The sequence below is a fragment of the Rhinolophus ferrumequinum genome, chromosome 9 (genome assembly GCF_004115265.2).
Source record: "Rhinolophus ferrumequinum isolate MPI-CBG mRhiFer1 chromosome 9, mRhiFer1_v1.p, whole genome shotgun sequence".
Classification (NCBI taxonomy): Eukaryota; Metazoa; Chordata; class Mammalia; order Chiroptera; family Rhinolophidae; genus Rhinolophus; species Rhinolophus ferrumequinum.
The window spans coordinates 13,650,020-13,792,614 of record NC_046292.1 but is presented as its reverse complement, the minus strand read 5'-3'; the positions used below and the strand labels follow the sequence as shown (position 1 = coordinate 13,792,614).

General features: G+C 50.8%; 1 protein-coding gene and 1 long non-coding RNA gene across 2 annotated transcripts; one reads left to right on the top strand and one right to left on the bottom strand.

The window, feature by feature from the left end:
* The first annotated feature begins 67,731 nt into the window (after positions 1–67,731).
* LOC117026478 (uncharacterized) lies at positions 67,732–81,910 on the top strand. The gene is made up of 3 exons (XR_004423781.1): positions 67,732–68,566; positions 68,954–69,020; positions 81,358–81,910. It is a non-coding gene; the product is annotated as an uncharacterized LOC117026478 (long non-coding RNA).
* Positions 68,844–135,874, bottom strand: VWA5B1 (von Willebrand factor A domain containing 5B1). The gene is made up of 22 exons (XM_033113228.1): positions 135,737–135,874; positions 118,606–118,770; positions 116,592–116,744; positions 115,044–115,314; positions 112,715–112,860; positions 111,661–111,792; positions 110,953–111,077; positions 107,078–107,254; positions 102,841–102,951; positions 101,008–101,210; positions 100,487–100,601; positions 94,836–95,021; positions 88,536–88,719; positions 87,585–87,775; positions 83,873–84,074; positions 83,073–83,387; positions 80,876–81,013; positions 78,359–78,490; positions 76,142–76,216; positions 75,436–75,505; positions 74,775–74,892; positions 68,844–73,270 (listed from the first exon to the last, which is right to left on the bottom strand). The coding sequence occupies exons 2-22, from the start codon at positions 118,742–118,744 to the stop codon at positions 72,764–72,766; spliced, it is 3,690 nt and encodes a 1,229-aa protein (XP_032969119.1). The 5' UTR covers positions 118,745–118,770; positions 135,737–135,874; the 3' UTR covers positions 68,844–72,763.
* Between the last annotated feature and the right edge of the window lie 6,721 nt (positions 135,875–142,595).

Genomic DNA, 142,595 nt, shown 5'->3' with positions numbered 1-142,595 from the left:
ACAGATGGTATCATATGGTATATGCGTTTTGCGTCTGGCTTCTTCCACTCAGCACAATTATTTTGGGACTCATCCATTTTATTGCTTGTGTCAGTAGTTCATTCCTTTTCATCGCTGAAGAGCATTCTATCGTTTCGGGGTATCACCTTTTGTCCATTCACCAGTTGATGGACATTTGGGTTGTTCCCAGATTTTGGCTATTACCAACAAAGCTGCTTTGAACAATCACACACAGATTTTTGCGTGGACATATGTTTTCATTTCTCTGGAGTGAAACTGCTGGGTCATATGGTAAGTGGATGTCAAGTAGTTTGCAAAGTGGCTCTATTATTTGCATTTTCATCAGTGGTGCATGAGAGTTCCTGTTCCTCCATATTTTTGCCAACACTTCAACCCAAGACCCCTGCCCCCAAAACCCAAGCAGTGGTGAAGACCATGAATTCAAGAGGTGGGCAGCAGAGGCAGGGCTTGGTTGGGCTGTTTATCTCTGTAAGGATTTTAGGCTATCAGAGTAACAAGAACCTCCAGGGATGTCAAGCTCTGTGTTGCCATTGTACAGATGGGAAAACAGAGGCCCAGAAAGGGAAGGGACCTATACTTCTCCCAGAGGGATTTGGTGTTGGTGGAGGTGGCAGGAGGCAGTGGAGTGGAGTGGGATTGAGAGCAGGGATTTCGGAGTTGGATTAGCCCTAGATTCAAGCCTTGGCTTAACCAGTTATTAACCTCTCTTAACTTCTATTCTCCCTTCTGTAAAATGGGGGCATAGACCCCTGGGATAGATTGGGAGATTAAGTGCCTGGAGATCCAAAAATTCAAGAAATCTTTGTTGAGCCCCTACTATGTGTGAGGTGCTGTATTTAGTGCAGGGGATATGGAGGAGAATGAGAGAAATAGTTCCTATGCGCTTAGAACTTACAGACAGTGGTGGGAGGCAGGTTATAAATAAGGAAACAAATAAATAAAATCAATAATTATAAATTGTGACAAGTGCCGTTTGAAGGAGCCAAGTTGTTATCTACTTCAGACAGGGTGATCAGAGAGTGTCTCCAAAGAGACAATATTTAAGGTGGGATCTGAATGATGGGGGAGAGCTGACCATGTGGGCAGGTGGAAGTGGTGGTGTTCCGGGTGGGAGAACAGCTTATGCAAAGGTGCGGAGGTTCGAAAGATCTGACCGTATTTCAGACACAGAAAGAGCCGTGTGACCCTGGTACTGAGAGATCCAGGAGAGAGGGCTGTGGAGACACCAGAGAGCGGGCGTGGGGCTTGCTTGTGCTGGGCCTTGCAGGAGATTGGATTTTATAGGAAGAGCACATTTATTTTAGACACAGTGAGTGTTGGCTGTGATTAGTCTTCCTTTTGTTTTCCATCGCTCAGGGGTCTTAATTCCCAGTTCAAGCCTCTTTCCAAAAACCCATTGTGGGCAGGTGCAAGGCTGGGGTCTGCAGCCAGGTGAGCCTGGGCTCCCACCCCGACCTCTCCGGCAGGCCTGGCAAGCTGGTGGCACCATCTGGCGGGTAGAGGTAGGGGGGAGACCATCTGCTGTTCTCTATTGTCCATCGGCCCATTGTCTGGTCCACTCCCTTTACTCTGAGGACAACCGGTGACAATGGGGGAATGTGATCTTTAGGCTCCTGTTTCCTGGCCTGGCCCCTCGCCCCCACGGTGACACCAGGAGAATGCCCCCCTGGGGCGGAGGCAGGGGCTCTGCCAAGCAAGCAGGCAGCACCACATGCATCCCTCATCATCTCCCTGGCAACCGCAGCTGCCAAATTGTGGGTTGGAGGGTTTTTTTTTTAGCGCCCTGGGGAGTGGGGGGTTTCTTCTTGCATCCCCTTGAATGGTGGGGTGCTCTTGGAAAAGGATCTGCTTGTCACTTCCTGAGGGCCCCTGCTCCTGGCCTGGGGTCCATGGATGCCTTAGGCCGCTGGGAGACAGTGCAGGTACACACCAAGTCAGACCCAGCGCATGCTTAAGATGCCAGCAAGACAGAGGCACCAAAATAAACTCAAATGCCATTTGTATCAATGTTGCCATCATCCGAAAAGTCAGAACGTTGTTATATTTCTTTGTGCTCATTTTATGTTTTAGTATTATTTTTATTTGGACTTGCACAGCGTGGGGGAGCAGGGCACCATACTCGTTTCATTGCTTTGAGTCTCGCAAAGGTTGGACCTAGCCCTCAGAGGGCATGAAGGGAGCAGACCCCTGCACGGCTACGCTCCCGTCCGTCTGGTGGAGAGGTTGGTCTTGCAGGACAGCTTGGAGTGCTGACTTGATGGCAGCAGATGAGGGCTGCTGTCTGGCGTTCCAGAAGCCAAAAGGGCCAGATAGTGATAATAAAGGCCACTGTTTATTGAGCGTTTACTCTATGCCAGTAACTGCTGTATATATGTTCACGTTGAACAATCTTCATAACAAATCAGGAGGTCAATACTATTATCATCCCCATTTTATAGATTGGAACACTAGGGTGCCGAGAGGTTAAATATATTGTCCAAAGTCACACAGCTATTCAGGTGACAGCACCAGGATTTGAACCTGAGCAGCTGAGCTCCATGCCTCACCCCGCTTCCTGCGCTACTCTGATTCCTGGTGGGGCTTTTGCACAGCTCCTTTTTCAGGAGATAACCCCCACCCCCAGCCACATTCCAGGCTGGAACTCTGGGGAGATAAAAATAAAGAGCCCAGGCCACCTCACTGATTTGGCATAGCCTGTGGTAGAGAGCTAGGCCGACCTGGGTTTGTGTCCCCAGATTATTAGCTACCTGGCCTTGGGTAAGGCCCTTCTCCCTGAACTATTCCCTTGCTGTAATTTGGGGCAACAATCACATCTTCATCATTAGGCTGGTGTGAGCATTAAATGACTTGATGTGGGTGAAACTTCTAGAACAATGCATGCCCCTGAGAACGTGCTCGGTACAGGCTAAGGGGGATCGTTGTGATTGCTTTTGCCCTCCCTTTAGGGTGATCGTGGGGATTAAAAAAGAGGTGAAGACACTTTGTATGTGAAAGACAATGACACAAATGTCAGGGCTTGATGTGACTCATATAAATACAGAGTGTTCAGTCTGGATAGCGGGAGCGGGTGGGGGCTGAGATGAGCTCCATCTTCTCTGGGTGCGAAGTGCCAAGTGCCAGCTCAGTGGGATGGTAGGGAGGGCACCAGCAGCTAAGAGGCACGGGAAGGCTGCCAGTCTGTGCTGTTCCCTGAGTCAAAGGAAAGAGCCTTGGGCCGGGACCCCTGGTGCATTCATTTCCCTCTCCGGGCCCCAGGCTCTCCATCTGTAGAATGGGTGGTTGAGGACGAGCTGATTTCTAAGCGCCCCATCCCAGCTCTGATTGTCTATGACTCTGATGGAATAAGAGGATATGTGAAAATGAAAGTGGAAGATAGACACACGATGTTGTTGATCCCTTGCAAAAACATGCCCAGGTCTTCCCTCTTCTCTGTAATCACACCGTTTACAAAATGACCACGGCTTCTTCCTTCAAGTGGTGGAGTCCATTTCTCCAGTCCATGAGTCTGACCGTCCTGGTGATTTGCTTTGACTAATGCAAAGTGGAGGCGACGGCAACTTGCTAGTTCCAAGTTTAGGCCTCAAGAGAGCTGCAGCTATCTAGCTCTCTTCTCTCTTTCTCTCTCTCCCTACCTCTCCTCCCTCCTTCTGTCCTTCTCTCTCACATTACCTCCCTCTCTGACCCTTGTGACTGCTATGTCAGCAGTTCTGGGCTAGCCTGCTGGAGGATGAGAGACAAGTGGCCCAGCCACTTCTGTCATTCCACCTGACAGCCAGCTAATGGTCAGACAGGTGACAGTGAGACCATCCTAGACCAGCCAGCCCCCAGCCCACCACCAGTTGTCATGAGCAAGACAAACATCAGCCCGCCTGCTGCTTCTGGTGAGGTGGAATCAATCTTAGAACTGGATGTCCCTGGGAGACCAGTTCAGCTTCCTCGGATGAAAGATGGCGAAACTGAGGCCCAGAGTGGGACCTGCGCAAGGCCACACAGAGTCCGAGGCTGGAACCTACACATTCTGACCTCCATCTCCTTCCATGATTCTGGGATGCTCACGCCTCTAAGAGGTACATGTGTTCTGGGCTTGGTGGCTCGAAAGTGCAGACTCATGCTAGGCCCTGTACCCTGTCCAGCAAGGGCTGGCTGGGCAGACTGGACTCTCTCTGGGTGGTGAAGCCTCTTATTGATCTTTCCCATGAGCCCATCCAGTGCTGCTGCTGGAGAGGTCCTAGAGAGATGGGGCCAGGACCCTGACCATGCATATCCCTTAGTGGGGTCAGGTGTTTAGGTGACTAGTGACCTATGTGACACAAGCCTCACTATGAGCACAGAGGGCTAAGATTATTGCTGGGTATCCATGGGGAAACTGAGGCTCAGGATGGGCAGAGTTCTGCCCACGATGCCCACTGAGGGAGAGGCAGAGCCAGGCCTAGAACGCAGGCGTCCTGATCCCCAACTTGGGGCTTTCTGCTCAGCTTCTTACCCCACCACCTCGGGCTCCCGGCCCTGCAGGTGTAACTGAGAGAGAAGACAGGAGTCAGGCGGTGTGGAGCCTGCTCCATGCCAGGCTCCATCCCAGCTCAGGGAGTCTCTCTGGGGTGTCCTCCAGCCCTACTTCTGTCCCCAGTGATTCCAGGGCTGCTGGGCCTGGCTGGGGCCCTCTCAGGGGAACGGGTCTCTGACCTCACTGCCTGTAGGGGTCTGCACAGATGCTGAGTCAGGAGGGCCCCAGGCCTCAACCAGCCTCTGTGGATGACCCTCCAGGGTTAGCTTGTCTCCAGGGAGGAGCCAAGGGGATCCCTGCCTCTTTGTGCCCCATTCTCTGGGCCAGCTCCGCAGGGCTGAAGGTGCTGTGGGTATGTGTGTGCGTGCTGTTGCATGTGTATACACGTGTTATTCAGATACATGCTGTGTTCATTTTGTATGCTTACTGTGTACCCAGCAAGTAGGTGTGTGGGCATGTTTATATAAGTTCTCACTGGACCCTTTTTCAGCCCAATGTGTGTGTAGACCTCCTACGCATGAGTTGTGTGCACAGTGTATGTACATGCACTGGTGGATGAGGGAGCCCTTGGGGCAGGTGCATGATGTGCTCCCACTCTGAGCACTTACTGTATACATGTGTTCACTGTGTGAGAACTCAGAGTGTGTGCACATTGTAATCACAGCACTTACCACGCACATGGTGAACGCACATGGTAGTCAGTCTTCTGAGAACCAGGGTTGGCTCTGAGACTGGACTGGGGAAGGGCTTCAAGGTTGAGCGTTGTGTGCATGTCCTGCTCAACGCTGCTAGCCTGGCTAAGATCCTGCTTCTACGGTGCCCGTTCCCAAAGCTCAGACAGCCCCAAGGAGTGGGAATTGCCCGTAGGGATCTGGGGGTGGGTAGATCACCTAGGGCTGGGTCCTGAGCTGGACGCCAGTGTCAGTCGGTGCCAATCAGAGACCTCGACACCTGCATCTCCTCCTAGAGATGGGGGAGGCAGGTTCTGGGGGCCTCTTTTGGCTAACCTGCTGTTTGGTCTTTGGCCTCTAGATCTTTTGCCTCTGGGACCCCTGCTATCTTTGAGGGTCCTACATATAATAGGTCCTGGAAGCTCCAAGCAGGGCGTTGTGGGCTCCCGGAAGCCCCCTGGTTGAACCTGACCTCACAGCTGGCTTTGTTCTAGCCAGAGAGTGAGGAGCTGGGCAACCTCGAGCCTGTCTGTTGCCATTCAGGCCCCATCCTGCCAGGGCACCTCTGGGAATTCCTAAAGCACATGATGGGATTGGGAGGAGGGAATAATAACATCTGAAACTTGCATCCACCCATGTGCCCTCATGTAATCTAAGCATAAGACACAGTGCAGTCTCCTCACCCCCATTCCAGGGCTGCCATGGCAACGCAGAAGTTGGCTCGCCATCTGCTGCCTGTGGGGACCTTAGTCAGGCCTTTGCCATGCTAGGAATTAGTACAGGGAAGCACCTGACCTGTTTCAGGACAGCCATTGTTCACATTTGGCACCTCTTAGCTCTGGAGTGTTTGGAGACAATGGAGACAATGGAGTTTGGAGACAATTGGTAACCTGGAGTCCCTCCAGCTGCAGGAGAAGAGTGGACATCAAAAGAGCTCATGGTTCTCCCTGGGGCTCTCTCAGGGAAGGGCCAGAGACTTATTCACACTAGAGTGTAAATGACTAACCCTTTCTGGGAAGGCAGTGGATGGGGAGGGTGTGTAGAAACTTGGACTTTAATCAAAATTAGAACCTTAAATTAACAAATTGTCAACAGGGAAGATTTTAGGCATGGGAGCGAAGTGTAGGTCTATTAGATGACTTACATGATTTAAAACTCAGTTGTTAAGGTGGTTCTGCGTGTTGGGCTACTGTGAATCTAACTTGTCCTTGGATGCTGATGGGAGTAGGGGAGGATCCATGCCGCGTCTGGCCTGCATCTCTGAGGCCTCTGCTGCTGTTGAGCGCTGAGTTTTCCTTACCGGGCTCAGAGCTTCCCCTACCCCCATTTCTGGCTCCTCTACATTTGTTTTCTTTGGAAAAATGTTCTCCCTGGGATGCTCTGTGCTTAGTGTGAAAAGAGCAGTGGGGAGGAGGAGGGAGTCAGGATTTCAGTAGAAGAGTGAAGAAGGGTGAGGTGGCAGGGAAAGTTGGGTGGGAGAAGAGGAGAGAGAGGGAGAAAGAGAAGGGAGGTCTGAAGGCAAATGAAAATGAGACCACAAGCAGGGTCTGTTTGAATCGCTGATCTGCCACAAGGGGGCGCGTGAGTGTGGGTGAGTGACTCCCCACCCCCACCCCTGCCCCCATGACTCAGTTTCCTGATCTGTACAATAACTTCCCAGGGTGGCTGTGAGGATAGGAGAAGATGCATGTGGAGTCCTGGCATGGTGAGAGCACGCAGCAGCTGCTCAGGCAATGGCAGTTTGCACCCCTCTTTCCCTCCACCATGGATTCCGTGTCAGAGATGGAGGCTTCTAGACCCAACCCCCGTCCTTCACTCTTAGAACCACCTCCTGCTGGCCTGGGTCCCACAGTCTGCCTGAATGAGGAACCACCTCCTGCAGGCCCTGAGCAGGTCCCACAGGCCTTCTGCTTGCCAGGGGACAGGCCCACAGGCTGGGAGTAACCCACATAAATCGAGGTCGGTGTACTGTGTGGAGCCGGGATGCCAGAGTCCTCCACCTCAGGGGCCCCCCGGCCCAATCCCAAGCCCAGGAACTGGGACAAACCGAGAGATAAACAGGGGAGTCATTCTCACAGGCAGAGCCCACCTCCTTGCCACGCCCAGCCTTGGGCCCAGCCCAGCAAGGTCCCAGCAGTACCCATTGGCTGGGCAGGGAGGAGAAAGGGCACAGATAGCAGGGGGAAGGAGGCGGGTGGCACAGGGCAGGATATCAAACCCTCTCCACCAACAAGCTCCTTTCTGTGAAATTCTAGCATCTGCAAATTTATTTCTGCCAGCAATTTACCTTTTCTGCAAGCAAGAGAAATCTGTTCTTGTTTATGAGTCACTGCTTTTTCAGAAAGATTAGAAAAAGAAGCATGTGCAGCTGGGAAGATGACAGGGAGGTGAAGTTCAATGGCAGGGCCAGTAAAAATGAGCCCTGGCATAAAGTCTAATGTGGTCTCACTCCCATTCAGCCAGAGGTGATTATTATTTTATGGCTGGGGATACATGGGGATACATTTATTAATATCCACACAGCATCCTTTTTGATAAAGCCAACATTTTCTAAGTAAATGAACTTTGAAGCTTAAAATTGAAAGCTCTACTTGACATGATGTAATGAACAGGAAACTATGCTATTGGTAGGAACCTGTTAGAAAATGTTAAACCAAGTTAGCATGGTCTGGGTAGGGGTTAAGCATTAGATCTACAGTGGGGAGCTGGAAGAAGGGTGGCAGGACCTTGTCTCTGGGAAGTAAGGCTGGGCTACCATCCTGTCCTCTGTCGGGGATACTGCCACTAGGAGACCCCCACGGGTCCTTCCACAGGCTTTCTTCCTTCCCTCTAGGTGCCTGTTAGGCACCTTAGGCTATGATATCTGGTGCTGTAAAGCTGTCAGTTATACCCCAGTAGTCACAGGCCTCTAGCTTAAGACTACATTTCCCAGCCTCCTTTGCAGCTAAACTGACCATGTGACCGGGATCAGCCACAATGGCATTGAGGTTCAAAGCCTGTTAGACCTGCCTTCAAATCCCCACTCCCTCACCTACTAGCAATGAAACTTTGGACAAATTACTGAATCTTACTGTACTGGGGAGATTTCAGTAAGAAATGACTTTTACTTGGTGACTCTGTGTCCACATGCATATATCGCTGAAGCAGATGTTTCATGGAATAAAACAGTCTGCAATGCCCTCTGATAGTTTCTATTCAGGTGGTTCTCCAAGTGCGGTCCTGGACCAGCAGCATCAGCATCACCTGAGAACTTGTTAGAAATGCAGATTCTTGGGCCCCGTCCCACACCTGCTCAGTCACAGACTCTGGGATAGTGCCTAGTAATCTAACAAGAATTCTGGGGGTTCTGATGCAGCTAAAGTGTGATAACTACTATTTTACTCCATTTTAAAAACATGCTGGTTGTCACCTACTACATTGATTTCAGAACCTGCCAATGTGAGTCAAACTCATGCAGACATAACAGATGTTTATTTTCCTGCCAGCATTCATTTCTTCTCCTTCTTCAACTTCCCAAATTTTCAGTAGAAGAACTACTCCTAGTTCATGGCTCCAAGGGTAGGTCACGACCCAGGCCTACCCAACGGCAGCAGTGGTTGGTTCAGGGATGAGCATGTGATCCTTGTTGTCCAATGAAATGCAGTCTTGAGAGCTTGCTCAAGACTATTGGGAAACTATTGGGAGAGAGGAGCTCTTCCCCTGCGGGGTGCCGCGTGGTAGGAAGAAAGCCTAGGAGCTGCCCATGCTGCGGAAGAACATGGAAGAGGCTGCCTGATGCTACAGGCATCTCAGAAGAGGGGAGCTGAGGGATGGAGGAAACAGTGCACAGATGCTTTTGGCATCCTGTGTCACCTTATGCCTGATCTCAGGCACAGCTGCCAGGGTCTCTGGAGCTGAGGATCCCACTCAGCCCGAGTGCAGGTACAGCTCTGGCTTTTAGGGAAGTTAATACTTCAACCAGTGCAGTGAGGAGCTGGCAGGTACATGCCCCTGGCTCCCATTCTTCAGAGGACAAGGCTGGGGGTGGGAGGGGCACTATGCTTCTCAGAGCTTCCAGAGGAGTTCAGCCTTTATCACAGCAAATTTGAAAACACAGCCTTTGAAAACACGCCTGTTATTACTCTTTTTTCTTTCTTATCTCAATCTCCAACCTCTCTCATTCCTGCTTCCTGCAATCCCTCTCAAAGAGATCATTTGCACATAGGTCCTTGTCTCAGCCTTTATTCCTATGGAGACCCAAGCTAAGATAGACTGGTGCCTGCTGACATTTGAGCATTTGGATCCAGCCATACCTGAAACTTCAAATTCTACTCCTGGACTTTTCAGTTAAGTGAGTCAAAAAGAAGCACCACGCCCTTTGCTATGTGCATTGGTTATGTATTGCTGTGTAATAAATCACCCCCAAACTGAGTGGCTTTACGCAACATTTAGCATCTCACAGTGTCTGTGGGTGAGGAACCCAAGGGCAGCTTAGCTGGGTCTGCTGGCCAGAGTCCCCCACGAGATTGCAGTGGAGGTGTCAGCCTAGGCTGCATAATCTCAAGGCTTGTTTGAGAAAGGATCTATGTCCAAGCTCACTTCTCTTGGCAGAATTCAGTTCCTGTTAGACTGGGGTCCTTAGTTCTTTGTTCTCTGTTGGCCAAAGGCCACCCTCAGTTCCTGGCCACGTTGGCGTCTCCATAGGGCAGCTCACACCACGGCAGCTGGCTTCAATCCGAGTGAGCAAGGGAGAGAGCTAGAGAGGGTGAGCGACCAACATTGAGGCCAGAGTATGTTTTCACCTATTTTTTTAAAGTGACATCCCAAGAGACTTGTGACAATTTGTTTGTTAGAAGCAAGTTCCTAGGTCCGGTGCACACTCAATGGGAGGGGTTTCCACGGGACACAAATGCCAGGAAGTGGGGAATCATCAGGACCCATCTTAGAAGCTGCCTACCACCAGCCACGAGAACTAGGCAACCTCAGTTCCAAGGCACACAGTCGGAAAGGCCTTGCACATCAGAACGGAAGCGTGGACACCAACCCCACCTCTGATCTGTCCCAAGGTAAGGAGAACTAGAAAGCATCTAGGGGACACTTGAGGGCGGGAAGTTTATAAAGGTCCTGGAGTGTGGGAGAAGGATATGGAGTGTGGGACTCCCTTCATGACTGATGGAAACCTGCAGAAGATCATGCTGTTCTCTTTGTTTAGGGCTATTCTTTCTGTTTGATTTTCACCATGCTTTCATGGTACTCGCGAACCTTTATTTAATGTTTATTCAATGTCCATCCTTAGACTAAGAAATTCACCTGCATGATGATCTCCTTTAATCCTCCCTTTATGAGATCAAAGCTGAACGTATCCTCATTTTACAAGATGAGGAAACAGAGGCACAGAGAGGTGAGGTAACTTGCCGGAGGACAACCAGCTATTAAGTGGTGTCACTGGAATTCATCAGAGACTAAGTTTTTACCTGCCAGATGATCAAAGCCACCTTAGTTCGGTGAACATAAAAGCCTTCTTGGAGGCTTGAACACGTTCATTCAATCAGAGCCTTAATCCCCCGACCCTTTCGCACAGGCATGAAGGTCCTTACTCTAACCTTTTCCCATTACTGAGTTTTCATTACTGCCTGCATTTATACACCTCCTTTGGGTCGTGGAGGCTTTGGAGAATGTATTGAAAGCTGTGGACCTTCTCTGCCTCCAGAAATGTACTCATGCACTCAAACCCACATTTGCCATATGATTTTAGGAGACAACTGATTTCCTGAAGGGCCCCAGGATGGACTCTCATTGGCTCAACTTGGGTCATGTGACCCCTCCCCTCCCCAGGGAACAATCACTGGAGCCTCGTGGGGTGGGTGCTCTGGTTGGCCAGATCCTGAGGGATAACAGCATCCCACGCTCTCGTATTACAGATGGAAAAACTGGAGCCTAGAGGGGAAGAATGACTTGCTCAAAGTCACACAGACAGGTGGGCCCAGCTCAGACTCCTGCAGTAAGGTTCCCTCAGCCTGCAGGTTCCTCCCAGTCTGGGACGTGAATGACTCAGTGTTGTATGCGCAGCCACTTGTGCTGGGCCGGGCACATGGTGGACATGTAATAAGCACTAGAGAAATCCATCTGAAAGCCCCTTGGACGATCCACAGAGTGAATCAATGGAAGTTGAGGATAAAGTGGTGTTTACCGAATGAGACCCTGGAAACTATCCTGAGGGAGGTTAATAGGTATCCCATGAACAAAGAAAAGGCTCCATGAGGTAAGAAGTTTGTGAAACACAAAGTGAATTGTTTTCTTTACATTAGAACATCTTAGAATTCTTAATAGGCCCAGGCAGTGAATTCCCCCCAAAGGAGGAGAGAGCATACAGTGCTTCCCAAGTTTATTTGACTATACAGCCCTTTTTATAAAAGTGGGATTTTAAAAAGGATTAGTGTTTAGGGAAACATTTGGGGAAATGCCAAGGATACAAAGATCAGTGTGGAACAGGGTGGTCAGGGAAGTCTTCTTGGCAGAGGAAGTGCCTCAGCTACATTCAAGGAGAGGAGGATTAGGAAAACCAGATGGGAGCAGGGAAGGCGTCCCAAATGAGTCACAGGAGAACGCACTAAATATTATAGTGCTAAACATTATATTATATGAGTAGAAAGACATCCATAGGTTAAGACGCCCTTGGAGACAAACATCAGAAGGGCAATTCCGACTGGCTTAGGCAAAAAGGGGAATTTATTGGTTCATGATTTCAGGCATGGCTGATCCAGGTGCTTGAACCGTGCCCTCAGGGGTAAGGATTGGCTTTGTTCTCTTCCCAGAGGGGCCTGGCATCTCCAGGCTCACCTGCTTCCCAGTACCAACCTCGGCAGGAAGTGAGATGCTTTTGTACAATAGTTTTGGCCTAAGTCTCATGATGGACTCTCATCAACTCAGTTTGGGTTGTGTGCCCACCCTGGTACCAATCACTGTAGCCTAGGAAATTTGGTGCTCTGATTGCCCAGATCCTTAGGGATCATTGCACCCCCATCCTTTCATTGACAGATGGAGAAATTGGAGCCCAGAGAGGAAGAGTGACTTGCTCAAAGTTGCACAGCAAGCGAGTGGCAGAGTGAGAACCAGGACTTTAAACTCAGGGCTCTTTCTGCTGCAGCTGGTGCCTGGGGGCCACTTAGATCTACATGAACCGAGCAGAATGCCGACTGGCCTCTTTGTAGTGAGTGCTGTGCTAGAACCCTGCCTGGAGGAGCCCTGCCTGGAGATGGGGCTAGAAAGGACTGGAGTCCCAAAGCCTCGAAGGACCAGGCAGGCTGCGGGAACAGCCGTGTGCCTGAGCTGGTTTTGAGCATATGTGGGGTTGGCTGTGGTTGGAGAAGGTAGAGAGAGCAGATCAGAGACAGGGAGAGGGAATGGCTCGCTGGCTTCTAGTGAGGATGGGTGAGGCAGGGGTGTGTGTGAAGGAAGATCTGTCAGGATGGGGTCTGTCAGAGGTTTGGGGTGTCTAGCTAACGCTCACTTCTCCCTGAGTTTCTACATCTAAGCCGTTGCTAGGCCCCATGATTCTATTTTCTAAATATCCCCCGCCCCACCTGGATCTACTCTTTTTATAGCAATCTGGGTGCTCTTTTTAAAACGCCAATCAGATGTCATCACTAAACGATTCAATGGCTCTCCTCTGCCCTCAATATAAACGCAAACGGTGGCCCCGGCCTCCTCATGGGGAGTTCTCCCCACTGTACTCCAGACACGTGGGTTTCTTCTTTGAACAGGTTTCTCCTTGAATGAATCACGTTCCCTTACCTCTGAGCCTTTGCACATGCTTTTCCATCTGCCTGGAACTCTCCATTTCCCTCTCCCCCTGGCTAAATCCTTCTGATTCTCCCTCAGATTTCAGCTCTGTGTCCCTTCTTTTCCTTTAAGAAATCTTTCCCAGTGCCTTTCTACGACTGAACTGGGTCCATTGCTTCAGCCTCCACAGCTTCCCCTCCCTGAGAGGTGAAGAAACTGAGGTGCAGAGAGGGAAGGGACTCATCTGAGGGGACATGACTAGTAAGTGGCAGAACCGGGATTAAATTCAGTTCAAGGAATACGTATGGAGCCAGGCCCTGTGGTTCCAATGACAGATCAAACCAGGTCCCCTGCCCTAGGGGAGCTCTCAGGCCATCAGGGGAGACAGACCTGGAAACTTGGGTGAAGACAGGGCCTGAAGGAGCTGAGCGGAGGGGCTGCAGAACTAATCTCAGGGAGACATCGAAGCTCCAGGATGGAGTGATATCTGAGCTGAGATATGATGGAAAGATGTACATGTGCAATAATGCATTTACTCACTGAATGAAAGAATAAATGAATTCATTCCTTCCTCCTGCCTCTTTTGGGAGGTAGATGTAGATATGCAAGTGTGTGAGTAGATGTTAGAATGAATGAATGATTATCCACCTATGTGCGTGTGTCAATGTGCACCCCAAAAATGCTGTGTGTATAAATACACACATAACAAGGTGCATTCACAAGAGTTTATGTGAATGCAAATACGGATTTACGTTGCATATGCAAGCACATAGAGGCAGTGTCATGTAGTGGAGCCAGGCTGCCTGTTCGAATCTTGTCTCTGTCGCTTGTCTGTCCTGGGCAAGTTAACCTCTTGGTCCATTTCTTCATTAATCAAATGGGGGAAATACTAGTATCTTCCTGTCTAGATTGGGTTCTTTAGAAGCAGAGCCCGAGATCGAGATCGGCATTCTTACAAAAGTGATTGATGTCAGGAGGAGCTTGTACGGGAGAGAGGGAGTAAGGACGGAGTCGGAAAAGAAACTAAGCTGAGATGTGGGTTCAGCGGAAGTCTGGTCTCAGCCTGATCCCATGGGGAGTTCTGGAACACGCATGACACCACAGAGTTGGCTCACCTTGAAGGGAGGAGGCCAGCCCTCTGCAGCCAGTGTCCCCACAACCGTTTGCCCCGGAGGAGGAAGTCATCTCCCAGGCACTTTCCGGTGAGGCAGCTGCGTTTGGCTGTGGGCTGTACTCAGGAGATGGAGCAGATGTGTGCTGGTTGCAGCCCATGTCACAGCAGCTGGGGAACGGGATGCAGCAACAGCCTTTACCACACCGTTGCTTCTCAAAATGAGGTCCTGGGGACTGAGCATCAGCCTCCCCTGGGAGCTGGCTAGAAATGCAGGGTTGTAGGCCCTACCCCAGCCCTGCTGACCCAGAACCTGCATTGGAACACGATCCACAGGCCTGAGCATATTAAAGCGCAAGAAGCAGGGTGGGCACCAAACCGACAGGGTTGTTGTGAAGGTTACACGGGATTATGGTACGAAAAGCACTTCAAACAGCGTCTGGTCCAGTGTTACGATTATTGGCATCCAGTGTGTTTAGCGTGCTTGCTTCTTCAGGTGCTTCATGGGTGTAAATAAATGAGTGCAGGCAGGACCAGCTACAGAAGTTGCAGGATCCAGTGCAAAATGAAATCTGTGCCCCTTGTTCAAAAATTAGACAGCAGACAGAGCCTTAAAGCCAGCATGGGCCCTTCTGAGCTTGGGAAGGTGGCAGGAGGAGCAGCTCTGAGGGCAGACATACACACGAGGTCGTGGGTGTGTGTTTGTGAGGCCCTGAGGACCCCAGGGTTTCCTTTCTATGGTGATTTGGCCCATCCTTCTGGTTGTACCGATGAAGAAAGCCTGGGTGAGGGGGCGCCAGCGCTGGGGATTGGACTCCCGTCTGTCTCCCGTTTCCCGGGTTCTCCTCTCCCCACTGAGTGGTTGTGTGACTGAGCCCGCCTGGGTGCCAGCGACTTTGGGGAGTCGTTGAGAGCGCGCAGCCAGAGAAATGTTCTCTCACGTTTGCACATTGCGAAGAGACAAGTCGACTGTATTCCCCCATGAATCGTGGGGGCATCCATTCCCAGGGAGCGCTCACTGCTCCGGAGAAGGGGTGTGAAATTTAATTTGCACTAATTATCCCGAAGTGAGAGGAGCGGGAAATGAGCTGGCTCTGCACAATCGGCCTCTTCCAGCAGCTCCAGTTCCCCAGGTTGCAGTTTATTTATGTGTAGGGGGTGGGGGGGCGCTATTACCATGGCAACCGCAGCTGCTGGGGTTTTGGGGTGGCTGGGCCGGGAGTCAGGACGGGGGAGGGGAGGGAGTGGGTAAGGGCTGGGGCAGACCCGGGGTGTGTGGGTCCCTGTGATTGTTGCGGGGCCACGTGCAGAACCCCACTGTCTCTGTGGGGGGAGGGGAGGGGAGGGAGAAGAGGAAAGGTCCTCCTTCCTAGCCGGGTTTTAGTGGGGTGAGGTCCTTGGCGGGAGAGGTCAGCAGCTCTATCCCAGGAGAGACATGGACTGTCCCAGTAGGGAGAGGGGGAGAGAACAGTGTCCATCATTTCAACTGGGGCAGGGTGCCCCCCTGAAACCCCCAGGGTCTAGGAGGAGCTGAAGGGCAGAAACCCAGAGAGGCAGCTGGTAGGGGGTGTGTGCGTGAAGGAGGAGCCAAGGTCAGAATGCCTCGCCTCTCTTTTCTTGCTCCTGTCCAACGCCTTCCTCGGCTCCAACTTTCTCTCCGCATCTCCTCTGCTCCCCCTCCCCTTTCCACCCCCTCCCCTCTCTTTCCCCACCTCTCCCCGCTGAGACGCCATTCCTGCCACCACTAGAGGGCGCTGAGGCGCCATGGTCTTCCAGTACCAATCAGTCTGGGACCGGCCACTGAGCATTGAAGAGGGGTAGAGGTGGGTGGGGTGTGGGTGCAGGGGGTGGGGAGTGGTGGGGTGGGGTGGGGTGGGAGGAGGCCCCACAGCACTGGACCAATTCTAGCCTGTTTGGAGCCTGGGGCAGGTCTGGGCTGCCCCGAAGGGCAGAGGGTGTCATAATGACCCCCTGACAACCTCAAGGGGAGGGGGTTTTGGAGGGGAGAGAGGGCTCCCTTGGGACCTGGAAGGAGCCTGAGTTTCCATCGCATCCCTCTCATCTCCTTGAGCAAGTCACATCACATCTCTAAGCTAGTTTCCTCTTCTGTAAAATGGGGGCCATCAACCCCATCTCAGTTGTGAAGATTGGATAAAATAACATACAGGAACCAACACATAGTAGACACTCAAATGGGCGCTTCCTTTCCCTTAGTAGGTCAGTCAGTCAGTCAGTCAATAAAGGTTTATTGGATGCCTTCCACGTGCTAGGGGCTCTACTAGATACTGGGGGACAACCAGGAGCAAGGGAGAACAGGGCTTCTCATCATGACACTGTCAACCTAGGGGGATAAAATAGTTATACATAATGAAAATGTCCTTTAGAACGATTGTAAATTCTTAAGTCATTATAAATGTGTGTAATGTAATACAAAGGAAAAGTTCTGGGTGCCATGGAATGTAGATCGGGGGAGCCCGACTGGGTCTGACATTCCAGCTGAGCTCCAAAGGATAAAGATGTTGGGTACAAGGGAGGCACCAGGGAAGGGACTTTGAGGCAGAAGGAACAGCAGGTGCAAAGGCCCGGAGGGACGAAGAAGGGGATGTGTTCCAGGCACTAAAGGCAGTCTAGTGTGGCGGAGGCTTGAGTGAGAGGGAACGGGGTGTGAGGAGCTGGACAGGGGCAGGGCCCGGCTGCCTGTCTGGAGGATACGGGTGCAAAGTGGAAGCCCCAGCAGCCTTTCTGTGACAGAGAAGACATGGGCGGTTTCAAAGTGATGACAACACTTCTAAACAGAAAAGTGGAGTTTTTCCTTCTTCCCCAATAGTCTCAGAGCATCTAAAAATAAAACAGACATTGAGAGAACATCCTGGAAGTGGCGTCGTGATGCCGGGGCTCAAATGTACATGGACCCAGAGGCTGAGTTCACTTCCCAGCCTCCAGAGGGAAGACTGAGGGTTAGGGCCCTGCTCTCTCGGCTGTGGTCTAAGGCAAGTCTTTTCACGATTGGCTGCCTCAGGCTACCTGTCTGTGAAATGGGGAGAGCTGGTCCTGACTACGTCCCAGGTCCTCTGCGAAAAGCCGCTCTGAAGTCCTTGCCAGAGAGGAGGCTGGCTGGTGCCACAGTTAAGGTCTGTGCACTTCCTATTAAGGTGATCTCTTTGTATCAAACCTGTGCAGGGAGACACAGGCTCTATTGAGCCCCTACGATGATGTAAGCCCTGTGCTGGGCAGAGGGGTGTGGTGGTGTGGGGTTCAGAGTCGAAGTTGTGGTTCCAGCATCAGGAAACTCTCAGTCTAGCTGGAGAGACAAGACTCGTGCGAGAGATAATTCTGAATGTCATAGAAAAAAAGAAAAGCCTGTCTGCACATGTTCCCTCCCCTTCTGCTTCCCTCCCTCCTTATCTCTAACTGTCCGTATCCACACTTTTGGGTGCTCACTCAGGTGCCCAGGTGAGCACCGTGTAAAGGACTCCACACACATCGTCTCCGTTAGTCCTCGTCACATCTCCGAGAGGTGGATATTGTGGTCTCCACTATACAGATGAAGAGACGGGCTCAGAAAAGTTGAGTGGCTTTCCCAAGATTATATAGTTACTAAATGTCAGATGCAGAATTAGACCCCAAATCTGTCTGATCCAAACCTGCCCTCCTAACTGCTAATGAGGTACGTGGACCCGCTGCCACCTTTCCCCGTTGTCATCAAAATAATTATTGAGTGGCAGCTGTGTGTCATGGAGAGAGGGAGAAAGAGATGGATTCTTAGATTCTTTGAAAATTTGGGGGAAAGTGGGCTCTTATCAGTCACTTACTCTTTAGTGTGAATTAGTAGCTTCTACCCTGGCACCGAGATTGGGTGTAAGAGGAGAAAGTCACAGGGGGGAATGGATGATGACTAAGGAGAGAGGGTGTCTGTGGTGGGGGTGCCACTGTGGGCAGCAGGATGGCACTGGCACTAATGCTTTGGTTAGAGAGCTGGCTCTGCTACTCACTTGCTGTGTGATCTGAGCAAATAAATCCCTTTCTCTTTGAGGGTGTTGCCTTCCATTTGTAAAATAAGGATAGTGAACTAAATGATACTAAGCTCTCTTCCAGATTAGAAGGTGGGCGCCGACTCTCTCCTGGAGGTTAGATGTGGGTGACCATACCTGGCATCAGAGGCTCAAGGGTAGCCCCGAAGTCGTGTTCAGCATCTGGGTGGCCCCAAACAGAGGCAAGCGGTGATGGGCTGAGCCAGCTAGGGACCGGGTTGCTGGGGGCTTCTGCGGGGCTGGACCAGCTGTTTTGAGCCACTGCCCACAGATCCAGTGCCCAAGCTTGTTGAGCCATTGCTCTGAGTCAGAGCCTTCATTGACCTGTGATTCATTTGGGCTTCTCACTTCGACCCTCCCCGAAGCAGAAACTGAGAATCCTGCATCCTGGAGTAAGCTGGGCTCAAATAGGGCCTTTGTTGCCCAGCAAGGAGGTGGGGGGACCTCTTTCTCAAACTCTGTCCCTTCCCCTGCACTGGGAAATGCTGTAAGGAAGGGAGAACCGACTTGGACACAGCCAGACCTGTGATTCAAACCTAGCTCTCTTTAGCTTTGTGGCCCCAGATAAGTGGCAAAACCTCCCTGAGCCTCAGTTTTCCTCATCTGGAACATGGGGATACACCCATCTGCTTCTCAGGGTTCTTGAGATGATTACAAGAGGACATCTGTGGAGGTGTCTGTTATACAGTAGGTGCTCAATAAATGCCAGTGGATCTGAGCAAGCACCAGCCCTGACAGACAATGATGGCTTCCCCAGCAGTGGGCTGGTGTCCTTTAGATCGCTGCAGTGTCTCAGGAGGGTTCTCCCTTGCGACAGAGGTCCAGAACTTCGAGGCAGAGGGCAGAGTCAGGCAAGATTCACTTGTTTCCTCTAATTGGAGCCAGACCCCAGCCCTTGGCCAAATGCACAAGCTTTTAATTCTGTAGGAGCAAATCTAAGGTTCCTGTCAGTCTCCCTCCTTCCTCCCTCCCTCCCCTCCCTTTGCTCTCTACAGCCTTTCTTCCTCCTCCAAACTGAGATGGTTTAGGCCCCAAGACCAGAGATTTTATTTTTAAGTCCAAAAAGTTTTTATTGTCATCAAAGTTACATATGCACACAGTTTTAAAAATTAAATTGTTCTACAAGGTTTGTTATAAAAATCAGCTGTTCCCTGACCTCACTCTGTTTCCCTGACCCCAGAGTGGCAACCACTTTCATTTTTTTTTTTTCCAGCTGATTATTTTGGTATTTATGTTCACATTTCTAAATAACATGCTTGTATTGCTACTTCTTGAATTTTCATGTTTTTGTTAGTTATTTGACTAACGGTTTTATTGAGGTATAATTCACATGCCCTGCAGCCCACGCATTTAAAGTGTATGATTAGTGATCGTTACCATATTCACATAGTTGTGTGACTATCACCACAGCCAATTTTAGAGCATTTTCATCTCTTCAAAAAAAAAAATCCCTATATCCTTTGCCTATCACCAATTGCCCCACTGCCGCCAGTCCTGAGCAACCACTAATATGCTTACTGTCTTTATATATTTGCTTATTTTGGATATTTCATATGCATGGATCATGTAGTCTGTGCCCTTTTATGACTGGCTTCTTTCAGTGAGCACAGTGTTTTCAAGGTTCGTCCACATGGTAGCCTGTGTCAGCCCTTCATTCCTTTTTACGGTTGAATAATATTCCACTGTATGGACATACCACATTTTGTTTATCCATTCATCTGTTGATGGACATTTGGGACGTTTCCACCTTTTGGCTACTATGAATAATGCTTCTAAGAACATTCATGTAAAAGTTTTTGTGTGGCCATATGTTTTCATTTCCCTTGGGCACATTAGACCTAGGAGAGGAATTGGAGGGTCGTAGAATAACTTCATGTTTAAACTTTTGAGGAGCTGCAAGAATGTTTTCCGCAGTGGCTGCCCCATTTTACATTTCCACTAACAAGCATGGTTTTCTTTAGTTATTTGAAAATATTTATAAAAGCTACTTAGAATTCTTTGTTACATCTGACATCTGGTTCCTCTCACAGGCGGCGGTTCTGTTGCTTGCTATTTTTCTTGTGTGTGGGCCAAAATTTCTTGTTTCTATGCATGTTTTGCAAATTTTTTTGTGTTGGAAATTGGACTTCTTAAATAATATATGGTAGCAATTCTGGCCTCCTTTGTGGATATAGTTTTTCAGATCATCGTGTGAGATTTGTTCTTCTTATCTGTCTCCTTCCCTGCTTCTCTCAGGTGACCTAGTCCTGTTTATGCTTCACCTTATATGTCAGGTGGATTTACCAGTCTCCTCTTAATAGTTTTTCACCTCTATTGTTTTGAAAGCACCCTAGGCTTTAACTTCCCCACACTGTGTTGCAAATGAACTCAGCTCTTCTGATACAAGTCTTAGAACTCTTTATGATCCATCTCTCCCCTTGGGCAAGATGTCTGAGCCAGGGCCCTGGAGCTGGGTGTGGAAGACAATGGCATGCTTCTCTCTGCGTGACATCCTTGCTTTAGGAACTGGGCACTTGGTGCGATAGGGGCTGGCTGTAACCTTTGGTCTTCTCAGCTTGCCTCTCCTGGCGTGGCAACTGTGTTTTTTGAATGAATCAGGGTGAGGGTGATTGGTAGCCCAGTATTTCTCAGCATGCCATACATCCCACGGGGGGGAGCTGGGAAGAAAGGGGTGCCCATCTCTAAGCTGCATTCCCCCAGAACTTAGCCTCTGTAGCAGTAAACTAGGGCAAGATGAGAAATCCTGATATCCTGCCCTTCTCAGGAAGACACTGCCGGCCTCCAACTGGTAGCGAGGGGGAGAGAGAGCCCTATGCTACGGGGGACATGATCTGGGGTGGCATTTCCCTCATGCTGAGAGCTGGAAGGGGAGAGGGAGGAGTGGGTCATAGTTCAAATGCCACAGGCTCTTGCTGTTCTTACGGAGTTTTATTAAGTTTTCTTGAATAAATGTTTCCTCATTTGCTCTATGCCCTTAGCATCATTTTCGGGGCCTTTAAATGGTTGTTTTAAAATCATTTTCAGCAATGATTTTAAAATCATTTAAAGCATTTTCAGCAAATGTTTTAAAATCATTTGTCCCCACTGGGGGACAAATCTGCAGAGCTGCGCACAGAGCCACACCAGAAGTGCCACTCCAGCTCTTTGACTTTCCGCTCAGGGAGTTGAGGCTTTAGCTCTTTCTCGTTACCTGGCTCTTCCCCATTCTCCTAGCTTCCCAATAATGCTATAATGTTTTCCTTTTCTGTGCAAGTTTTTGTTTGCCCTGGAGTTACTAATCGCCTTTTTTAAAAAAGTATCTTTGTTCGCTTGTACTTACAGCTAAGTAAATTCCAAATTCTTGGCCCACAGTGTGGCTCTCCTCTCAAGACATTTAGATGCATCAGCTTTCTATCAATTTCACCTTCCTGAGGAAGTCTTCCAGAGCCTCTGACCTGCTTCACGTTGGACTGGTTGGTTTCTACACCTGGTGCACAGGTGTCCTCCTGGAATTCTTTACGGTCAGCCCGGAGGATTCTGCTGTCTCTCTTTTGTATTGGATCTTCAGCTTTCTATATCCCCTGTCTTCCTCTTTCTTGGCTTATGCCTTTGGTGGAGCATATCCTCCAGTGGGTCCTGAGGAAAGATCCATGGGTGCTAATATTTTGAAACTTTGCACTTCTGAACATGTCTTTATTCCACCCTCTTCTTGTTAGTCTGGGTATACAATTCCACGTTGGAAATGATTTTCCTCCAGAAAATTGGAAGGGTTGCCTTCTGGCTTCCAGTGTTGCTTTGAGGAGAAGGAAGCTGTTCTCATTCTTCATCTTTTCAATCTGGAAGCTTAGAGAATGTTCTCTTAGTTCCCAGTTTGGTGACATTTCACGATGACGTGCCTTGGTGTGGGTCTATTTTTATTTATTGTGCTGGGCCCTCGGTGAGTCCTTGAAATCTGGAAAGCTGTTCTTCGGATCTATGGAATTTTCTTGAATTATTTTATGATGACCCCCCCCCCCCTTACATTTTTACATTCTTTCTAGAATTCTTATTATTTGAAAATGGAATTCCTGGACAAGTCCTCATATTTTCTTTTATGTTCTCTCTTATTTTCCTTATCTGCCACTGTGGAAACACTAAACCTTATCTCCTAATTTTTCCTTTTTAATTTCTGCCATTACATTTTAAAAGCTTTTTTTATTTTGTGCTCTGTGTCTCTCTTTAAAAATGAGAATCCTATTTGAATTTCACCTGTGCATGTATTATATTAACTGAGGATATTAAAACAGGTTTCTTCTTTCCTTGCTATTATTCTCTGTTATCTTCGAGTTGATGTTTTCTGTTTGTTTTGTTTGTATCTTTCAGGTTAGAGGCATCTTTCTGATGTCTGGCAAACTCAGTTATCCATGCAAATTTACAAATAGGAAAGTAGGGGCTGATTGGAAGCTCTTAATTCATGGGTGGGTCTGTGGGCTGTGGGCACCTTTGCAGGGTGATCTGGCAGGGCTGTTTGGTGGAAAACCTCCAAGGTTCATGTCTCTAGGGTTTCTCTAGGTCTTGTCTCCTTGATCCATCATGTTTCCCAGAGAAAGCTCTTCCAGTGGTCTGCCTGGAAGATGTAAATCTGGCTGCCAGTGTCCTGAGAGTAGAGTGATGGGAGATGGTTGGGATTTGACATCTAGCTTGCTCCCTGTCATCAGCAGGGCCATCTCATGCACTGTGCCTGGTGCCCCTGGTCTAGAGCTTCCTGAGATCTGGGGTGAGAAGAGCTTCTTGCCTGCTCCGTCAGAACTGTGTATATCCTTCTCTCAGGGCGAGCACCAGATTTCTTATAAATGGCTGCCACTCTCTGTTCACCCTCAACTTTGAGCTCTTCCAGGACAGGGCCTGGGTCTTGTTCAGCTCAGTGTCCCAAGAGGCCAGTGCAAGGCCTGCAGCTGGGAGGCATGAAAGGAAAGCCTGAATGGAGTGAATGACGCAGACCAGGCCTGTGGTTAAAATCGTGACCTGAATCGGAAGTCAAGCTCTGCAACTTGCTAGCTGTGTGACCGGGGTAAGTTCCTCAACTTTCTGAGCCTCAATTCCCTTATCCACAAAATGGGGAGAAAAATAGTCCCCATCCACAAGGACTCAATGAGTCAGTGAATGAAATCGTTTTGCACAGTGCCTGGCATGGAGTAGGCTGCAATAGAAATCACTGTTCTATGAGCCAGGTGTCCCCTGCTCCCACCCACTGGCTGTACACGCCCCCAACACCAGGAGGCTGCACCTGACTTCCTCTTGGTGCCCCAGGCAGCTGGCTGAGTTCCTGGTCCAGCAGCTTGGCCCTCTGCCATTCGGAGATTGGCCTGTCTACACTTCGTGTTTGCCTCCAAACAGCCTGGCCCTGACACATCATGTCCTTGCCTGCTGGCCAAACTGCAGACAGTTCATCACTGGGGCAACCGAGGCCTCCCCAGTGGGCATCGGGTGAGGAGCCGTGTCCAGGGTGCCCATAGGACCAGGGCTGCTGCAGGAGCAAAGTCCAGCGGGGTGATGAGGGGCAGGGACCTAAGGGAGAAGAGGGGGGCTCATCTGGCACCCTGCTTTGGAGATTTGGGGAAGTCTGTATTTTTGTTGTGTTTTGAAAAAGCCAAAGAGAGTTTTTCTCTAACCACGGCACGCAGATTTCGAATGCCAGTCTTCTTTGGCAGGTTACCAACTAAAGTCAGGGTCCTCAAACTTTTGAGGAAGGGACCCTACAATTCCTTCCTTGGAGTCTTGAGACGTGGGGCTGGAGGTCCAGAGGGGACACTCTGTGACCTAATAGACATTTCCAATAGAACAACTCTCCTTTATTGTAATTCATTGTGAAATGCCTGAGTTCCCACCAGGACCTCAGGGTTGGGTCTTTCTACCCCTTTTGTGTCCAGCACAACGCTTGCCACATAAGTATAATTATGATAGTTGTCTTTTGATGAATACTTACATCAATCCTGAAGTAGGTTCTACGATTATGCCCTTTTTTTGGATGAGGAAATGGGTTCAGAGAGCTTAAGGGGCCCAGCCATGGTCACACAGCTTAGGCACGGCTGAGATCTGACCCTTCCAAGGCTCGTCTTCTAAACCGTGCCGTACTCCCTCCGCCATAGGGAGGCAGAGTTTGTTGAACAACTGACAGTGATGATATGTGGTGGTGAAAGGGTTTGAATGGCCTACCTCGGCCAGCTGCAGCTGTTTGTCAGAGACAGGAAGGGACAGGGTGACCTGCGGCCAACCCATTTGGGGGTTGCGTTTGGACTTGGAGATTTTTCTGGCTTCAGATTTTTCTGATGGGGACTAGAGCCATCCAGGTTGTTTGGAGTCTCCTCTTTGGATGGTAGAATCTGGTCTCCAAGGCAAAGGGTTCTCCAGCCTCCGTAGGAGCCCTTCCCATGGGGCGGGGGGAAGTGCCTTTTCCAGGGATGAATTGCCCAGATTATTAGGGAACTCTTCCTCCTGCTCCTCATTTCCTTGCTCCTTGTTGTGTTGCCCCTGGGATCCTGTAGAATAAGCGGGCTCACCTGGTGTCCCTCTGCATATTTGGTGAGTGAATAACATAAAGATATCATCTGGCCCTTGGAGTTTGATATAAGTTAATATGTCCACGCCCTCGTCTACTTTTCCCTATCGTTAACATCTTACGTGCATGTGGGCATATTTGTCAAAACTTGCGACCAACATGACGACTAACTCAACTCCAGACTTCATTTGGGTTTCTCCAGACTGTATTAACGTTCTTTTTCTGTTCCAGGACCCAAACCCGAACCCCGCATGGCCAGGTAGTCATCACGTCCCCCGTGTGTCCCCTGGTCTGTGACAGTTTCTCAGTCTTTCCTTGGCTTTGACGACCTTGAGGACCTTGAGGCATAATGGCCAGGTCTTTTGTAGACTGTTTCTCTCTTTTTTTTTTAAATTTGTTTTTATTAGTTTCAGGGGCACAAAACAATGTACTAGTTAGACACTTATCATTTCTATCCCTCACACAGTGACAGTCCCCCTCCCCCTGTTGAACGTTTCTTCATTTGTCCTTTGGCTGATGTTCTTCTCAGGATGACGCTGGGGTGTGGGGTTTTGGAAAGCAGAGCACAGGAGGGAAGTGCCCTTCTCGTCACGTCGTATCGGGTGTCCCTGACACCCGTGGGACATGACTGGTGATGTGAACCTTGACTACATAACTAAGGTGCTGTTTGCCAGGTCTCTCCCCTGTCCAGGCGAAGAGCTGACATTGAAGTGCTTGCTACGTATGGAACACTGTTGTGGGTGTTAGCTCATTTAATTTTCACAAGCACTGCAGGAGGAAGAGCCTCCATCCATGTCCATTTTAAGATGAGGAAATGGAGGCACAGGAAGGTAAAGTAACCTGTGCAAGGTTATGTAGCAGGTGCTTCATCTCAGCAACCTGGCTCTGGAGCCCCCGTTGTCATCGCTACTCCATATGTCTGTCCGGGTCTAAGCGTGCGCCCTGGCCACCTGGATGCCCACAATGGCCTCTTCTTGTTTCTCCTCTGACCTCATCTACTACCCTACACCCTGTAGTCACTCTGCTCCAACCTCATTGGACCCCTTGCTGCCACAGGAACATGCCAGGCACACTCCTACCCCAGGGCGTTTGCACGTGCTTTTCCTTTGTTCATAGTGGTCTCTGTCACTCAGGTGGTTTTCCTGATTTGTCTTTTCTCCTCAGGCCTTTGCTGAAATGTCTTCTTAGTGAGGCCTCCCAGATCATCTTTAAAATTCCAACCCCCTTCTCCCAGCACTCTCTAGCCCCTCACTTTTTCCCCCACAGCACTTGTCAGCATCTGACATTCTCTTTATTTCACTTATTTGTTGGTTTGTTATTATCTGTTTCCCTCAACTAGAATGTAAGCCGCATGAGGAGAGCTTTTGGTCTGTTTTGCTCATAGCTCTTTCTGTAGTGCCTGGTACACAGTGGGTGTTCTGTAAATATCTGTGCACGAATGCTCTGGGTTTTATGAATCCAGGATCCCTCCATCATCAGATCCTTGATGAGAAGGGCCAAAGACAGAATCTCATGACACACCATCAGAGACCCCCTGCAGGCTGACATTGATTCATGTGTCAGCACCCCTTGAATTGGGTCCTTTGACAGATTCTCGATTTCCCTGACCATCCAATCCCTCAACCTTGACATGTAAGCTCCAAAAGGAAAGCAGCTGGGTCTATTTTGTTTGCTCTTGTGAACAAAATATATTTAGTACACTACCTTGTATGCACTAAGTGCTCAATAGATGTTTGTTGAAAAAGAAAAATCAAACGTCAAAAAGAGCCAGCAGTGACATAGTCTCCTTTAAAGTAATTTACAAACTATCTCTTTTCTTTTTGGTGCTTGTCAGTTCCCATAGACCCTTTCTCAAGGGCATCACAGACAATAGAGGACTAACCTTGACCTTAGGAACAGGAATTTAACAAAATTGAGCTCTCTCTCTCTCTCTCTCTCTCTCTCTCTCTCTCTCTCCCTCTCCCTCCCACCCACCCAATGTTTCCTGGTGGGGAAACAGCATCTATTTACATACAAATATCTCAGTGTCCTGAGTGATCAAAAGAAATGAACAGAGAGAAATGAGGTGAAGCTCTCCTGCGAGAGCAGTGAAAATATTATGCAATTTTTATTGTTTGCTCTGATCAGAGGCTCTGGGGAATTACAGTGCGTCTGGCGGTGTGAATGGGGAGTAGAAAAACAGATTTCATCCCTCCCACTCTGTGTGGAAACCTGAGGCTCCAGGGGCCTTTAAAAAATGGGTTTTGGTGCCTAGTATGTGTCAGAAGCTTTGCACTAAAAGATCTCATTGCATCCTCACAACGATCGTTTCCTCCCTCTCGCAGCAGAGGAAAGAGGCACACAGCAATCAAGTGACTTGTCCAGGGCTGCAAAGCCAGTCAGGGGAGGACTGGGTCAGGACCGTCGCCTGTCTGGCTTCTCCTCCTTGCCCATTCTGCTGTCCCCCGGCCCTCGTCTTCACAGGATCTGCTCTCTCTGGGGCTGGGGCCTACTCCCTTCTGCAGTAGAGATAATCAAGTTCAGATCATGCCCTGAGACAGTGGGATAGACTGAACGACCTCTCAGACGTCTCCCGGATATCCTTCCTTCCCCAGAAGCCCTTCTAGGGCCTTTATTCTTGGGGCAAGTGCCTCAAGATGGCTGCCCAGGAGGCATGTGTCACCGTGTGAGCTGCGACCCTGGCCGGTGTGGCTGCACCACCGACAGAGGCCGGGGACAGGGGAGGATGGCAGGAGAAGAAACCAGGGAGAGACGCATTCTCGACTCCCGCGTGTCAGTCTCAGCTCTGGAAATAAAATGCCTTTTAATTTCATCGTCTGCTTTTCTTTTTACCCTCTGTGATGCTGTCTGGTGCCAGGAGGCCGTTGGCCACAGGATGCGAGTTTAACAAATCCAATAAAGCCTTTCTTTGGCTGGCTGCTTGCTCCCCGGAGCTCAGCTGGCCTGGGAGACATTACCTCATTCACCTTCTCACCTGTGCACAGAGCCGGGTGGGGCGGGGGCCAGGAGCAGGGTCTGCTGGGTAAGCTGGGACCAGCAGAGGCCGGGGAGGCCTGCACTGTTCGCAAGGGTGACAGATGGTGCCTGGGGCAGTGTCCCAAGACCTGAGTGCTGGTCTCAGCTCTGCCACCACTAACTCTCGGTTGGACCGTGGGTAAGAAACCCTGAATATGCCAGATCTTAGTTTCTCTTCTGCAAAGTGGTGGAATTAGGCTAGATTAGGCCAATGGGTTTTATATTTTTTAAAGCAGTGAAACCCAATTCCCCCAAGTGGAATGGGCTGTGGAAGTCTCACCTTCGATGAACCTGGCCCTTGGCCATTACTCCCCTGACCTTTTTGTATTTTTTAAGGTGGCAGGCTTGTTTCGGCCTCAGGACCTTTGCACTGGCTTTTCCTTTTGCATGAATATCCTTTCCATAAAATGATCTGTGCATCGTTGGCCCTTCCCTTGTCATTCAGGAGTCAGCTCAGATGTTACTTCCCCAGAGACCCTTCTCTGAGCCTGTCTAGTGAGGTCCTGCACCCCGTGAGTCCTTCTGTACCCCATCCCTACTCTACTGTGTCCTCAGCACTTGTCAGTCCTTGATGTTTTCCTGTGTCTTTATTTGGTAGCATGTTGATGATCTGTTATCCCCACCAACTTACATGACTCATGAGGGTCTCTTTGTCTCCTTTATTCATAGCAGCAAGTACACTGAAGGTACTCAATAAAACATCTGATGAACGGGTGAATGAATAAATGAATAACTATCTAAAACAGATAGCTGTGGGTCAAACAGTTGTGGAGGGCTGTGTACCTCACTGGCTGGACCACCTCCTCTTCACGTCCCTCTTCCTATGGTCTTTGAGACCCCTGTCCCACCCCCCACCATGGGCCCAGTTTGAAAACCTCTTGGATCTGATGATCTCGAAGTCTCCCAGCAGCTCTGAAGGCTTTCCGTCATCTCCGAGGAGGTGGCCTTTCAACTGGCTTAGAGATTTAGAGATATTACAAGGAGCCTTTGAGGAGGAAGAAGAGGAGAGGCAGAAGCCTGGGAGTGGGGGAGATGGGCCTTTTCCAGACAACCGTGAGCCATTCAGGTTGGCAGAGGTTGGTGGAGATTAATGGGAAATGTTGGGCCCCGCTATTAGGGGGCCTTGAATGCCAAGGACAGATGCTTGTGCCTGATGTGTGCCATGGCACAGGGATGCGGCACCGAAGCTTAGAGCAGGACAGTAGAATCATCAAGGCCTTGCATGTGGGTGATAAAATGGGGAGGGCAGCAGCGGAGGCAGGGAGGCTGGGAGGAGGCTGAGCGGTGGTGAGGCCTAGAGCAAGGCAGTGGGGACAGAGTGAGGGAGGAGAGAGAGGGAACTAAGAATGGAGCCGATGTGGCAGCGAATTCGTGTGGTGGGAAAGGAAGAGGGAAGAGACTAAGACAGTGCGGGAGTTTCCCACCGGCTTATGGGGAAGGTGCTCTGGTCCAGGAATTGTTCTGGATGACAGTGTTGGTAGGGGAGGTGGGGAGGGCAGGGGCGCCCCACCTCCCCACCCCAGGCTGGGAGGGTAAGGCTTCACAACTCAGCTCCTCCCCACCTCAGTCTGCCGGGGCAAAGTGGAGAGTTTGGGGCTGCCCTTCCTGCAGGCCCCAGGATTAATGCACTGATGGTGACCTAGGGTCTTGGCAGAGAGTGGGATGACTCGCTCTCGACTCGTCCCCACTGCAGAGAACAAGGCACTGGGAGCGCCGGGCCAGAGGAGCCGCCTCTGACTATAGGGCTGGCACGTGATGGGCACGTCTGATGACCTGCGTTTCCTAAGGTATGGGGACCAGGTCTTCAACTTCTCAACTCCACAGGTTGTCCCCTTGACCCTTTTCTCCAGCACAAACCCAGAGCACTCCACAATCCTCCCAGTTAGACCAAAAACCAGGTCCCGGGAGGCATTGACTCATTTCAGGGCATGTTCTCTGAAATGAGGACAGGTTTTAGAGTTGTGGGGTGCTTGCTACTTGGAGAGTGTGCCCAGATCACCAGAAATGAAGGGAATGCTGTGGATACCTAGAGTGTTTTCTGGGCTTTGGGGAAAATATTTGGAATTCGAGAACAGATTTTGGAATTCTAGGTTTGTTTCTGGAACTCTGGGCTCTGTTTCAGAATTCTAGGGCGTGTTTGAGAAGCCGAGGGTGTATTCTGGAATTCTGGGACATCTTTCAGAACTCTGAAGGCCTGCTGGAGTCCTGGGCTGGCTCCCATCATTCACCTGCTTGGACTTGTCTTATCTGCTGTGATCTGTCGGTACGCATGGTTACAGGGAGGCAGTTGCTGTGGCAACAGTAACCATGGGGTGTATCAACTCCCAGAATTTACTCTGAGCCTGTGACATTTTAGCTGGTGGAGAACTGCAGTTAGCTTCTGAGAGCCTGATGAGCGGGGCTTCTTGCCAACTCTGTATTTGTACTTCCCTTCCCCTCAACCTCAAATAACCTCCCTCTAGGCCGAGGGATCTGGCTGCCCTATACTCCCTTGGGCAAATGAATATTCAAAGGCAGCCAAAATGTGTATTCAAATCTTATAACTTCCACCTGCCTTGCTCCATTTAAATGCATGGGCATCTTCTGTTTGCCCCATTTATCTGCCAGAAAAGTGAAAGGCACTTCCAGGAGCTGAGAATAAGTGCCTTTTCCAAGTTGCTTTAATAGCCTAAGTGGGGTAAGAGAGTCGTGGTGGAAGGGCTGGGTTCCTCATGCTATACTCATAGATTTGGCCCCTCAGACAAGTCTCACAGAATCCTCGACTGCTGGAGTGCACCTGCTGAGACTGTGGTCCAGGGAGGTGAAGTGACAGCAGATAAGTGACAGCAGAGGCAGGCCACACCCAGGTTGGGGTCTCCTCCCCAGTGGCTGTGTTCTTCACCAGGAGATGGCGCCCTGCTGCCAGCTCCTCCCTGAGGATACTTGTGTTCGGTAGCCTGAGCCCCCACTTCTGTCTATAAAATCACAGACTGTCATGTGTGGATGAACCTTGAGAATCACCTGGGCTTTGCAGATGGGGAAACTGAGGCCCAGTGACATCTTTCAGATGGATGGTGAGTGACAGAACAGGGACCTGAATTTCAGGCTCCTAATTCCCAGCTCAATGCCCTTGCTGTCACACTCATCTCTTCCACCCTGTATGATTGATTGATTGATTGATTGATTGATCTGTCCATCCATCCATCCATCATCCATCCATCCATTTCCATCCATCCATCATCCATCCATCCATCATCCATCCATCCATTTCAAGCCAGCCATCATCCATCCATCCATCCATCCATCCATCATCCATCCATTCAGAAAGACATTAAGTACCTGCTGAATGCCCTGCACCACCTTGGGCGGAATGATAGGAAGTCCGTGGTTGGGCCGTCCATCCATGATCCTGGCCCACCCCACCTCGTTTGTCTCCCCTTCTGCCAGACAGATATTCTCTCATCCAGACCAACACGTGTCCATCCCTGTCTCCACCCTCAAAGCCAACACACCAAGCTCTTTCTAGTTTCTGCCTTTTTGCTCCTGATTTCCCCCCTGCCTGGAATGCCCCCATACCTCACCATTTATCCAAACCCTACTTATCCTTTAAGGCCCATGACAAAGCTCTTCATCCTCCACAAAGTGTTTCCTTCCTCAATACCTCAGGTCATCTGCGTCCTCCTTTCGCTTATGACCTTTTGACGAGGAACTGCCCAAAGGAGCCCCTACTTTTTGCTTTTCAATTTTGTCCCCATTCACCCCTTGAGAGCATGTCCCATGCTATGTTATCACTAGTATCACTGCTGATATATTACATTGGGGCAGTGCCATGCCGTAAAGAAAATGCTATGAGATGTGGATTCAGACAAGGGGTCAAGCCTTAGCTTTACAGATGAAATGCTGTGTGATCTTGAGCAAGTCACTGAACCTCTCTGAACTGCAGAGGTATGTGGTACGGATTCATGAGATGATGCCTTTGAAAATTCTAAAGTGCTGAATAAACAGCAGAAGTCTCCCTCGTTGCGGGATCTATTTCCCTCTGTGCTACTTGGGCTGGCGGTCTTGAATACTTGCTGATCGCTCAGGGCACAGGTACCCTCCTCCTCCCCTATTCCTGAGCTCCCCAGGGCGGGAAGGCCTGCTTCTGGGCAATCTCCCGAGAGAGGTCTTGCTAAATAGCTTTTCCTTGTCAGTCTCTTCCCTCCAAGGTGGTGGTGGGACAGATGGGATTTTTTGCCCCACAAGAAGACTCATTTCCTCAATTGGTTGAGTGAAGGTGGGCGGGGGCCTAGACAGGCCTTTGAATCTTTCCCAAGGGGCCCTTGCTTCGTTGGGGACAGCCTCCTGTCTGGTAACACGGGAAAGCACAAGGCTGCCGACTTCCCCTCTGCGGGCTCCTGACTTTAATCTTCATCGTGTTTCTCTCTCCTAAATTGTGTCTTCCATGCTCCTTGGGGGCCTGTGGGAGGAGTTTATGCGTTAAGCACTTTTCTTCCCTGCTGATTGATCTGTGTTTTGCAGACCTGAGATCTCTTTACATCACAGTGGTTCCAGGAGAAAAACTCAGCCAGGTTCTTCCTTACCTCAACATAAACCAAAACACACATGTGTAACATGTGTCAGCTTGCACCACGCATCCATGTGTGCCCACCACACTTACAGGCCCAGGTGTGCACATGAAGGCACATATTCACACAGGATGGGCACGCATAAGGCCTTGCATGTGTGTTCACCTTCCTGCAGGCACACGATGCGTTTCCATGTCCCCAGCCTCAGTGCTTAGCTGCTTCTCCCTTTCCCACTCGAAGCGGGTGTCCACTCAGCTCTACATGAATGGGTAGACTTACACATATGCCAGAAAAGAGAGACACTCTATCGTGGGTGTGCGTTTACCATGTGCACGCACGTGTACACCCACATGCATCTATCTGTGTACAAATGTAGACCTGTGTGCATCCATGGGCCACCCAGGTAATAACAACAGCTGACAGGTACATACCTGTGTACCAGGCACTGTGAACTCAGGGGTATTAATTCATGAAGCCCTTATGACACGGTGACATACACATACCTGTATGATCATCCCCATTTTCACGGATGTGGAAACTGAGGCTCAGGGAGGTTGCACAACTTGCCTAAGTTCCCACAGCTGGATACAGGAGGGCTGGGGTTGGGACCCAGGCTGTCAGCTTCACAATTCACACTCATAACTACGACACTAACTTGGCAATGAAAGTCTATTTGCAGGCACTGCCAGGATTAAGTCAGTCCCTAGCCTGGGCCTTTCCTTCTCAGGAGAGTGTAAGTGGAGGGCAGTTTTGCCCACGGGTGTGACGACGGGCATGTGAGTGTGTGCACACCTGCCCCAAGCTGCCCCTTGGGAGCTCTCAGGAGCATTTTAGCTCTTTCAAGGGGTCAGTGCCCTGTGGTTCCCGAGCCTGCCTCTCTAACACTGACTACCTTCCATTGCATTTTCTTTTCTCAAAGCCGAAGTCCCCAGGTCCAACTGAACCCCACCAAGCAGGGAGAAGAGAACCAGGCCACTCCCCCCAGCACTGAGTCTTTCCCAGTAGTCAGGCAGCTCTGCCCCCCCCAGGGTCCCTATCCTCCCCGCATCTCCTCTTGTGGAGATCACTTCTGAGCACAGTTAAGCCATCCTGGACAGTCTGATGGAGTTTGGGGCCCCTTCCCCAAGCACCTACAGTGTGGCTTGGGAGCTCTCTGGATCCCACTTCTGGCCCTGCTGCTGCTCAGCTTTGCGACCTTGGGCAAGTTGCTTAACCTCTCTGAGCCTAAGTTTCCTCCTCTGTAAAACGAGGATAATTTGGCACCCACCCCAAGAGTTGCTGGGAAGATTCTATGGGAGGGGCTAGAACTGCCTAGAGCACTTCGGTACCGTCATTTTCATCACTGTTGTTCCAGCCCTTTGCTCGGTCTGATTATTTGTCAGCCTTCTCCAGCAGGTGGTGTGCTCTATAAGGGTGGGGATCATGACGTACTTCTCCTTCTGTCCCAGGGCCTGGCTTGGTCCTTGGTGTATTGTTGATGCTGCTTGATGTTGATTGAATGTCTGAAAGAAGGAGCCCAGTTCTTGCCCCAGTGGGAGCAGTTCTTAACATGAGTGGGATAAACCCCATCTCTCTGTCTTAGGGGGTGGGATGAGGCCGCCTGCTCTATGCCAGGGATGCAAAGTAGGGCAGGCCTCCCTCAGGGGGGTTGCCGTGGCAACAGGGAAAGTTCTGTTCAGACACAGAGGCATGGCGGTGTTGCCGGCCTAGAATATGGAGACAGGCTGTTGAAACGGCTTTCGAACTTCAGTGACTCATCTGCAAAATGGGAACTAAGCTCCTAGCTCATTATCAAGGTCATATTTAAGGGGGTCTAGATGGGAAAGACTGTTGAGAGCTGCAGAGGGTCGCACGTGTCTTGGCTGCCTTATGACCATCTTCGCCATCGCACGGAAGCATCCCAAGAAAAAGGACGTTGCTTTATTCACTGCTGTGCCTCTAGCACCTGAAACAGTGCTTTACACATAGTAGCTGCCAATAAACACTTGCTAAATGAAGAATCAGTCAAATAAGGAGATACAGACTTCTCAAGGTCCCATCCCAAGCCCACATCTAGCATTCTACCAGGCTCTGATTTTGAGCTGTGGTCTTCATTAGAGACCCCTTGACATCATCCCTGACTTACCTGGACCCCAGTGGACCCCTGAGTCCCATCTCCCACCCTGCTTGTGGGAGGACAGCCAGGGGACTGGGTTCCATCTGGCCTTGGGAAACTTGTCCTATACTGGGATTCTTGGACGTGGCTGATGATAGAAGCTTGGGGTGGAGGTGTGGGAGGTGGTCATGGTGGATATAAAAATGCAGGTTCCCAGGCCCTTTCCCAGTCCTACTAAATCTGACTCCCTGGGCTGCGGCCTGGCATTTGAGATTGTAACAAATGCCCAGGGGATTCTGGTGAGTGGCCAGGTTTGGGCACTTCTGCTTGGGACACAGCCCCCTGCAGTTGGAGAGGCTTTAAGGGGTCTCCCTGACAAACCCAGGGACTAGCACTTCTTGTACACTTGGGCAGATTGAGGTCCAGAGAGGGTTGTGATTTGACCCAAACTCTGACACTCCTGTGCCTTTGGACTCTCTGCTTCAGCTTCTCCATCAACTCTTATGGTGTCCACCTGGCCTGGCTTCTCCTGAGGGCTGCCTGTTGCAGCTCTCCTCTGTGTCTCTGGTCATAACAATGAACGGCAGGGAAGAGCCAAGGCTGCTGCCCCGAGTTTGCAGCCTGGCTCTTCTTTTTGGCTTCTTGGCAATTGCCTTCACCCTCTTGAGCATCAGTCTCCTTACCTGCAAAATGGGCATAGCACGACACATTTCATGGAGAAGTAGGTTGGTGAGGAAGTTAAGAGTGTGGACTTTGTAGCCAGGGAGTTCTGGTTTGAATCCGGGCTCCACTGGGCTGACAGCTGTGTGACCCCCGGCAAATGACTTCATTTCTCTGAGCTTTGGCGTCCTCATCTGTAAAATGAAGGCGATGAATCCCAGCTTTATGGAGGTCATTGTGAGGTTCAAGTGTGGAGGGTGCCCATGAAGCACATAGTAGGGGCTCAGCTAAAATGAATGCCCTTTTAAAGAAAGGCGGCAACTCCGATGTCCAGCCTGGACCACTCCAGGGCTAGAGAGAAGCTGGAGAGAAGGCGGGGAGCTTCGCCTCTGTCTCCAAAGGGCAGCCCGGAGCAGGGGCAGTGAAGGGGAGAGGTGCCTGTTTGAACAGCCAGAGATGCTGAGAGGCCCCTGGTGTCTGTCCATGAGCCAGTTCTTGCTGAGTTGGAGGGAGTTGAAGCCTGCGGAAGTGATGAGCCATCGCAGCTGTGTGTTACTTTCTCCCTTGAAAAGCAGTTTCCAACTCGTTATCTTAATGTGTCCTCACAATAACCCTGGTAATTGTTAGCCCAGGGATCAGGCTTCCTGTTTCAGATGAGGAGATGAGAGCCCAGAGAGGGCAACTGGCTCGGCCAAGGTTACACAACACAGCAGCCACCAGAGACCGGGAAGGTGGAGGGGGACTGTGTTTCTAAAGGGCGGTGACGAGCCGCAGGGCTTCCCATCTAACTCTGTCTAGCTGACCTGCTGCTTGCTCAAATGCTCTGAGGCCAGGTGTCCGAGTTCAAATCTTGAGTTCACTTCCTAAATATGTGCCTTGAGGAAGTCACTTAACCCCGTCAGCCTGGGTTCTTCATCTGTCGAACGGGAAGAATAATAGTACCTATCCCACAGGATTGTTTTGGGGAGCCGCCGAGTCAGTATGTGTACAGCATGTGCCTAGCACGTGGGGGATTCACTATCTTACGTATGACATGTGCCCCTAAAGTAATATCACCTGTCTGGGCCTCAGTTTTTTCATCTGCCAAATGGGCACTTATTTTGTGCCAGATATTGTGCTAGGCCCCTGTGAGTCAGGATTTCATGTAATATGAGCAGCACACTGGGGCCATTCCTTTTAGGCCCATTGTACAGATAAGGAAGCCAAGAGCAGAGAAATGAATGGAGGTGTTTGTAGTTACTTGGCTAGTGACCAAGATGATTCAACTCAAACTCCGACCTAAGATTCCAGCGCCCATGGCTCCCAAAGGTGCCTGCCTCCAGGATGCCCTCTGGGGAATATTTAGGGCTGATAAACTTGCCTGGGACTTTGGAGTCTGGCAGCTGGGCCTGCCTGGAAGCTGGAGCAGCAGGATCCAGCCTCAGGTGGATACCTTCCCCACGCCCCCCGCAGATGGTGACCTCTCTTTGTGCCCTGCCAGGCACAGGGCTCTACAGGGCAGGGGGAGGCTGGCAGGCCCTAGGCCGTGGTGGGAAGGCCATTAGCTGGTCCTGGAGCCCGAGCGCTGGTAATGACCTTATTTTCATATGGAGGCAGCTCACAGTCTCGCCTCTCTCCCGCCACGTGGCAGTCAGCTCCCGGGGCTCCGGTGCAGGAAGAAAGCAGCAGCCGATTATGTAATGGGGAGTGGGTTAGGTAAGGATGCACCCGGCTCTGGTGGGACTGGGGGAGCAGAGCAACTCCCCCACTCCTGCTCCCAGCCCAGCCCCCAGCAGAAACCTCTGGAGCAGGGCCGGACTCCGGCTCCCACGCCACTCAGCTGCCGAACTGGGACTGAGAAATGCAGCCAGGACCGGGGCAGGAATGGGAAGGGCGAGGTGGTGCCGTGGAAGGTGACAGACTGGCCGAGAGTCAGGAAATCTAGCCGGGGTCCCAGCTTTCTCATGAACTGGACACATCTCTTCCCCTCTGTAGGTCTTAGTTTCTCTTTCTGAAAAACGGAGGAGGGGTGGCTTAGGTAATCTCTAGGGGCCCTCTCGGTTCCAGGGGTGCTGTTCTTCTCCCCTCCCCTTGGAGAGAGAGGTCCAGATTTGTAGGTTCTGACTCTCTCTCTGGCTCCTGATTTGCCTGTTTGTCTAACAGGGAAATGAGCTCCACTGTCAGCTTTGTTGCTGCCAGATGTGCCTGGACTTTTGGGGCTCTGGAGAGTGGAGCCAGGACATCTCATCCCCTCCTCTCTCCTCTGCTCCCCGACTGAGTCCTAGCAGAGACCAGCCATACCACATTATAACAGACATCTGCCACTAATCCGTCAAGCCTTATGCGAAGCCCCTTTTCATGCATCCTCCCGCCTAATTCTCACAAGAGCCGTATGAAGTATGTACATTTATCACCCCTATTTTACAAATAGGGGCTGAGGCTCAAAGAGGGCAAGGGACCTGCCAAACTCACGCAGCCAGTCAGTGGCCAGGCCAGGATTTGATTCCAGGCTTGTCAGACTCTAGCGCCCAAGTCGCTGTGAGTCTGCGTAGACCTGGCCTGGTTCTCTGTGGAGACCAGAGAATGAGGTATGGCCAGATGGTGTAAACAGGCTGTTCTGTGGTCCAGGCTCTGAGGAATGTCCAGCCCCCTCACTAGCCACCCCCGGGCCTCTGGACTCCCCACCCCCCTCGTTCTCTTTGTGCCACCCACAGGGGCCACAACGGCATCTGTGAAGTGAGTGCACAGCCTGCAGGCTATGTGGGCAGTTGGCACTCAGGGCACTTGTATTTTTAAACTTGGCTGTGGCCAACCTCTGAAGTCAGCTCAGACAGGCCCAGGGGGTTTCTCTGGGCACTCCTGACCCTGAGTAGGAGGGCTGGGGACATCATTGGCCACAGGAGGTGCCCTGCCAATAAGCTGTTACCGGCCAGGGAGATGCCCAGCACTGGCTGGGGTCTGTGCCCCTTGGACCCTGGGAACCCCAGGCAGCCTGAGCAGAGATCATGGGAGCAGTGAGCAGGTCGGAGGCTTGGAAGGAGAAAACCAGGGAGAGCAGGAGAGGAGGGAGGAAGGTGGCAGGAAGCACAGGGAGTCACAGTAGGTGCAAGGGCGCTTCGAAAGCTTACAGTCCGACTCATCCACTCTGAGATGGAGACGCTGAGGTCCTGAGAAGGAAATCATCCTGATCACACTGTGAGTGTGGCCCAGGGAGCGGCCGAGGATGGTAGATTTAAAAAAAGTTCTTTCTGGGTAGAAGCCACTGGTCTTCTCTGATACCACCCTGATGGAAGGGAGGTGGCGGGAGGGGTGCCTCCTATAGCCTGCTGAGGGTGAAACTCACAGCCTTTCCCGTGGTGTTTGGCCGGAGTTGGGTGGTTATTGTTGAGAAGTTTTCTGTGTGTAAGCGTCTTGATCGTTTCTGGTCCTTTGGCTAGGGAGAGCAAGGTTTTCTGTCTGCTCCCAATGGCTTTTCCAGGTTGCTGGCTTCTTCAGAACCCAGTCTGAGATATGTTAGATGAAAAGAAAACTCAAGGAACTCACCAAGTCTCGTCCCTTAGGTCCCTAGCCAGTCTGTCTTCCTCTCTCCAACTTTCAGGGCCTAGTTGTGCTTGTTTTAGACAGAATGTCCAAGGTTTTTAGCTGTACTTGCAGGAGGAATAGGGAGAAGTGCATCCGCTTTGGTTCAGAACCAGAAGTCAACTTGGTTCTCTGTTAGTGTTTTTGAAAAATAAGTACATCTGTTTGTGTCTACTTGGTTAGAAAGAGAAACAAGCCTTGGTTAGAAACTAGAAAGATAAATTTGTTGACTATGATTTGGCCTCTGTAAGATGAAACAGAAAATAAACGTCTGATTATTTGCAAGGTTTTGACCAGAGAAGCACACTGTGGTTGGCATATCCTTGGCATTAGGGTGTTGACCAGGAGAGCAAGGCAGCCCTACACACCCAGCACTACACATGTGGTAATGACGTAGGAATAGGAGATGGTGAATGGACAAGCTAATTTAGACCCTACAGAAGACAGCCCTGTGCTACCACCCAGGGGGAGTACAGACAACCCTGAGGAAGTACCCGTACCGGGGTTGGGTTGGGGAAGGTCTCAGTGGGATGAGGGAGGGGCACGAGGGGCTGGACGTTTCGTATAAATGTGTAAATCCAAACGTGTGTGAGAATGTGGAGGAATGCAGGCCTTTGTCTCTTCTGCTGACCCCAGTTAGGTTCCTGAAGGCAATCAGTGGTTGGTTTGTCACTCTGTGCCTAATAGAGTACCTGGCACATAAATATTTGTTGACTGAATGGACGAGTGAATGAATGTTTGTCTGTATTATCTCACTTATTTCACCAGATATTGTTTCTGACTGGAGGTTCCCCACTGATGATGCGGAAAGGTCGGAGGCTTACTCTCCTGGGGCCTGTGGGGAACCCTCAAGGCAGCGGTACATAGGTCTTCATGCTTACAGGGATAGGCCGACCGAGAAGGAAGAGGAGATCAGGAAATCAACACTTCATACACCCAATGAACCATCACTTCACCTACCCATTCAGGGTTGGAGCCAGATGTTGCAGGTTTTCATGCCTGTAGGTGTGGGCTCATGAGAAAGGAGAGGTAGGGAGAAGGTTAACACTTTATCCATCTATCCATCCATTTACCCATCCATCCATGTATCCATCCATCCATCCATCCATCCATCCATCCATCCACCCATCCATCCATTCATACATGGTTGGGGCCAGATTTTTCATAGTCATTTCATGCCAGCCTCAGGATTTTAATCTAAAAGCTATCTTTTGTGACAGCTGTCAAGGAAAGGAGATTAATTTGCATGGACAGCCCAGGTGCATGCTGGGAGCTAATTAGGGTGTACGCAGATTTAGTCTGCAGATCCTGGAATAAGTGGAGCCTGGGCCTTTCAGGAAGAGACCTCTCTACTCCCTCATGCCAGTTTTAAAGAGAAATGGGGACCAGATGGGACACAGCTACTCTCATGAGCAAAACACCTGGATTATGTACTTACTAACCAGATTATACTGATTCTATCGTTTAAGGCAGCAGATGGAATGATCTGGATTGACTGTCTCAAAAGTTCTTGAAAGAGAGAGTACCAAGTTAAGCTTTCTGGCATCTTTGTGGTGTTCAGGACTGGGTAACAAATACTTTTTGAATGAATAAATAATCTGAGAGGGGGTGACTTTCAAATGCTCCTGCCTTTGAGTAGAGATCACAAGTTGTGTCTGCACCCCCCAGCCCCTGCCCCATAAGCGGTGCTTGATTTCTCTCTGTACTCAGTGTCTGAAACATAGCAGTTGCCAATAATGTTTATGGAACGAGAGGGTGGACAAGCAGACCCATAAGTCATGAGTGCCTACTACGTGCCAGGTATTGTCCTAGGGGCTGGGTGTGCAACCGTAGGCAATACAAATGCTCCATCTTCGTGGATCTCAGTTTGGTGCTCAATGTATTTAAATAACAAAAGTGAGTCATGCGTTTTATAGGGCTGTGGTTTCCTGAGCGTCTGTGCCGTGGTGCTTTCAGGTGCCCGTGGGTAATGGTGTCTTGGAGCCACGGCCTAGTGGCTGTTTCTGGGGATAAAAGGGCGAAGAGAGGGCGATTCCGATGGAGGAACCAAAATTGGTGGAAAATCCTAAGTGTCGGTTATTGAGTCCTTGTTATGTGCTGATACGTGGGCTGATATCTCTCAGAGGTTCCACCCTAGCAGGTAGGCCCTTTCATTTGCGCTGCATTACAGACGAGGAATTGGGGTCCCATGGCTACTGTAACTCACACAAGGCCAGTGGGGAGAGGGTGGTAGAGTCAGGATTTGAATCCAGGTCTGTTTTTGTCTCCAAAACCTGAGCTCTTAACCACTTGGTTCCACTGCCAGGAAGGGTGTGGCAAAAGGGGTCTGCAGGGGCTGGGGCCTCGCCATGGAGATCTTTGAAGAGCTATCTTGGATGCTGTCTTGGCTGTAACACCCTCTTGTCCTTGCGTGTAAAGCTGGTTTTAGGCAGACCCACCAAACCAGGCTCCTTGTTGCCTGCACCCTGGGAAGTCATTCTGCAATGTAAATCATGTCTGCCTACATCCAATATAGATCCTATACATTTATACAAGTCACTGAATACAAATTACATGTTGTTATGATTTCTAAATACCACCCTGCCACTCGGAGCTGCCTTGGGAGGCCCTGAGTGCTTGGGGAAAGCTGTCAACAGCTCCTGGCCCCGCTGGGCGCGCTGTGGCTCTGGCACGGTAGAGTAAGTCAGCATTGCCGCCGTTCCCACTGCCGCGGTGGCAGGAGGGAGAACTTGGTTCTGCCGCAGCTTTGAGGGTCGACCCAGTCCCAGCTGTTTGTCCAAATCTGCATTGACTCCTCCCTACATCTGGAGGCCAATCCAGAAACTAGAGATGATTATCATAATAAAACAATAACCGTAGCCAGCTCACACTGGGCACTTTCAATAGCCCAGAAGCTTCATTTTCACAATCACCCCCTGGAAGTAGGTACTTGGTCATCCCCTTTTATGAAGGTGGAAACAGACTCAGAGAGGTTAAGCAAGTCACTCAAGGTCACCTGGCTAGCAATGGCTAGAGACGATGACAGTCCTAATGCTAATTGATTTAAATGTCTGGCTCTCAGCTGCGTTGCTGTCCTGTCCCTGACCTGCCTCCTCCCTCGGACACCCATCAAAGAGGGCTTACTTAGGGGAGCAGCCAGCAGCAGGGGACTCAGAGAGGATCCCTGAGAACAAACCCAGGGGCCAATTTACCGTGTGTGCCAAGTTCTTTGGGCATGTGTCCATTTGTGTGTTCACACCGGTGTCCTTAGGTGTGCCCTGGAGATTTTGCATGTGCCCATGCGCTCAAAGTTGTGTTTTGTGTGTTCTGCATATGTTTGCATCTGCACGTGTGTTTCCAAGTGTGTGGCTGGGTGCTTTTGTGTCCCCGTTCACAAATATCAGCATAGGTGTGTGTCCGTGCTAATGTACATCGTGCGTATCTAATTTTCATTGGTGCTCACTGTTCCAAACACGATTCTAAGCACTTTATAGCTATCAACTAACTTCATCCTCACAACAATCCTACAGGGCAGGGTATCCCCAAATCACAGATGAGGAAATTGAAGGGCAGGGAGGGTGCTAATTTGCATCCCTTCTTGTGAGTACAGAACCTGTTTTCTTCTTTAACGCCTGCCGTCCCTCATTTTTGGTCCCTGTGCCTTAGTAGGTATTGGTCCCCTACCTCCCTCACACCTGGGTTGGCCATGGGACCAAGGTGTGGCAAATCAGTCACTGTGATTGGTTCAAGCAGCTGAACCTAGTGGCTTATGAGAAGCATCTGAGGGTCGTTTTGTGTTACTGGAAGCGTGGCCTGCAGATGGCAGCATCAAATTCCTGGGCCGCAGCTCCTGAATCAGAAATCTGTGCTTTCACAAGCCCAGCAGGTGACCCTCATGCCCTTAAGAATCTGGGCCTTGAAGCCAAACTGCCTGGGTCGGGGCTGGAATTCTAGCTTTGCCCCTCATCAGCTATGGATGAGTTATATAAGCTTTCTGGGCCTCAGTCTCCTCATCTGTGAAATGGAAATAATAGTGGTCCCGATATTTTTGAGGACCAAATAGGTTAACATATACAAAGTGCATAGCGCGGTCCCTGGCATACACCTAGTTGCTGGAGTGTTCACTGTCACTGTTATCACTGAGGGACAGGCAGGGGAGCGAGTCCTGCCTAATGAGCATCAGCCCTGAGACTTTGGCTGGCACCACTAGGAGAAAATTCTCTTTCTTCTGGGATAGGCTGTAAGCTTGGAGCTGCTGGTGACTGCGCGCCACCTCAGAGGGAGAGCATGCCTGAGAGTAAAGCAACAGAGTAGAAAGTAAGGGGAGAGGGGTCCCTGAGGACATTTTTGGAGCACTTGGGCTATGCCTAAAGCCACTGGACCCTTCAATTTCATGAACAAATACATTTCGTTTTGGCTTTAGCCACTTTGAGTTGGGTTCCGGTCACTCCCACATGAAGGACTCCTACCCAGTGCTTAATCTGACCCAAACATTTTCCAAAGAAGTCACTGATGCTGGGGGCAAGGCCCAAATTCCTGACTCTCAGTCCGGCACCTCTTTTGGCTATTCCCACCGAAGTTATGCCAGGCTTCACCTCTCAGCCCTCAGTGGTCCTGAGGGAGGCAGACCTTGCCTGTCAAAGGTGTTATTGCATTTCTTTGCGGCTTGCCCGTTGCCTGAAGGGGCTGAAGTGCTTCCTCCCTGAGACCAGCTCCACTGGGTAGGCCTGGTCACAAACCTGGGCCCGCTCGCCATGTGGGGACAGTTTGATGAGGCTGCTTGGCCTTTAAATGCCAAGCAGAGCTTCCCTATGCCAGGCCCCTTGTGTGGTTGCTTCTGGGCCCCCTCAACGGTGGTGCCAAGGCCCCAAGCCTGGAGATGAGCCGAAGTCAGAGGCCGAGGATCTGGTGAGAAGTGGTGTGTCAGAATCCTTCCTTCCTTCTTCAAGGTTTGTGTAGGTGGGCGGCAGGTCAGAGGCCATTTTCTGCCTCAGCTTCCTAGTTTGTGTCCCTCTGGCTTCCTGCTTCTTTCCCCAGCCTTCTTTGTCTCCGCCTTCTGCTGTCCCCCCTGGGGTTTTCCCCTGGGTCTTGCCTGGCTTCCTCATCCCCCACCTTCCCCTCGCCATTCTCAGCCTTCCCATCTCTCCCCAATTCAAGTTCTTACCTTCTAATTTGCCAAATTCCACCGGTCTCTTTGTCTCCCAGCCTCCATCAGCTTCTTCGAATCTTCCCAGCAACCTTTAACTGCCCCAGTTTGACCTCTCCCTGTGTCTCCAGCCTCCCCAGCTCACCCCCACTCACTCCAATACCACCGGGCTTTTCCCTCTTCCCAGGGCTCTCCTTAGTTCTCCATCGTCTCTGAATCTCCCTCCATCCTCTCTCTGCCTCAGGCAGGAGCCTCACACCTGTCTTTCCCTCTTCTCTCCCTTTCCTCCAGGTGGCCCGCTGCCAGTTGGGGACCAGTGGGGTTGCCATGGGAACCACTGAGCCGCTTAGGAAGCTGCCATAGATCCATAGATCTAATCACGGGCTGTGAGGTTTCAAGGAACAGCTCAGAACAGCTCGCTTTCAGGAGAAGAGACTGGTGCTGACAGCCAATTAGGCTGATGCTGAAGGGTGCGGAGGGGGAGCAGAAGCCATGGAAGATGTCAACCAAAGCAGGCCCCGGCCGCAGGGCACCTGCGAGCAGGATGCCAGATCTGCCCAGCCCACACTGTCTGCTACCTCGCTGGAACTCTCAGACCTTCTGGGATTTTCCTAAAGAGAACACTGATGCTCCATTTATTCTCTCCTTCTCCCTCATCACTCACGTTCATTCATTCACTCACGAAACCACCTCTGCCTTTTGGTCATGTGCTCCCGAGGCCTTCCCAGTGCAGTGGGAGAGACAGAGCCTTAACCAAAACCCCTTCCCCCAGGGGGCCAGGCTCAGCTGGAGGGCATCCAGGGTTTGTGGGAGACCCAAGGAGCTGGGAGGCCCATGCCGATGGGTGACAGGGAGGGGACGGGGACGTGCTTCCCAGGGGATCCTTGAGCTGAGTCTCAGGGAGGGACCGGAGTGTGTCAGCTAAGGAAAAGGTGAGGGCCTTCTGGCCCTGCAGGTTCTATCGCTGACGGCGGGGTCGTGGAATCTGTTTTTGAATACGCCCGAGTGGGGCCATGAGGAACCAGTACTGACTGACTTTTCTGAGGGACCTATGGGGTGGTCCTCAGAGCAGGGATGGGCCAGGGATGGGTGCGCAGGGGGTGACCCAAGTCCACAGCATCCAAGTCCCCTTGGGTTGGTGGTCTGTGTTTCGGGAGGACAGGAGGTTGGGGGTTATTTGGGGGAGACGTTTCCACCTGCTAACACCACCCACCCCACTTCAGTTGTGTAGCCAACAGCATTGTTGTCAGAGTTTTATGGCCAGAAGGGTCTAGTTTTAGATGATTTCCCATTGTACCAGGCCTTAGGTTTCTCTCCATGCCAGAGACTATGTTTGCACATAATTTGCATACATTTGCATGTGGTATTGCAGAGCCCAGCACAACATGGGGAAAACACATTTTCTCACCAGGGTGCTTGCAGCCTGGATCCAGAGCCCAGGTGCACAGAGACCAGGCCCATAAAATTCTTCCCTCGTTTGGCCTTGACCCTCCTCTAAGGCACCTGTTCCTGCATCCCTCCACCCACTGTGGCGCTTGGACCACACGTCAGCTGGCAGGGAGTGTGTCCCAGTCAGGGAGCCTGGACTCTCCTAGCCCTGACTCAGCTACACACTTACTCTATGACTTGACAAGTCGCTTTTCCTCTCAGTGTCTCTACCTGCCTTTGTACCAGTCTAGGGTTTACAGAAGATTGGGAAGTGGAGGGTGTGTACCTGAAGAAGTATCATGCCATTCATTCATTCATTCATTCATTCATTTGATTCTATGCATTGTGTGCTTACAATGTACCAATATCCTCTATTCTGGAATGAACAAAATCAGCCATGATCCCTGCCTTTGGGAGGTTTAAGGGATACTGGCATTAATCAAATGACCAGACAAATCAACGTATTATTGCAGTTGTAATAGTGCTCCCTAGAGACATTCCAAGAATTAATCTGGAAAGTCAAAGACGACTTTCTGGGGGAACTGTCTTCCAGCCAAGATATTAAGTATAAGAGGTTATCTAGGTAAAAAAGGACTAGAAGAGCCTACCAGGGAGGAGAGAAAGCATGTGCAAAGGCCCTGGGGTGGGAAGGAACAGAGTGAGTGTGCAGACGGGAGAGGACGGTGCTGTGTCTGAGTAAGAAGGCTGTGAAGTGAGAATAGACAGGAAGGTGGGGCCAAGCCTGCAGAGCCTTTCTGACCCATTAGGGAAAGTTGTCTTTAAAAAAATAATGCCTTTATTCTAAGAGCAGTGGGAACCATGAGGGAAGAAAGTGACATAATCAGGTTTGCATTTTGCAAAAATGGCCTGGACTACGGTGTGAAGAATGGGTGGGTGAAAGCAGGAACACCAGTCAGGAGGCTGTGGGATTGTCCAAGTGAGAGAAAGCAAGGGCTTGTGTTAAGTCATGAGGGTGGAGATGGAGAGAAGGGGAAGAAGCTGTGAAATCATCAGGGGGTAATATCGGAAAGGCTTGGTGATAGAGTGAGTATAGGGGGCCCATGGGGGAGGAGGGCGGAGGGGTGTGTTGACAATTTCTCTAGATTTCTGAACAGACTTTGAGCCATGGGCTAAAGTCCTAAACATGGGGCTGGGGGAAGCCCAGGTTTGGGGGTGAAGAACAGTAATTGAGTTATGGTCACGTTGAGTTTACATTGCCTTTGAGGCCTCCTAGTGGCTGTTGGGAAGAAGGGTCTGGAGCTCAGGGAAGAGATGGATAGGGGTGTTGTGTCCCCCCAGCCCCCAGGTCCAGGAAGGGGGACTCATCAGGCGCCCCTCTGCATTGGCACCGTCCAGAAGCAACCAACCTCATCTGTCTTTAGATTAGTATTTTTGGCTTATTTCTAATCCAAGAATAGGCAGAAGACTAGGAGTGTGATAAGCGTCTTTCCACATTATCTGTGTTAACCTTGTATCCGCCCTATGTGGGGATGCTATTTTCTGTACCCCAAGTCAGCACCCACAAAGGAATTCCAGGCTAATTCCAGGAGTGGGGCACATTCTGGAGCACATGGTTTAGATGCAAACACTTTAGAATTCCTGGGCTCTTTTGACAGTTTGTGGAGATGAGGGGACAGAATGTTTGAAATCAGGACAATCTCAGAAGATTAAAGCTATATGGTTTCCATGCTGTCCAGGAATGGGGGAAACCAGAAGGAAAGAGAGGGGGAAGGAAGGGAAAAGCAAAGAAGATCTATTATTTAGGAACAGCTACTGGATGCAAGACCTGAGGCTCGTTTTTTTCTTTTTAGTAGTATCACAGAATGGAGGGAGGGATTAATGAACCCATTTTACAGATGAAAAAAATGGAGGTTCAGAGAGGGTAGATAACTTGCTCCAAGTTGCACAGGTACTTTGGGTTGAAGCTGGAATTCCAACCTAGGCTTGTGCTCTTTCCACCACATCAGCCATACCTGAAAGTAGAGTTTTACCTTAGAGCCCAGAAAGGACCGGGAGCCCAGAGCTCAGCTGGGGGCTTTTTTTGGTTCCTGACAGTTTTGCTCTCAGTTCAGCGGTCTGCACCTGGCTCTCCCCCCTCACTTAGCCATCTTAACTCCCCCTGCCCCTGCAGGAACTTTCCACCCCAGCACCCTTGCTCCCTTACTATCCCTTGGGAATGCCTCATGCCTTCTCACCTCCACACGGCTGCTCCTTTTAGAATGCCTTGTTCTGCCCTCCGTCTCCCAGCTCCTGGCACACTCCTTTTTGTCCCTCATGACCAAGCTCAGAGGCTCCTCTAAACCCTCCCTGGTTCTCCAGGCAGAGTTGAGCCCTGCCTCTCCTGGGCCAGGAAGGGTGACTAAGAGCTTCAGGGCCAGGTTCAAATCCTGAATCCTCCACTTAGGAGCTCTGTGAGTTAATGCAACTACTTAACCTCTGTGGGTCCCTGTCTGCTCCTCTGTAAAATGGGGATCATAATGGTCCTGATTTCACAGGCTGTGGTAGGATTAACTTAATGAAATGATGGAAGTAAAACCCTTAGCCCAGGGCCTGGCATACAGTGCGCCCTTAATGAGTGGTGGTCATTGTATGGTTTGGGACCACTATTTTGTGAGTATTTATTTACTCGTCTGTCTTCCCTACCAGGCTGGGAGCTCCTTGAGGACAGAGCCGTTCTTTTATTTTAGTATTCCCAATACCTACCACAGGCCTGATACATACTACTAGATGCTTAGTAGACATTTGCTTAATGGATGGACAGATACCAGTGTGTCACGTGGGGTGTCTCAGCTCCCGCTCCCCACATAAGAATGCAGAATATAGTGACGCCAAAAAGGAACACCCACGGAGCCATAGATAGGGGAGTCATACCACTATATTGTCACTGGTGGCTGGATTGGAGACATAGGAAGCAGGAGCCACACTATCTGCAACCTGCCGTCCACTTCTCTCTGCCAATGAACCCCATTTGCTGGCTGCAATCCTCTGTGCTAACTGCAATCCGCTCTTGCCAGCTCAGCCACCATCTTCTTGCTAGCCCCCATTTTCTGCTAGCCTAGCCACGGCAGTTATATTAGTGGCCAATGGCTCACTGGTTACAGCTGACGGCCAACTAGCCACAGCTGATGGCGATCCAATCAGAGTCGATGGCCATTTACTACCTGAGCCAGCACCTTTCTATGTGAGGCCGAGAGCCTGGAAACTGCACTCCTGGCTCTGTCCCCACAGTACTCTACAAAGTTTTGTGGCTTATTTCCTCAGGCAGCCCTTTCCAAGACAAGTGGAATCCAGCCTCTGATCCACACTCTCTTGGGTGTAATGGACACATATTTCTTATTGCCCACATGTCACACCTTCCCTGACGAGCAGTGTAGGAAATGGCCGTTCAGCACCTCAAGTGCACAAATATTCCTTTCAAAATTATGACATTCACCTTCTGTTGGCAGGACATGCCATATGAAACATCCCACCCTCCTATTGAATGCGGGTGTATGCTTTCTGCTTCCACCTCAATGGCAGTACTTGAGGCCAAAAGGCCTTGTCAGGGTTCCAAGTGCCTACTCGGCCAAGTGATAGCTGGACTCAAAGGGCCAGTGGGGAAGCTGATTCTGGACTAACCTGAGCTGACCTAGGCAGGGCTGTCATCACCATATCATCACTGTCTTCATTACTGACACCACCACCACCGCCATCACCACCACTACCATCATGCACACCATCACTACCACCATCACTGTCACCATCACCATCACCACCACCACCACCACCGCCGCCATCACTACCACCATCACCACCACCACCACCACCACCACCGCCACCATCACTACCACCATCACTGTCACCATCACCACCACCACCACCACCGCCACCATCACTACCAACATTGCCTTCCTAACCACCATCACCACCATCACCACCACCACCACCACCACGGCCGCCGCCATCACTACCACCACCACTACCACCATCACCACCACTACCACCGCCATCACTACCACCATCACTACCACCATCACCACCACCACTACCACCACCACCACCACCATCACTACCACCATCACTACCACCATCACCACCACCACCACCACCACCGCTGCCATCACTACCACCATCACTACCACCATCACCACCACCACCACCGCCATCACTACCACCATCACTACCACCATCACCACCACCACCACCACCACCACCGCCATCACTACCACCATCACCACCACCATCACCACCACCACCACCACCACCGCCGCCGCCATCACTACCACCATCACTACCACCATCACCACCACCACCACCGCCATCACTACCACCATCACCACCACCACCACCACCACCACCACCACCACCACCACCACCGCCATCACTACCACCATCACTACCACCATCACTACCAACATTGCCTTCCTAACCACCATCACCACCATCGCCACCACCACCACCATCACCACTATCACTACCACCATCACCACCAACATCACCTTCAACCAGTCATCCCCTCCGCCATCACCATCACTCCTGCCATCACCACCATTACCATCATCATAACCAACATCGCCTTCATAACTACCACCAATCACTGCTGTTATTGCCACCACCACCATCGCCACCATTACCACCAACTTTGCCACCATGATCACCACTGCCATCCACACAGCCACCATCACCACCACTGTTACCACCATCACCACCATCATTGTCACCATCTCCACCATCATCACTAACACAATTAATAATATTAATTATTAACATTTTTGAGAGCTTTATTTGTGATAGACGTAGAGCTAAGCATCTCCTGTACATAATTTTATTTAATCCTCATAAGGCTCCTACAGGTAGGTACGTTTTTTTATTCTTGTCTAAAGCTAGAGAGGTTAAGAGATTTGCCCAACATCACATAGCCAGCAGGTTGTTAAGTCAATTTTTAAAAAATTCAAGTCAGCAGACATTTAATGAGTGTCCACTGGCACATAGGATACTGTGCCTCCAGGGACACAGAAATGAGTGTGCTTCCTGACTATGGGGGTCTTTACAGCTCTCTGATGGAGACTGGACACATAATTAATACAAAGCAGCCCAAAGGACCTGGGTCCTCCCCAGGGGCACAAGGTAGTGTGACGCCCCCTGCCCACAGGACACAGGCTCCTTGCCTCTGCAGAAGCACCACGTGTGCCCTGAGTCTGCAGAAGTGGGCTGCAGCGGTCACCTGTAGGGGGTGCCTGCACCTCTGAGAACCACTGAGATGAGGTTTATCATGGTCAAGAGATAAGATTATGGCCCAGGTCTGGGCCATGGTGACTTTCGAGCCACCCAGGTCTGGATTCAAGTCCCAGCTCTGCCACTTACTGGATGTGTGATGTTAGGCAAGTCATGTAGCTCTCAGAGCCTCAGTTTCCCTATCTGTATGAGGGAGAGCACTTGTCAAAGTGTCTGGTCCACAGTAAGTCATGCAAGAGGCGTCTCTCCTCACCAGCTGGCCACACTTTCACCTCGGCCACTCCTGGCCCGTTCCTCCCCCATGCCTTCGCACACTGTTCTCTGCCCCAAGGCCTTGCCCTGCCTTGCCTGCTGGACAAAGGTCTTATCCTTCTGCATCGTAGGTACCTCCTCAGGGAAGCCTTCCCAGATACCCCCAGAGAGCTGGTCAATCCTGGTTCCTCGGTCCCCCACGGTGCTCTGGAGCGATGGGGTTGTAGGGGTCAGGGTACGTGCCTGAGGACCAGGGCTGTATTTTGTCCCCAGTGCCCAGCACAGGGCTCAGCAGAGAGCAGGAGCAAAGGGAATATCACTTGAACAAATAGATGGAAGAGGAACTTATAATAGAAATGAATTAATGGACAAAGGAAGAAATAATGGGAAGAAGGAGGAGGAAAGAAAGGAAAAGGGGAAAAAGAAAAAAATGAAGGAGAAGGAGAAAAAGGACAGGAGGGAAGAAAAAAGAAGAAAAATGGAAAAGAAATGTGAGAGAAAGAAGCAGAGAGGGAGGATGGGTTTTAGGTTCATGTCCTATAGGAGCCCCCTTCTTCCCTCCACGTCACAGCACAGATACCTCAGAGCCTGTTTCCTCTCTCCTGCCCGCTTCTCTCTTCCGATCACTCAGCAGAGAGCTTCAGTTGCCTCTGGCTCCCACAAAATATTCATTGTTCTCTTGCCTGCTCTGCTCTGTCTCTCCCTGCCTCTTAGGTGCCAAAAATGGTGGAATTATCAGAAGTAAAACATGTCTGTCACCAGCCATGGTGGGTGGGGGTGCTGCTACTGGCTGAGTCATTGAAAGATCTCCTCTCCCCTGGGCTCTGAGTCCCACCAGGCCTGCGGTCTCTTCTCCTGGGAAGCCAGAGAAAGTGGTAAAGGCTATGAAAAGGCGATGTCAGTCCTTGGGCCTGGACAATTTCTTTTAGAGCTACTGGGGTCAGAGAATCCTTGGCTGGGGGCCAGACACCTCAGCTCAGGGTGCTGGAGGGAGCTGAGAAGTGTTCCAGTCTGCACTGGGGCTGGGGGAGTGCAAACTAAGCTGGGCATCCTGAAGGAACCCTCTGCGCAACTCCTTGAGCAGGATTTAGGGAGGCTCGTATCTTGGGATGAATTTGTGCTGGGGGCAGGGGACAGACTTTCCAAATGGGGCTGAAGACAGGGCTGAGAGAGCATAAGAGAGTTAAGACTGCAGGCTGAGAGTCAGAGGCAAGTTTCAGAAGGGCTGCTGAGACCTCAGCCAGCCCGGGTCTGAGATGACAGCCATACAGAATCCAGCCAGTGGCTGCTGTTTACTGTGCACCTACTATGCTAGGTGCACATAGTAGGTCCTGTGCTAGGTGCTCTGGGGCAGTTTCATCCAACTTCACAGTAGCCTCTGGCATAAGCATCATCATCATCATCCCCATGTTGGAAACCACAGCATGGACAGGTCAAGGAAATCAAGAAGTCCATGGCTAGAGAATGTCAGTCAAGGACTGTCAAACCCTGATAATGTTCCTGTCAGGTCCACTTGAAAAAAATGATTTATTAATCTGTCCAGACTATAATAATACACACCAGCTGTAGAGATTTGGGGAAGTAGAGTTCAAAAAAGAGAACAGAATTTTCCCCAAACCAAATATGTTTTTTCTATGCCCTTAAAAAAAAAATTCACACAGCACACACTGGTGGGCATCTTGTTTTTCCTATATAACATTAGAACCTAAGCAGTTTCCTATGAGAGTAAAAACTCTCAGTAGGTATAATTGTTCATGGCTGTCACAGCATTCTTTTTTTTTTTTTTTTTTAAAGATTTTATTGGGGAAGGGGAACAGGACTTTATTGGGGAACAGTGTGTACTTCCAGGACTTTTTTCCAAGTCAAGTTGTTGTCCTTTCAGTCTTAGTTGTGAAGGGTGCAGCTCAGCTCCAGGTCCAGTTGCCATTGCCGTTGCTAGTTGTAGGGGGCGCTGCCCACCATCCCTTGCGGGACTTGAGGAGTTGAACCGGCAACCTTGTGGTTGAGAACCCACTGGCCCATGTGGGAATAGAACCCGCAGCCTTCGGAGTTAGGAGCATGGAGCCCCAACTGCCTGAGCCACCGGGCCGGCCCCCTGTCACAGCATTCTTGTTGGGGGATGTGAACCCTCATTTCCTTAGCTATTCCCCTGCACTTGGAGGTTTGGATGGACTCCATGTTTTCCCCGTTATAAGCAACCCTGTGACACATTTCTTTGTATCCCATCATTTTCTATACTTCAGGTGATTTCCTGAGCAGAGATTTCTGGAAGCAGAATTATTGGACCAAACGAAGGGCTGCTTGCGGATGGGTAGATGGGAAGAGGTCTGAGGGTTCCTGGAAGGCCACCCCAACGAGTGTGGTTCTTTCTAAGGGAGACAAATGTCCTTTGGATTAACACATTTCTGATTTCTGACCATGGGAGTTAGGCCTCAAACAGAGCTTTTGATGATACCTTTTTGACTGTTTCTTCACCCTCTCTCAGGAGCTGGTGGGTGGGTGTTGAGGGGACCTTCATGTCGTCACCTAGCTACCCTGAATCAGAGATCTTGGGGATCCTCTCATCCAACCTCTCCCACATTCACACAGGTGTCCATCTGGCAGGTGGGGCAGCTGAGGCCCAGCAAGGGCGGGTAACTTGCCAGGGTCACTCTGCTTGATAGTAACTTTGTTGCTTCCAGCGCAGGGCTCCTGATTCCCAGTCGATTGCTCTTTCCACAACAGGAGCTGCTTCTCATTTTTGATTCCAGGTCATATAATTCTATACCCTGAATAACAATTGCTGATACCATGGTTGCCATGGAAACGTTGGCCCCAAATTTCCTCCCGGAGGTGCTGGGAGTGCAGGCTTGGGCTGTGAGAGGCCTAAGGCTGGGGCAAGGGCTGACCTGGATGGAGGTGGAGTCTGCTGGTGTCTCTGCCAGGAAAATGACATCACCCTGATGCCCTGAAGGAAGCCCTAGGGCTGGGCCCTCAGCGGGGACTGTCATCAGAGATGCTCCAATTTGGCGTTGAGGCTCCCTGAAAAGGGAGGCAGGATCCATGTTTCAGGTTTGTTTTTAATACTGGAAGGCACAGCTGAGTCCTGGAGCAGCCTGAGCTGCCTAAGCGGGGAGGAGCCGCTGGAGAGAAGCCTTGTCAGGCCCTTTTGAAGTTCCAGGGAGAAAACAGGCAGCAGAGGTTACTGGTGGTGATGGTGGTGGCGGCGGTGGGTGACAGGCATCAGTTTGTTCCGGGAAAACAACACAGAAAAGTGCCTGGAGAGAGAGGGTCAGGCCCAGAATGGGGGTTCCAGGGAAAGCAGGCTCCTAAGACATATTCCTGGGGCTCAAAGGCAGGACCAACTCTAAATCCTGCTCCCCATGTGTCCTCTGAACCCTATCCAGATAGGGGCCTGTCCTAGGTTGAGACTGTGGAGGAAGAGAATGGGGGACAGTGGGAGCCTGGGAGGAAGTGGGCTTGGGGACAAGACCCCAGGGCCCAGAAGCTGAGGGAAGGAGGTTTTAGCTTCCTGCTTTCCTCAGTTCTTTCTCTGTTCCCCTTTCTTTTCTCCCCTCTGTATCCACCTCCCTCTTCCACACTCCAAGTCTCTCTCTTCTCTTCCTTCTCTATGCTCTTTCCTCCTTTCCTTCCTTCTCTTGCCTTCCTTCTTTCTCCTCTGTCTCTCTCTTCCTCCCCCTTTGGCCTCCTCTCTTCTCCTTCCCTCCTTCCTCCAGCCACTCTCTTCTTCTCTCTTTTCTCCTGTCCCCCATCAGGTGACAAGAAACACAGCAGTTCTCAGCCTCATGTACAGCAAAGCCAATATGATTTTATAAACAAACAAATAAACAGAACCACACTGGGGCCTTTCTGCCTTCCAGCCACCATCTGGGTCTGCCAGCATTTGCTCAGGGAATCTAAACATCAGCCCAAAGCAAACAAAATTGAAAAGGAAAACCTATTGCTAGAATTTTCCAAAGCTAAATAGTCAGGCATCTAGCACAGCATTTCCCAAACTGTGGCCTGTGAACTGTCAGGTCCTCAAGGTGGGAGACGTAGTTCAGTGATGTGGTTAAAGCACAGACTCTGGAGCCCTTTCTGCCTGGGTTCAAATCCCTGCTCTGTATCACACTAGCTATGTGACCTTGGGTAAGTACTTAACCCCTCTGTGCCTCAGTTTCCCTTTCTGCAAAATGGTAATAATAATAGTACCTGCTTCATAGGTTGTATGAAGAGTAAATGCTATAAAATGGAAAGATCTTAGAAGAGCACCTGACATGTCATATATACTATGTAACTGTTAGCTATTCCTATAGGTGTTCCATGAGAGGAAGTTTGAGAAACACCGAGTACTTCTTGCCCACCATCTTGGAAATAATCAGCACACAACAGCACATGAGAAGACCCAGAAGTCCTACAGCAAAAAGATCTGTTTGACTTCGGTTACCTTTGTAATTTTCAAACTTATTTTTACTATAACACTCCCCCTTCCTTCTTTGTAGGCATGAAACACCTATCTCTTAGGACAAGGCCACTTTTGAGGGTCACAGGTGGAGCAATGCTGGTTTGGGGTTATTCATCGTTTCCAGCCCATGATGAGTGAGGTGGGGGCAGGGGAAGCATTATCTGAGTCATCCAAAAGATCTGAGGTCAAACCCCAGCCATGCCCTACCGGCCCACAGGGCCCAGGAAATGTCACAACAGGTCCAGAAAGGGGAAGTGGCTTGGTCAAGGACATACAGTTAGCTGGGGGAAGACTCTAGACTGATTTACTGGACTCCCAGCCAAGGATTCTTTCATTTCCCTCCTCTCTTTTCCCTCACTGTCAAGGAAAAGCAGGAGGTCGTTTTATGGGGTGGGGAGGGAGTGTCCCTCATCTTTGAGACCCATGTGAGTCCCTCCCCCGATCACTGGCTTTTCATGACCTGCAAGGCTAGAGTTACAGTGGCCACAAAGAATGTATGCTTTCCTCCCAACCAGGGAGAGGGAGGAGGTGAGAAGTTTCCACTCTTCTCTCCCCAGTAAAAAATGTACAAGACAAATTCCCCCTGCAGTCACTTTTGAGAGAGCCAACGCATGTGCCCCTGTCCCTGGTGCTGAAACATGACTGGTGCCTGGGCAGTGGTCCCCAATCCCAGACTTGGCTGGAAAGGCTGTTGCAGAATCTCCGGGAGAGAGTCCATCAAACTGTGATTCCCCAGGCCTTTCTTCTCATCCCCTGAATCAAAATCTCCTGGGGCCAGTGCCTAGCTTCCGTACTTTTGAAAGTCTTCCAAGGGGCGTTTTGGGACACCACTGCCTTCGAGGAGCATTTGTGTATCACAACTCTAGCCCACCTCTCCCATGGATCCTTGTTTTTTTAGGGACATTATATTCGGAAAAAAAGTATGTAATTTTGATGCTTTCACAAAAAAAAATAAATAATTTTAGGTGTTTCATATTAATGGAGCAGATTTTATGGGCTGTTGGCAGTTTATTAGTTTTACAGCAGTCGCAATTTTTTTTTCCACTCTGGGAGCTTGAGGATGCATGTTCCCTTATGATGCCATATGTGTGGCCCTCTGAAGTTCACACCGTTCTTTGCCTTGGCCTGCAGGTCTGGTGATTTAAGGTGCTGGACTTACTTTTAATTATGTGCACATGCTCTCTGTTCCCACGTTGCCCTGCTCCAGGCATAGAAGAGATGCTCTATTGTGGTGTTTACTCTCCCAGATACTTCTTTTTCCCTCTGGGACCCCCAGAAAAATCCCCAGTGGAGAAATAGTTGCATGGGACATTCTAACAAGAAAGATGCCATTGGGACGGGGTCAGAGAACCCCTTGGGCTCCCATGCTGAGGGGGATGGTGGATTTGACCCTTTCTGCCAGCACCAGCCTCTTCTCTGATTTATTAGATGTAGGGCAGCTGGCTTGGAGGCTATGAGGAGGTGTAGAGCCGTGCTCTCATGCATAGGCTTTGGAGTCAGACCCGGGTGCAAAGCCTGGTTCTGCCTTTTCCTACCCATGTGATCTTGGACAAGTTGCTTCCACTTCCTGGGCCTCAATTGCCTAATGTGTAAAATATGGACAGCACTACCCATGCTTTCACAGGGTGGATGTACAGATCATGTGAGAAAATGGACATCAGTGTCCTGCTATAAAACACCGTAAGTTATTATTCTAATCGTACAAATGAACCTCGACTCAGATGATGGCAGAAAATGAAGGAGGGTGTTTGTGTTTTAATATGATACCCTTGACGTCCTGCAAACTTCTGTTTCTCTCCCTCTTTCCTGGAATTACGTTTTAAGACTGAAGATGAAGGTGGATGTTTGAGGTCATGGAAAAACAGGGTTGTGTGTCCAGAGCAGAGTGTTGGCCACTGGCCTTTCTAAGGCATTTTCTTGAGGTGCCTCTAAAAGGCAGTCTAATTCAGAGGAAGGAAACTGTCACAGGGGTTGGAGAATGTCACTGACTTTTCCCAGGCCCCTGATGTGGAACCTTGGACCAGTGTGGGCCTGGAGCTGCTCAGGCCTTATGGTTGGCCTGAGGGGGCAGAACCAAAGATCACGAACAGGAGCCCCTTTACCCACTTTGTGCAGATGGGAAAATGGAGACCCAAAAGGGTCAAGCAACTTCTTAATGCCACAAGGTAATTGGCAGCAGAACCAATGGAAAGAACCAGGTATCCTTTTCATTGTACCACATGGCCTCCTGGGCACGGTGCAATGAATCCAGCCACTGCTTCTATCTAGAGTAGAAAAGAAGAGACTCAGGGGGACGTGGGTTAGTTTCTGGGAGGATGGATTGGGTTGGCTCTGTGTGGCCCCAGGGGGAAGCAGTAAAGCTTAGGTGTTAGGCACATGAATTTTGGCATCAGACAGACTGAAATATGCGTTCTGACTCTGCCATTCACCAGTCCTATGAGCTTGGCCTTCTAGAGGTTCAATCTCTTCACCTGTGCAGTGGGACTAACGGGAAAAGCTGTCTCAGGGATGTGAGTCAATAAGAGCCAGTGACAATACATACGATGACAAACTTTACTCCTTTTACAAATGATACTGTAGTTCTGTGTCTATACACATGCTAAGATGTTGAGTGAGAAAGTGAAGAGGTTACAGTATGTCCAAGGATAGCCGAAGTGGTATGCAAAATTGTATGTGCAGACTTTCAGTAATGCAAGAAGCTGCCTGTGTGACAGTGAGCTCCTCACCACTGGAGGTGAGCAAGCCCCTGGTGGGGGTGCCACTGAGAGGATTCAGGCATCAGCTGGAGATATAGACCAGCACTTGTGATGTTCCTTGATGCCCACTCTCCCTCTTCTCAATTCCCTGGCTCCTGCCCACCGGGGGCCTCTGTTTTCCAAAGCAGCAAGCAGCCTGCATGGTAATTACTTTTGGACTTATTAAGCATAATTATCCCCTAATCGCATACAACCAGTAATTACTGTGGCTGTTACCAGGGGCCTACCCATGCAGTACTGCTTGCAGCCCTGGGGTCCAATGCCAAGCTGGGGCCTAAGGTGGAGCTGGTGCTCTTTGCCACAGGGTTGGGGGGTTCGGCTGAGATGGGGCTGCTGCACCCCCCTACCAGGTACTCCTTTGGCATGGGCACCAGGCTGGTGAAGGAGTTACTCACTCACGCCAGTCCCAAGGCCACTCCAAGCTCCAACCAGTCAGACCCTTCCAAGTACTCCCTGCCCTGTGATGCTTGCCCACGCCACCTGCCTCTACCCAGGCGGATCCCTCCTCTTGGGACTCTCTTTCTCTCCTCTTATTCCCCTTCTTTCCCTCCAACCAACTACCATCCCTTCCTTCAAATATTTTTGAGTGTCTTTTATGTTCCTGGCACAATTCTCAGTGCTGGAGCGCCAGTATTTCAGGGGCAGGGGTGAGGTAGGGGGACAAAATCCATGCTTTCATGGAGTTGACTTTCTCTTTGGGAGAGAGAGGGACAGTGAACACAATAGGTAAGTTATGTAGCATATTAGAAAGGGGCTGAGTGCAGTGGAGAACTAGAAAGCAGGGTCCCTATCAAGGGATGAAGAGGTCTTCTTTTGGGTGGAGTGAGAGAAATTCAAGTTTTAAGAAGATGGCCACGGTTGCCTCATGGACACTTGAAGAAAAACTTGAAGGAGGTGATGGGTGAGGAAATAATGTACCAAAAAGAGGTAGCAGCTAGTGCAAAAGCCTTCACAGGAACAAGCTTGGTGTGTCTGAGGTACAGTGAGCAGGCCGGGATGGCCAGAGAAGAGTGGGGAATGGAGAGAAACGGGGGACGACTTCCGCCAAATTGGAGGGGTGAAGGGTAAATTGCTAGGGCCTGGTGGGCCATTTTAAGGATGTTGGCTTTTCCTCTGAATAAAACATTTGAGCAGAGGAGTGGCCTAATCCGAGTTGTATTTTTATATCTGCGAAGGTGGGGTTGGGGTGGGGCCGCCCACTGCGCTGTTGCAACAATCCAGGTGAGAAGTCATGGGTGCTTAGGCCGACACAGAGGCCATGGAGCTGGGAGTAATGGAAGGAGTCCAGAAACGTTTTCAAGGTAGTGAGGACCGGATTCCCTGGTGGGGGGGTAGGAGGGGTGAGGCAGAGGCGTCAAGAAAGACTCTAGGATTTTTGGCTTCAATAACCGGAAGGAGGGAGCTGCCCCTTGCTGAACGGGGAAGATGGTGGGTGAAGCAGGCTTCAGGAGGAGGGCAGGTGTTTGGTTCCTGGCATGTTAGGGTCGTCGTCCTCCCAGACAGGTGTTAGTCAGTCTGTGGTCCAGAGGAGACAGATGTGGCTGGAGTGTCTATGTACCAGCCCTCCACGCACGGATGGCATTTAAAGCATCAGAGTGGATGTTCATCCAGTGAATGAGGACAGGTGAGAAAAGGCCCCGCGGTCAGAGTTTGGGGTGAGGAAAGGCCAGCAAGGAATGCTGAGAAGCAATCAGAGGCGGGAGGAGCATCAAGAAAGACAGTGTCAGCAGGAAGGAGGGACCTCTCGCCTCTGACCCCCCCCACCTGATCCTGTCTCTTCTGCTCCCCTTCTTCTGTCCTGACACCCATCCGAGGGCTTATTCCCTCTCCCTCCGCCTCCCCACCTGACTTTTTATCCTTTTCCTATCGCTGCCTGTGTTTTTCTCTGTCTCTCTCTCCCCTGGGCTCCTTCTCGGGGCCTCTTCCTCCACTCCTCCCAGCTCAGACCCTGGGGCGCCGGGAATCTCCCGGCAGCCGCGGGCATTTGCCAATCTCTTGGCGACTTGAACCAGTTCGCGGGCCCCGTGTCGCGCCTCCTGCCCGCGTAATGCGCTCTAATATTTATTTACATGCTTTTCAGACTATTATTTATTAAGGTATCGATGCCAACAGTGCGCGGGCTAATAGCTCTTCAGTGCCCCCTCCGGGTTCCCACGCCTGCGTGGCGGCGGAGCCCCTCCGATCTGAGCCGGGAAACCGAGGACCCCACGCGCCTAGGGTGCTGGCAGCGCGGGTGGCCCTGCGAGTGCGGGCGCAGGCCGCGCGCGGTGGAGGCACGGAGAGCGCTGGGAGCGCACAGTGGGCAGGTTGGGGCTGCAGGGAGAGCGGGAGGGGGGTCGCGGAGCTAGGGCTCCACAGGCTTGCCAGGAGCGCAGTTCGGAGTTTTGGCGCCGGGAGCAGGGCCCCCAGTGCGAGGGGCGGCGCAGGGAAGCCTGGCGGGGGTCCTGGAACCTGCGGCGACCGCTGAGCGCGAGGCCCAGCGGGAGCGAGGTGCCCAGCCGCTGCGCTTGGGCCTCTCGCGGCTCGCCCGGCTGTGGGCGGACGGAACGACAACCGCCTGCCCCGGGAGGGTGCGGTCGCCTCCCGCCACCTCACCCGCGTAGGCGGCGGCCTCGCTCGCCTGCTTCTCCCCACGTCAGCAGCAGCCGCGGGAGCCAGAGGGAGCGGTTTAATTGGCAGAATTTTGGGTTAAGGACAGATGTGGTTCCGCCGTGTTTGGAGGCAGGGGAGGGTGCTGGTCGGAGTACGTAGGAAGGGGAGCGCGGGGTGCGGTGGGGTGGGGGTGGGGGAACAGACTGAAAGAGACTCTCTGGCTGGGCAGGCCCGGAGAAAGGAGACAAAGGCAGAGGCCGCTGATTGGGAGAGAGAAGCAGATGAAGAGAACAGAAAATACCGCTGGGCCAAAGCAGAGGGAGATGGCGGCTGGAGAGAGCCAGCAGAGGGGTCCTGCAGGCTGGCTTCTGCCCACTGCCAGGTGGGGGCCTCCCCTATCTTGCCTGGGACCCACCCCCATCCCTGCGTTGGCACAGCTGCATCCCAGGCGGCAGCCTCGGTTTCCAGAATGGGTTAACTTGGGACATTTATTCATTTAATTTTATTACTGGTACTGTGGTTACCGTGTCTCCGGACTCTCAGGATGTGTTGGTGTCACTCTGAAAGTTCTCTCCTGGCTGGGAATTGCAGCTTCATAACCCAGGGAACTGGGCCCTGCCGCCCCCCTCGCCCCCCCCATGATGACCTACTGAAAGGTTTTGGAGCAGGTCCTCTAAGATCCCTCTTCCAAGCGATCATGCTGGGCCACGTGCGTTTTTAACTGGCAACACCACTGAGGTGGGTGTGGTGACAGTCCAGATGGGCAAACTGGATCAGAGAGGCAAAGTGACTCACCCTGCTAGTGACAGGCAGAGGCTGGATGGAGAGGCCAGCCCAGAAACTCATGCTTTTTCCACTACCGAGGGCCAAACCTCTGATTGATGGTGGTTGTAATTTCATCAGGCCTCTGGCCCCGAGGGACATTGTTGTGGTGGCCTAGGAGCTTTCTGGAAGTGAATCCAGGCGATCTGCCTGGTTGGTGGTTGCTGTCCGCTCTGCACCTTTTGGGGTCCCAGAGCTCATTCCTTCACCCTGGACCACATGCGGCCATGTTGGACTCTGCCATCTGAATGCCGGGAGCCTGATGGCGCAAGGGAAGAGTCCATGTCTCCAGGAGAGCTAACACAACCTCCTGGGCTCTGAGGATGGGGTGGGGGCAATCCCCATTTATCCTGGAGTGTTCTGGAATCAGAATGTTAAAACTCACCAAACTCAGAGTTGGAGGGAACCTTGGCAGTTATTCAGTTCACCTTCCCTATTTAATAAATGGGGAAACTGGGCCCAGAGAGGGGAAGGGACTTATACAGGACACACAGTCTATGCATCTGAAATGACCTGTGTCTTCAGTGAATGATTGTTGGGAAGTGTGGACGGTCCCTGTCCCCTTTCTCCCCATCTTCTTATTTCAGCATCAGGGAATCTGAATTTTACTGCAAAATGGATGCGTGGGGGGGAGGGGAGGGGCGGTGTGGCGGCAAGATATGTTTCCTGTGTGCCCCAGCCTTCCTTCCAACTCCTGCTCCCCTCCCCTCTAGTGTCCTCTGCTGCCCTAGGACCCAACTTCCCCCAGCCTAAGTGTCTAGCTTGTGGGCACTACCCCTCTGAAGTCCCCTGCCTCTGGCCCTCACCCCTACACACATATTTTCACAGGGGCGTTTCAGAAGACATTACCTTAGAGTAGCTCTAACGTGGAATCTGTAGATGTAATGAGGGCAGGTTTTGGGGGACCTGAGTGACCTTAGTCCAGGCCCTTTCCCTCCCTGGGCCTCAGTAGCCCCATCTGTAAGCTGGGGTGGGGAGCACATTTGGAGGTTTCTAAGCACCCCTTCTAGCCCTGACATCTTGACACTGCCCACAGTAGGAGCAGCTGGGACTTGGGTCCCCCAGGCCAGGGCCATCTGCTGCTGCCCCTCCTTGGGGCAGGAGTAGGAGAAGGTCACAAGGAAAACACAGTGGAGAAAAGGCAAAGACGGTGGGCCCAAGTGAGTGCATGTGATGAGCAGGGAAAGGCAGGAGAATTTGTCACTGAGTCTCCTCCTGTTTCTTAGTCCCTGGATGCCTTCCTGGGAGGGACGGGACTATATTTGCCTTGTGGGGATGGTGTGGTGAGAAAGGGACTTAGTGGCAGGAGGACAGTGAGTCTTCAGTCCCCACAGCTGAGCATGGAAGAGCAGTTCTTCCCCTAACGTGGGAGAAAATGGAAAGCTCGGGAACAAATATTACCCTATTTCCCCTCCCCTCCTGCCCCCCTGTCCCCTCCCCCTGTCCCCTCCCAGTAATTGGTCCAGTTAGCCTGGCCTTGTGCTACCCAGCACACAGTAGATGTCAGGTGAATTTAGATAGAATGAATGAATGTCTTGAAGTTAAGAGACCTGGCCTGAGAATTAAGCAGACCTAGGTGAATCCTGCCCCCACTAGTTTCTAGCTGGGTGACCTTGAGCAGATTACTTAATGTCTCTGAACTTCGGTTTCCTCATCTCTAACACCAACATGATACTTCACAGAGTTGTGAGGAACAAATGAGGTGAATCAATGGAAAGACCTTAGAAGCATGTCTGACATTTAGGACTCGCAAAATCATAACTTCTGATTATTTTCTCTAAAGATAGAATGATTGGGTCACCCTCTAACATTGCACTTCAGCATACATTTACTGAGCATCTAGGATGTTCTAAGCATGGCTGAGGGCCTAGAAATGACTGAGGCCCAGGCTCTGCTCTCAGGTCACACAGCCTTGAACTACCACTGAGAAGTGCTTATAACAGTCCTTACCTAGAGTACAAAGGGCTGTGGGAGAGGTGGAGTCTACGCCAGGTTGTAAGTCAGGGAAGGCTTCCCGGAGGCGGTAGACGCCACACTGAGCTTTGAAGGAGTTTGCCCTTGGTAAACATCCATCATGGCCAGAGAAAACATGGCAAAGAGATGGACAGTTTGCTTGGGGAACAAGTGGAATCCAGTCTCTGCTCCTACGTTACTCGGTCAGGGGTCTTCTCTAACTGCCCTAGGATAAATAGCATCTTCTCCACGCTGTTATTCACTTCCCCCTAATATTGCTTCATTTTGCTGCCCGATCACCTCTCACCCTAATACATATTCCCTTGATTTTGTGATTCTTCTCTGTCTCTCTACTAGAACATCAGTCCCATGCGTTAGAGGTTTTAGTTGTGTAGTCTGAACCCCTAATACCTCCGAATATGACCGTATCGAGAGATAGGATCTTTGCAGAGATCATCAGGTGAAAGTGAGGTCATTTTAACCTGATCCAATGTGACTGGTATCTTTATAAAAGCGGGAAATTTGAAGACAGACACATACACTGGGAGAATGCCGTGGGAAGATTGGAGTTACGCTGCCACAAATCAAGGAACCACCAGAGCTGGCCGAGAGGCTTGGAACAGATCTTCCCTCTCGGCCCTCGGAAGGAACCAACCCTGCTGACACCCTGCTCTTGCCCTCCTGGCCTCCAGAGCTGGGAGACAATACATTTCTGTTGTTTAAGCTCCTGGTCGCTGGTACTTTGTTATGGCAGCCCTAGCAAGCTAAGACAGGCAGAGACTTGGTTTTGTGTTTTGTTGTTTCCCCAGTCTAGAACAGGGCCCAGCATTTAATAAAGTAACACAATTCCTAGTTCTTGCACGAATGAACCTTGGTTGTAACATGCCAGAAGGGAAAGAAATGAGACCGAAAATCTGGGCTGAGCGAAATGACGAAGGCTCTTGCCTGTCAGGGCGAGAGTTTGGACTTTTTCTGCACAGGCAGCGGAGAGCCACTGCAGGTGTTTCAGAAGGCTTCTTCCAGCTTCATGGCACAGGCTGGACTCTAAGGAGCCAAGTGGGAGGTAGAGAGAATAGGGTGGGCTTGTAATAAATAGTCCTGGTGAGCAGTGATGAGGGCCGGCCAGCTCTTGGGTGACAGTGCTGATGGAGTGCAGAGCCTGCAGAGGCAGGGGAACCGTATGCAGCAGACAAGGGGGGGTCTGCTGTCTTCAGTCCCTTGTAAGTCTTACCTGCCGCCTCCCTGTTTCTCCTTCCCAAAGTGGTAGTCTTTTGCCTGATCAAATCCCATCTTTCTTTTGGCCAGTGTGCAAAGCTCATGGGGCTTTGAGGCATCTCGGATCCTCACCTTGTAGGAGTGGGGAGGAGGGCTGTCCCCAAACTGGTCACTGTCTGTGGACAGAGTCCTAACACAGGTGCTACTGGAGCTACACAAGAGCTGCCTCAGAGGGCGCACAGTCCGATGGAGGAGACAGAGCCCTATTTGGGAAAACCTCTGGTCTGATGGAGGAGATAAGATCTGCACCTTGGGAGAGACCTCCACGTATGATCGGGAGCTCCCAGTGCGATGCGGGAGATGGAGAATAACACATACACACAGGAATCAAATCTCCCATAAGAAGCTGCTGCTGAGAGGAGGCCTGGGAAGGTTTCCTGAGTAAAATGGGTTTGGAGAAGGCACGGGGGGCGGGGGGGCGGCTAGTGGAGAAGAGGAGGAAGTGGGAAGAGCAAGGAAGGACTAAGCAGTCACCTTTCCGGTCCCCGGTGAGCTAGCCCAGTGCCCGGACAGACAGGTGAACGTGTGACCGGCACAGCCTTTCAGTGGGCTAACTAGCCATCACGCACCACCCACTTTTAGCAGAGAGAAAAGACTGTCGACAGGGGACAGGAATAGCTTCTAAAGCTTCCCTTCATCCCTGCTGCTCCTCTTTTCCCAAAGGTTGTCTAAGCAGGCCCCGGGCTTGGAAGGCAATGCATGCCCACCGCGCCCTCTGCTGGACGATATCAGAACTGTACTGCAGGCTCTGAGTGCCCAGGCATTTGTGCAAACAGCCCCTGATTTCCTGCTCTGGGGAAACCCCAGATTCTGAAGCCAAGAATGAAGGATAGAACAGAACCGGGTCAGTGCCTGGGAGGGTCCGTATCTGCAACCTGGAGGACCTTGGAGCTTGAGAGTAGTGTAGGGGATGGTTAGTGCTGCTTGGGGGTGGCTAAGGGAGCCATCACAGACAACTCCTCTCCCTCTAGATATTATTGGGGGGCTCAGGAACTGGGATGACCACCATCCTGAGTCTCCAGGGCCCCTCCCCACCCAAAGCTGGGAGAGGACGCCTCCCAGAAGATTACTTTTGTCTCATTATATCGTGGAGGATGTGTCCCTTTCTTGCTTCAACCCTGGATTTGGCGGAGCTGGACTTTGGGTGGGTGGTCTGGATGCTGCCAGGAAGGATTCCTGGCTGGGAGATTCTAGGTGATGCTCAGACGGGAATGAGGACCACTGCTGCTGGTGGCAGAACAAGAGAGCTTGGCAGAGCCAGGCTGGGACTCAATGTTTTCTCCCCATTTCAGACCAGGATAAAAATTAATTGAGCCTAAGAGAACTCGGGTTTCCCAGGGGGCCAGCAGTGCCTTGGAGGGGACTGGCAACCACAGAAGAGTCCAGGAGACCAGGAGACCCAAACCACTGGGCTCACTTTATTCTCTCCTAGAGAGTTCTTCAAGAGAACCCAGGGGCCCTGAGTCCCTGCTTTTCTGACCATGTTTTTCATAGTGTGAGGGCCTAGGAGACCCTCATTGTCATTCTAGCAGGACACACACACACACACACACACACACACACACACACTTGGCTTTTATCAGATGCACGATGGGAGAAGAGAATAAAGAAATGAGTTTCTTACAAAGGTAGAAGTAGTGTCTGGCTCGGGACAGAGTCCCAGAGAGCAGTCCCCAGGCTCTCGGCCTCACGTGGAAAGGTGCTGGCTGGGGTAGTAGATGGCCACCAGCTGTGATCAGATGGCCATCAGCTGTAACCAGTTGGCCATTCGCCACTATTGTTTTGTTTATAACTGCCGAGGCTATGCTAGCAAGCAGTGGATTGCGGTTATCAAGGGGATTGAGGATTGCAGATCAAGTGGATCCTACTTCCTGTGTCTCATCAGGCCACCAGCGAGACTGGGGTACAGGAAGACCCTTCGTTGGGGTACTGGCAGATGTTTGCTTTTGTGTCTCCACCAGCCGCCAGCGAGAATATAGTGGTATGACTCCCCTATCTATGGCTCCGTTGTTGTTCCTTTTTGGCTTCACCATATCCTGGGTTCTTGTGCGGGGAGCAGGAGCTGAGACCCTGTATTACAATAAAGAAGCAAGTTTCTTACAAAGGTGGAAGTAGTGTCTGGCTCATAGGAGTCAGTGAGATGCTAGAGGGCCTTCAGGTCCACCAGCAGCCAAGAGTCGTGGTGGGGGCGGGGGTCAGAGAAAAGGCTTGTCTGTCTCAGTGAAAACTCATTAACCGGCAGAACATCATCCTCGAGGGCCATGCCTGGGAACATTATTTCACGGTGACCTCTTTAGTCCCAGCCTATTGGCTCCTCAAATCGTTCCTAGTAGGGGCTGGTAGCACATCGCAGCAATGTTTTTGGCCTATTGGGAATTCCGATGTGAGTCACCTGTTCTCCCTGAAGGCTGCAAAGGGATGCTTACTTTGGAGGAAACCAGGGAAGCTGTTCAACAATGTCTCCACGAGCCTTGTGTTTGATTTTGGGGCCAGTCTGCGTGGGTTCCACGACAAAATGGTGGCTGATGATGATTTTCAAGTAAGCATATTTTGTGATCACTCATTGCCTCTGAGGAAACACTAACATGTGGAAGCAGCTCTGTAGAGACATTGTAGCAGGCGCCGTCCGGGCTTTGTGGTGTCCTCTCCGCTCGTCTCAGGCCAGTGCCCATGGGCCAGACACCTGCCCGCAGGTGTGCCTCTTCCTGGCTGCTTTCTCTCACTGCAGAAGTCAGCTCAGCCTGTTTGTCTATGGCAGCCCCAAAATGCCACGAGATCACGCCCCTGGCAGTGACCCTCACCCCACGGCTGAGTGGAGCTGGTGCGTCCCGTCCCCCATTCCTTCCCTGTGAATCTACACTGCTTCCCAGAGTTCCCTGGTGGGACGAAGGTCCACACCCATGGCAGTAACCTGCTTCATAACGTTCCCTTTCTTGGTGTCATTGCTGTCACTGTTGCACTTCTTGGGATCACACACACTATTTTCACTGAGTCCTTATCTCAGGCTCTGCTTCTGGGGGGGAACAACTGTGACCAGCTTGTCCCAATTTCCCAGGATGGCCCCAATTTTATAACAGAAAGTCCTACATCCTGGGACCTCCCCGCCTCAGTCCCAGGCAAACTGGGACGGTTGGTCACCCTGGGGGAACCCAAGCCAAGGCAGATGTGACCACACCGAGGCAAACAGGTCGCTGAACCACTAGTTTGAAAGTCAAGTGTCGAGTTGCAGAACAAAAGAGCAGACACAAGTATAATTTTGTCACATCAGGTTCAACAGTGTTTATGAGCTAGAAGCGTATCAGAGGACAGTAGCCACCATTTACAGACAAGCCATTCCTTTGAGGACAGACAGACACACTCCTACAACCCCAGAGTGTGATTTGCTAATTATGGGCGGACATTAGACAGTGGATGTCCAGGATTTCTATAACGTCTACCGGGCAAAAAGGTGATGTGTATCCAAGAACAAGTGTCACAGGTACTGTGGGGACATTAGGGGCAAGCAGGCAAGGGGCTGGGACAACACATTATAGGCACTTGAGGCTCTGACGGGGACAAGCACCAGCCATGCCATTTGAGCCAAAGCCATCTGGGCAAATAGTGAAGCTACACCGTGTGTCACCACAGTTGGCCACATTGAGACCTGCGCTTTGCCTTGGGAAGCGGCTGTAAGCTCAAGACAGCTGGCTCTGAGCCAAGGAGGTTTGCAGCATGAACAGGAGCAATCCCACCTGGTCAGGTAACCTAGGAGACAGTGCTGTTGAAAGGCCAAGCCAAGGTCACCAGGCTGGGGGCCAGGCGAGCACAGGGGTCAGGGAGCCCAGGGCTGCCGCCCAGCTCCTGACCTCAGGACAGACCTGTACCCATCAGGTTATCCAGCTGCAAGACACTGCACACGCCCCTGCCCTGGTTATTTTTATACTGGCGCTGTGGAGCGTGCTGCAGCTCAGGAATGCACCCATTCTTTTTCTGTTGATTTCTCTAGTCCCTGCTAGATTGGTGAGGCAAAAAAGATCCCCCAAATGCCGTGGCAGTGAACACACAGCCCATTCTTGGGGTACCAATGCCCTTCTCTTTCCCTTTCCAGGCCACTAAGGATGTGGAAGGCAGTCGTATCTGGGGACCACTTGGAGGTGTTCCAATATGCAATAGTGAGAGGCAGCCTTTGGACCCCACAATGGCAGGCGCTGGAGTGTCCCACAGGTTCCAGCCAGGTAGGGGCAGGGGGCGGCCAGCTGCTAAGGGTGGGCTGCACACAGATCCAGGGAGACCCCTTTCCCTACTTCCTCTCTTTGGGAGTCCCTGCCGAGGAAGAGAGAAAGGGAACAATAGCCGAGAGAGGGAGAAAAAGCCTTCAATTAAGAGTGGGGACCACCAGGGGGCAAGTCAGGATTCAGAAGAAATTTCCAGAAGCCTTTTGTGACAGCTGTTCCAGGTGAACCAGCTGGACAGGAGGATGAGGAGCAGGTGAAAGCCCTGTGTGTCCCCTTGCTTTCTCAAATGCCTGAGGAGCAGGTGAAAGCCCACCAGCAGCTAGTCTTGGAACTCCATTCATTAGTCATAGCAGTGGGGGACAGTAATGACATTTGTTTTGTCCACAGGCAGGGGACAGTTTGGGAAAACACAAGTACCAGCTGGAGACGGGTGCTGCTGATTTACAAGTCCAGTGTAAGTCTGCCTAAGTGTGGGGCGCACTTTGCCAGAGATCTGGAGATGGTCTCCTTAGCTCCTTAGAGGACCTTGCCTGTGAGTGTGGCAGGAGGCTGGAGCCATGGGGTGCTTACTTGCAGGGACTCCCCTGCTCCACCTGGACAAGGGGGCCCCCAGCAGGAGCTCCTGCCAGAGTCCCACGCTGCCTCCACTCTGGCTGCACAGTACCAGGTGCTTCTGTGGTCAGCTTTCCTCACACCGTCACTGAGTGTCAGAGAGCTCAGGGGGGCTGGTCATTAGTGCGAATGTGCCTGGACAGTGCTGGTCTGAGGCCACGCCCCCAGGTGGTAGGACCACAGGTTGGGGATATGGCCAGTCCAGACACATGCACCTGGAACTCCAGAGAGTGGGGAGGTGGTTCGTGGAGCAGACATTCTTTACACGCTTCTCACTGAGCTCCAAAAAGGACCTGATGTGTTCACTGTGCTACGCCAGTATGCCTGGCATATAGTAGGCTCTCACTAAAAGCTTTTTGAAGGTCAGTACCCAAAGAACCCTAAAGAAGATCTAGACCAGCATTTTTCAGACTGAATAACCTGGGGAGAGAAGACCTTCTGAATGACCTCATTGGAGACTGACAATACACATTCACGTATTCTTGGGACCGGGTCATCCTGACCTAAAGAAATCTGTTTTCCTAGTGTTTCCCCAGCATATTTGCCCACAGGATAGTTTCTCATGAATTGCTAATTCACATACTAACCAAGGAATAGTTTTGGAAATGCTGATCTAGTGTAACCTCATCATTCTACAAAAGATGAAATGGGCCCAGAGAAAGCAAGCAACTTGCCAAAAGTCACACAGCACAGTGGTTGGTGGTGGTGGTTAGACCCACACTTAAATTCCCCCAGCTCTAGGATCACTGTTCTTCCCACTAAAGGCCCGGCTTCCTTGGACAGTGCCACTAATTCTTCAGCCAGGTTGGGCACAAAATTCCCTTTGCATGACCTAGAAAGCAAGGGCTAGTTTAACAAAGAATCCAGATGAATCCAAATTAATCCCGTTGGCAGGGGCGATGTTTCGCCTACTTGAGAATCTTTGGAACCACTTTCGCTTCGATGCATGTGCTAAGTACCTAAGGTTGTCTTTTCTTTAAAGCTAGTCCCTTAAGTCCTCTGCTTGGCAATCCTGGGGGCAGATTCCTGATACCGTGTGCCATTGCAAAAGCACTGAAGTTCTTTAAAAATTGTCTCTTGTCCAGATGGCCCCCAAAGCCCTTGGGTTATTTGAAATCAATGAGGACTTGTTCCTCTGCACCTTTGGGTCTGGGCAGGGCAGCCAGGGAGGGCAGAGGTCAGCCATCTGCTTGTGCATCAATGTTGTCCAGCGCTCCAGCAGCTGCTACTGGGGCAGGGTCTGAGTATGTTCCCTGGAGACAAGGGTGGACCCACAGCCTTGCTGGGTTTCTCGGGTACTCCTTTCAGGTGTCTCGTTCCACAGTGGGCAGGTGCTGGGCCACCTTGACCACCCTGTCATTCTCGGTCTGGAGACCCAGAGTCGGGTCAATCAGGAGGCTGGCCAGCCCAGTTCAACGTGGTTGTGTTAGAGGAGGAAAGAGGCTCAGAGAGCATATGTGACTTGGGCAAGGTCACCCAGACAATTAGAGCAAATCCATGATCACTAAAAGGAAGACAGCTCAGAGGCAGAGAATCTGGGAAAGTCAGAGCAGGGAGAAGCCCCCAGCTCCCGGGCACCGAGAGAAGGCATGCCACTTGCCCAAACTAGGGCCAGGTGTTCCAACTCTCCGCCTGACACTATTTCCATGAATGGTCGGCCACGAAGGGGATGCCACGCCCTTCCCTCCTTACCCTGAAGCTGGGGCTGCTGGATGCATAGCCGCAGCCGTGTTATTTTGGGGGGAGGAGGTGAGCAGGGAAATGACAAGGCTGTCCTCATACCTGCTCAAGGCTTTGAACAAGAGAGCCTAAAGCTGTTATCCCTCGTGGGGAGCCAACACCTCCTACTGGCATCCTGTCCTACCTGGGGTCGTGCGGCCACGTGTTGGTGATTGACTGGCTGGGTTCCTGCCCAGTGGGTGAGAACAGAAGTCAGCTGAGCAGCTGATAGGATTTTATGTTAGGTCTCCAGCCCCATCCCCTTCCTTGGAGATGGATCTCCAGGTTTTTGTGAGAGCCTCAGAGGGGCTGGTGCAGTGAGCCCCCCCCCCCAGACGCTGCAGCACAGCAGGAGGGCAGGGCAGGGCCCTGCATGGAGGGTGGGCCCATGCTGTTGGGGCTGCCTGGTCTCCATACCCAGGGGGTGTTCTGCTCGATCTCCTCTCTCCCTCAGCTCCTGCGGAAGACTGGGCATTTCTCGAGTCTTCATGAGCCTGGGACTTGTGCCAGAGCCCACAAGTCCTCCACAAGTCACTTTGATGCATGGGTCCTCCCAGATCTCTTGGAAGGGGGCCGTCTGTGGGGGCGTGGCACCACGGCTGTGGGGCCCAACGGGACCACTTTATGAGGAGGGGTTAAGGCTTTGGAGAGGTGGGGTGTACGGCGTGTGTGGATTCAGTCTGGGGTCCCAAGCCGGTGGGCTTCCTTGGTGAGGTCCAGGGGAGTATGAGAGGCAGAGATGATTAGGCAGCGGCCAGAATGGAAGCTAAGGCTGTAACAGAGCCGTCACGATGTGGCGTCACGTGGTGGGCCACATCACGTGGTGGGCCTGAGAGAGGGAAGGCCCCAGGGCCTCTCTGCCTTGAAGCTTCAAGAGTCTTTCATTTCACTGAATAAGTCACGTCCCCTGGTTGAAACTGCTGCCCCCATGCACTGCAGCCCCATGCACTTCTCTGTGGCAAAGAAGGCCTCTTTCCCCCCCAGTGTGGCCTCGACAGGGCCCCACTGGCCCAGAATGCAGCTGGCACAGCACAGGGTGTCTCTCTAGCCCCTCAGCACGAGTGGATAGAGTCTGCGCTACACCATTCCTAAAGTGTGTAAATTATTTAAGGTGTTGTCTGGTTTCTCCACTGACTTCTGTGACCACATCTATCCTGTTGGGACTGTTGTTTGCCCAGACCGCGGCTTAATTCTAACACCTCAGCTGGCAGGGTGTCTCCCCTCGTCTTGCCCACTTCTGCTTCTTAGACAGGAAGTCACAAATAATTTGCAAACCGATATTAAAATAGACAAAGGGCTTTCAAGCCCAAAGCAAAGGCCCCTGGGTAACTCTTTTGTAAAGTATTGGGAAGGATGGTTGTCCAGTTGGTTTGTAAGTCGAATTTAGGGGTCCTGGACTGTCACCATGAAGACAAGTACCTGTCCCACAGTGCAGCAGGCAGAGGTGGTTTCCCGTTACTTGCGGTCTTTGGGTTCACCCATCCACCCTGATATTTGGTCCTCCTCCGGGGAGAACTCAGGTTTAAGTTGTATTCTCTTCCCACCCCCAAGTGGCAGTAAACCCCACAGCTGCCTGTGTGTCTGGGCAGAAAGGAAGCTTGGAACCTTCTAGACATCTAGTCCAACTCCTTCACTTCACCCACTGGTTTTACAGGTGGGGAAACTGAGGCCCAGACAGGGGCATGAGCTGGCCTAAAGTTGCACAGGTAGGTAGTAGCAACATTGGTATTGAATTCAGGCCTTCTGATTGCCAGTCCAGAGCTCTTTTTAGCAACCCGTATATTGGCTATAGCTTCCACAGTTCTCCCCACCAGGCCCAAAGGGTCCCCTCCTTCTCCTTCCCTACCCCAGCCTCCTCCTCCCCTACTACACGTAATTCGGATTATAGCAGAGCATATTGAACTCCAGGTTCTCATCCCAGTGTCGCAGGAGAATGAACAGCTGGAGGGCAGCAGCCTTGAGCGTGCCCCGTGTGCGGCCCTCGGGCACTTCCTGCTGCTCCAGCCACCAGCTGGCCTTGGCAGCCACAAGCTCCCACTCGATGAAGTAGGAGGCCGAGCTGTGCTCCAGCCATGCCAGTGCCACCACTGTGGCCCACAGTTTCCCTGTGTGTTCTATCACAGCCCTGAGCTCCCAGCTGGGCCTGCCCTCTGCCACAGGCTCGGGGGAGAAGGTGTCACAGGAGGCGTGCTCAGGTGAGGGGCTGGTGCACAGCTGGGGACAGGGGGTCTTAGACGCAGGCTGGCGGGTGGTGAGGGACACTCGGTGGCAGGAGAAGGGCGAGGTCCACTTGAGCTTGTCCATGGGGATGTGGATAGCCTCACAGAAGGCTTGGTTGAGCAGGAAGGCTCCGGAAGCCAGCTGCAGAGATACCTGTGTGGGAGGGAAGCCCCTCAGTGGGCCTCAAACTTTTTAGCCCGTGGAGCCCCAGGCCATGCAAAGGTCTAGGTCCACACAGCCCACCCATTCATTCCCTCCGGCCCGCTTTGCCTACCTGGGGGATCTGGGGTGTACCCCAGCCGACTGAGCAGCCTTTACCCTACAGGCATTTGAGACTGATCACTCCCCAAGCCCAAAGCAACATCTTCACTTCAAATCTGCCTCTTGTTCTGGACAGGCGGGCCCAGCTTGACTACTGGCACCTTCCATTGCCATCCAGCAGGCTGTGGGCAATTCTCCTCCCTCTCCTGCCCTCCACGCCAAGCACTTTCCAAGTCCCAATAGGTCTGCTTTCTAAACATCTCTGCAACCCACCGTCTGCCTCCTTGCCGTGTCCCTGCCTCTGCTTTCCTCCCCTGGCCCCACCCCCTCCGTCTCTCCTGCATCCCGAGGGGTCTTTGTAAGGCATAGATCATGTCACTCTTTGGAGGCCATCCAAAGAGTTCAACGGCTGCACATTTCTTAGAGTAAGTCCAAACTAGGATTTCCAAAGTACTGGTTCATTCTTGACTCTTCCCCCTCAACCCTAGTCTGCAGCCACCCAGCTCTCTCTCTCCTCTCTGGGCTGCTGGCCACAACTCCTCATCCATCAAGTCTTGGCTTAACCATGACCTTCTCCAGGAAGCCATGCTTCATTCCTCCCTGACTGCAAACCTGGAGTATGTGTCCTGCCTCCGGTCTCTCCCACCAAACTTCTCCTATCAGCACCCATGGATCATAATAGCCTTGTTCCTTCTGTATCTCCCCTAGACACAGTGCCATGAGCTCAGGGACTATGTCCTTCTAGTTCAAGGTTGTCTCCCAGGGTCTAGCACTGCACATGGCTCAACAAATCCCTGTTGAGTGAATGCATGCGCAGTGCTGTGTTGCCCAGGATATTTGGAAAGGTACTGCGTACTTGGGTGTGCAGGGCCTAGAGCTGTGCAGTGAAGCTTAAACTGTGTCCTCGTTCTGCACCCTCTGATCCCCAAGCCCTACTGGGCCCTGGATGTGGCAGGGCCATGTTCCCTTGCTCCCCAATCCAGAGACGCCCACTCCAGACCTGGGCTTCTCACCCTGCCACAGGATGCTAGCGCGTCTGCAGAGCCACTTGTTAAACACAGAGCCTGTCGCTGAGGTGTTCATTTTACTCACCTGTGAGTCATTTCAAGGCTTATTTTTATGGATTGAAAAACAGACACACATCGATGGCGGAGTAGAATGCAAAATTCCCATGAATTTTTAAAGTGAAGGTGGCAGATGGCAAAGAATTTTCATGATGCTGGCGCTGGTTTCTGGCAACACTCCTAGACCCCGGGGAAAGGACTCGTGCAAACCCCTCTGCCCTGCTGACTACTTGGTGGGGAGGTCTAGGTCTTTCACCCTCTGCGGGAAGCTGGGGTGGGCTTGGGGCTCACAGGAAGGCCCCTCTGTGCAGTGACGGGTCTGGGGCACTCACCAGTGGGACGTAGTCGAAGCTCTGGCTCCCGGGAGTCGACTCTGGAGCCTTGGTCAGCGGCTTGCTCAGGAAGCCCCTGGCCGCTCGTGTCAGGAGCCTGGACTTTCTGAGATTCAGCCTGTGTGGGTGGAGCCAGGCAAGAGTGGCCACAGCCACCCGGGGGGTGTCCCCGGTTATCCAACCCCCAGTGCCCACTCAGCAGCCTCTGAAAGTCAGGCCAGAAGGGAGCTGACAGGTGGCCTCGTCCAACCTCCCATTTGACACCTGGGGAAACTGAGGCACGAGGCGGTGCATTTCCCCCGAGTCCCTCAGTCAGTTAGTAGCAACCTGGACGAAGCCAGGCTGGTGTACTTTTTATGACACTCCTTTGATAGCATATTCTTGTTCAGCCCAGTGGTCAGAGTGCCCTCCCAGGGGGGCTGCATTTGCGAAGAGACCGCAGACATGTGGGAGAGGCGCCACATGGGGGGCAGGGGTAGGTTTCAGCAGTGGGACACCTGGGAGACAGTGATAGCCCTGGGTAGGAGGGCCTTCTTGGCAGAGTTCACGTTTTCATTTTTGTCTAAATGTCAGGGGGTGTCTGCCTTTGGCCTTCCAAGCCAGGACAGCCCCAGGAAAATGGGTGGTGGTAGAGTGTACCCTCAGTGGAAATCCCACGTACCTGGTTCCAAAGAGGGTCTCGGAGGCCTTCAAGGAAGAAAGGGTATTGGTGGCCAGACTGTGCAGGGGACCTGGAGAGTCACAGAATGACAGCTGGGGGCTAACAGAGGACCCTGTCCCAGAGCTCACTGCTCAGCCAGGGAAGCAGAGGCCCAGACAGGGGCAGGGTCTTGCCTACGTCCCTAGGGGTCTGAGCTAATCAATAGGCTGCAGGGCTGTTTCTGACTCAGTCAGAATGGGGAGGAGTGAAATATGTGGGTCCACATATAAGAAACAGGCCTCCAAGTTTCCTTGGCTGGTAGCCCCTGGCATCTTCTGGAAGGTTACCTGTGGGGACAGTGACAGCTTCACATCAATCCCCTTCATTGCTGAGTGGGGACATTGAGTTTCCTTCCCTGGCACATTGCAGGAGGATTCCAGGCAGAGTGAGGTGGTAGAATGGTCCCTCGGCTGGGAATTGGGAGGCCTGTTCCAGGCCTGGCTCTGTCACTGACTTTCTGTGTGACCTTGGGCAAGTCACTGCACCTCTCTGAATCTCAGTTTCCTTGTCTTTAAATCAGGGCTATTCTTATTTATCTTGCAAAGGGCCGTTTTGAGGGATAAATGAGCCACTGCGGACTTTGTTGGGCCAAGACACTCTCCTGGCCCAAGGATCCATCACTATCATTATCTTCACTAAGGAGAGAGCCGGCTGGCCGTCCACTTACCTTCAGAAGCAGCGTACATCTTGTAACCTGGGGACACGGTCTCAGTGGAGAGCGCAGTGGGGCTTTCCTTCACATCTACGACAGAGGAAAACCAGTGAGACCTGACCTCTCCTTTCTGTCCCCGAAGGAGAGTGATAGTCTGAATTCACAGGACCTGAGGGTGGGCTGGGAGAGCAAAGTCAGGGGTTCCATCCCCTGACCTTGGATGGGCCTTCATCTTCCAAAGATACCACAGTTGCACCACCATATGTCAGACATGCCTGGGTTCCAATCCCAATGCCCCCATTGACTAGCTGTGTGACCCTGGGAAAGTTACTTCCTTCCTAAGTTTTGATTGCAAATAATAGTATTTCTCTCTCAGTGTTGTTGTAAGGATTAAATGAGATAATACACAGATAGTGCTTAGTACCTGGCTTGTGGTAAGTGCTCAAGAAAGCCCTGAGCTACAGACCCATCACAGACAGGAGGAGGTCAGGGGTTGAGAGTGGGAGTTGGGGGTGGGGGTGAGGCGGGCATGTGCTCACCAGGTCTGTGCCTCACTGAGGAGGGGCTCATGCCAGCTCTCCAGGAGGAACCAGAACATGGCACTGACTTGTCAGAGGGCTCTGAGCCTCAATTTCCCCATCTGTAAAATGGGGGTAATAATTGCACATAGTTTGTTCAAAATGTGTAATCGGGATGATGATTCTTACGATTATTATTTCAACGGTTGGAGAGGGATGGGGAATAGACTATAAGGGAATAAGCCAAACCAGGGAATAAATATGTTCATCAAAGCCCCTGGTCCCCTATGAGACCTTTAGTAGCTCTGTGAAGGCCAAGAAGCTCTGTTTATCATTGGGTGCTCGGTGGGGCAGCATGGGAGTGAACTAGTGACTGAATGCCTGAGGCAACCAGGAGGCAAATAGCATGGTGGTGAATGAAGCTCATGAGCTCTGGAGCCAGACACTGCCTGGGTACAAGTCTTGGCTCTACCATGTGTCAGCTGTGTGATCTTGAGTAAGTCACTCAACCTCTCTGAGCCTCAGTTTCCTCAGCTCTTAATGGGGAAAAGAAACCATCTCAGATGATTGTCAGGAGTCATGGATAATTGGGACAGTGCCCAGTACCCAGAAAACTCTTAGTACGTGTTAGCCATTGTCCCCTTTGGGGAGGGAAAGGGATTGGGATAGAATAAAAGTTTAGAAATTACAGACACTTGGGTCTAAATCAGAGGACACCTGAAAAGAAGGGATCTGTGAATTTCGGTAGAAGCATGGGACACTGAAAGCTGAGTTATGGAGAAAGAAAAGGGGAGAGAAGAAATTTCCTTTAGACTGGAAGCTCAGCCTGGCTCAGGGGTAGAGCAGGTTCCCCCAGCTTTGGAGGCTCTGAAGGAACCAATGAGTTGGCAGAACTCTTTAATTCTAAAGAGCTCCTCCACCCCCTCACACACAGTTCCTCTCTTAACCCATCAGTGTCTGCAAGAAATTGTTATGATCTGGGTGTCTGGGCTAGTGGCCAGGTGGGACCTCTGATGTCCTGCCTCCCCATGCACAGAAGAAGGCAGGAGATCCTCATGGTACAGACAAGGGCATGAAGGAAGAGGTTAGGACTAGTTCAGCAGTAAGGCTGTCTTTACAGGGACCGAAACACATGCAGACTTCCAGGACACAGAGGGTTAAAGCCATCCTGTGAATTAGTGCACAGTTACAAAAAGGTCAAATTATGGATCTTCAAGGACCCACGCCGCAGGCACAATGAAATCAGGTGAAGGCAGAAAGGAAGCTGTTGGGAATCCTGAACAAAGCAGATGGAGGGACCTAAACAGATGGACCTGCCTCTTTGCTCTTCACTTTCCCCCTATTTATTAGGTTTCCTGGCATTTGGCGCCTGGGAGCACTCAGAGGTTGGAGACAGGGAACAGCCACCGGGGTTGGTGGACCTTCAAGGGGAGAAGTGAAGGGAGGGCATGCGCACGCAGACACGGTGGCATGGAGGCCGTGCAGCTGTCAGGTTCCAGGAGGCTCTCAGCAAAGCCGTGTTCTTGGCGGCATGCTTGGGCCGTGCCGCGCCCCTCTGCCCTTCTCAGGCCTCAGAGAGCCTGGGAGGCCTGGTCTTGCCCTGGCCCTGCAAGGGCCCAGAGCGCAGACTCAGACAGAGGTCTCCAGGGTCTTGGACACGAGGGTCCTGTGACTCAGGTCCCAGGCTTCAGAACATGCCCGAGGTGGCTCTTACTTAGGTTCTGAAATTTGCCGTCTCCTGCTGCCGAGTCTTCCCTGAGCATGGTCTGGGACTGTCCGAAGCCAGCAGAGGGGCCCCTCCACTGCCGGGTCAGGACCCGAGAGCTGACCATCCGCAATGCAGCACCTGCATGAGGACAGGAGAAGGGGTCAGGTGGGTACAATTGTGCCAGTCCTCTGCCTCGTCCCCAAAGCTGGCAGGAGTGATTCTGACTTCAGTCTGTCAATTAGTCAAAGACGGAAAGGCGTTGTCCAAGGTATGACCAGGAGCTTTGGAGCCAGGATGACCTGGGTTTGAACCTCAGACCTAGCTTTTAGTAGCTGGATGGGGTGCTAACCACTCTGAATCTCAGTTTCTGTATCTGAAAAATGGGGATAATCCCTACCTTGCCAGGTAAACACTACTGCTGAGATAATGTTCAGAACTCCGCAATATTTTCTAGTTAGTTAAAAGGCTGGCTTTCTCAGGAATACCCCACTTTTCTTCTTTCCCAGTTTGCTGTCTCAGAGACCCAGGTCCCACTAACCCCTCCCACAGGATTCCCTGGAGTCCCAGGGCATCACCAATGGGGGTGGATGGAAGAGAAGTGAAGCTACAGCACCTTAAAGTTGTTTGGGGGAACTGCACTCTCAGGGAATGGGAAATAAACCTTGAAGAAGCTGTCTCTTGATGTATATTAACATCCTAAAGGCTCTGAGAAGTTCTGCAGTAAAGAAAGCTGTTGAGATTTATTTAGTTCAGTGGTTCCTAAAGGTTACTTCCTGATCTGGTATTTCCTATTTTGGTGCTGACTGGCCAGTAGCAAGAGAGGGAACTAGGGTTCTAGTTTCCTGGAACACACTTTGGGAAGTGCTGGTCCAGATCTTAGGGGACTGTGGGACTTGGGTTAAGATAGATGCCAGGTCCCCAAAACATCCAGACTGTGGCTACAGACACTAGGAGGATGGTCAGAGGTGGGTGGCAGGGAAAGCCATCCTGAATGAGCATGTCACTCAGGGTGACAACGCCCAGTGAGTGAGAATGGCCAGCGGAGCAACAGCCTGGGCTGCTGGCCCGTCTGAAATGAGAGCAACTGAGGGAGAAAGGGAGGGAAGCAATGGGTCGTTGACAATTTTGGTATCACAGACAACCCAAAAAGTGCAGGGGATAGGAGAAACGAGGAAAGGCAAATTTTGCTTCCAAACAATTCTTTCTGGAGGTCTGAAAGAGAGAGAGGAGAGAGAGACAGAGAGAGAAAGAAGGGGAGGGGAGGAGAAGTGAGAAGAGGGGAAAGGAGGGGAGGGGAGCGGAGAGGAAAGGAGAGCAGAAATGAACTACAAAAGACAAGAAAATGTGATGCAGGAAATAAAAAGTATACCTGTATAGTTCAGACACATGAAATGTATCTCACACAAAAAACTAAACAAATTCCCCAAAGAGAGATTCTGTCCTCACCTATCAGACTGACAGGGTTTAGAAAGTGTTGGCCAGGATGGACATCAGAATAAGCTTTGGGACAGGGCCAGATTGGTAACCTATATCACAACTTTAAATGGACAATCTTATAGGCAATCTTACTTCTGAGAGTTAATTAATCTGAACAGATAATCAGACAGGTGCATAAAGATGTCTTTGCAGCATCATTTACGGTAATCCAAAGAGAACAAATGGAAAGTCTAATAACAGGCAGCTGGTGAAATAGTTCTGATAAACCTTAAGAAGCAGTGGAGAGGATCAGGGCAGAGCACAGACTCTGGAGCCAAAGCCTACCTCTGCCCCTTACTGCTATGTGACCTTGGGCAAGTTATGTACACCCCTCTGCCTCTGTTTCGCCATCTGTAAAATGGGGGAGATAGTGTCTACTTTGCAGAGCTGTTCTGAGGATTAAATAATTATATATATAATATATATATTAGACACACACACACACACACACATATATATATATATATGTGTGTGTGTGTGTGCCTTGGAACTCTGTCTAATTGGCTGTTACAATGATGAAATTTCCCTCAGTGAAAGACGCTGCAGCTGTTAAAATGATGATATAGATTCACCTTCATGGAAAGATATTTTCCATATTTTGTAAGATATAGCATGTACTGGTATGGTCCAATTCATGCAAATTTATGTGTGTGTGTGTGTGTGTGTGTGTGTGTGTGTGTGTGTTTAATTTCTCTACATGTAGATAGCCATAGAGAGAAGTCTGGAAGGATGGTCATACCAAGGAAGTAATCAGTACTCATTCCTGGATACTGTCACTTCCAGTGGCTTTTATTCATTTGATGTCTTTCTATATTTTGGAATTTTCTACAGTGAGCACCTATCATTGTCCTAATGGGAAAAATTCAGTAAAGTCATATTCATTTGGTGGGAATAAGGAAGTGGGATGGTTTCACAGCCCTCTGCAGAAAGCGGGACGGGGGTCGTGTGTCTCCCAGCCCATGGCTGCCAAACCAGCCACTGCCGGGCCTTTCTGCTTCTTTGCCCTCCCTGCAGGTCTGTGCGCCCGTGGGGGCTGCTTGGCCTTACCGGAGTTGGGATATGCCACCACGGTGGGCAGGTACCAGCTCTTGCTCAGGTCCACGGGCACGTAGGCCGTGTACTTGCTGATGATGTTACAGGCTTTGCTGGTGTGCACGGCATTCACGTGGTAGCGACGGCTGGACCCTGTGGAGGGAGAAGCTGGGGTCGCTGTGCAGACGCCAAGTTCTGCCTGACTCGGAAGCTCTGGAAGCTAAAAGGAAGGCTAGAACAGTGGTCCCCGTCTTTGGGATTCAATAACGCCTTAAAATCAAGGGGTTGCCAATGTGCCAATTAAGGACATTAAAGAACCCCCCAAATTAACCCCTTACATTAATGTAAACACTTTAATGTAACACAGCTAAGAGTAAAAAAGACAGTTACTTTCCTTAAATAAGTTTATTGTTACTAAAAACAAAAACAACAGCAACAACAACCAAAAAACCCCCAAATCCTCTGTGTTGTCTATATTTTCTATTTTCATTTTGTAGCTGTCTGTTGAGAATCTCCCTGCAGGACTTCCATCAACCTCCTGGCTGAATGGGGACCACTGGTATGGCCCAGGGGGACAATATTGCCGAGAAGACTGAAAACCAGAGAGGGAAAGTGACGAGCACAGGGTCACACAGCGAATTCATAAGGGATCTAAGATCAGGACTCAGGATGGTCTGACCCCAAAGCCCAAGCTCTTTCCACTGAACAGGTGAGCAGTGTCTGTGGCTTGCCATCTCCAAAGGGCTGTGTGAGGAGCCAAGCACAAGAAGGATGGACAAATGTTTTGTAAACTGTAAGGTGAAGTGCTCATGGGAAGAAAAAATAACATATTATACAATGTTAAAAAATAAACAGAAGCCAGCCTTGAAAATTCCCTGAGCAGACAAAACCAGTTTAGTCATATAAACAAAGCTGAATTTAGCTTATTTTGCAAGACTAACTTGACCTGGGTCATTTCTTGCTTATGCCTCTGGAAATCATAAGCAAACTTTGAAGTTTCCCAAGGTTAATATAAGGTAACCACTGAAAATTCCAGTAGTATAACCAATCACCGTGAAGAATTAACTGTCACTGCTTTCTCATTATAGAAGCTGCTTTATAATAATATACCTCTGAGCTTCATTCCATGTTTTGGTTTGAACTCTCCGTTTGCAAACTGTCTTTTTGGTGTGTGCACAATAAGCTTTTACTAATTACTACCTCAGTGATGCTTTGGTTTTACTTCTGTTATTTCTGAAGTATTGACAATAAAAAAACAAATAACATAAACTATAAACCACCTAATGTTATTATATAAATGAAGAATGCACTATAACAAGTAATATAAATATTCTCTATTTACATCTATATCTATGTATTCTTCAAGTGTATTCCATGAGGTTCCCAGGAGTCACTTTCTTTGGAAAGTGTGCCCCAATTCCTGAACTAAATTAGCTCCCCCACCATCCCTGTTCCACAATCTCTTGGATCCCTGTATTTCTTCTTAATAGCACTTGGGACAAAGGCACTCAATTAATTGTGTGTATACTTATTTGGTTAATGTCGGCTTCCCTGCTAGTCTGTGTCAAGAACTCCTAAATGGGGGCAAGGATGTGGTGGTCACTGCTTGTTCCGCCCCACGCCTAGACCCCAGCTGGTCCCCATTCAGTAAGTGGCACTGATGAGTGAGTGAGATGGCCGACTTGTTCTAGGGGGTTCTGTGGGAAGGTAGGTGTGGTCCCAGAGAAGCAGGGCTGTCCCCATTGTTCTGTCTCAGAGGAGGCTGTAGGAAGAAGCCTTTGGAAGTGGGGGATCTGTAACAGAGGAGAAGGAGGGAAGAGAGGCGACCACTGATCACCGGCCGGGTGGGTGGGGTGGAGAAGACCAGTGCTGGGGGGAGAGGGGCGCCTAGAGGCAGGGGGATGGGGGAGGATCCAGAAGGAATGGAACCCTGGGCCGTGTGTGTGTGTGTGTGTGTGTGTGTGTGTGTGTGTGTGTGTGTGTGTGTGTTGGAGGAGGGGTGTCCTGGGGGTGAGGGGAGGCACCTGAGACCTATGCATTCGGGAGGCGGAGCATTGGGCGGTGGCCGGGCTGTGGGGAGAAGGCAGGGGCTGGAGCGGGAGGAGGAGGGCTTATCACAGGCGTGGGGGTAGTGGGATGGGCATTGGGCGGGGCTTGAGGCGGGGGCGGGGCCCGGAGGCGGGCACAGAGCCCCCCTCCCTCCGCACCCTACCTTGCTCGATTTCCCCCTCGCGCTCCGCCAGCTGCTCGAAGTCGCGGATAATGGCGCGGGCCGCCAGGTGGTGGAAGGTCTCGCTCCACAGGTCGGCGTCGCGCCCGCCGCCGCGCTCTGGGCCGGGGGGCCCCAGCTCAAAGGTCACCTCCCACTGCAGACGTTGGCTGTCGCGCAGACCCTTGACCACGGCCTTGCCCAGCACGGGGTCTGGGGTGGCGGGCCGGCCACGACTGGCCTGGTCCTCGGACTCGGCCAGGGTCTCCCAGTCCGAAGACGTTTGGCTCTCGAAGGCGGAGGGGTGATGGGACGGCTCTGCGGACGGAAGGACAAGGGGTCTGTGCTCTCAGCTGAGGGACAGAGGACCAACCCGTAGGGGACATCATCCCTTCCCAGGGCGCAGACACCGCTAAGCAAGAGCACCCCTACCCCCACCCCCAGGGAATACACAACTCCTTCCCTGGGACAGCTGGGGTGGCCTGGGCTTGTCCCTGAGAGTGAGACAGACCCACCTCCCAGGAACCCAGCACCTGAGGTGCTTAGGTAAGATGGGAGGGCGAATGCCGCTGCAGGGGTCCATCTGGGAGGACAGGCAGCCACGGCCAGGTTGATTGGGAAGCAGTACAGGGCTGAGGTTGGTGAGGTCCTCACGGAGAGAAGGGGCACAGCAGCCTGCACCCACCCCCAAAGGGCACAGACATAGGCATCTGTCCTCTAGGCCTGTCATTTGAAGGTAGGCCACAGCCAAGGAGACCTCCCAGTGCCCACCCAGTCAGGGCCCAGAATTTGCAGGCACTTACCCAGGTCCCCAGGGCTGCGGTAGTCTGAGGCAGGCTTCAGACTGGACCCAAGATCCAGCTCTCTCATGGGGCTCCAGGCCGGGGTCTCCTGGCTATAGGGCAGGAAGGGCTGGCAGCCTTGGGGCAGCAGAGAAGGCCGGCGGGCCCCTGGGCCATGGAGTTTGGGGCCCTGGCTCAGGTCCGGGCCACTGTTCAGGAAGGGCTAAGAGTGCAAGAGGAAGAGGAGGAGGCTGTACTCCTGGTGGGGTCCCCCTTGCCTCCATCCCCGCCACAGCTCTTTCCTAGGCACCCCAGCTCCTCCTGGGGGACTGTCCCCTGCAGTACCGAAGGACAAATGACTTATTCTCACTACCCATGAGAAACATCAACACAAATAATCCCAAACCATGGATCAAGTCCAAACCATGGAAAACCATGGAAAATCACATACCATGGATAATATTCTAAACTCATTTTTTTTTTGCCATAAAATTTAAAACTTTTTGTGTCTGTTTAAAATTAACTTTTTCCTTATGTCTTCTCATATGTCATGCTTATAAGGTCTTTCCCACTCAAAAAAAATTCCTCTACAATTTTTGTGATTTTAAATCTTTGTTTAAATCTTTGATTTACATGAAATCTATTTTGGTATAAGGAAATAGGAACCAGCCCTTTCCATGATTTTCTGAATAGTACAAATCCCAGCACCACTTACTGAATACGGTTCATTTATCGAGTCTCTAGGGGTTATCAATTCCCCACCTCTGTGCTGACAAAGCTCTCGTGCACATTTGGTTTTATTTCTGGACTTTTTGTTCTGTTTTGTGGGTTTAATCGGTCTTTTTTTGTGCTGATACAAAAAACACCAAAAGGCAAGAGATACACTGGGAAATATATTTGCAACATGCATGACAAAGACCATTGTCAAGAAAGTGCTCTTATAAGTCACTGCTGAGGGGGAGATAATAAAATAATGGGTTAAGGGCATTTATAGGTAGTTTACAGAGAAAGTATCCAATAAACCCATGAAAAACTGCTCAGCCTTGTGAGCATTGCTCTATATTAAAATAAGTACCAGTTTCCCCCCATTTTTCCAGATTGGCAAATATTTAAACGTTTGATGACACCCAATGTGGTCAGTGGGGAAACAGGGTGTTTCATGGACTGTTGGTGGGAGAACAATGTAGCAATGTGCTATCCGTCAACCTTAAACAGGCTAAAGCTCCTCTGACCCAGTGACGCTACTTTCAGGAATCGAATTCTGTGGAAACACACAAGGATACAAACGTCTGTGTACACGTGCTGTATATTTGGTGCACTATTGTTTGTGAACAAGATTTTGTGAAAATCTGGAAACTATCTAAATGTCCTTCAATAAATGTTGACAAGTAAGTTATAGGACATCCATGCGCTAGAACACCACACAACGCTGCCGTGAAAGAGGCAGATTTTTTTTCATACCAATATGGGAAGATGTCCAAAATAAAACTTATCTTAAAAAAGTAAGTTGCAACTGTTTGGTATTTTGATTGGAGAAATAGTTACACGACTACATGATTACATGTATGACAAATATACATTTGTCAGAATTGATAGAACTGTTGACCAAAAAGAGTAATTCTACTGTATATAAAAAAGTGAATTAGGAAGACATTAGAAAAGTAAATCGGAGAGAAGTTTGTATACGTGATTATTTAAAACGTATACGTGTGTTGCATATGAGTATGTGTGTGTAATATTTCTTGTATTTCTCAAAACCAAGTGGGTCTGGGCACTGGGAAGGGGTACTTTTTGCTTTATACCCAACTGAACTGTTCGAGGGTTTTTATTTCAAACACTGAGTATCATTTTTGTAATTAAAGAATATTAAATTAATTAAAATGAATTTTGTGCCTCTGACAACACATACATTGTCTGGTAGAGGAGGACATGGGGGAGTAAAGGTACTTACTAGGTGTAACGGAGAGAAAGTGCCTCTCAGATTTTTAGGCCAATAGTTAACCATGGGGTCTTTTTCATCTTGATCAAGTATTTGTTGGGAAGGGGACTGTACCTCCCCGTTAAATGGGGATTCCTTGGGGTAGGGGCTGGGGTCCTCCTTCCTGTTTCCTTTGGGTCTGAGGTCCTGGGGTAGTACTAGGGTGTGGGAGAAGAAAGGGACTTGTCACTCTTAGGATGGCCTCAGTGGGAGCTGGTACCCAGCCCTTGCTGCTGGGTCCTAGGGGAACTCTAACCCCTGTGCCTCATCAGAGACTGGGATTTCCCCCACCTTTGCCCCACCATCACCACCACACTAAGAAACAAGCGGCTACAATTTCCATGGCAACAGATTAGTATAAGATTCAGCCCTTCAGCCAGAGGCTGCCAAAAGTGTGTGCCCGTCGGGGAGAATCAGACTGGGAAAGAAGCCAAGCAGGGGATGGGGAAGAGATGAGCAAAGACGGGCCAGAAGCAAGCAGGAGAGAAGAGAAACCAAGCTGCCCAGACCTCTCACCAAGTAGAGCTGCATTTAAAGGACACCTCCTGGGTGCCAGGTGCTGCACCAGGTACTCGACCTCTATCAGCTGATGCCTGCAAGAGTCCTCCACTTACAGTTGGCTCCCAATAAGTAGATATTTATTGTTGACGGCTGTTAGCTCAGTCATCTGCAAAAGCTATTCTCCCCATTTCATAGATGAAGAAATTGGGGCTTGGAGAGGGTAAGTAACATGTTTGAGGAGCAGAATCTGCCTGATTCCAAGGTCTTCCACCTGCATCAGGTTGATCCCAGGCTGAGGACCGAGAAGGGCCTCAGGGACAAGGTGGCAGTGTCTCTGCCCTTGGGGAGCAGAGGCGTATGTGTTGTGGAGACAGAGAGGGTGGAGGTGGTGGATGGGTTGGAGGACTGAAAGGTTGCTTTTATTTGGACCACAGACTCATGACAAAGCTACATAAAGCCCATTCTTAAGAAAATAGGATAAGGCATGCAGATAATACCAAACACCAATTTGGTTTAGGACAGTGTTTCTCAACCTGGTCATTTTGTCCCCCGCCCCAGGGGACATTTGGCAGACATTTTTAGTTGTCATGATTGGGGGTGGTGACGTTACTGGCATTTGGTTGACAGAGGCCAGGGATGTTGTCAAGCATTCCACAATACACAGGATGGTCCCACAACAAAAAATTATCATGTCAGTAGTGCTGAGAAACTCGGGTCCAACTGGACAGTGGGTGACTGATACTGCTGTGCCCCTAACTCGAAGACGATCTCGGCCCTGGATGAATGTTCACCTTTGGTGGATTTGCAGAAGGTACAGTGTGATGGAGCGAAAAAGCAAGAGCTTTGCAGGCAGAGGGTCCTGGGTTGCAATCCCCTGACTAGCTGTGTGACCCTGGATATGTCACTTTACCTCTCTGGTCCTCAATTTCCACATCTGTACGAGTGGGGGTGGCCAACCCCCACACTCCCTCCTTTCCCAGGGGTGCTATAAAATCAAATGAGAGAGTGCATGGGGATGCTTCTCACCAACTGGGAAATGCTGTGTGTAGAGAATAGGTGATGTTATTGACCAATGGGTGTCATTATTAGGAAGACGTCACTGGGGATCAGGCAGACGAAGGTCCAGAAAAAGAAAGAAGTGACTCACTTCTCAGTGTAAGTTGTGGACAGGCTCCATCCTTGTGGTCGAAGCAGCAGACACAGCTCACCCCTGCCCACGGTCTCCCCCAACTCCAACCTGCCCTGCTCAGGTACCTGCAAATCAATCTGCCACCGTGGGGCATCCAAGCTGGTCTGGTTCGTGAGGTCCTGCAGCTTGGCTTTCCGCAGTGGGTATCTCCTAGCAGCCATCGTGGGGTCGCTGGCTGTGGTGGACCTTGGGTAGGGCTTGTGGTTGGTGATCTGGTTGGTGCTATATGCCCGCCGTCTTTGGGAGTGGTCCAGACCTGGAAAGGGGTGGTGACGGGGGGCCATTAGGGTGGAGGAAGAGAACAGGAGGGAAAGAGAGAGAGGCGTGCATACCCCTTTCCTGCGTGGAAGCTTCTTGAGTTTTCCACTGTTTGCCTACTGAAATATGCCTCACCTTACCTGGCATTCAAAGCCCTGCCCAACCTGGCCCTAATCTATCTACCCAGCTACTCTCCTTTCTGCTCCTTTTTCAAGGTGCTATGTCCTGCAAACATACTAGATGAGTAACCAATTGTCTACTTGTTTTCTAGGTATCACAGCTCCATATCTTTGCTTGGGCAGTTTCTGCCACCTTAGAGTGGCCCCTATCACTCTACTTTCTATCAGAGTGAAGGTCAAATTGTATCTCTCTCAGTAGATGGAGAGCTTCTGAAGAATGGGTGTCATGTTTGAGTCATCTCTGCTTCCCACACTGTGCTCAGTGCTTAACCTTGGTAGGTGATCAGTACATACTGTCTGAATGGAAACTAACACAGTGAAGCAGCTTTGGAGGCAGACAGGTCTAGACTCTATCTGTACTCTATCTTTTTCAAGTTCCATGAGCTTAGCCAAGTTACTTAAATTCCCTGTCTCAGTTTACTCATCTGTAAAATAGGTATAACAGTATCCACTCTGCAGCTGCTAACTATTCAATCAGATTGTTTGTATAAAGTGCTTAGCACATAGTAAGTACTCAGTAAAATGTAGCAGTCATGGCCTCTGGAGAAGTGAGTGAAGTTCAAAGAGCAGCAGACTTACCAGGATTGGTAGTGGAGCTTCCCTTGGATGGCTGGGCATCTTTGTCCTGCCTTGAGTTGAAGGGTGTCCCCAAGCTCTTGGCACAATCTCCACTGTCTGGGCCAGGCCCCTCATCCTGTGAATGGTAGAAGACAGAGCTTCCGGACTCCTGAGAATGCAGCATGCTATATCGTCTGTCCTTGTCCTGGAGGGAGAGAAAAGAGAGGTGGCAGTGAGGCTAGATTTCAGAAAGGACATCCACAGAGCAGCAAGCAGTATGAGAGGAAGTGGTGGACATTCCATCTTTGAAGAACTGGAATAATAGGGAAGTTTTTTGCTTGGTTAGGGAATTTAGGCAGACTTCTGTTTAAGAAATGGTGACTGGAAATAACTTCATATCACTTATATTGTTTATATTTTTAATTATCTTCTTCATTAAATTAAAAAAAAGTAATTCTTTTTTTGGACTGTAATTTCTATTTAATGTAATAGAATTTATATGTCTTAATATCTACTAATTTGTTTACATATTTCAGTTATATGAAATGAATATAGAAAATCCTTAATATTTAAATATTCAAGATCTTTAAATGGAAATTTTAGAAAATATTTGGGAAACGCTGTCCCCAAATTTAGGGAGGCTATCCTACATTTAGAATAGGTCAAAAGTTAAATATTACAGTATGGCAACATCCCTTTAAGGCAATTTGTTGTTTCTTTCAGCTGTTCTCTTTACATTTTTTCTAAATTACTTTCCCGAACTCTTATATTTTATATGCTTATTTTTTCAAAAAAGATTTTTATTAAAAACATAGCTAGCATACAATATTATATTAGTGTCAGGGGTACACCATAGTTATTCAACATTTATATACCTAAAGAAGTGATCACCATGATAAATCCAGCAACCATCTGACACCGTACCACGCTATCACAATATTATTGATTATATTCCCCACGCTGTACATCACATCCCCATGACTCATTTGTTTTATACCTGAATATTTGGATCTCTTATTCCTCTTCCCCTTTCCCCCCTTTTAAATTTATCAATTACAGTTGACATTCAATATTATTTTATATTAATTTAATGTGCACTGCATAGGGTTAGACATTTATATAATTTAAGGAGTGATCCCCCTGACTAGTCTAGTATCCATTTAGCACTATACATAGTTATTACTATATTATTGACTATATTCCCTGTGCTTTACTTTACATCTGCATGACTATTTTGTAACTACCAATTTGTACTTTTTAATCCCTTCACCTTTTTCGTCCTGCCTCCCAACCCCCTCCCATCTATCACCCCATCATATCTAGTATCCATCTGACCCCATACATAGTTATTACAATATTATTGACTATATCCCTTATGCTATATCCTAAATCCTCATAACTACTTTGTAACAACCAGTTTGTACTTCTTAATCCCTTTCCTTTTTTCACCCACATCCCTAACCCCCTCCCATCTGGCAACCATCAAAATGTTTTCTGTATTTATGTGTTTCTGTTTTGTTTGTTAATTTTGTTCTTAGATTCCACATATAAGCAAAGTCATATTGCATCTCTCTTTCTCTGTCTGATATATTCCACATAGCACAATACCCTCCAGGCTCATCCATGCTGCTGCAGATGGCAAGAACCCATCCCCTTCTATGGTTGACCAATATTCCATTGTTTATATGTGCCACCTACTCTTTATCCATTCTTCTATTGATGGATACCCAGGCGACCTCCACATCTTGGCCATTGTAAACAATGCTGCAATGAACATATGAATGTACACGTCCTCTCGAAGCAGTGTTTTGGTTTTTTTCAGATAAATACCCTGAAGTGGGATTACTGGGTCCTTCTTTGTCTCTTCTTAAAGCCTTTGTTTTAAAGTCTACTTTGTCTGGTATAAATATTGATAACCCAGTTTTTTTTTTTAATTTCCATTTTCATGAAATATCTTTTTCCATCCCTTTACTTTCTGTCTGTGTGTGTCTTTCAATCTGAACTGAGTCTCTTGTAGGCAGCATATGAAAGGGTTTTATTTTCTTATCCATTCAGCCCTCCTATGTCTTTTGATTGGAGCATTTAATCCATTTACATTGAAAGTAATTGTTGATAGATACGTAGCATTTGCCATTTTATTATTCATAATTTTGACTTTATTTCCATCTTAAATAAGTCCCTCTAACCTTCCTTGTAATACTGGTTTGGTGGTAATGAACTCCTCTAGCTTTTTCTTTTCTGGGAAGCTCTTTATCTGTCCTTTGATTTTAAATGGTAGCCTTGCTGGGTAGAGTAGTCTTGGTTGTAGGTTCTTGCTTTTTATCACGTTGAATATTTTGTGCCAATCCCTTCTGGCCTGCAGTTTCTTTTGAGAAATCAGCTGACAGTCTTACAGGAGCTCCCTTAATAAGTTACTAGTTGCCTTGCTCTTGCTGCTTTTAGGATTCTATCTTTGTCTTTAATCCTTTGCCATTTTAATTATAACGTGTCTAGGTGTGGATCTGTTTGGGTTCATCTTGTTTGAGACTCTCTGCACTTCCTGGACTTGTATGTCTATTTTCTTTGCCAGGTTAGGAAAGTTTTCTGTCATTATTTCTTCAAGTAGGTTCTCAAGCTCTTGCTTTCTCTCTTCTCCTTCTGGTACCCCTTATGATGTGAATGTTGTTACACTTGATGTTGTCCCAGAGGTTTCTTAAATTATCGTCATTTTGGGAGATTCTTTTTTCTTTTTGCTGTTCTGATTGGTTGTTTTCTGCTACCTTGTCTTCCAAATCACTGATTCAGTCCTCTGCTTCATGTAGTCTGCTTGTGATTTCTTCTAGTGCATTCTTCATTTTAGTTATTGTATTCTTCACTTCTGACTGGTTCTTTTTTATGGTTCCTATGTCCTTTTTATGCTTGCAATCTCTTTGTTGAAGTGCTCACTAAGTTCCCTGAGTATTCTTATAACCATTGTTTTGAACTCTCTCTGGTAGGTTGCTTGCCTCCATTTTGTTTAGTTCTTTTTTTCTGGAGTTTTCTCCTGTTCTTTTATTTGGGACACATTTCTTTGTTTCCTCATGTTGGCTGCCTCTCTGTGTTTGTTTTTATGTATTAGGTAAATCTGCTATGTCTCCTAGTCTTGGCTGGGTGGCCTTATGTAGTTGGTGTCCTGTGGGATCCAGTGGCATAGTCTCTCTGGTGGCCTGAGCCAGGTGCTCCAGGAATGTCTCTTGTGTGGATTGTGTGTGTCCTCCTATTATATTTGATCCTTGATTGCTATTGGCACATTAGTGGGTGGGATTGACAGTCAGCTGAAGGGCTGTGGGATTTGGCCATGTCCACAGCTTATGAACTGCTGTGTTGTAGGCTTACCCGACTGAGTGGGATTTGTACCAGTGAGCTCTGGTGCCTGTTGAGACCACACTTTGTGTGTGTCACTTGTGCTAATTGTGCGGTGCTTTGCTATGGTTAAGCCAACCTCCAATATGTTAGTTTTGGGGCCTCTTAGGAGGGGCTCTGATGCACGCCCAGGTCAGCCACTGCCTGTGACTGGTCAGAGGCTACCTGGTAGGAGCTAAAAAGCGATCCATGTTTGTTTTCTGCCTGTACTGAACCTGGAGGTGCATGGGAGAGGCCACTCTGTGAACCGAGGATGGCTGCCATCAGTACTAGGCCTGAGTTAACTCTGCAAAAAGCCAGGACACCTGGAGGCCTGCTGTTACCTGCCGGCTCTCTTAAGTTTCAACCACCAATAAAGCCTTGTATGGTGGTGAGTTGGTGAGGCAGAGTCTCAGGGAGTCACTGGAGTGGGAAGAGTTGTGGTCACCTGGTTAATGTAGACTCTGGTTTGATGCCAGTGCTGAGTGTGGAGTGACTCAGCAAAAGTCTCAGAGCACACCTAGGCCAGTCGTCACCCACCTGGGGCTTGTTGGATTCTGATAGTTTTCTAAGAAAGAGTGCAATGTGAGAGGGGCTGGGTGCTCACAGAGAGAGTGCCTCTAGCGTTGCACAAGTTGGGTGGGGTCCCAGCTGACTCAGCAGCACAGAACAGCAGAGCTCACCAGGCCAATCAGATTCAGATTTGGCCTGTGGGGGCGGGCTCAACATAGGAAAGATGGCGCCCGCCTGCCAGCTGCACGGGAGGGAGGAGGACTCCTCAGCAGGAAAATGTTGACTGTCCTCCAGTCCGCCCCCTGAAGCCACACACCTCAGTCTGCCACCCGTATGTTTCCGAGGCCCCCTGAGTCACCATCCCTCCGCTGGAGCCCAAGGTGAGTGCCTGCGAGCAAGTGAGTCTGTTTGCGGGCAGTTTGAGAGGACATCTGAGTTTCCTACAGCTTTCAGTCCCACCTGATCGGTTGGAATGCCCACTGTTTTCCAAAGCCAGACGTTGTGGGGGCTCCACTTCCAGACACTGGTACTCCAAGCTGGGGAGCCTGGTGTGGGGGGTTGGGGTCCTTGGCTCCTCTCCGGGAAACTTCCGTGGCTGAGATAGCTCTCCTGATTCTCAACCACCACAGGAGGTTTGCGGCTCATTCCATATCTCTGCCCCTCCTACCAGTCTTGACACGACTTTTTTATATTTTCAGTTATAGTATTTCTGTTTGGCTAGACTTCAGACGGTTCTCCAGGTTGATTGTTCTATAATTTAGTTGTAATTTTAATGTGTTCATGGAAGGATGCAGGCACTGTGTTTATCTATTTCACCATCTTGGATCGCCTAAAAATGTAATTCTAAATGCCGCTGGCGTCTCCAAATAGGTAACCAAAATTAACAGAACGAGCTATCTGTTCCTTCCATTCCATTCCCCATAATATAAACATATATGTTTTGTTTTACAAAAACTGGACCATATTACTTATATTTATCAGTATCATGAATTTTGCACTTAAAACATTTTGGAAATTCTGCATGTCAACTATTCTTCTAAACATTTGACTGCACAATATTCTACCACCCCTTACTGGTAAGCATTTACTTTGTAAGTGATATATTTTTGTCATCATAAAAAAAAAGGCTGCATTAAATCGTTGGACACAACCTAATTAGATCACTTTTGTTTCTATTTCTTAGGGCCTTAGAAGGGATTTCTGGGCTGAAAAGTTACGTATTTCTGATTGCATTAGTTATTTCTAGATTGCTTTCCTGGAGGGCAAGTCATGTTTACATCAACAATGTCTGAGGATCCCCTTCACCCAATAGCCCTATTTGTAGCGGGAGAAAACTTTGCCAGTGTCATGAGTAAGGAAAGGAGAATGAATTGATGGTCCTTTCTAGTGGTAGGGTTGTTGATGATCTTCTGCCTCCCAGACCTTCAAGAAGGGCCTAGACTGTGCAAAGGCTAGACCAGCATTTTGTTTAGCATTTTCTGTCTGTAGTTGAACACTCCAGTCTCCATAACACATTAATCATTACTAACCATGGTTCTTATGAGATTTCATAACATTCTAAAATCTGGAAATCTCACGTAAAGTTCTAACTTCTCTTGAAATATTGGAAACACATTGAACACTGGTCCCACCTTCCTGCATAGCAACCGTTTGTTAGCGCTGAGTAGGGGCTGCCCAGATTTCGACAGGGTGTGTGCTATCCAGTTTGCCACATCCCTCACCACTCCTTATTGCCTCTCTGTGAACTCTGATAACTGCTATCCCTCATGGCATTTGCCCTTTTTATTTATTTATTTTTTACAAGTCCATTCATTTTATATCTGCCCAATCCCTCTAGGGATTGCTGAAAAACAAAACATGATGATCTATCCTTCAAAGGTGAGTGCAGAGACTCACTAAAGAGGGAAGATGGGTGAGGAAATAGCTCCTCAGGCAATCTCACACATTTTAGCATAAATTTCACCTCCCTTTGAGAAGTTCCTCACCTTATCCCACTTCTGGCACCACATAGAAGATAATTATCTGTGTAAATAAATAAAACATAAACACATTTGAGGAGCTAGGAGCTGACTAGAGTGTTCAGGGAAAGAAACCTTCCTGTAGTTGTTCTGAGCTGAATCATCATCGAAATCATTTTGGGGAGATTATGTGACGTGAAGTTTCCAGGGCCTTTTTATTCAGTAGACCTAGGTTGGAGCCAGGGCTCTGCATTTTAAACATGTTGCCCAAGTTCTTCCATGGCAGGGCATCTTGAGGACCACGTATTGAGATGGTGGCATTTATCCAAGCAGTGTCATCATGACCGAACACCCGTGGCCTGGCAACTATACCCCACAAGTATAAATACAATTAGTTCCTAGAGGTCAGGAACAGTCTTTCCTGCTAGGATGGCTCTGTGGGAAGACTTCCGTACCCCCAATGACCCCTTGGAATTTCTAAGGTACTTACGGATCTGGAATTGGAGATGTATAAGGAGACATCACACACAATGCCATACCCCACCAGCCGTTCTCCGGGGAAGAGGGTGCTGGTGCTGACAGGCGAGATGAGGACTTCAGTGGTCTCAGGGAAGACCCACTCCACGGTCACATCACTCAGGACTGGGGCCATGGCCTTCTTCAGGGATTTGACCATCTGTTGGGCAGGGTTAGAACACAGGTTGGTGAGATGTGTGAGCGTGGGTGTGGACAGATGTGTGAGCACGGGTGTGGACAGATGTGTGAGCAGGGGTGTGGACAGATGTGTGAGCACGGGTGTGGACAGATGCCTGAGCAGGGGTGTGGACAGATGTGTGGGCATGGGTGTGGACAGATGTGTGAACAGGGGTGTGGACAGATGCCTGAGCAGGGGTGTGGACAGATGTGTGAGCATGGGTGTGGACAGATATGTGAGCAGGGGTGTGGACAGATGTGTGAGCACGGTTGTGGACAGATGTGTGGGCATGGGTGTGGACAGATGTGTGAGCACGGGTGTGGACAGATATGTGAGCAGGGGTGTGGACAGATGCCTGAGCAGGGGTGTGGACAGATGTGTGGGCATGGGTGTGGACAGATGTGTGAGCACGGGTGTGGACAGATGTGTGAACAGGGGTGTGGACAGATGCCTGAGCAGGGGTGTGGACAGATGTGTGGGCATGGGTGTGGACAGATATGTGAGCAGGGGTGTGGACAGATGCCTGAGCAGGGGTGTGGACAGATGTGTGGGCATGGGTGTGGACAGATGTGTGAGCACGGGTGTGGACAGATGTGTGAACAGGGGTGTGGACAGATGCCTGAGCAGGGGTGTGGACAGATGTGTGGGCATGGGTGTGGACAGATGTGTGAGCACGGGTGTGGACAGATGTGTGAGCAGGGGTGTGGACAGATGCCTGAGCAGGGGTGTGGACAGATGTGTGGGCATGGGTGTGGACAGATGTGTGAGCACGGGTGTGGACAGATGTGTGAACAGGGGTGTGGACAGATGCCTGAGCAGGGGTGTGGACAGATGTGTGAGCACGGGTGTGGACAGATGCCTGAGCACGGGTGTGGACAGATGTGTGAACAGGGGTGTGGACAGATGCCTGAGCAGGGGTGTGGACAGATGTGTGAGCACGGGTGTGGACAGATGCCTGAGCACGGGTGTGGACAGATGTGTGAACAGGGGTGTGGACAGATGTGTGAGCATGGATGTGGACAGATGTGTGAGCACGGGTGTGGACAGATGTGTGAGCAGCGGTGTGGACAGATGTGTGAGCACGGATGTGGACAGATGTGTGAGCAGGGGTGTGGACAGATGTGTGAGCACAGGTGTGGACAGATGTGTGAGCATGGGAGTGGACAGATGTCTGAGCACAGGTGTGGACAGATATGTGAGCAGGGGTGTGGACAGATGTGTGGGCATGGGTGTGGACAGATGTGTGAGCACGGGTGTGGACAGATGTGTGAGCAGGGGTGTGGACAGATGTGTGAGCAGGGGTGTGGACAGATGTGTGAGCATGGGAGTGGACAGATGTGTGAGCACGGATGTGGACAGATGTGTGAACAGGGGTGTGGACAGATGCCTGAGCAGGGGTGTGGACAGATGTGTGAGCATGGGTGTGGACAGATGTGTGAACAGGGGTGTGGACAGATGCCTGAGCAGGGGTGTGGACAGATGTGTGAGCACGGGTGTGGACAGATGCCTGAGCACGGGTGTGGACAGATGTGTGAACAGGGGTGTGGACAGATGCCTGAGCAGGGGTGTGGACAGATGTGTGAGCACGGGTGTGGACAGATGCCTGAGCACGGGTGTGGACAGATGTGTGAACAGGGGTGTGGACAGATGTGTGAGCATGGATGTGGACAGATGTGTGAGCACGGGTGTGGACAGATGTGTGAGCAGCGGTGTGGACAGATGTGTGAGCACGGATGTGGACAGATGTGTGAGCAGGGGTGTGGACAGATGTGTGAGCACAGGTGTGGACAGATGTGTGAGCATGGGAGTGGACAGATGTCTGAGCACAGGTGTGGACAGATATGTGAGCAGGGGTGTGGACAGATGTGTGAGCATGGATGTGGACAGATGTGTGAGCACGGGTGTGGACAGATGTGTGAGCACGGGTGTGGACAGATGTGTGGGCATGGGTGTGGACAGATGTGTGAGCACGGGTGTGGACAGATGTGTGAGCATGGGAGTGGACAGATGTCTGAGCACAGGTGTGGACAGATATGTGAGCAGGGGTGTGGACAGATGTGTGAGCAGGGGTGTGGACAGATGTGTGAGCACGGGTGTGGACAGATGCCTGAGCAGGGGTGTGGACAGATGTGTGGGCATGGGTGTGGACAGATGTGTGAACAGGGGTGTGGACAGATGCCTGAGCAGGGGTGTGGACAGATGTGTGAGCATGGGTGTGGACAGATATGTGAGCAGGGGTGTGGACAGATGTGTGAGCATGGATGTGGACAGATGTGTGAGCACGGGTGTGGACAGATGTGTGAGCACGGTTGTGGACAGATGTGTGGGCATGGGTGTGGACAGATGTGTGAGCACGGGTGTGGACAGATATGTGAGCAGGGGTGTGGACAGATGCCTGAGCAGGGGTGTGGACAGATGTGTGGGCATGGGTGTGGACAGATGTGTGAGCACGGGTGTGGACAGATGTGTGAACAGGGGTGTGGACAGATGCCTGAGCAGGGGTGTGGACAGATGTGTGAGCACGGGTGTGGACAGATGCCTGAGCACGGGTGTGGACAGATGTGTGAACAGGGGTGTGGACAGATGCCTGAGCAGGGGTGTGGACAGATGTGTGAGCACGGGTGTGTACAGATGCCTGAGCACGGGTGTGGACAGATGTGTGAACAGGGGTGTGGACAGATGCCTGAGCAGGGGTGTGGACAGATGTGTGAGCACGGGTGTGGACAGATGCCTGAGCACGGGTGTGGACAGATGTGTGAACAGGGGTGTGGACGGATGTGTGAGCAGGGGTGTGGACAGATGTGTGAGCACGGGTGTGGACAGATGCCTGAGCACGGGTGTGGACAGATGTGTGAACAGGGGTGTGGACAGATGTGTGAGCAGGGGTGTGGACAGATGTGTGAGCACGGGTGTGGACAGATGCCTGAGCACGGGTGTGGACAGATGTGTGAACAGGGGTGTGGACAGATGCCTGAGCAGGGGTGTGGACAGATGTGTGAGCACGGGTGTGGACAGATGCCTGAGCACGGGTGTGGACAGATGTGTGAACAGGGGTGTGGACAGATGTGTGAGCATGGATGTGGACAGATGTGTGAGCACGGGTGTGGACAGATGTGTGAGCAGCGGTGTGGACAGATGTGTGAGCACGGATGTGGACAGATGTGTGAGCAGGGGTGTGGACAGATGTGTGAGCACAGGTGTGGACAGATGTGTGAGCATGGGAGTGGACAGATGTCTGAGCACAGGTGTGGACAGATATGTGAGCAGGGGTGTGGACAGATGTGTGAGCATGGATGTGGACAGATGTGTGAGCACGGGTGTGGACAGATGTGTGAGCACGGTTGTGGACAGATGTGTGGGCATGGGTGTGGACAGATGTGTGAGCACGGGTGTGGACAGATGTGTGAGCATGGGAGTGGACAGATGTCTGAGCACAGGTGTGGACAGATATGTGAGCAGGGGTGTGGACAGATGTGTGGGAATGGGTGTGGACAGATGTGTGAGCACGGGTGTGGACAGATGTGTGAGCAGGGGTGTGGACAGATGTGTGAGCAGGGGTGTGGACAGATGTGTGAGCATGGGAGTGGACAGATGTGTGAGCACGGATGTGGACAGATATGTGAGCACGGGTGTGGACAGATATGTGAGCAGGGGTGTGGACAGATGTGTGAGCAGGGGTGTGGACAGATATGTGAGCAGGGGTGTGGACAGATGTGTGAGCAGGGGTGTGGACAGATATGTGAGCAGGGGTGTGGACAGATGTGTGAGCATGGGAGTGGACAGATGTGTGAGCACGGATGTGGACAGATATGTGAGCACGGGTGTGGACAGATGTGTGAGCAGGGGTGTGGACAGATGTGTGAGCAGGGGTGTGGACAGATATGTGAGCAGGGGTGTGGACAGATGTGTGAGCAGGGGTGTGGACAGATATGTGAGCAGGGGTGTGGACAGATGTGTGAGCATGGGAGTGGACAGATGTCTGAGCAGGGGTGTGGACAGATGTGTGAGCAGGGGTGTGGACAGATATGTGAGCAGTGGTGTGGACAGATGTGTGAGCAGGTGTGGACAGATGAGAAGCACGGAGGCCGCGTGGGTATGAGCCTGAGGGGACGTGAGCAGGGGAGAAGTGACCACAGGCCGTGGCGTGGCTTGCCCAGCAGTGAACATGCCACTTATTAGACTCCTAGAAAGCCATAGTTGGAGCAGATTTTTGCTGTCATCTTTTCTAAGCTTAGCATTTTATAAATGACAAAACCCAAGACTCCAAGTAGGGTTGTGACTAGCCCCGAGCACACAGAAAGTTTGTGTCAAAACATGGACTCGAGGGTGATCTTGGGCAAGTCAGTTTGCCATCCTGGGCCTTGTTTCCCCCATCTATTAAAGTGAGTTAGTAATTCTCAGCTCTCACTGTAGTTGGGAGGACGGTCTGAGATACTGGATTCGAAGTAACTGCCACTTGATAGGTGTTCACTAAATAACAGCAGTAGTTTAGCATCCTGTGGGCTGGTTTCCTCACATATACTGCAAGGCGAGAGAAAAATGATTTGGGGATTATGGCAGCCATAGAGGTACACGCTCAAATCTCTCTTCAAGAGAGACTGTGTCCCTTGACTGCAAGGAATGCAGTTGAGTGACAGTTTCCAGATGTAATGCCCCCGCTTTGGAGTCAAGAATGTGCCTCTTCCAGGAAGACCTCAAGGCAACAATGGAGCATGGCAGGGAATATAGCGCCTGGCATTTCAGTCCAACGGAGACCACTCAATGGGCAATCTTTGCTTCAGAGCCCCCCATTGAGTCAGCTGAGACCTTGGCAGACCTGCGTCCCAGTCTGAGGCTCTCCTTGCTCAATGCTGCTTCCTTCCTTTCCTTTCGCAGGTGTTGCATCTGCATCATGGCCTGAGAGTTTTCCTTCCTGTTTCCTCCTCTTTTCTCTTTCACAGTTGTTATCCTCCAATAAACTTCTTGCACTCTTTACTTCAGCTCTCTGTCTGGTTCCTGGACTGACACAGGGATTTTCTAGGGTTGGATTATGTGTCCCAATTGTACAGGAAATTGAGAGAAGACTATGAAAGACCTCCTTGATTTCTGAGCCCTTTAGATCCTTCTGAGCCACCATTTGTCACCAACAGGACCGTGGGCAGAAATAACTCCAAACACGACTCCATATCCATAGAAGCAGTGACTCCTCCAGGAGCCCAATCCTGCCCAGCCAATGAATACAGCAGGGGATCCAGGGTCTGGAGAGCAGGGGATCTAGTGTCCTGTACTAGCTCTAAGAGTTACTTGCTCTGAGGCCAATACCTCTCTCATTCTCACCGGGTGCTGTGTGGCCTAGTTGGAGAGCTCAGATTTGGGGTGAAATCCCAGCTCCACCACTGAGCTGCATATGAGCAGTCTGGGTCTCTGAGGTTCCAGCGCCAGGAAGAGACTGGGGCCCTCCCGCCTACCTTGGGTTGCAGCCGCTCCCCCTCCGCCAGGAACTCGGCACTGCCCTTGGACACGGTTGCCAGGCCTTTCACCAGCCTATGGCAGACGTTGGGTCCAATTCCAAAGCTGTAGCACCTGGGGGGCGGGGAGGAGAGAGGCGGTTACTTCCCGTCCGCTCTGCCATCTTTGTCCCCGGAAGGGGAAAGGGACAGGGCATAATCCAGCAGAGCTATCTCACAGCTGGCCCTCGCTTCAGGCAGAGACAGGGACAAGGCAGTGCGCCATCAATGGTCACTCCCTCCCCAGCGCAGAGTCCAAGCAGCAGGAAGGACCTCCCCCATCTAGGCTGTTCTTTGGGAGTTGTATACAGACGGGAGCTTTTGTGGGGAAAAGGCCAACTTTGAAGTAAGCCACACCACCCTGGAAGCAAAATACTATAGAGTTCCCCGCTTCTGGCATTTTCCACACTGGCCCGGTTCTGGCATCCCCAGCTCAGGGCAGCCTAGGATACCCAAGCCCTAGACCTTCATCCTGTGCCAACCTGGTGGAGAAGGCATGGTTTCGCACCAGCTCCAGCACCTTGCCGGTGTTGCTGACTGCCCCGTCTGTGATCAGGAAGAGAAGCCGCGGGTGGCCTTGGTGCACTGGCTGTCGCATGATCCACTTGAGCGGCGACAGGATGTTGGTGCCACCCATGTCAGCCCGCATTCTCTGAATGTTATCACAGGCCATGGCCAAGCTCTCCTGTTGGACAGGGACACGGGCAGGGTAGATAGTTCCCAGGGTCACCATGTGGTGTAGAGACTCTGAGCCCCCTGGGAGAAGAGTCCTTTTGTTTCCCTAGATAATAGCTCAACCTCACTGGAGTCCTGTTTGCAATTTCATCTCTGCCCAATGCATGGGAAGAATAGGTCCTTGCTTCTTTGGTGTGGTTCTGCCCGGTAACACTCCCACCGATGCCAGAAATGCTGCCATTGGTGGTGTATTAACTTCTCCTTGTCCTTTCTGGGTTCCTCTTTAAAAATATAAACACCCCTGGCAAAGGTGGCATATCAAGCCCCTAACTACTCAGCACAAATGAGGTTTTCCTTTTCTGACAAGGGAGGCAAGCGATGTGGTGGAAACACCAGACTGAAAATCCTAAGACTTGAGTCCTGGCCTGACTGTGGCACTAAATCCCCACAATGTTTTGAGGAAATCATTTCCCCAATCGGGGCTTCAATCCTGGACCAACACTGTGAGACCCTACTGGCCCAGGATTGCTAGCACGAGATGGATATCACTGTAACAAGGACAGATTCTCCCTGGATATCAGATGTCCTCCTGTCCCTGACTCAGGAAGATGCTCTTCTGACATCCATGCCTGGAGTAAGAGCATATATCAAAAGTCTTCAAATGTATATGTACCTTTGACCCAGCAAGACTAGGAATTTATCCCAGGGGAATCCTTAAGGGTGTATGTGAAGTCTTTGCTACAAAGATGACCAAACAGAAGGAAATGCAAATAACTTAAATGCCTGACTGTAGGGGTGTAGTTAAATAAGTGTAGTGAAATGCTAGGCATTAAAATTATGTTGTGGATTAATACTTCCTGGCATGGAAATATGCTCACGATAGGCTGTTGTGTTAGAAAAGTAGGTTACGGAACAGTATGGAAGAGCTAATCCTATCTTTATTGAAAATGTGTGCAAATGTATCACACAAGGTCTGGAGGGATTTATACTAAGCTCTTGACAGTGTTTCTTCTTTTTTTTTTTCCTGACTGATGATCATGGGAGATTTAAAGTATTTTCGTTTTGATGATCGAGATTTTAAAATTATGGGATAAAGCAACATATACTATTTTTGTGTTTAAAAAACCCCATAAACTATTTTTAATTGACAAGTGGCCCCCTAAGTGCTCCAATTTCAAACACGCTGCTGGCGCCACAGTCTTCTTGGTTCAAATTGTAGCTCGAGCCTGTGAGTCCCATTTTTAGCCCACGACCCACCTGTTCACTCCGTTACCCCTTACTGTTCACTTCTTTAGCTCAGCCTTGCATAAATCTGTCATCTTCGTGAGACAGAGGCTTCACCGAGTGGTAGGCCTGGGATACATATCCTCTTTCTACCTCCCCCTCTACACCCATCTCTGTGTACATCCATACTCTGCCCAACATATCCTTTATTTTAAAGAAGAGGATGTCAGAGGCTGAAAAACTGCCTAAACAGAATTAGCCTCTCTTTAGTTCTCTGCTCCCAGGCATCGTCTTGGTCCTACATGGGTGGGCAGCTTCTGAGGCAGGCATCAGGGTTTCCTCCTCCTACCTTTTCCTTCTTTTCATCTGTTCCTCACCACCCATGCCCTCCCGGTCCCAGCCTTGCCCTTCCTTACCTCACTGTAGGTCTGACTGGAAGGGAAGAGGGTCTTAAATGTGGATCCAAACCCAATGACATTGAAGAGGCAGGCTGGCATGAGACTCTTAAGAGCCACTACCATGGCGTCCTGGCAGGCAAGAAAAGGATTTTCCGGATTTGAGAAGGAGGTACTGCTTCTGCCACTGTCGGGACTATTATCCCAGTGCAGAAGCTGCTTACAAACAGGCCTTTCACTGCTGTCTGCACCCAGCATTGCCTTCTCCCCCAGACCGAGAAATCTGCTGACGCTGAACTCTGAGGCTGGACCAAAGCCATCATCGTAAAATTTCTCATCCGTGTAGCAAGCCTGACTTCTCCAAGCCATTCGATTATGGCTTGCCAGTTCCATGTCACCTCCTGCGGACCCTGAGAGATAGGGAGAGCCGGGAGCACCCATTCCCTTCTGCCAAAACAAAACTGATGTCTAAGGGAGGCACGTGGCTTGGTCCAGGTCACACCGGTGATGGAACAGGCTTCTGGCTCACATCCAGGGCCTTTTGCAGCAGACTCGCCCTAGCTCATATTTGTTGAATGCCCAGGGAGTACTTTACATGCATTACCTTACATAATCTTCACAATAACCCTTGAAGCAGGCACAATCGTATTCCCATTTTATAGAAGAGAAAATTGAGGCACAGAGAGGTGAAGTGAACTGTTGGTGAGCATTCAGATAGTGAGTAATGGAGCCAGGACTCAAACACAGGTTATTTTGCCTCCAAAGTCTGTGAACATTGAAGAGTCTTGATCTATTGAACTATGCAATGCCAGGAAACTTTGATAATGGTATACCAAAAAATATAATGACAGGGGGACAGTGGAGGAGATGACAAGAGGGAAAATGATGACGGTGAGGAAGGGGAGGATACAATGCAATGAGGAATGTCACGGAATGACTATGTGCCAAACACAGTGCTAAGCACTTTATATTAATGATCTCATTTAGTTGCTATGACAGCGGTTAGGAAGATTCACTTTGATGTCAAATGTATCTGGGTTTAAATCTCACCTTTGCCATTACTAACTTGACCTTGGGCTAGTTATGTGACTCCTCTGAGCCTCAGCCTGGCACATAGTGAACATTCAGTATATGGGTATTGCTAGCCACCCAATGAGATCCATATTAATATTAATACCTCTATTTTACAGATCAGGAAACTAAGGCTCAGAAGGTTAAGGAATTGTGCTGGATCATAAAACCTAAGAATAGGACAGAGGCTTTCAAAACCTAGCTCTGAGATCTTTATCCATATTGGTTCTGCCTTGGCATAAAACTCAGGAATGTGGGACTCTCCCTCATCTTCATAGCTCATAGATGGCACCCCAGGGACCTCAGCATGGCTTTAGGGAAACAAACTGGAACACTCCAGAATCTAAAAGTAAACAGCTGCAAGTGGATCCTGGCAACTTTCACACCACACGGCCTTCCAAGCCGCATAGACCTGCAGCCCCTCTCCTACTTCCCTCTGTAAATATTAACATGAAACATTACCCTTGACATTCTCTCCCCATCTCTCTTTGCTGCTCATGTCAATACCTTTTGTTTCTCTATGAGAGAAGCCAATATCTGCTTATTTTTTCATTAGCCATTCACATATATTCCTGCAAGCAGGAGACTCTGCTGATCCATACAGATTGTCTCTGCTCAACACCTATTAGAATTTTCAAAGCCATGTTTTTGGCAGCAAGTGGCAGCTAAAGAATGAGGCCAGCTGCAGGAAATTAAATTGGCTGAACTTTCCCCTTCGGCATGGCTGTTTGGATTTCTCTTCTCTCCTACCTCCCTAAGCCTCGTTTCCCCTAAAACTTCAACCTCATGGGCCACAATTACTGACCCAAGCAACGCCCAATGACCTCTTTGTCAGTGGGGAAAGGGGTACAGCCCGAGCAATTCTGTGCACTTTTCTAAAAGGGCAGGTGTTGGAGAATGGATTGTGCCAATACAAAGCCATTCGTGAAAGAATGATCTTGAGGTCAGTGAGCTGAACCGGAAAAGCGAGCAAGAGAGACTCATGGAGAAAGGGGCTGAGGGGAGTGCTGGAGGAAGTTATCATCAGAGAATTCTGGAATGTCAAAGTTGGAAAGGTCTTTAGATCAGGAAATGGATTTCTGCCCATAAACCAACTCCATTTAATGGGTAATAACTGCCTGGAACACTGAGATGAGAAGGATATCGAGACTGAATTCTAGGCTCAGTCTGAAAAAAAATTGTCATGGTCAATTATTGATGTCTGCCTGGGCTTGGGAGAGGGGAACAGAGGAACATGGGACATACATTTGTCTTCCCTGAATTAGTCTTCGATTTTCATTTTACAGAAAATATAAAGGAAGTCCAGAGTTGAGAATCAACTTGTCCAAAGCCACATAGCAAGTCAGTGGCAGAATTGATCCTGAAACCCAGGCATTGCTCTTTTCATTAAGCCATGTAGCAGAAATGACATAATCAGAAAAGAGCATTCTTCTCAGTGGAAGAGTATGTATAATTCCCTGTCAGCAATTAAGAAAGATGAGCAATGCACAAAGATATGGAAGGCTGAGGCTCCCTCTCTATCACTGTGATGTTGGGAAAAACACAGCGTCTCGGGGACTCAGTTTCCTTACCTGGAAGATGGTAGGGAAAATGTATTAAATGCTCTCTAAGGGATGTGTGATGATCCCATGATACTTAGAGTAATTGAAGAGACATTTTATAAATGGGTACGGCAGTGGAATGGAATTCACATGGGCACACAGGCCTGGAGTGTGCTTCAGCACTCCAGCGCTGTGGACAGCTCCCCACTCCAACATTTGTTTGTGAGAAGGTACCCACCAGTCCTATACCCCAGTGTTAAGAGGCCTCAGACAAGAACTTGGGTTCCATATATGATTGCTCTGTCATACTTCAAGACCAAATACAGTCATAGCAAGACAGAGGAGTTAGCTGATCACAGATCCCACCTAACCTCTCCCCTCCTTGCTTATCCTGTGGCCCTGGAAACAAGAGTTTGCTCCAGGGATAAACTGGGAGAGGGATGAAATTTGAGGTGACAGCAGAACCCTCTCCCTTCTTATTCCCTCATCCCTCGTTCTCTTGAACTATGATCCTTTACCCAGTTCAATAAACCACGCCTGAGGACTTTTTATGTATAAACACAGAGCCAGGCCCCATGGGGAGAGATAGATGAGATAGATCTGATTCTTCCCCTAAATGCGTGTATAACTCCAGAGGAGGAGACAGACAGCTGCACAACTAGAAATACAAGGGAGAGTTGGACAATGCGAACATCGAGGTGAATAACCTCCGAAGGGAGATGTAAAGCTTTGGGCTGTATGGGAGAGACTTTCTTTACTCTGTTTTCTGCACTACTTCACAACTCTCCACAGCTGAGACCATGTTCCCCGGCATGACTGCTTAGCAGGGCTGTGCCCCTCGTCTGACTGTGAGCTCCTCGAAGGAAGTGTGTTTGAAACCTAATGTCTTTCCAGGTGGCCAGGCCCAGGGCTTTGCACATATTAGGCATTTGGGGAACAAAAGATGAACCAAATTGTTTCTACTGGATTCTACACATTCCTTGATTGTGGGGGCTGTGTCCAGTGAATCTCTGATATCAGGTGGTGGGGAGAGACAGCAGACATGCGTGTAGACCACACTAGCTGTGTGACCTTGGGTAGGTTATTGAAACTCTCAGGATGGAATTTCCCCTTTGGAAAATGGTGACAATAGGATCAACATCATAGGATTATTGTCTAGGTTAAACACCAAGCTGTGCATGAAATGGCTAGCACAATATCTGACACAGAGTAGGCCCCCGGCAAATATTAGTTTCCTCTCTCTCTTCTCTGTACCCCTCTCTGCTCAGTACTTAGTGAGGTGTTTTAGCCCGAGCAGGCACTCAGCAAAGGTTGTGGATTGCCAAAGAAGGATGATGACTTCTCCTCCCTTGTACATGGACAACCTCTGTGCTACTTCAGTTCTGCTTTTGCTCAGACCACTTCAGGGTTTTATTTTGGAATGTCAAGGTTGGAACTCAAGCAAGGTTGAGTTTGGGTGTCCTTGTTTAAACTGATTTTTAAAAAGCTGTTGTTTCTTTTAGTCATGGATAGTTATTGAGGAACGCCATTCAAGGGTGGACGGAGGGCTTCTGGGAACCCAAAGTGCGATGGAGCTGGTGTGGGGGAGCGCAGCTGATTTACCCTGGAGCCCTAGACCCCGGCGGAGGGGGTCCTCTAACAGGTACCTTGACACGGTGGATGTTGGTCCCATTCATGCTGCCGCTCCTGTCAATGAGGAAGATAAACTCGCCATGGGTCTTTCTTAGGTTCGGCTGGACTGACTGGAGGTCAGGACAGAAATTGAGCATGATGACAGAGTGGTGGGGAATGTCCTTGTGGAGGCGTTTCCGGATGATTTCTGTCTGGAGGAGAAAGGAATACTCTCACCTGGGTATTCAAGGGCTCCAGCTCTGCTCCTGGGGGCTCATGCTGGTCCCCCATTACTCACCAAGTGTTGTCAAGATCCCACTCATGCTCTGCATGAAAGACGTCCAGGTTGACCGTACCTGGCTCCTCTGTTTGCTAGACTTGCACAGGTTGCAACAGCAAGCATAGACTGGGAAGGCAGAAAGACTGGGGTTTGAGCCCCATCTCTGTCACCTTCCAGCTGTGTGATCGTGAGCAAGCCCCTCCTCTGGGCCTGTTTCTTCCTTTGTAAATAATGTTCCCTTCTCAGGGTGGTTATGAGGACGAACCGAGCTGGTGCACAGGTGGGAAGCCCCTGACGCACCTGCAGGCCCTCAGCTGAATAGTGGTTTCCTGCACTTTCACACTCAGCGTATGAGCCACTCCCTGGCTCATCTTGGCTGTGAACTTGGTTTCCCTGGTTTACTGATTCTCTCCCACTGATAACTTCCTACTCATTTTTCCAGTTCTACCTCTTTGAAAAAACCTGCCCCAATCTTCCAGGTGGACTCAATTACTGCATTTCCCCATCCATGAAGTAAGGACAAGCGTGCACACCGCACCAACTTGTGTGGATTAAATGCAATGCTTGTGAAGCCCGCTGCCTGGCAGAGAGCCCTTGTCGTAAAACAGTAGCCATCGTTGTTTTAGCTACACCCAGACCCTCCTTCATGGGAGCTCAGGCGGTTGTCACACTGCAGTTTCTTGGTCATATCTCTGCCTCCCCTCTAGCTTGTATGCTACTTGAAGGCAGGTCGTGTCTGAGTCTCTTTTGCAGCTCTAGGGCTTAACAGAGAGCCTGGTACAGAGAGGGGCTCAGTAAACCAAGGAAGGACAACACCATCGTTCGCAGTTCTTTCCCTTTTTATGTGTTCTGTTCGCTGGCCCTGGCGTGATGCCGAACGCTTCTTCTTGACTCTTCCACTCACTCTGATTCACATTTCATTTCCTCTGTCTTCACTCTGCCTCCTTCTCTCTCCACCCTGACTTTCTCTGTCTGTCTCTTTAGCTGTCTCTGTGTGGACGTGTCTCTTTGTGTCTGTTTCTCAGTTTCTGTCTATTTTGAGTCCCTTCTCCAATAGATGACATCATCACCCACCCAGGTGTTCAAACCAAAGACTTGCTTCCTCTCTTTTCCTCAGCCTGCAATCTACTCCTTCAGTGACGCATTGCTAGTTTTACAGCTCAAATACATCCTAAACTTGTACCCCTTTTTGTCTCCACGGCCACCACCCAAATTCAGGACAGTTTCATCTCTTGCCTGGACCCTTGCAATAACCTCTTCCTGGCCTCTTTCTTCCACTTTTGTCTCCCTGTGGTCTATTCCACATACAGCAGGCAGCACGATCATTCTTGTCATTCTCTTGCTGAGGCAGTAGCTTCCCCTCAGACCTTCCACCATGGCTTATGAAGCCCCCTAGGCCCTGACTCCCACCTACCTGTCCACCTCATTTTTGCCCACTCTGCTCCCTGCATTTCAACCATACTGGCCAGCTTTCTGTTTTCTAAACATGTCACCCTTATTCTGCTTCCATTTCCTCACCATCCACAGGTCTCATTCTCAGACAGACTTTCTCTAAATATCTGGCTAAACAGCTCTCATTGTCACAGTCTCCTGTTTTATTTCCTCCACGCTCCCCAGCCCTCTCCAACCTGATCTTGCTAGTTTGTTTACCTCTTGCCCGTTTCCCTGTGCTGGAATGTAAGCTCCATGAGGACAAGAATGTGTCATTTGCAGTGTTGCCTCCCCAGTGCCTAGAACAGAACTTGACATCTATTAGGCACTTGGTGTTTGTTGAATGAATACACGAGGGAATGAATCTGTGTGGGTCTTTTCTGTCTGCCACAGATTTACATGTGCGTCTTTTCTTTTTCCTTTCAGTCTCTCTGTCTCTGTTTGTCCCTGTTTCTCACTGCGTCATCTTCTCTTCTACACGGCATATTTCTCTGTGTCATTTGCTAAATCATGGTTTTTGACGGCTTGTCCCACCCACTCTTCCTGACTGATGTTTAGCCTCTGGATGCCGGCCTCCCTCCCTGGTGAGGGAGTGCACTCTTTCTCCCACATGGGGCTCCTTTGCTGAAAGCCACTGCCCAGCCTGGCTCTTTTGATGACAGAGCCTGAAGTAGCAACAGCCACATGTGTCAGCCATCACTGGGAAGCTGATGTTTACCTCTCAGGGAGCGGGGGCCCTGGCTCAGGATTCTCTAATGGCTCCTCCAGCTGCCATTATCCAATTAAAATAAACTCTCACTCCTTCGCAGCTTCGGGTGGATCACTGTCATCCTTGAAGCTCGTGAGAATACAGGGTATTTGCGTAACCAACCCAAGGTGGCAAATTGGTTCACATTTGCTTCAGTGGTCCCAGAGCTAATTGATTTAAGGCTTGGCAAGCAGGGGACCGAGCCCTAGGCCTCGGAAGTCCATTGCTGTCTTCCACCCACGTTGTCCATATGCTGCAGTTCTCCGAGCTCAGTGGCACCTTTGGCATTGCCACCCACACTCTGAGAACGTGGCTGCAGCCTTTTTTGCCAACTGACTTATCTGAGTGAGGGGGCACCTCTGTGAGGGTAGGTATTTCCAGTGGGGACTCTCAGGTGGGGATGATATGTTGGGCGTTGAGCCATTTACACCTTTCCTTTGTCATCCTTCCCTTCCCCAACCAAGCAGGTGCTTCCAGTCGGATCTCGAAAACTGGGGGTGCTGTGAGCAGTGAGCTCCCATATACTGCCCATCTGCCATCTTCCTCTGCCAAGCTGGCCAGCAGGAATGGGAGGGGCTTGTAAATCCAGCAAAACTGCCCCACAGGGTCACATCTATGTCCTTAGCCTCGTTGTCACCAAAGCCAACTCCCAAGGGAACGGATTTCTCCTTTTCCCAGCTCAATAGTCATTTTTGGGTGTTAAACCTCAGTTTTCTCATCTAAAAGGGGGGAGACAACAAAAAGCAGTGGGGCATCATTCTTAAACCTGTCTCAGCATTCAGGACCGGTTTGGTGTGCAGGCCCAGGAGCAGGAGAGAGACTGCTGTGCAACTGTGGCTATTGGTTCTGCCTCCTGCCATTTCCTTCCCCTCCCCCACCCCTGTGCTGAGGGCCTCCTCATCCTTTCGCTTCATGAAGGAGAGGGTGGGCAGAGGGAAAGGATCTTTCTCAGGCTTTCCCTACTCTGCCTTTGTTCATCGTGCAGTAGCCAGCAAGGATACCAGAGGAAGGAAGGGTAAGAGACCCATTCAGCAGGTGGGAAAACAGAGGCCCAGGAATAAAGATGGAGCTGGGAGGGCACCTGGTTGTAGGTTCCCAGGTGCCCCTTGGGGATGGAGCGGCCTGGAGAAGACCGAGGTTGTTTTCTCCACGAGCCTAGAATTTTTGCCTGGTGTAGGCACCTTGGTGGCATTAGGATAAGGTGACCTGCCAGGAGGCAGGAGGACAGCCCAGGGTGACTGCTGCATCTGGAAGTCCATTTCCCTCTGCCCTGCAGTGCCCCGGGCCCGCTGAGGAAAACTTTGACAAGGAGCTGCCACCAGCTTGCTGTGTGACCTTGAGTAAGTCACACCACCACTCAGGCCCTGTATCTTCACTGGTCTAGTGAAGACCAAGTTCCCAATGCCACCCTGGTTCTGCCACCCCTGACTCTCTGCTTCAGTCCCCCTCACCTTTCGCTCTGCACTGCTGTCCTTCTTCATGCCTTTAATGAAATCTGTTCTTCTTTTCAAGTGTTGGTCAAACTCTCCCAGGGTCATGTCCCCTTTCTCCATCAGAACATGTGGCATGTGGGGCTCTGTAGAGATGAGATCAATTCTTGGCATTCGTCTGAGGGTGATGCCAGGGGCCTTGGTTTGGGGCTGGAACCTCATAGTAGGGAGGACTCCCAGTCAGAAAAGGGGGATAGAAGCCCGGGCTGCCTGAAGCAGTGTGGGCCGTGGCTGGCTTACTGCCCCTCTGGGCCTCAGTTTACACATCTGTCAAATGGCAGTGGGACGGGTTACTCTGATCTTCTCAGGCCCTGACAGTCTATGAATTCTTAAAGAGACAAAGAGATGCTCTCGGCATTGAGAGCTGTCAAGGTCTCACTGAGCTTAGGTTTCAAAGCTCCTCTGCTCAGCTGGCCTGGGGGCAAAGTGTCCAATGGGTAGATGAGATGCCATAGCCTCTGGAGCTAGAACCAGGGCAGGAGACGCTCCGTTCCACCAGCTTGAGACAAGTTTCCCAGGAGGCAGGTAGCCGGTCTCTCTCCTCCTTGGCCATGTACCCCTATCTTCTCCCTGGCTGGCCACTGGGCGAGGGGTCACGTGTCTGTGCCCCCCAGGATCATACATCCTCCCTCCCCTGGACATCCCAGGGCCCCTCCTGGTGCACAGTACCGCTGGGGTGGATGAGGATCTCCACCGGCCGGTCGAAGGTGTGCCTGTTGGCCAAAGTGATAATGATACTCTTGGCTGAGCAGGCGGATGGGGCGGCGTCCGCTCGGATCTCGTGGGTGGGACTCTCCACACCTGAGGGCCACGGAAAGGCAGGTAGGCTCAGGAGCCGCAGGAGAGAGAGGGGCTTGGTGGGGGAACACCGAGACCCGGGGCAGAAAGTATTGGCACTCCGCCCATCAGCCCATCCCGACGTGCTGTGTCACCGGGACAGGCCTCAATTTCCCCATCTGCTAAATGGGGGCGAGGGCTTAGATAGAAGGCATCTAATGGTCCTTCCTGCCCTGTGGATCCAGTGAGGGTCAAAGGAGTTGTTTCCTCATGGGGCACATAAAGCTAGAAAGAGGTCAATGCTTGATTGGTGAGCACGCCCTAGAATGCCTCTTGGGTTGGAATGTCATGCTGCTCTGGCAAAACACTCGTGGACAAGAAACCACATCCTAATGTCCTTTTAAAACCTTGAGTGGGTTGGGGAGGGGAACCATCAGAACAGTGGTTCTCAACTCTGGCTGCACGTTTTAAAGCTCACCTGGGAGCTTTAAAATATCCACCACCCAGGACACACCCCAGACCAATGGCACCAGGAGCTCTGGGGTGGGAGCTATGAATAGAGGGCAAGATTCTGAAAGAGGCTGTGGTGATTCTGCTGTGCAAGGTGAGAACCTGGACAGCATCTTATGGCTGCAGCCTCTAGGAGAGGACTAAGGACCACCGTGCTCCCGTGGACATTTCCACAAGGAAGCCATTAAAGTGGGGGTGAGGACGGCCTTGAACCCCGTCCTTGACAGGGGGGCTCCTCTTTGGGCCCTATGTTAGGGAGTAGGAAACAGGGGTCTGTAAAGGTCCATGTTCTTCAGATAATCTTCCATCTGGACCAGTCAGCTTCCCTGCCCTCCTTTTCCTCTCTATCCCTGGCAGCTTTGGGCCTGAGCGCCAACCCTCCACCTGGCCCCCGGTCTTTCCGGCATCTACCTGGCTCTCTGCAGCTCTCTCTCACCTGCGAGCAGGCACGGCCCACGGATTTCCAGCTGGAAGTTGAACTCATATTCCATGGGGTTGGACACGTCAGTGTCCAGGAGAGTCTCCAGGCACAGCTTGTTCCAGGAGTCCAGGGCCCGGGTGCCGAAGCAATGCCTGGCTTTGCTGGGAAGGGGCCGAGAGGAGGAGAAGGAGGCAGGCAGGGCCAAGGCCAGGGCCAGTGAGAAGACATCAAGAAGACGCTGAGTCCCAGGCAGCCCTGCCACTCCTGCAGCCCAGCCTGAAAGGGGGCCGAGGAGCTTCCTCCCACCCCAGACCCTGACTCTCCCAATCAGTCTGACCCCAGGGAGAGCCTGGATTCAGATATAGGCACGACTAGCTACCTACGAGGCAGGGCCAGCGGCCAGGCACCAGGCCCTCCACAACCTTAGCTCACACTGGTCTCACCCAGACCTCCAGAATAAGGTACCAGGGCTCCCATCCCCCCACTCCACATGGGGAAACCAGGGCTCAGCAAGATCAGGCAAGTAGCTTACGCCCCCACAATCAGGACTTGGCAGAACATGCGTCTTCACCCACGTCTGTCTGGCTCCTGTCTGACTACATCGCACCACTTCTTGAATCCCTGCTCTGTCTGTCTCTCAGAGCTGGGAGCTCTCACACAAGCCACTTCTCCTCTAGGTCTTAGTTTTCTCATCCATTAAATGGGGATAATAATGACACCGTTGTCTTGCGAGATGCTTAGCAAAGTGTCTGTCCCTGCTGAACCCTCTTTCTGTCATCCCCACCCTGTCAGTGATCCTGCTCCCTCCCCCGCCCCCCGCACACAGCCTTTAAGGTCTGTGATGTATGTCCTTAATATACACGTATCCTTATAAAATACGCAGTGGCATTTGGTTGTGAATATGTCTTCAACTTGCAAAGACTGCATGGTATTATAAATCTCATTCAACTGTTGCCCCTTTTTTCACCCAACGCTGTGTTTTTAAGCTCCATCCAGGTGGCTGTCTTTAAACCAGTCTTTGTTGCTGATATGCTACCCAGCATATATCTTAAGGGCACCTGTTATGGTGTAGGAAGTAAATTATATTGTACTTATTTGTTCCTGTCTCCGCCCACTGTGTCCCTGGGTACCACCACCATGAAGATACTCATCTATGTCCCCTTTTTGAACTTATGAGAGAACTTCTCTGGGGTCCCCGGGCCCAAGGACGCACACTGAGTATTGTCAGGTTGCTTTCCAGGGTGGCTGCCCCAGATTCTATTTCCATCAGCACCGAACAGTTCCCTTCTCTCCCCAAGCTCACTAACACTTGGCATTATCTATTTTTCCTATTTTTTTCTCACAGCGCTCTTTCTGAGCAACTTTTAGCTTCACAGGGATTTGATGCAGGCTTCTCCCACGAGCACCTCTGCTAACTCTGCCGGGTGGAATGGGCAGGAATAAGCTTACTGAGGCCACCTCAGGGCCATCAGGGTTTCCTGGGCCTCATTCCCTGATCCACCAAAGTCTTGAATGTCCCCAGGCTCACTAGGTCCTGTCTCTCAAATGCACAAGGCTTGGTGCCCATGGCAGCACTCACAGAGGTGAGGCACAAGCTAGTGTCCCTGGCCTGAGGCTGGTTTGTGCTGCCAGCTTCTCTGTTGTGCCATCAAGGGTCCTCACCCTAGGCTTCAGAGTCCTACACGTTTTGACTCCCCACCAGCTCTCTGACCTCTCTCCTTCCCTCTCCCACCTGCTATAGCCACACTAGCCTGCCTGTGGCTGCTCACACAGAGCAAGGCTTATGCCTCAGGGCCTGGAACACTCCTTTCTATGCCCACATCCTCCTCGTCGCTCAGCTCTCAGACGAAATACCACTCTTCAGACAAGCCTGGCCTGGCCCTGGGACCCCCAGGTTGGGTTCCTCTTGTGTACTCTTAGCCTCATGCCAGCACACAAACACTTCCATATTGGTGTTATTAATTGGATAGCAATCTCTCCCACCGAGTTCCAAAAAGGCAGGAACCCTGTTGGTTTCGTGTGCTCTGGGTCCTTAACACTCAGCTCAGTATCTAGCACCCACGAGATGCTCAGAAATACCTCTTGAGTGCATTGAAGAATAAAGCCTGGACCTTCTGATCCCAAGCTGCCCAAATCCCAGAACTTCTGGCCAGTACCAATGCAGGGCATTCCAGGGAGATTTTTACGTTTTCCCTACACGAGCAGGGGAGGAGCTGTTGTTCAGATGGCGGCCGCTGTAGCGCTGAGCCCTACGTCCACGGTCCTGCACACCACTCACTTCACCGGACAGACTCCCTGCTGCCCACCTGAGTCTCTGACGTTTGTCCGGGCAGGGACTCCTTACCTTTGGGCCTGTTGATTGGAGGGGCCAGTGCTCTCCGTGCAGAACTGGGGCACAGTTGGGGCGCAGACAGCCGGCAGCAGGACCCGCACAGCCCCGCTGGGCAGAGTGGGGAGCTCTGAGGAGGTGCTGATGAAGACAGTGACGTTCTCCATCGGGCCAATGGTCCCCAGGTTGACCACGAACAGGATCCGCTCCAAATCCTCATCCAAAGCCAGCCTTCCCAGTGTGTAGGAAGGAGGGGTGGCGGAGACCCCTTCTTGCAGAAGGTTTCCTAAGTGCCAGGCCTGGAGTCAGCAGCTGTGTATATATTATCTCTAGTGCCCTCTAAGATGCTGGGTGGTAGGTCTGAGTAGCCAATTTTGCTGATGGGAAAACAGGCTCAGCGTGGGGGTGTGGCTTGCCCAAGTTACTCAGTGAATAACTAACTCGTTGAACCAAGGTCTGAACCCACGTGGGTCTGACGCCAGGCCTGTGTACATTCCATTGTACCCTGCTGGGTGTGGGAGACCTGGGCCCACAAAACCCCAACAGTCTCCATCTGGAGACTCTACTTCCCCCCAAGAGTCATATTCAAGCATCCCCCACCTTTGGAATCCATGCTTTTTCTCATGCTCTGTCCTCTTATCTGAAAGGCCCATCCCCCCTTCCCTACTTAGCCAGTCTTCCCCATCCATCCAGTCCCTCCACGAACACCTCCCTGGATCCCCAGCTGTACCCCTCTTTCCCTCCTCTGACATTATCCAGACCTCTCTTGTCTCAGCCACATTCCACCTCCTATCACGGTTACTACTAGGCACATCTCACCTATTCATTTTTGCTCTGAGTAGTTGCAACAACTTGAGGGCAACTTTGCATCTTCCACATGGTGAGAGCTCATTAAAAGATTCTTGAAGGTCCTAATGATCAAGTGAACAAACTTCACTTTGATCATAGATCCAATGGTAAGAATCTCCTACATCATATATTACTTGGTCTGGATTCAAGCTCTGGCTCTGCCACTAACATGCTGTGTGACCTTGGGCCAGTCACTCACCCTCTCTGAGCCTCAGCATCCTCAATAGCAGGCATCAGTAGCATGACCGAGTGCTTACTCTGTACCAGGGGCTGTGATGAGTGCTCTGCATACATGTTTTCTGTTGAGATTGGGTGTGTATAATTATTAGTTCCATTGTATGGATGAAGTTTAATTCCTTATCTAAGTTCACACCACTGGCAAGCACCAGGATAGGGAGTCAAACCCTGGTGTGACTCATTCCACAACCTCTGAGCTTAAATGACACGCTATTCTGTTCTGTAGAGATATCTTAACCCCCTCTTTTTTTGTTTCCCTTGATCCTCACCATGCTTTCAAGGTGAGAACAGGAAAGATGACCTCTATTTTATAGACAGTAAGGCAAGGTTCAGAGAGGTTAATCACTGTCCTGAGGTCACACAGGATTCCTGACTCCTAGTTTAGTGCTCTCTCTACCCTATCCCACTGCTGCTCTTTCAGTCTGCCTAGGACTCCAGCCAGGCACAGGCCCTGTCACTGCCCTCTAGCCTCCTTACCTGTGAAAGTTGCGGCTCGAATGCGGTTGGGATTGAAGTGACCACTCTCCATCTTGGCTTTGTCTTTAATCTGTACTGTTACGACCCGGTCAGCAATGACTGCCTCAAAGCCGATCACCGTGGTGTACTCATCCAGTGGGTACACGAAGAGGCCTGCCAGAGCAGGGCCCAGCATCACAGGGTGCCCTGGCACCACCCTGCATGTTCCACCCTGGGAAGGAACCCATGCCTTTGGCCTGTCAGGTAGAAGGATGGTATTCACTGCCACTTAGAGGTGGCCAGAGAGGGCTCAGGCTGGAAGCTCATGACTCTGGGGCCAGCTGGGCAAGTACAGGAGCAGGCACCGTGTGAGCAGGGGGGCAACTGGAAAAGGGACAGCTGTTTCCGTGTCCCAGCCAACTCTTACTCTGCAGGCATGTGAGGCCAGAGTGGCCAGGGCTCCTGACTTTTCAAGACAGAGTGGAAATCTGGATTTTTATGTAACCTGTTGTGTGGGCCTAATAAAACACACCTGTGTGGTGGACTTGACTTGCTACCTGTGGCAGCAGGAGCTGGGGCTTTGGAGAAAGTACACTGGGTTCTAATCTGGGCCCTGCCACCTTCCCTAGCCTGGTGACCTTGGAGAAGACATTTAGCTTCTCTAAGCCTCACAGCCCCATCTGTAAAATGGGAATAATAGAGCCAAACTCATAGGATTGTCAGGAAAATTGAAAAAATAGCCACCACTTATTAAGCTATGTGTCATAGTGTGTTTCCCACATTCTTTAGCCTTAGAGCTTCTCAAACTTTAGGAGCCCACAGATCACCTTGGGGTCTTGTTAAAATGCAGATTCTGATTCGGTACATCTGGGGCGGGCCCTGAGATCTGCATTTCTAACCAGCTCTTGAGTGACGCTGCCCATGCTTCGGGGACCACACTTGGTGGATTAAAGTTGTACCTCATTTAATCTGCCCACTGACACTGGGACAGCTCAATGCCGGGCCCACGGTGAGCCCTCCACAAACCCTGACTCCCTGTGCTTCTGAGCCTCAGTTTTCTCTTCTGTAAAATGGGAGGAAGCATGTGGAAAGCCAAAGGACTGTCCCCAAATTGTTCAGCAATTTAGTCTGCTGGGGCCGCAGTGGGTCCCATTTTAAGCCACCCTCTCTAGTTTTCCTTAAACAGAAGAGCAGTTTCATTTGCTCTGCCCAGGAGATTTCGGAGAGGGAAGAAAGTTTCCCTACAGTTTCGTTTTTGGAACTGAAATGGTCTTAGAAGCTCAGGTTGGCCTGGAGGGTGGTGCCCCAAGACAAGAAGCTTGGGGGTTAGGAAGTCCCCATCACTGTGGATGAGAAGGAATCCTACCCATATCTTACCCATAACCAGCCTTCACGCAGCACCCTCCTGGCCAGCCTTCCTGTAACCTCCTTCCTTAAGTGGCAAGAGAGGAGTCTGATTTACAAAGGACGCTTAGAGGCAAACATCCGTCCGCAGTCCTGAATGCCCCATACGGGTGATTCCTGTTCGGGGACTGTTTTGCTTCCACACTGTCCTTCCTCACACATTATCTCACCTCCTCGTCCCACAAACCCTGGTGTCCAGACAGGCAGGGGAGCATCCTGATTTTGAGAAGGATCATGGCTTCCCCAAGGTCACAGGGACGAGAGCCACACCTGGGACTGGGAACTTCTGGCTCCCACTGAGTCTCCAGGCCTCTCCTATTGTGAGGTTCCTTGCAGGAAGTGGAGGATTGACCATCTGACCCAGGTGGGTGACAGGGGTGCTTTGTGGAACCTAAATAGTGCTGGGACAGGTGGCTGGGGCTGAGCCCAAACCTGGGCTCACATCCTGACCTGAGGTTCTACCAGCTTTGAGGCCCACGGGGCAGAAATGGCATCCCTGTTTACAGGTAAGGAAACTGAGACTCAGCGAGGCTATATGATTTGCCCAATGTCAGTCGGCTAGTCCATGTTGGGGTGGGGATTCGATGTGGAGGGGGTGTGGCCCCGGGGAATCCCCAACAGGAGTCCTTACCCTGGAAGGGCTGGGCTTCCAGATTGCCGTAGGTGAGGGAGGCGGTCAGACCCAGGGCATAACCACTGACGAAGGAGGTGACGTCAGAGGCAGTGAGGGGCAGGGCCGCCCCCGTGGTCTGGTTCAGCAGACCCGGCATCCCGCTGACTCCTCAGCCTTCAGGGTCTGCAAGAGACAAGAAGGATGGGAAGCTGGGAGAGGTTCCCCATCCCTGCTCAACCCAGATCCCCCACGCCAGACCCCAGGCAGTCAGAGCGGCATTCTCTTCATTTTCCCCTCTTTCCAGTTAGTCACCCATGGTGATGTTCAACCATCCCTGAGAAGAGAAGTGGTAATTCCCTTTCTTTCCAGTTCACAGTGGAGAAACTTAGGCCTGAAGACATGTGACCCACCCGGATTCATAGCGACAGTCAGGGCTGTAGACCAGGCAGGCTCAAGTCCAGCCCGGAATGCTCCCTCTTAGACGATACTATCCTACCTCCAGGTGGGAGACCAGGGACTCAGCTCTGACCCGTCCTCTGTCAGTCCCACAGTCTCTGAGCTGTAGGTGCTTCCTCTGCAAAAGGAGGGGATTGGCGCAGCTCAGCAAGTCCCTCTTTCTCTGATTTCAGTGAATCTACAGTCAACACTTGGGGTGTTGAGGAAGTGAGCAGTACCTCCAAAGACACCAAAGGGAGCCACCATTCCTCCAGGTGTGCAGGCCGCAGTCTGGGACTCACTTCTGGCGTCTCTTTTTCCCCCACCCTCGCCCCACACCCAAGGTTGGTGATTTAACTCTGGAAAAGCTCTGGCATTCATCTATGTCTTTTCTTCTCTGTCACCAACATCCTTCTCCAAGCCACCTTCATCTCTACCTGGACTGCAGCTCCTCACGTGCTTCTTGAATCTACTGTTTTCCCTCCCTCACCGGAATCCGTTTTCTATGCAGTGGCCAGAATGAACAGAGCAACGTACAAATTGCACAGGTCTCTATCACCCCGCGACCCTCTTTCACCCACCAGTGGTTTCCTGTTGCTCTTAGTACAGAGACCAAATCCTTAAGATAGCCTGGGGCCCTGTGTCATCTGGCCCTGTGTGCCCCTCCAGCTCACCAGTCACCACGTTCCCAAACACACTTTGTGGGTCTCCCCAGCTTCCATGCCATCCTTCAAATGTGTCCTGCTCTCTCCTACCTCTGCACTTGTCATTTGTTACATGGAAGTCTCACCTCACGACCCATTTTTAAACGAATAACCTCCTACTTGTCCTTTGGTGTCAACTCAGGGTCCCCCTCCCAGGGACGCCAGATCACCCAAGCCCTGCATTTTTTGTCTGCCTTGCACAGACCCAAGCTTCTCTCCGTCAGGGCGCTTCCCTCAGTGTGTAGGGATGCATTTGTTTCTGTGAGATTATTGTGTTACTATCTGTCAGCCCCTTTAGAACGTGTGCTCGTGGAGGGCATGGTCTGCCTGGTTTTGCTCCCCACTGTCCCCTCCGTGCGGTTAAATAAATAAAACAATGGGAGACTGGCATCATTCCAACGTGACAGACTTCACAGCACTTCTCAGGGCAATGTATCGATTCTCTATAGGGTTCCTGAGACTCTCCCTGGCCCCCAGGTAATCACTGCCTTTGAGGTAGGGTGGGAAAGGGAAGCAAAGTCAAACAAAGGGTGCAGAATACAAATTTGAGGGCAGGTTCCCTTTGGGTTTCCCCCTCTGTGCTGTGTGAGCTGGGCTGGTAGCCTGTTGCCGTATATCTGCAAGGCTGTTCAACGAGTGCTGATGACTCTGCCTTTTCTCAAAGAAGGCAGCTCTTCCCCTCCAGGTCCTCCTCATGTCCCTGGCTAGGCTCCTCAGTGCTCCGGCCTCTCTGCCAGGCCAGCAGCGCCTTTTTAATTATGTTCTCCTTTGTGGCTCCTGCCCAGACAGCTCTCCGCCCTGGCTTATCTCCAGCAGGCTGATTGACAGGAGGAGGCAGATAAGGAGCCCGGAGGGAGCTGCTGTATCCCCAGCTGCCTTCTCTCGGGACTACTCTGTCCTGGTGGCCCCAGCAAAGCCTGGCTACGCCCAGGGGTCAGAACAAGATGACGGAGTTCATTTTCTGAGCCACGTCTCCTGCCACCCGCACTCCCTCCCTCCTCCTTCTCATCCAGGTTCACTCCTGGCCAGAATGCTCATTGGGGAAGGCACCTTCCGGGAATGAGCACCCAGGTGTGTGGCGAATTTGGACTTAAGTTTCAGTCCGTCTTGGGGTGAAGTCTTGCCAAAGCGTCTTATGGGACCGTCTCCCCACCCTGCCTCTTGTGCCCACCCCAGACTTCCTGGGGAGGCCCCTCGCCCAGGGAATGCCGCTTGGATGAGCGATGTTGATAATACAGAGCAACTCACCCAGAACTGACCCTTTAACAGTATCAGCCTTTTTGGGAAGAGTTAACTTGAAATTTTGGGGGGGCCTAATCAATGCATACGTTCATCAATTCATCCATCGTTGAAAATCACCTGCTGTATTCCAGGCCCTGAATTGGCCACAAAGATAAGACACAGCCCTGTCCTCAAGGAGCTTACAATCTAATGGCAGGAGATTGGGGAGTGGGGGAAGAATTATAAAAGCAGCGGGAATTTATTGCACATTGAAAATGTGCCAGGCGCATATATTATCTCACGTGCGCCCCACAACAACTTTATAAGGTGCATTACTGTTTTGCAAATGAGGCATTGAGGCCTCAAGAGCGATGTGTTTGGTTTTGCACATGAATTTGTATTTTGGGGTGCCTGAAGGACATAGGGGTACAATGGGCACTTGTGTAGGACTTTCTCCTGAGAGAAGCCCAGGGCCATCCCTGTGACGGCAAATAATGCTGGGCGTCCGCGCTCCAACCATCCCAAACTGGGCTCTAGTGGGTACCAGGCCGCAGTAAACACCTAGGAGAGACATGACAGGGAAGAAGCCACCAAGGATGTGTCCGGGACAGTGTGAGAAGCGAGGGCTGGGCCTCAGGAACGTGTGGCGTGAGCAGTCGGAGGTGGTGATATGGGCTGATCTTAGTGTGTCAGGACCAGCATGGTCCCTTCCCCACCTCCCCCAACCTGGCAGACAACCTGTTTGCGCAGGTCCCTGATGTTTGCAATGCTGAATTGGAAAAGGACCGGAGAAGTGAGAGAAAATAGAAAGGGGACTGAATGGGCTGGGAGGAAGGATGTGTGGGAAAGGGGGAGGGAGGGAACACCAGAGACTGTAGAGCAACCACGGGGAGAGCTGGGGAGAAAAGAGGATTTTAAAGAAGGCGTGCCTTGAATTACAAGTTGGGCCCTATTTAATATTCTTTGAGAGGCACCAAAAAAGCTTTGAATGATGTGGGGTGTTGGACTGTGTTTCTTTGCATGAAATGTTGTGCTGAACTTGAGCCCTGAGAGTTCGCCACAGGTTTTAGAAGGTTCCCCATGTGGCTGTTCTGGATGGTCTAGAACTTGTAAATCCTAAATGATCACTGTGCTTTGGGCAGGCCTCTTTGGAGCCAGACAAGCCTAGATTTGAATCCTAGTGGATAACTCATTGCCCCACACAACCTGAGTGAGTTACTGTAAAACTGGTTAAGTACAGGGTCCACTGGCTCCCATCCTACAGGCCCATGAAGAATGAATCAAATAAAATCTATAAAGTACCTAGTACAGTGCCTGGTACATAGTAGATGCTCAATAAATATTTATAAAGTAGAATGAATGAATGAATGTGAGCAGGCTCCCAAGGACATTAAGCTTTAGTTTATTACCTAGCTGCTAGGGAGACAGTGGGGAACTAGGCAAATATGAGATAGAAACTAATGGAGGAGACAGATATTAAATAAAGCTGCAAGCTAACAGATTCAAAATTCAACCCCTTTTTGTTACCTCCACTGCTGCTACCCGCTTGTCCCCCTACAGTGTACTCCCAGAGGAGCAGCCAGAGTGATCCTTTGAAGACTTGATCCAGTCACGTGACTCCACGGTTCAAGCCCCTGGATAGCTCCCCATGGTCTTCAAGCCCCCACTTCAATCTGGGCCCCATGCCTGTTTCCTTTCTTATCTGCCCATCAATGACTTCATTTTAGCCCTTCTCCTGCCTTGGATCTTTTGCACTGGCTGTTCCCACTTCTGGGAATGCTTTTCCCTTCGACATCCATGTGACTTGCTCCCTCACTCCTTCAAGTCTTTGCTCAAATTGTGCTTTCTCAGGAAGACCTAACCTTAATACTGCATTTAAAACTTGCAACCCATGCTCCCATCTTCACGTCCAATCCTTCATCGTGCTGTGTCTTTATGTTTTCCATAACACGTATCACTAACATACTAGACTCTTTTGTAAAACATTGATTATGCTTATTGCTTATCATCTGCCTCCGCTCAATCAGGGCAAGGATTTGGGGTCTATTTTTCTCATGGATATATCAGTCTTGCACTGTTAGTAGGTGGTGAATAAATATTCGTTGAAAGAATGAATGAATGTGTAATCACAAGCCTAAGCTGGCCGTTTCTGGGTTTCCCATTGGTCCAGCTGATGGAAGAAGTCCTCTGGCAGCTCCTCTGAGATATTGAAGCTAAATCCATTAGTTTCTCATCCCAGCGTTTACCAGTCAGGGCCCCAAATACACCCTCCCTGCCAGCATGTGGGGCCTACCCATCTTCTAACAGACCATCAGTCCACAGGAGATGCTCTGTTATTCTGCACCCCCTGAGCCAGACCCTGACCCTCTCCTGCCTCCCCAAACCTGCCACTGTACCTTCTGCAACCACCACTCGGTAGCCAGCAGGCTCCCTGCATCCTGGGCCTCTCCTGAGACTCTCCCTGTGTTCTTGTCCACGGGCTGGCTTCCTTGCAGTCCTCTCCAGGAGGGGCTGCTTATTTCTCATCACCCCTTAGAGTCACGGGGTGGGGTGGGTGCCCTCCTTGGGCCCAGTCACTGCTCCAAGACCATCATTCTCCTATCCTCCTATAAAACCCTTTCTCCTTTTTGGGGGATGCTGCCTTTTGGCTACCCCCCACCTTTGTTGCTTACCATCTCCAAGGTCCTGATCACACCCTCCTTTTAGCAAACACTTGGCACCTGGCTCAGGGCATCTTCTGCTCCCCAAGCCCTGCCATCACCCTGGGTGACTCCAGCATCCACGAGAACTGTGCCTCCACCTCCCTGGGCTTTTACCCCCTGACCCGGCATCTCTGTAACCCTTGCTTCCCCTCCAGCTCAGCCCCCTATTTCCACGCTCATGTCCTGAACTTGAGACACCATCCGTAATCGCTCCATCTCCCAAACCAGTCACTCAGGCATACAGGTTGCTTGTAAACTCGCAACCTCTCAACCCTTCCTCGCCCTATTATTTGTTTTTTCCTTAGCACTTCGCACCATGACATACCCTATATTCTGCTTATTGATCTTATTAAATGTGTCTCCCTAACTCTCTAGAGCAGGGATGTCAAAACTGCCGCCCGCAATCCATTGTTAATTGGCCCGCAGCAAATTCCAAAAATATATTTAGTTTACTTAAATAAACCAGGTGAGGCAATACGTACTTCACCTCGAGTGAGTGGCCCGGCTGTGTGTGTATTTTACCGCATATGGCCCTTGGTGAAAAACGTGGAAAAACGTTTGGACACCCCTACTCTAGAGTGTAATCTTCAAAGAGGGCAAGGGTTTGTTTTAGCGTGCTCACTGCCGAATCCATCCCCATCGTATGTAGTAGATGCTCCATAAATATTTGCTGAATGCATGAAACATTATTCCATATGCTCTATATACACAATTTGGCAACACCCCCCGGAAATAGGTACATACTATCTCTGTTTTATAGATGAAACCACCAAAGCTCAGAAAAGTGAGGTAACATGTTCACGGCCCCTCACTCCTTCCAGGCTTTGCTTAAATTGCACCTTCTCAGGAAGACCTAACCTTAATACTGCATTTAAAACATAGGCAGTAGGTGACTGTGCTGGGAGTTGAACCCAAGCAGGAGGACCGCAGACAGAGTCCACGTATGTAACCCTGAGGCTATGCTGCTTCCCGCATCAAGCGTCTCCCCAGGCCTTGACCACTTCTGCTCAAATGCTCTCCTGAAATCCTCCTCTCCTCTCCATCCCCACTGCTGCTACTTTGGCATTTTCTCCTGGACCATCTCCCACCTCCAACCTCCAGGCTGTTTCTCTTCTAGTCCTCTCCATCCATCCCTCCCCTACACACACACACACACACACACACACACACGCCTCCCTTTCCCTGAGCTTAGTGGCTCCCCATGGTTTTTGTCCGACAGTGTAGGTACGACAGTGTAGGTAAAACTCCTAGCTTGGCATTGAAGGTTCTTCCCCATGGGGTCCCATCTCTGTCTAGTGTCACCTGCCATGTCCTGCATGTTCACTGCTCCAAACACACTGACCTTCTCACCATGCCCTGAACAGATCAGGTTCTTTCTCACCCTTGAGACTTTTTCTGGAATGACCGTTGCCTCCCTTTCTGCTGTACAAAGTCTCGTCACTATTCAAGGCCCTGTTTCACTGTCACCTCCTCCAGGAAGCCTTCCCTGAAAGCCCCGTCCATTAGTCATGCCCTCCTCGCCTTCCACAGGGATGTGTCTGTCACATTCCATCATGAAGCCCTGTAATTGCTCATCTGCAATGGCTTGTCTCCCCCCAGGGCTGTGAGCTCTGTGAGAATAGCAGGTGAACCTCCTTCTTCTTGGCCTGTGTCCAGCTTCCTGCAAAGCGCTGAGCTCAGAGGAGGAATTCTTAATGAGGGCAACTACCAGGTTCTAACGTTCTACAATAATTGCCCACCCTCACTTTATAGGTGGGGAAACTGAGGTGCAGAGGAGAAGTCTGGAACCCCGTATCACAGCTGTTGCGTGGTCAGCCTGGATTGGGTAGGAAGCCTTCCTCCAGAGCCTGTTCTTTCCTTCCCTCAACTGCTTCTCAGTCCATGCTGAGCACAGGAGAGAGTGATGGAGGGAAGGAGAGAGGGAAGGAAGGAAGAGGAGGTGGAGGGAGGACAGTGGGCCTGGCGAACGCGGCTGTGGGCCTCAGCCACACCGGGCTTCCCTTGGCTCTGATGAGTCCCAAGCTGCTGCTACGATCCTGATCACACCGTGAACTCAGCCGGACCCTGCCCACTCCTGGCTCCAGAAGACGCCTCGGGGAGGCCGCGGTCTGAGCCTCGGTTTGGGCCCGGGAACAGACTGAGGTGCAGAGTTCTAGGCTGAGAACAGAGACTGGACCAGCAGGTACCTGCCGCAGGTGCGCTGTGGCTTGTGATAAGGGCTGTGGAGGGAACGGAGCAGGGAGAGGAGCGTGCTGGCCCTGCCTCTCTTCAGTCATCGTGATGGGGTGGAGAACAGATGCATCAGGGCTCCTGGGGGCAAGGACAGGGGCCTCGCGCCCCCTTACCAGGGGCTTTTGCTTTTCGGAAAGATATTGGAAAGGGGGAAACTCGCTTGCGGGGTAGTGGCTAGGTCCCAGTATCTAGAGCACTACCTGGAGTTAGAATCCCTGGATTCTAACCGCTTCCTGGTGGCTTAGGGCCAATTACTCAGCTGGGCTTTGCCACTGATACACTTGTAACCTTGAGCAAGTTACTTAACCTTGTGGTGCCTTAGCTTCTGTGTTTGTAAAATGGGACCATGACAGTACCCACCTGCTAGGAAACTGGGAGGATAGAAGAGAGAATTCCTGTCACGCGAGTGGGCAGAATCGAGTCCTGATGGGGCTGGGTCTTCTCTGCCTTCCTTCTTCCATAGGCCTTCCCTGCAAAGGCCACTGCCTGGGCTGAGTGACCCCTGTGCAGGGCGCCAAGCCAGCAGAGCTGGGAAGATCCCTGGTCTCTCCAAAGTGCCCATATCAGGCACCCCTGTGATTCCGCCCTTGGAGATGAAATCTGCCCCGTCGTCATTCATCCCCAGTTCACTATTGTCCCAGAGACAGGATGGCAGAAGTCCTTCCTCCACCTGGAAAGCCATTCTGGAGGCCTCTCACTCTCATCCTGGTCAGATCCTCCCAAGACTGTGTCCACAGAATCAGGGCACTCAGTGGGCTCAGCCAGGCCTGGGCCAGATGCAGACTCTGAATGCACCAAGAAATTCTGGCCTTGCTACTCTGCCCGCTTACCTTGCGCTGGGCGTCCTCATTCTTTTTCCTGCCGCCAACCCTGTTAGGAAATCCATGCTGTCGTGTCCTCACTGGGAGCCTGTCCTCCAAGGACCATCCCCTCACAGAGCTGCTCCAACACTCGCATCAAAATGGGGGCAGAGGCGATGGCATCTCTGGATCTGGTCTGATTGTTCTAAGCTTCTAGAATTCTGGGGTTCTCACATTCTGGTCTCCTTCCTGTAAACCTCCCCACCGTGGGCCCATACCTAGCTGATGTGGGTAACAAATCCATGCTCCTGACACCTGCCCACCCACCCCCCTCACTTACCCCACGCTCCACCCCAGTCAAGACCACTTGCTATTTCTCAAAACCAGCCTGGCTTTTCCTGCTTCCATATCTCTTCGGATGCTGCTGGCTCCACCTCAAAACCCATCCCTGGAGGAGAACTTAGCCCTCCTTTAAGGCCAAGTTCAAATGCGGTGAAGCCTTCTCAGGGTCCTGTGCTGCATAGGATTGCCCCCACTAGTGCAGTTGGCACCTCTCGTGTCAGCTTGCTCATCATCCACATGTTGTGTGTCCACACATGTACAGAGGGCACCAAAAAATAAATACACATTTTAAGAAAGGAAACCTGTATGAAAATTGTAATAATATATACCGATAACAAAAGATGAATACAAGTCACGTTTGACTTCTGCAATTACAAGAGGTGTTCAAAGTGGTTCCCATCAGTGTCCAGACACTTCTGATCACTGCTTGAGCAATGTTGACCAAAGCGTCCACTTGTATACATATTTTTGGCCCCCCTGTATGTGGACCACCTAGTATGTGTCAGACACTGTGCTGGGCCTGGGCCACTGAGGTAAACAAGATGGACTAGGACCCTGCCGTGAGACCCTGAGTCTGTCCTATTTCCCACACACCCAACAGAGAGACTGTCAGCAGCTAGAACTCGAGACCAGAAGTCTGTCTGTCCCCAGGATCTGGTCCATCGCCGGTGCTCAGCAATGAACTGAATGGATGAATGGCCTGTGCTCCGTTTGTTGAATGAATGAATGAGGGGGTGAATGAATGAATGCAATGGATGGAATGTGCAGGGATGGAAATAGGCCTTGGCTATGGGTTCGGTTAAAGAATCTAGTTGTGGGGGAGAACCCTTTATTTCAGCCCAACGCCTGTAGGAGTCCATCCTAGGGATAGCTGTAGTCTCCTTTTCGGTGGGGAGTTGGGGGCATGATCGGGACAGAAAAGGCCCAGGCCTCTCAGTGCTCAGTGCGCCCACACGGCCTGAGAGACCTGGAGGCCGGCCAGTGCGTCATCCAGGACAGTCAGCCCTGAGGGTAGCGGAGGCCCAAGCAGCCCATGGCATCCGAGGCTTCCAGTTAAGAGGCTGCGTCTGGACTTGCCGGAGGAGGGAGAAAGAGGCACATCCAGATTTGAAAATGCCAGATAAAAAAGAGCTGTCTATAGTGTTTCTGAAAAGAGTCTTTGTTGTGTGATCGTCGGGAGAAGGTGGTTTAAATACATATCGATGGTGCTGGCCAGCAGGGAGACGACTGTGAGTTCCCTGGGGGCCCAATGAAGTTCTAGTGCTGGCGTCTCTGCCCACTGAGGGTCCCTCAGAAACGAGCTCCCACAGCGCTGGGAAAATTGGACTCCATTTATATAATTCAGTTTCCACCCACCTTTCCAGGGGCACATCTGCAAGGTGTGCCAGACTGAGCTGTCATGTCCCTGCGGCCCCATGGAAAGGCACTAAGTGGATTTTCTATCTGGATTGGGCCTGGTCTGTGTCTCCAGCCCATTGATCCCTGTCTGCTGAGGAGCTCATGGGATGCTGGCGTGGCGAGGGCTATTTCAGAATCCACCTGGTAGCTGTTTCCCTTCCAGAACTGTTCTCTTGCACTGGGGGTCCTGGGGAATTGAAGAGAGGGCCTTGCCCTCTGTAACACCTCTGAGTGCTGAAATGACAGACCAAGAAGCTAATTCCTGCTCCTGGAAGCTGCCTTTCCTCCTCCATATCCAATGCTTTTTCATTGGAAACTTTTATGAGACTCAGTTTCACCCTCTGCATAATGGGCACAAGAAATGGTAGTTTATCGCCCAGAGTTATTGTGAGGATTACAAGTGAGACACTGGGTGTGAAGTGAAAGCAATGCTGGCAATTGCTTTTATTTCCTTCTTTCTCTGGGATGTTTTTCTGGTCTTATTCTCCCACCAACTTAGACTGTCTCTGGGCTCCTGTATATTTGGCATTTCCCCGTGGTGGCCATAGCCACCATAGGCCCCAGACCTGCCATCCAGCCATCTCAGGGGCCCCCTTTCCCAGGGTGCCCAGCCTAGGTGTTGGCTGAAGAATACATTCATTGTTTTAAGCTTCCTTCTGAGGTCCCAGGGTAGTTTGTACGAAGCTGCAAGCCTGTTCCCCCACACAGGCTGCCCCTTCAGATTGCACAGAGAGGCCGTATGGGCTGAGGGCACTGGGCAGGGAGTTAAGGCCCCCAGGCCCGAGTGCCAGGTCTGCCACTCACTCCTCCATGTGGGACGCTGCTGTCACACTCAGTCCCAGAGCCCACCTCTCAGGCGTGGCACACAGCACAACGGGTGGTACGTAAGGACAGCTGGGCTGCTGGCTTAGTGTCTGTCTTTGCCCAACACCCGTGAGAATGTAAGCCCCAGGGTAGGGACCAAAGCTTCCTGCACCTTGTTATATTCCCCAGCATATACAACAGTGGCTGCAACAGTTCTTAAAAATAGTAACAGCTAACACATAGTGAACAATTAATATCTACCAGGCATTCGTCCAAAATGCTTTTCATGAATTAGTTCGGGTAACCTTCAGGACAACCCTATGAAGGAGACCTATTATATCCCCATTTTGCAGATGAGGAACCCAACCATGCAGGCACCCTGACCTCAGACTTCCAGCCTCCAGAACTATGAGAAGTAAATGGTTGTTTGGGTAGTTTTGTTATAGCAGCGCTAGCTGACCAACACACTGTTGAAACCAGCCTGCTGCTTTGCTAAGCTGGGGCTTGAGAGTGGCAGAAGCTGAAACTGCTGGCCCTGAGGCATTCACATCTGCCGATCAGAGTCGAGTGCTAGTGACCAGCGGATGGGAATAAGATGCTCGGAGGGATCCAACCCAAAATAACCTTACCTCTCCCCCCTATTTCCTGTCAGCATTTCATAAAGGCTGTGACACCCTTCTCTGGAAGAAGCCTGACGGTGATCACCAAGCTCTTGGGCTGATCTTTCCGTTTCTCCTCCCCTGGACACATGGCAGGCTGCACTTTCCTGCCCCCCTTGAGGGCGTAGCTGTGTGTCTTGTTTGGGCCAATGAACTGAGTGGAAGTGAAGTGTGGCACTGCCAGGTGGAAGCTGTAAAAGCCAGTATGTAAGTGGCCCTGTCTTTGTTCCCTGCCACCGGGATTGTGGAGACACATGTTCACAAAGAGCTTCTGTTAACCTGGACCTGGGAGTGCTTGTGTTATGTGACAACATGTGTGACCCCCTTTGGAGGTGTGGGATGAGCAAGAATTAAAACGCAGCAACAACCGAATCTAACTTGGCTGGTAGAACCGTGAATGGGTCTCTGAGCAAAGACGATGGAACAGGGACAGAAGCCACAATATTGAGAAAAGAGTAAGGAGTAGGGGGAGGGGAGACTGGCCAGTGGGTCCACTAGAATATAAGCTCCACGAAGGCAGAGATTTTTGTGTATTTTGTGGATAGTTGTATCCCCAGTGCCTAGAAGGATGCCTGCCAACCAGCAGCTGGTCACCGAATGTTGAATAAATGAATGAATGACCTAAGGTGAGGCAGGCAATACAGAAGCAAGAGACTTAAAAAGCAAACATGCATGGTTCTGGAAGGGGCCACAGTCATCCACTCATTAATTTATTCATTCATAAAGTCTACAAATATTAAACTGACCACATGAGCTCTCCATAGTTTCCCAAAAGTTGGACCAGAAAAAGTCCTCTCCAAGGGAATTCACTTAAGACAGGAACCGAAATTCCATAAGAAATTGTGAGTAAAAAAAGGTTTTCAACTGGGATTTTATTTTGAAAAAATGAAACTAAAAATATGAAAATAGAATCTCATATTGGACCAAAATGAGATTATAATTACAGCCGTGTGCTTAAACTTTTAATGAACAAAGAACAAATCAAGCATTGATTGGGTTTGGGGGGAATAATTTTTTTTAACGGAATTATGCGCTGGCATGATATGACGTTTTTTAATTTTATTTTTCTAAGTGTGTTTGCTTTATTTATTCATAATTTAATATTTAGGTGTAATATCGAACCCTATTATTGGTTTAACTTGCTTTTTAAAGTTAGTAGTAGTAACACTGAATCTTTCTCTTTTTTTCTTTTTATTTATTTTTAAATTAAAGTTTATTAAAGTTTATTAATGGTTAGTAAAATTACATAGGTTTCAGGTGTACAGTTCTGTAGATGTGGCCTTTTTTCATTTCGTATTTTAGTGGCACAGCAGAATGATTAAAGTTTTGTAGTATGAACTAATTGTTGCTAATTTTCTCTTCTCTTGTTAACTAGCCCACTTCTACCAGGTTCTCCGTGGTCTGTGACTTTGGAGGGGATTAGAAGAGTCCTCCAATGTCCCTTTGATTGGCTTCCTAAATCCCACAACTTTCACAAGATTTTGGTTTCACCATTGAATCCTCTGGCACGGCCTGGGTAGCTGCTGACTCCGCCCAACGACCAAAGAGACCCAGATGGGCAGGGATCGAAGCTGGCTTTGGGCACGGAGAGACGTTCACGCAGGGCCTACTTCTAAGTGGTGAGTTCATTAGTGTTCTTCTATTACGGTGACTTTGCTTTAACCTGCTACCTCACATCTGTGAGTTCTCAGATAACAATTACTCAGGCCCTCCGAACAAGGAACTGGGGATCCACAGTCAAGCCGGTAGAACCATCCCCTGCCCTCCAGCCACTCTCAGCCATGGCCCCATTCTAGGCCGTGCAGGGAGCACCCACTCCAGCGGTGCTAACCCCGTGTCCTCCATCATCTCCAGGGTGGCATCCCTGGAAGGAATCACCTAGCAGTATCCTGGGCCCAGCAGTTTGATCCCCTGTGTGGTTATAGGAAGAAGGAGAGAGCTTTGTACGGAGGCCATTTGGGACTCTCATCTCAGGCACTTTCACAGCATATCATCTAGCAAAGCGTTTTCAAACTGGGGGCTGGGATCGTTCCAGACCCCAGTGCAGATTCAAGAGGTGAAATTTCAATTCCTCAGGGTCATCAGTTTGTCTTCCTGAGGTCCTGATCTGATCACAGTTCTCTGCTCGAGGACTGGCAGCAGCCTTAACGGAGGCCCAGCTCCTTCAGGTCGAATCCAGCCTCCCTGATGACCGCCCCACCCCCCTCTGCAGCCCGATCCCACATTACTCCTCCACTTTTACCCTCTGTGCCTGACAAACCAGAATATTTGTTCCTCCCTAGACCCCTGCGCGTCCCAACTCCATGCTCTTGCGAGGCTCTTCCCTCAACACACAACACTGTGGTCCCATCTCTGTGTTTCTAAACCTACTTATCCTAGGGGTCCTTTCCCTGAAGCCTTTCCTGATTCCTTTATCTGGGGAGATTGCTCCCTCCTCTGAGCCCCCAGGATACAGCCTCACTCAGCCTATCTTGCTATGACAATCGCCCTCCCTAGAGCTGGCCTCACCTCTCTCCTAAAGGATGGCACAAAGGCCCTTCTCTTCTCATTTAGGTTTCTCCCAGGGCACCAAGGACAGAGCACATACTCAGGCACTGCCTGACGAATCTGCCAGCATCTCCTACCTCATTTCTGGTGAAATGGCTCTGCCATTTACACACCTTACACACAGCTCTGTGTGCTCTTCAAGGCTCAGTTTTGTCATCTATAAAATGGGAATTAAATAAAGTACCAGGGTGAGGTACCTGGTAAGGGGATGTCACAAGGCAGAGAGGACCGGTCTGCTCCCTCCAGCTGCCCCTTCTCTTTTTCTTTTGAAGGTTCATCCCTTGGGGCCAGGACTGAAGGGAGGCAAGTGAGTGGTCACTGGAGGCAAAAATTCCTCAAGGTGCAATCTCAGGCCTGCTCTGCTCTCTCCCAAAGTGGTTGGCCCCTGTCCTGCTCCAGTGTCTGAGCAGATGGCACAGAGGCCCACCTCCAGCCTGACCTTCCAGCCAGTGCCTCAGGCTCACATAAGCTTTCTGGGCATTCTCCTCTTGGCCAGCCCTAAGAGATGTCGAACCCAAGAGCTCTTCTCACGGCTGGCTACTTTACATAATCTTGAGTAGTTGGTTAATGTTGGTCTCCCCGCTTGAGACTGTAAGCACCTTGAGAGCAGAGACCCAGTGCCCACACAGAGCCTGGTATAAAGTGGGCACCCAGTGACTGAATCATTTTCATTCCTTTCCTTCTTTCCGCCCCAGCTTGTCTGTTCATTCAACCTGACTTAATTGATAACAGCTGACCAAGACCTTCTGCACCCCCTCCCCAAACCTGCCTGTACTCACACCTCCAGCCACGCAATAACCTTCCTGCTCTTTTTTTATCCATCCGAGTATTCACATCCTGGCATTGCTTCCTCCAACTTCCCGCTCTAATATCACCTCCTCCAGGAGCCCTTCTGACCACCCCTGACCCAACCCCCTCTGCCAGAGGGTTTTATGGGTCAGCCTTACTGCTGCGTGAGTAACCTGGAGAGCTGGGTTTTCATGAGGGAATGCCCCAGGGACACATCCTTTTAAAAGAGGTTCATGGGACAAGAGGATTTGTGCTCCCGAAGACCTGGAGCCACACTTGTCCCCTGATCCCACTGGGCTGTTCTCAATGCCCCAAGGGACTCCACTGACTTCTTAATTATGGTGACCCTTGGCCTGGCCCAAGCCTTTTTCCCAATCTGGCCGGACTGGGGATGCCCGTGAGACCACAGAAAGCTAAGTCAGCTTAGCTTTGGTTGCCCAGGTCATGTAGTTGGAGGGAATCAGCCAGGAGGTGCTAAGAGAGACCCACTCACCCAGTAGAGAGGACACTGGAACCTGAGCAGGAGCTCAAGGCTAGGGTCCTGGAGGAGCAGCTGACTTGGAGCCCCTGTGTGCCTCTTCCACTGTCCCTGTTCCCCTAGGGCTGATCTTCCCTCGTGGAGCTGGCCTCTCCTCAAACCATAATCAGCATCATTCGTGTGGTAAGGAGAGGCCACCAGCCAGTCAGGTGTGCGCTCAGAGCCCAGCACAATGAGGGAGACGCGGGGGGACAGAAATGACGCTCTTCCTGTAGGCCCAGGACAACGTCACTAGCAGCCCGTCCCACCAGGCAGCAAACCAATGGCCAATGGCTGCAGTCCCTTCTAACAAGTCCCTTGTAAGAGCTTCATCTGGTCTGGATCTGAGGCTAGTCTTCCACAGACCCCACGTTACCTTGGGCTGGAAAAGATGCTCAGATCCCTGGCCCAGGAGCCGTGGCCTGTCTCATGTCAGAAAAGCAGTGGGGTCTGCAGGCCACCCATCGGGGCGCAGTGCCTACCTACCTCACCTTGGGCCCCAATCATCACCTGGATGGGGCCAGATAGGAAACAACCAGAGCGCTGCCCCTTGACAGCGGTGCTCACCACAGCTGGGTGACGAGGGGATGGCATGCAGCTACCATGGCAGGCCTTGGGGAGCCTGCCCAGCAACCTCTGGGTCAAGTTCAACCCACAATCACCTGCGCCTGTGTGCACGCGCGTACACACACACACATACACATACCCCATACTCTTAAATCCTTGTACACCGGTAGACACAGGGCATTCCACACATGTAACTCTCATGTAAGCACATTTACACACACCTCCCCCCCACCAACTCAGGTACCTCATTCCACACATATCACTACCCTAAAGGGGCACACCCCTACACACAGGCCCCTTACACTTCTCTCAGCGCTCGCCTCCCCATTCCACTAACCAAGGGAGGCTCTGTGCCCTCTGCCCTCCACACCTGGGGAGGAGGGCTGGGGTGCATCCAGTGCCTTTGAGCCTCTGCCCAGCTGCCGTGGACCTGGCTGGGTTCAAAGAGTTGAACTCAGGGAACAGGCTCCTGTGCCAGCAGAGAAGGAGGGAAAGAGCGAGCGCTCTGCCTCCACTTAAGTCTGCTTCAAAAAAAAGAAAGAAAGGGAGAAGGAACAGAGACAGGAAGGTGCCTATAGCTCTTGGAGGGGAGGAGAAGAGGGTGAAGGTCTGCCTTACCCCCCAGCCGCTGTCAGCTGTGCTGTGGGGAGCCGGCGCCTAGCGGAGGGAGCAGAGGGATGAGCCAGAGAGCGCGGAACTGTTGGGGCTGCTGCAGGAGATGTTATGACAGGACTTTCAGCAGGGGTTTGACGTGTTAGCAGGCGCCACTGCTTCCCATGGGTGCCAAGGCCCCCTGCGCCAGCCTCCCACCACCCAAGGACCCCTTCTCCCTCCTGGAACCCTGCTTACCTGGCAGGAGGGGGAGACCGAGGGGCTCTGAGATGGGTGCACTCTCAGCCAGTAGCTTTGGGGACATTCAAACGCTGGGCACCCTGGAGGGCAGCAGGCATGAGCCGGTCAGCTAAGGGTGGACAACCCTCAGAGCTCCTGACTGCCCCGGGGCCTGGGAGGACAGACAAGAGATGATGGGGGACTGGGAGGTGATGGAAACAGGCGCTGGGATGACAGGGGGTGAGGGAGGGGGAGGAGGGAGGCAGAGACAGAGAGGAGAGAGACAGAGAGAGACACAGGAGAAGGAGACGCAGAGAATCACACACAGAAAAAAGGCAGAGAGAGAGAGAGAGAGAGAGAGTGAGAGAGAGAGAGAGAGAGAGAGAGAGAATCCGAGCAGCAACATGTGGTCTTGTTATCTCTCACTTCTAATGCTGGAACGTACTGAGCCCTGTCTTCCGCTGAGCCAGCTCTCCATGAGTTCAGCCACACAAGGTACACACCCCGAGGCGCGCGCACACACACGCACATCACGGACACAGAGGCACACACATTCACAGACATACACCGTCGCGCACACACACGCCGGACCAGCCCTTACCTTGCCCCAGCAGCAACATGTGTCTGAGCAAACAGTCCCTCTATCCACAGTGCCAGGGGCTGCCTCCCCGAACCCAGCGCACGTAGGGCTGGGCTCCGGCGCCCCAGCCCAGCGCCCACTGCCCTAGCCGCCGGCGTGATCAATGCCCACATTGCGGTGGCTGTTTAGGTGGCCTGCAGGAAGCAGAGCCGTTTGTTTTGTCAAAGCGTAACCATGACAATCGCCCCATGCGCACACCGCTGGTGCTGCCCCCCCCCACCCCTTCCCTCCCCCCTTCTCTGGAGCACAGGAGAAAGCCGGAGGCCACTTAGCAGCCTCTGCTAATTCCTGCTGGGCCCAATGGAAAGGACCTGGCCGGTGATAACAGGTCTGCGGGCAGCCCCTCCCTGGGGAATGGGGCGGCCTCCAGGTGATCCAGCACGTGCACTGGACCCTGAGGCCCCCCTGCACAGGACCAGAGCCAAGCCGGCCTCCTCTACGTCTCCTTGCCCCCCCCCCCCAGCAAGTCCATGTGAGGGCCAAATGATACAAGCCGTCAGTCCGTTTTTTCCCCTCACGGCCATGACGCAGCCAAGTAAATGGCTCTGGTTACCATAGTGGCCGTTGGGAAGGTTATCTGACGAGACCTTTGGCCGCGCCAGTCCAGCCTGAGAGACCTAAGCCATCACCTCTTGCCTTGAGTCACGCCAAAGCCACAAAGGAAATTTCTAGGCTTTTAGATGCAACTCTGGGAAGCATCAGACTGGTGGTCTGGCCTCTGCGTTCCAAGTTGGGGACAGTCCAGAGAGCCAGCGGTTTATCATGACCAAGGCCAAGTAGATCTGGAAGCCAAAAGGTCAGCCAGGTAGAACTTTGAAACCTTCCTTTGCAGTCTGGCATTAAAGGGTCCAGAGTTTAGAAGGTAGAGGGCCCAGAAGTACATGATAGAGCTAGTGATCACGTACCTACACATCTCATTTAATCCTTACAAAAATCCCAAGGAGAGGGGCTTTATCCCATTTTATAGAGAAACTGCAGATTAGAGAGGTGGAGTGACTTGCCCAAGACCACACGGCAAGGAGGTGACAGAGCAGGGACTCAGACTCCTGCCTGTCAGATTCCAACGCCTGAGAAGTTTCCATTACACCTCATTGCCTTTTTAGATCTGTCACTGTGTGTGCCAGGAGCTGCATGCCAGGCCTGGGAGAGAGGTGCATGCCCTCTTGTTCTGCACCAAACACTGAGAGGTGGATGCTGTGCTCCTCATTTCAAAAATGAGCCCAGAGAGGTGACATAACTTGCCCAACACCACACAGCAAGTGGAAGAGCCAAACTTCGAGTCCAGGTGTGTCTGACTCCATCTTTCCACCCTGCCTCCTTTACTACACGTCAGGCGACATCCAGGTTCGATGTCCTGTCCCTTTTCTGGACTCTCTGCCTAAGGAGTGTGGAGTGTGAGGGTGCGATGAGTTCAGTGGGTGGATGCAGCAGGGTAAGAAGAAAAGTGTGAAAGGAAAAGAGATGCCGTGTGGGTTCTAAGAGCTCCCTGCCAGGGTAGTAGATCAGGGTAATGGTCTTAGCCAGAAGTCTGAGACTTCATGATTCCACCATGAGGGAGTCACACCCTAGGATCTCTGAGAGCTTCACGTTCCACCAGACCTTCATTAAATGTCTACCCGAAACCTCGGGTCTTCCCCGTCATTGCAAGTATCAGCCAGCCCAAGGGAGCCCCAGCAAGAGAATTTTGGAGAATAGTCTGGAAGGAGGGATTTGCGCAGAAGGAATGGAGGGTGGTGGGTGGAGAAGAAAGGGAGCTAGCCCGTGGGCAAACGGACTTCTCTGGCTTGGTTGTTTTGCCTCTGATTGATACGGCCTCTCAGTCAGGAGTAGAAAATGATGGTTTTGGGAATGGAACGCTGACTTTGTCATAATGAGGAGCCAAATACAAGGCAAAATTCAGTTACTACTTCCTGGTCACCCCCAACGAGCCCAGCTTTGGGCCAGTGCTTAGAGAAGGTGATGATGAGCCAGACTCAGAGTCCAGGGACTTGGCATGTGGGAGAGGCACCAGGGTTCCCAGCCAGCTGTTGTTCCGTTTGACAGTCCCCTAAAGCCTTTCAGACCCAGTCTTATTTAATCCTCACAAACACCCAGTGCTGCCCGCAGAATGAGCCCTGCTCTGGAGGGGGCGGGAACGGAGCTGAGAGGTGACGTGATTGGCACCTGGAATGACTCTGAGCCACTTTTCAGCTCAGAGACTCCCTGCTTCCTGCAGGTCGGGGACTGGGGCTTAGAAGCATGGCCACTTAGAATTCCAAGCCTTTTCCCGAGGCTCCGAAAGCCCAATCCTTAACCCCCATGAAGTTCAAGATCTTTCTTTGTACCCCCAGTTAGCTCGCCATCCAGGTTCCGTATCCACCGGTCGTCCTTTCTACTCAGCCACCCCAAGCCTGCAGTTTGCATTTCAGGACCAAAGTCCTCCGGGAATCAAGGTCAGCCTGGTTGAGTGGCTACAAGGCCATGAAGAAGGAATGAGAGGTGGCTGCAGACAGAGGATCTGAGATGTGAATCAGGAGTCAGAGAAGGCCGCCAGCTTGAATTCAGGTGTTTCCATAGCTGCCTCTGTGGGAAGCCTTCAAGGTCCCCTTACCCATTACATTAGTTTCCCAGGACTGTCCTAACAAACGACCACAAACCGTGTGGCTTAAACGAATAGACAGTTATTCTCTCACAATTCTGGAGACTAGAGGTCTGGAATCCAGGTGTCCCCAGGGCCCTGATTCCTGTGCAGGCTCTAGGGGAGAATTCTTCCTTGCCTCTTCCAGCTTCTAGTGGTTACCAGTAGTTCTAGGCTTCTGGGGGAATCCCTTTAATCTCTGCGTCAGTTTTCACATGGTCACCTTCCCTGTGTATCTCTGTGTCCTGATGTCTCTGTCATCAAATCTTCCTCTCCTTTCTCTTACGGAAACACCACTCGCAATTCATTAAGGGCCACCCTAATCCAATATAATCTCATCTTAACTTGATTACATTTGCAAAGACCCCAAAGGTCACATTCACAGACCAGGGGTTAGGATGTGAACAGACCTTTTGTAGGGGGGGGACACAATTCAACCCACAAAACCCATTCCAAAGGACATAAAGATGGATGTGAGGCAGGCAGGACTCCGAGAGGCCCGTTCTCTGGACTTCTAGAAATTTGGATAGGAGAGAAAAGCAAGCGGCAGCATAACATGGTAGTTACATGTGGATTCTGGCACTGGACAGCCTGGGTTCAAGCCCTAACTCTGTCATTCTCTGGCTGTGTGTCCTTGGGGAAATTACTTAACTTCTCAGAGCCTTAGCCTACCCCCAACCCCCGTAACATGGGCATGACTTGCCGTGTTGCTGGCATCATTGAATGAGTTACTTTTGCAAAGCAGTTAAAGATAGTATGATACTTACTAAGCATCATATGAGTGTTAAACATTCCGTGTCCCCTAGACCAATGCTGCTGTTTTACAGGTATAAACACTGAAATTCTGAAAGGGACGATGACATCCTCCAGGTCACCCTGGGTTCAGGCCACTTCTGCTCCCTTCCTCCAGGGTTACCCTCGGGGGAGATTAAATCTGTTTCCCAATTGTTGGAGAAATCAGGTAGACAGTCTGCTTGGGCAGCAAGAGAGGAGAGGTCTGTGCCGTCTGTGCAGAGGGGAGGAGGGGATCCCAGGAGGCCGGAAGCAGGAGATTCCTCCCACCTCCAAACACACACCTCTTTTCCCACCCACCCCTCTGTTTTCAGGATTGAAAGCAGTGATGCAACTGTTTCTGCCCACACGGAGGAAAACAAGTCTCGGGAATGTGTAATCAACACAGTCTGAGTGAGAAGGGAAAGCTAGTCTTGCAGTGATGCAAGCTGGGGGCCCCTGGGTCGGGCTGGCAGAGAGATCAGGGAAGGCCCGCCTGGATGGGGTTGGGGGTGGGGCATTGGTTCTCTGCCCAGAACAGCCTGAGCAGGGTGGACAGCCTGCACAGACCTTGGATCTGAGACAAACCCTGTCTCAGGCATAATTCCTGATGGAGCTGGGCCCAGATGTGGGGTACAAAGGAGAATCGGTCCAAGCTGGAGAGGCAGTTGGGCTGACATGTGCCACGTTCTCGGCCAAAAACTCATGAACTCCCTTCCTTTCTTTACCTTCCCCTTCCAAGCCCTCGTCTGGTACCGGAAATTACATGAATGGACCCAGTTCTTCAGCCCTCACTGTGTCTATGCCCTGTGCCGTGTGACTTGGCGGGTCTTCTTCTAGAAAGATGGACTGTAACTACCACCCCTTCACCTTAGTTTCACCCATGACTGAGCCAAGGGGATGTTGGTGGCTGTGACATAACTAAAGGCTTGCAAATTGCTTGCCTGATTAGGCCTGTTCTCTTGTGCCTCTGTCCTCATTGTCATAAGAAAAACATGCCCACCAGTGCCAGGAGGAGGGTGACAGAGCAGGACCAAACCACCCAATCAAGCCCAGCTAAAATCAGCCAGCCGCAGGTGTATAAGGGAATCCAGCCAAGCCAGTCAAACCCAGCCAACATCAACCACCTCTTAGCTGATCTACAAAAAATGATTGTTGGTTTTCAGTCACTGAGTTTGGATTTCTGCATTTTCTGGCAATAGCTAACTAATAAGCCACCTCTTGCAGGTTTTACCTTCCTGATATCTTTCGGGCGCATCCATCCTCTCCATTCCTCTGCCTCAGTGTCAGCCTCCTAACAGCTGCCTACCTGGGCTCCCTGTCTCGAGTCTCACGCATGCTACTCCATTCTCCATGCTGCAGCCAGACCTTTCTAATGCCTGATGATGGTTGACCCTACCTGTTATCCCCTTTCTCACCCCAGCCTAAAACCCTTCCATAGTTCTTCCATGGCTTTCAGCAAAAAGTTCCCCTTCTTAGCTTAGTATTTGAGACCCTTTATGATCCATCCCTGAGCTCTACTCTGGTCTTGTTCCTGCCCGGTCCCCCATGCGGACCCTTCAGCCGCACAGAACTACTTGTGGTTCTCTGACTTCAAGTTGTTTCGTACCTCTGGGGTTTTGCCTTTGTTGATCCCTCCATCTAGAAGGATTTCCCTTTTCCTTTTCCACCCTTTTCCTTCTCCATCTAGCTATCTTCTACTTGTCTGCAAAGGAGAGCTGAAGCAGCATCTCCTTGAGGAAGCCTAACCTTCCCGGTTCAATAACCTGACTGGGGGGCCACAGTTCCCATGACAAGCACGGGACTTGGCATACAGTAGGTGCTCAACTAATATCATATTGGATGAATAAGTGAATGAGGGAATGCATGAATGAGCCTCTCTTAGGGACAGTATCCTATCTAACATATACCTGTAATTACAGCCTGTACTGCTGGTTTTGACACATGGCAGGGCTTCATAAAGATTTGTTGCATAAGTGAATAAACGAGCACATGAATATCATTTCAATGTCCCAAAGAGTCATAGTAAGCTGGCCCTCTCTTCCCTAGAGAAGGTGGCAGTGGGAGAGGGGCCTTCGCGTCCGGCATGGCTGGGAGGAAGGGAGGTAGTGATAAGCGGCAGGGGTGGTGGGGGTCAGCAGCTCTAAGTCGGGGCAACAGGCGTTGCATTGTCTGTGGAGAGTTTAAAAACAATCAACTGACTGAAACCAGTCCGTGTTTTATTATCACCTTGCACTGGCAGGTTGAAACAATGTCAGTGACACAGTCGTATTCCTCCCTACGGAGCAGACCACTCACTGCCTCTGCCTTGATGTCCTGTTGTGGATACTCACCACCCCCACAAGAGTCTGTCCCACCAGAGGATGGCCTTGGAGAGATAGGGCAGCTATGTCTTGGGCGAAAGGGACACTGGCAACTTCAGTGGACCCAGCCTGAGTGCCAAAGGCTTACAGCCTTGGTATAATGGTCCCTAGATTGGGGCCGAGTCCAGGAAACCACGGGTGGGGTCGTGGGCACATAGCTAGAAGGCGGCCAAGACAGGGTTTGTAGCCAGGTCTTTGTGCCCCCGGGGCTTGTCATCTTCATCTCTTCCGGGTCCTGTCTCCAGCTGGCCCTGGAGCTTAGTCTTCTTCTGCCCACCGCTGGCACCCTTGGGTTTCGGTTGAAGACCTGGCATTTGCTGAGGACAGAACTGGTCGGGTTGGAGGCTGCCGTCCTCACCTTTGATAGCACACACCTTGGGAAAGAGGCCAGCCCTGGCCCCAGGGACCAGTCTTTGCTCAGCCACTCAGCACGCACCTCAATAATGAAACCTGACACTCGTCCCCTGGGGATTGAACCTCTGACTCAGAAGATTGGCTGTGAGCCTGATCTCATCATGTGCTATTTGTGGGGACCACTTCCCCTTTCTGAGGCTCGATTCTCTCATCTCTAAGTGGGGGCAGTCATTCCTGTCTCTCCCCAGTGCGTGGCAGCCCTATGCATCCCTCAGTGTGGCCAGCTCTGCGGCCACCGCCGTTACCAGAGCACCCTCCTCTCCCTCCGGGATGACTTCAGTAGACTCCTCCAACCTGTTCCCCATGCAGCAGCCAGAGTGAACTCTGCAAAGCAGCAAACCTGTTCTCATGTCACCCTGATGAAACGTGCAAATGCTTCCCGTGGCTTTCAAGATAAAGACGCAATCCCTCTACTTCAGCAGACAAGGACCACCTGCAAGTCTGGTCCCTGCCGACTTTTCCCACACCTCTTCCACTTGGCACCCTCCAGAATCACTGGTTTCCTTGCAGGCCCTCGTGGTCTCTGGGCTACCTCCTGACCCAAGGTTTGGTCCAACCTGTTCCTGCTCCCCGGAACATTCTTCTCTCCTTTCTTCGTGCACACCTCTACTTCTTCAGGTGTCAGTTCAAGCATCACTTCCTCAGGGGACCCTCG

What these genes read in the sequence shown, in the direction of transcription:
- VWA5B1 (XM_033113228.1), bottom strand. Translation starts at nt 118,744, where the DNA reads ATGCCGGGTCTGCTGAACCAGACCACGGGGGCGGCCCTGCCCCTCACT. An exon ending in ACATCTCCAATTCCAGATCC is followed by an intron (nt 88,720 to 94,835) that starts GTAAGTACCTTA and finishes CTCTCCCTCCAG; the next exon opens with GACAAGGACAGACGATATAG. An exon ending in GAGACCCTCTTTGGAACCAG is followed by an intron (nt 74,893 to 75,435) that starts GTACGTGGGATT and finishes CCACCCACACAG; the next exon opens with GCTGAATCTCAGAAAGTCCA.